Genomic DNA, 124,212 nt, shown 5'->3' with positions numbered 1-124,212 from the left:
TCATTTTAAGTTTCATTTTGCAAAGTAATAGAATTGCTTATAATTAATACCTACTTTTAACAACAGAGGGTATGTTTGTAGGAACTCCTAGTTTAGCTCATAAGGGAAACCTTGTGTATACTGTGTAAGTTAAGGCGGTCAGAAGTCCGAAATTAGTTTTACTAGGCTAAAATTAAGGTGTTGGCAGGGTTGCATTCCTCTGGACTCTAGGGGAGAATCTGTTTCCTTCCCTTTCCCAGCTTCTAGAGGCCACCAGCGTTCCTGGGCTGATGTTCCTTCTCTCTGTCTTCAAAGCCAGCAGCATAGCATCTTCAAATCTGATCTTCTGCTACCCTCTTCCACTTAAAAGTATTTGTTATTACATTGGACCCACCTGGAGAATATCCACGGTGAAGATCCCAATTTAATCACCACTGCAAAGTCCTTCTTGCCATGTAGGTTAGGACATGGGTATCTTTGGGGGGTCATTAGTCTGCATACCACACTTAGTAATGGGTCCTACAGTAGAATTTATTTTAGCAAAAAGTTCAAGTGTGTGTCTACTATAATTGCACTTGTAAAAGTCTCCAATGTCCTCCATGTTTCTAACCCAGCTATTACTTTTCTGTCATCTTACTAAAACCTTCAGCAGCATTCAGTAGTTACCTATTTACTTGTTTTTGAAATATTTTATTTCTTTCACTTCTATGAAACCATACTCATGGTCTTCCTTATCCCTTTACGACTTCTGTATTTGCTGTTTCCTTTTCTACTTGATCTTAGATCTGGGCTGTACCTTCTAGCTCTGCTTTCTCCAAAGGAAGATAAAAATCATGCATTATTATGGCATTCCGTATCTTCAGTGTCTTCCAAATTTGTATACCCCGCCTGCCTTCCTGAGCACCAGTTTAATGGCATTTTTAAAAGTTCTGCCTTAACCTTTCATAAGCATCTCAGACTTCCCTATCTAAACCATTTCCATTTTTCAACCAAACCTGTTTCTTTCTCAACTTGTTACCCATTCCAGTAACTGGCACCACCTGATGCTCATTAGTTCAAACTAAAAAGGTAAGAAAGTGCTCAACTTCATTCTCTGTAATCCCCCTATCTAGTCCACATGGGAGTCCTGTGGCTCTTCCGAATCTGTACCTTGTCTCATCTTTGTTGCCAACAAGGCCAGGCTATCTTTATTTCTCATTTAGACTTTTACAGTGCCTTCCTAACTGTTCTTTCTTGCGCCTACTCCCCCCACTCTGCCTGTATCCCATTCATAATCTATGTAGTTGGAAGGGTAATTGCTTTAGGATTTGAAGAGGCCAATTGACTGCCTTGTTTACATCTATAGTGGCTTCCCATTATACCATATTTTTACTATGATCTGATTCTAGCTTTCTGCCATCTTTATTTTTGTCCCTTGCTTGCACTGCTTTAGCCAAAGTTACTTTATTCCATCTGAAGGCCTTTTCACTTGGTGTGCTGTTTCTGCTACTTGGTCCACTCTTTCCTAAATATTTGTATGGCTAACCCTTTTGTGATCCAGGTCTCAAGTTCTGCATCTCTTTTTTTGTCACTGTTATTTTGTTCCATTTTATTCATAGTTCTTAGCACTGTCTGAAGTTAAATTGTATATTTTTTGTCTTCATTAATACTACCTTTGGAAGGGGGGCTGGTATGTTGTAAGTACTCAAAAGTTGTTAAAACAAGGCCCTACATTAGCACCAAATCTTATCAGACCAGGACAGTTATTTTCTAGTTATCTATCCCCCATGTAGCAGACCACCCTCTCCTCTGAAGAGTCAGGCCTAGGAGGAACCCTTGCTTGTCCTGTGAACCCCTGGGCAGCCTCAGCCAACCTGAGACCCAGTTAATTACCTAGGAGGAGTCCCGCTTGTATGATCTAGTCCAGGGGTGGGCAAACTTTTTGACTCGAGGGCCACATTGGGTTCTTAAACTGGACCGGAGGGCCGGAACAAAAGCATGGATGGAGTGTTTGTGTGAACTAATATAAATTCAAAGTAAAGGAGCAGAGGGGAGAGCAAGAGAACCCTCCGCTCTTTCGGCTTCGTGGGCCGGAAAGAACAGCCGAACGGGCCGGATCCGGCCCGTGGGCTGTAGTTTGCCCACAGCTGAAGTCCCTTCATCTCCACCACTTTCCTTCCCATTGCATTCTTGCTCTGGAGCTTCCTTTTTATATTCTAATGTCCGATAGGTCATGGTAACCCCAAATCCTGCCTCATTTTTAGTAATTTACCTTATGAATCATTACTTTTCAGTTTTAGTGTCATCCAGAGGTTTCTTCAAAGAAACCAGGTTGAGTGTGGTCCATCAATTCTCTTACGTGTTTTTCCCGTCAGTAAATAAAGTTCAACAATTCCAGTCATTGGCTACAAAACAGTATAGTAAAGATGTACCATAATTCATATTAACTTGTAGGTTACATATTTAATAGTTTAAGTTGAATGGAATATTATTTAGCCTGCCTTTTCTTTGAGGCTAAGGTGGGGTGTGGGGAAAGGGATGTAATTTTTCAGAAAGCAGCAACAATAAAATGGGGAGTTGAAAAATGCAGACCAAGGGACAAAATATCTTTAGTAGGTTCCTTATGGTGTTTTTTTTTTTTTTTAAAATACATTTTTATTGATTTCAGAGAAGGAGAGGGAGAGAGAGAGAAACATCAGTGATGAGAGAGAATAATTGATCAGCTGCCTCCTGCATGCCCCACACTGGGGATAGAGCCCTCAACCTGGGCATGTGCCCTGACCAGGTATAGAACTGTTACCGCCTGGTTCATAGGTCAACACTCAACCACTGAGCCATGCCGGCTGGGCGGTACCTTATATTTTATCATATACATTACATATTGTTCTTTATACAAGGAGGATTCCTGAGGAAGAATTGCTGGAGCCAAGAATATTCTCAGGAGGTTTGGCTTTCTTACCTATAGAAAAAGGACAATTTTCAGTGTGACATAATGTGAACTAGATAGACACAGTGACACCTAGTCGGTGGTACTTTAAAACCAACAGAGGTCCTGAAGAAACAAATGCACCATCTGACTAATTTACCTGTGGAAACAAGGTCAAAGTATGCAGCTGATAGCTAATGGGCAATATTTATAGGTTGAATCACTTTATACAGCTAATGAGAGAATGGAACTTGGTGTAGTGGAAAATAACTGATTTCAGTTTACAAGATTGCATATACAATAGTAGTCCCATCCTATATAATAAAAGGGTAATATGCAAATTGACCCTAATGGTGGAATGACCAGTCACTATGACATGCACTGACCACCAGGGGGCAGAGGCTCAACACAGAAGCTGCCCCCTGGTGGTCAGTGCGCTCCCATAGGGGGAGCTCCACTCAGCCACAAGCTGGGCTGACGGCTGCAAACGCAGCAGCGGTCCTCCGCAGCACTAAGGATGTCCAACTAATGGCTTATGCTTAGGGAGCAGGCCTAAGCCATCAGTTGGACATCTCCCTGAGGGCTCCCAGGCTGCCAGAGGGATGTCTGACTGCCAGCTTAGGCCCGATCCCCCCAGGAGTGGGCCTAAGCCGGCAGGTGGATATCTCCCAAGGGGTCGCGGACTTCAAGAGGCTGCAGGCTGGGCTCAGGGATCCCCCTCCCCAGTGCGCAAAAAGCCTCTAGTAAGATTATAATGGAGCTGAAAAACTCATTGCCCAGTGACATCATTGCTGTCTTATCTGTTGTAGTACATGTATTACTCACTTTTGTGGTGATGCTGGTGTTAACAAATCTGCACAGCCAGTCATATAATTATAGCACAGTTATGTACAATATATAATACTCTATAATAATAAACTGTGTTCCTGGTTTATGTATTTACTATACTATGCTTTTTATCATTATTTTCAAGTGTATTTTTACTTTTAAAAAAAATTGCTGTAAAACAGTGTGCCACGTAACGCCGGCAGCAGCCTCATCTTGTGTTTACCGCATCTCTTGATTGCATCATTTTCTCTTGTGCTAGATTTAATCTTGTGTTTTATAAGTTGAGTATAGCCTACGTGCAGTGTTATAAAATCCACAGCAATACACAGGAATGTCCTAGGCCTTCACATCGCCACTCACCCAGAGCAATTTCCAGTACTGCAAGCTGTATTCATGGTAAGTGCCCTATACAGAGGCACTTAACTTTTATACCATACTTGTCCTATGCTTAGATATGTTTAGTTGCACAAATACCATTGTGTTACAATTACCTACAGTATACAGTACAGTAGCATGCTGTACAGGTCTGCAGCCTAGGAGCAACAGGCTGCACCATATAGCCTAGGAGTGTAGCAAGCTAGCCCATCTAGGTTTGTGTAAGTGCACTCAGTGATGTTCACACAGTGATGAAATCACCTAACGATGCATTTCGTAGAACGTATCCCTATTGCTAAGTGGCACATGAATGTAATGGGAAACCTGATTTCAGAGGGGCTAAATGGTTTGTCTAATGCAGTGGTTCTCAACCTTTCCAATGCCGCGACCCTTTAATACAGTTCCTCATGTTGTGGTGACCCCCAACCATAGAATTATTTTCATTGCTACTTCATAACTGTAATTTTGCTACTGTTAATGAATCGTAATGTAAATATCTGTGTTTTCTGATGGTCTTAGGTGACCCACAGGTTGAGAACCGCTGCTGTAGAGCCTGAGACCATCGGAAAACACAGATATTTACATTAAAATTCATTAACAGTAGCAAAATTACAGTTATGAAGTATCAACGAAAATAATTTTATGGTTGGGGGTCACCACAACATGAGGAACTGTATTAAAGGGTCTCGGCATTAGAAAGGTTGAGAACCACTGGAGACTAAACTCTCTAAGACTCACCTTCTTTATCTATAAAGGGAGATGATAGTTCTCACACATAGATTCTTTTAGAGGGAAATATCAAGTAATTGATGTAAAGGGCTTACCTCATAAGAATATTAGCTAATATATATTTATTCGTTCAGTAATTCCCTAACTTTGGGATTTGGTGGACCAATAGGTTAGAAAAACGGAGGTGGGCACAATAGAATGTCTGCTTCTAATACTGCCAAGTGAAGCTATCAAAAAAGAAAAAAATTACTACCCACAATCTTCATTTAAAATAGGACATTTTAAAATCCAAGTTGTAGTGAAGGATGTAGTCTCAGAATGAAGAACTGTTCTTTAAATTGAATAAATTTAGCTTCATAAAAATCTCAGTATAATTCTTATTTTTCTTATTTCACCATGAAGTAGGAATTAGATGGTTTATAAGTCTCCCTCCAGTTGTGAAATAATTCAGTTCTAATATTCACACTCCTCCCTAGTCCTTCCTGCTTCTATACCTTCCCATTCTAATTTAGAAACACTGGTTTACAATTCAGTCTAAATGGATCGACTAAGTGGGATGACTGCTCTGAGAAATCATAGAATTAGAGGCCAGTCAAAAGAAATTGGGCTGGATAAAACAATGGGCACTCTAAGAAAGTAGCACAGATATGTGCAATCATTTATCTAACCAATATTTACAGCCTACTACGTGCCAAGTACTGTACTAGACGCTAGGCTTATGACAAACCAGCAAATAGTCAATGCCCTTGGAATGTTACTCCTATCTCCCAGGCCAGGTAGGTTCTTCAGGCTTCAGGATAAATATGATACATTCCTGGGGCTTCAATTTTAATTGAAGAAGGGGTGCGGATGGGAAGACAGACAATTTATATGGCAATTTAAAATTTTTATTAAAAACATCCACAAAAAGGAATGATATGCAAAACTTTATGGATAAAAGTAATAAAATAAAGACAGGTTAACAAGAGCCAGTTTGACCCTGACCGGATTGGCTCAGTGGATAGAGCGTTGGCCTGCAGACTAAAGGGTCCCAGGTTAAATTGCAGTCAAGGGCATGTACCGTGGTTGCGGGCGCATCCCCAGTGGGAGGTGTGCAGGAGGCAGCTGATCGATGTTTCTAACTCTCTATCCCTCTCTGTAAAAAAATCAATAAAATATATATTTTTAAAAAGAGCCAGTTTGGGTATAGTACCAGATGGGCATCCATAGTTTGCTCTCCTGTGCATCTAGGTTAATGATTCTCTATATTTAGCTCACATGAATATCATTTGAGGGAACTTGTTAAAATACAGATTCCAGGGCCCTAGAGATTCAGATTCAGTAAGGCTGTTGTGAAGCCTAGAATTGACTTTAGATAGAAACGCTTGGGGGATTCCAATGTAGTAGTGCTGGTCTATAGATCTTTCTTTGAGAGGCCTTGCCTTAGGGGCTCTTCAGAAGTTTCGGAAGGCAATATGTTTAAAAGGGGAACTCACAAAGTGAACCTTGGCAACATTTCTCCATTAAAGAAACTCATTTTTATTTTATTTTTTGCATTCTATCACCACTATCTCTCAGAATGCTGCCAATTTAATATACTTTCAAATTCTGGACATTAATTCTAGATGAGTACTGTATAACAGGTCAATTTAAAAAAAGTCCTTGAGAAATTCTTTTCAGACATATTGCTAAAATGCTTGCTGTAGGAGGCTGCCCTGATTCTGGTTTTCAGCTAAGTTGGGATTCTCACAACTTTTTGTTTTAGTTTTAATAGATTTACAGTATGCATGAATGTATAATGAAATGGTTTGGAATTTGGCTTAGAGTTGTATCTTCCCCTTGAATTGGATTCTATTTGTTGTCTTTGTATCTTTTAAGGATGTCAATGCTCTCCATTTGAAGACCACCAGGAACACATCAGGAGTAGGACAAATTTGGGTTCGTTGCCTTGATGCAACAAGGAAGAATGCTCACCGTGGGGAATTGTGAGATGTCTCAGGAAGAGGATGCTAGAAATGACATGGGATTCGGCCTTGTGTTTGGTGATTTGGGGAAAGTTCAAGGAATTGGGCCATTGCTCTGGATTTGATAGCTGGCAGGAAGCAGTGATAATTCTATGACAAGGCAACTTAATTATTATCTAAAACACAAGAAGAATGGAATGAGGCTAAAACTGATGGGTAAGGAAGTGACAGTCACTTATATTAGGCAGGATAGGAGGAGGCTGTTAGGCCATGTTTGTGGTTTGGGCAATGCTCATGTTTTTTTTTGTGTGTTTTTTTTTTCTGTGTTCAGACATGATTATGAGTGGTCTTGTTTTTGTTGATTCATCACGGTCACAATGGCCTTGGCTGATGTTGGCATTCTGTGAAGCTGTTTAACTGGAGAGCATGGTGATGTAGCTGTGCTAGGCCAGCTCCAGGCTTTTAGGGCTTGCTTTTTTATTTTTAGTTTACCTTTAAACTAAAAATAAAGGGGAAATGTTATTATATGTATGAATAGAATCTAGATACATCCAAAATATTCACAATAGTTCTGGGTTGACAAGGCCGAGAGGCAGCTCAGTATAAGGGAATAGGACTGGGATTACTTTTCCTATTGAATCCCCAAACTGCCCTGTGAATCTGACACTAACATTAACAGCTTCCATTTGCTGAACACCTACTACATGCTTTACACATACACAACGACTTTACAGGTGAATACATTTTGATTCCCATTTCTCAGACAAGTAGACAATAACATTCCTAGAATCGCGTAGTTATTAAGTGGAATTGCTGGTATATTGGGGGTTTATGCATTCTGAGCCTGCTCAGTTACCACCACCTCAGGATGTCTCTCTATTCAGAAATCTGGTGTCTGTAGGTATAGCTGTGGAGATATAACACATTCTTGGCAGGACTGTTCTAGACTCATATGCTAGCACACATCTGAAAGCCGTAACCGGGTCATGGCAGACAAGCCATAACTAAGTTTTCTTCCAGGATTGTGAGCACAGATGAATTCACTAGTAGCCTATGTTGAGCGACTTCAGACCATTTTAAACTTCTGATCACAAAAGTCAGGCTGAAAAAAAATCTTAGTGTCACACATTCAGAGTTTAGAGCTCCAAGAAGTGGTCAAGGTCATTTGTCACAGATGAGGAAGTTGTCAAGGTCATTTCTTACAGATGAGGAACATGAAGCTTGGCAGGGCATTTGATGTGCGCAGGGTCGCAGTGTGGGAGCGAGGCTGAGAAACCAGGTCTTCTCACTCCTGGGCCCCCTTCTTTTTCTGGCCACAGTGCTGCCGCCCGTCGTGGTATGCAATCTCACAGTTGCTAGTAAGAGTTTCTAAACGTTGGTACTCCGTGGTGCAGCCGGCAACTTCAGGATTTCAAAACGGGTTTTGCTAGCGTTCCTTCCGGGAGCTGGTGCTGGAGTGGCGCACCTCGCGGAGAGGACCCTGGATTTCCCGGCAGAGCCCCAGCCCCGGCCCCCACCGCGCGGCCAAGGTGCACCGCTCCGCCCCGAGGGCGCAGGGCGGGGCGATCGCGGCGTAGTCCCGGGGCGAACAGGAAGGAGGAAGGGCTGGGCGGAGGTGAACCCGGGCGGAGGTGAACCCGGGCGGAGGACCCGGCTACCGCTGCAGCGGCCCGCACCATGTCGCCGCACAACCCGGGCACGGAGCTCGGTAAGGGCCCCCTCCGCCTCCCGCGCGTCCGCCTCCAGCGTCCTGCCGCCTCCCGGCCGGCGTGGGGCTCGCCGCCGCCCGGGGCGCTGGTCCCACGCGGGTGCTCGCCGGGCCGGGAAGCCGTGGCGCCGGCCGCCCCCACCCCAAGGCCGAGCCGGGGAGACCTGACTCGTGGGCACGTTCCCGCCGGCCTGGACACCCACCCTGCTTTTTCCTAGCGGAGGGGATAGGAAAGGAATCGACTTCCAGCCCCGCACTGGTTTACCTTCTGGCTCCTTGATGGCAGAGAACAGGACCCCGAGCCCCAAACAAGCAAAACTAGTTGAAAACCTTCCTTGCCCACTTTGCGTGGAATCCCCGTGTGACCTAATGCTCGGTTTCCACAGAGTTTTAACACAGCTGTCTCCCAGCAGTGGCTTGGCCGGGGGAGAAGTTGTCAGGCTTCGGTCCTGTGTAACTTAGGGAGTCTTGAGTGTGATTTTAGAGGTACGAAGATTTGTCAAAGGGCCCAATGAATGACTTCACTATTTTTAAAAAAATGTCATTGCTAGAAAACTTAATTGCGATTTCCAGAAAGTGTGAAAAATTTGTAATTCAAACAGCATAAATCATGATCGGCCAAAGGTTAAGGATCTCGGTTTAAGTTTTATAACTTGCCTATCTGATTGGTGGATCTTTAATTTAGCTGTGTGACTTTGGGCACATTCCTTAACCACTCAGTGCTTAAGTTTCTTAATCTGTAAAATGTTTATAATAGTATGTACCTCATAAACTGGTTTGGAGATTAAATGAGAGGATGCAAAGTGTGATACATTGTGGATACCTAGTAGGCGTTAATAAAATTATTATATAGAGTTCTGTTTTTAGGGGCTAATTTTGAGAGCATTAGCTGTAAGTGATGTATAACACAGAGGTACTTTTTTTTCTTTAAAAATACCTTTTCTAACTAAACAGTCTAGAGGTAGTCTAGAATTTTGGTGGAACGGTAAGAGTGTATTTTTATAATGACAGTTGATTTCCTCACCAAATTGATTCCCCTTTAGTCACTGCCTTTTGGGAGATTAGCTTTACCTCTGGAGTGTGAACTTTAGTAATAAAGCAATATTCCCTAGATTGGAAGATCCTGAAAGATGGGGGGTGGGGATAGGGATGGGGTGCAGGTCTTACCTTGGTAACTTCAGGGATGTGACTCTGACTTTGTGCCCATAGAAGATGAACCTTTATTTGCCCTGAACTTAGAGGTTTAATTTTGTTCTTTTTTTTTTTTTTAAATATATTTTATTGATTTTTTTACAGAGAGGAAGGGAGAGGGAGATAGAGCCAGAAACATCGATGAGAGAGAAACATCAATCAGCTGCCTCCTGCACACCCCCCACTGGGGATGTGCCCGAAACCAAGGCACATGCCCCTGACCGGAATCGAACCTGGGACCCCTGAGTCCACAGGCCGACGCTCTATCCACTGAGCCAAACCGGTCAGGGCTAATTTTGTTCTTTTAAGAAATACAGTTCAACTATTTTTACTTTCTTTTTTTAAAATTGAGATATAATCTCTATATATATAAAAGGCTAAGTGACCAACCATACATACGTCCGACCGACTGACCGGCTGGTCAATAATGACACGCACTGGTAATTTAAAAATAAACGTTGCCAGAACCGGTTTGGCTCAGTGGATAGAGCATCAGCCTGTGGACTGAAAGGTCCCAGGTTCGATTCTGGTCAAGGGCATGTAACTTGGTTGCGGGCACATCCCCAGTGGGAGGTGTGCAGGAGGCAGCTGGTCGATGTTTCTCTCTCATCGATGTTTCTGACTATCTATCACTCTTCCTTCCTCTCTGTAAAAAATCAATAAAATATATAAAAAATAAAAATAAAAAAAAAAATAAACGTTGACTCGCGCATGCGCAATACACATAAAGCTCTTGCTGGCGCCAATCGCATGTGTGTTTTAATTTTATAATACTATATTATATATACTATTTTGACATGTAATTTTTGGCAGTAACGCAAATTACCGCATGAATCTTTCTTCTAATTAATTCCCTTTCAGTGTGCATGAATCCGTGCACCAGGCCACTAGTTGACATATAACATTTTTGCTTTCTTAATTTGCAAGAATTAGAATCACTTCCATTTATTTGTTGAAAAGAAACAGTATAGACAAAAACAGTTGCTATGTAGAATAATAGTAAGTGTCGTTTTTATGCAGTGATTTCAATGATCATAGTTTTGTTTTATTTTCTTTAATTAAAATCAGATACACAAGAGTGTTTTCTCTCACTGGTATTAATCATTAATCTAGACAGAGGTTTAGCCTAAAATGCTAAAATTATTTATGTACTAGAAAAAAAAATACTTCACTATTAATTTATGCAGTAGCTTATCTGATGTCTTCTATGGAGTTTTCTAATTAAGTCTTTTAAAATACATATTGTAACTTTTTAAAAGAAATTAATCTTTACTTCTTTTTATTTTTTGAAATATGTTTTTATTGATTTCAGAGAGGAAGAGAGAGGTAGAAACGTTTCATCAGTGATGAGAATCATTGATCTGCTGCCTCCTGCACGCCCGCTACTGGGGATCGAGCCTGCAACCAGGGCATATGCCTTGACTGGGAATCAGTGATCACTTGGTTCATAGGTCATCGCTCAACCACTGAACCACACCAGCTGGGCTCTTTTTCTTATTACAAGAGGAATTCAAGTTTATCGTAAAAGTTTTAGAAAATACAATTAGCACAAAAAACTAAATTTATTACTAACCCAATCCTAAGTACTTATATATTTTAATGTATATACTTCTAGTTAATAGACTTAAAAAAAATAGGTTCATTTAACACTGACCCTCATGATAAAACCCTTCAAGGAAAATGTGCTTTTACGATAGCATTTGGCTATGTGAAAGAAGGAGAAACCCTCTAACTTTAATGTTAACTTTTATGGCAGTGTTTAGTGATGAGTGCTATCTGCTAAAGATATTTTCTACTTAAAGTGTTCATTTCTGATTTTCTCCAACTAAACATAACCTAAAGAAACTTTTTTCTGTGGGCAGTGGTAGTCCTATGTGGGTAGGTGACAGATGTGTCCTTGTAGAGAGAAGACTTGACTAGTTTGGAGTCAGAAGAAAAAAACAAACGAACCCAAATCTGGCCCTCGTATTCAGCAGCCTATAGCTCCGGCCAAGCTGCTTGATTTCTTTGAACTAGAAATGTGGCCCCTGGACCAGCAGCATTGACATTATTGGGGAGCTCATTAAAAATGCAGGCGCCGTGAGGTCTTAATGAATCAGAAGTGGCTGTCTTGAGGCCTGGCATTCCGAGTCTTAACAGGTATTCTGGGTGGTTCTGCAACACACCCAACTTGGAGAACCTTGGCCTATGGTCCCCCAGCAGGGCTGTGGCAGTCCGTCAGGCTGCCCCTCCACATAGATAGCTTCCTTCTCATGCTTGTCTTGACTGCCCATATTTGGCTACCCCTTTGTGCAGATACCCTCCGTGTTATAATTGGACTCTGGGCCGCCCCCGTGTATGAGTGTCCCCCTCACTTGTTTAGGCTCTGATACCCTGCTATGGGTCATAGTGGCTCCCCCCATCGGTCTACCTTGCTCACATTCTCCCTCCCACCCCCACTCCCCCATTTAGAGCAGCTGTTCAGGGGACCAGAATAAAATTTTAAATTTATTGTCATATAGTATACATTTATACAAAATAAAAAACAAATGAACAAGTGGAGTGCCCACTTTCCTGGCATTTGTAACTTATTGCTCATGCTAATGGCTGGGGCACCTCCACATAGATAGCTTCCTTATCTCTGCTTTCCCAGAGCTCACAGTCAACTAAGGGAGACAGTCATGGAAATCATTACAGTAAGATAAAAGTGACCCTAGGGCCTCTGGCTGGTGTTGCTAAGTGGTTAGAGCCTCACGCTCTGAAGGGTCTTGGGTTTGATTCCAGATCAAGGGCATTTACCTGGGTTCAACTGGGGCATGTTCGGGAGGCAGCCAATAGACGTGTCTCCCATCAATGTTTCTCTCCCCCCCCCCCCCCCCCCCCCGTCCACTCTCTTTCCAAAAATCAATGGAAAAAATATCCTCAGGTGAGGATTAACAACAACAATAAAAGTGACCATAGGGGGTGGTCAGGTGAGAAAGGGGAGCTCACAGAGTCCAGCGGAGGTTTTCTGGGAAAGGACATCTTTGACAGGGTGTAGTTTCTCCAAAAGAACTGAGCAAAACCAGCCTGGCATGTGTCACTAGCCATAGGAACCCCTGTCCAGATTTCTGTTGTAATCATCTCACTTTGCTATCGTGACAAAGAGTAATATTTTAGTGAAGAGAGAAGGAAAAATCATATTCCGTGTATGAAATACACGCACCAAGTCAACACGATGATCATGTACCTTTTCAGATTTCTAAATTGGGAGTCCTTTTGTGAACACTGACTTTGATTTACCTTAGAAGTCTTTCACTGTTTGCTTACAAGCATGACAGAGGAGGCTGTGTTTTATTATTCTGGTGGTTTTTTTTTTTTTAATATATTTTATTGATTTTTTTTTTTACAGAGAGAAAGGAAGAGTGATAGATAGTCAGAAACATCTATGAGAGAGAAACATCGATCAGCTGCCTCTTGCACACCTCCTACTGGGGATGTGCCCGCAACCAAGCTACATGCCCTTGACCGGAATCGAACCTGGGACCCCCCAGTCCGCAGGCTGACGCTCTATCCACTGAGCCAAACCGGTTTTGGCTATTCTGGTGGTTTTGATAAATAGAAAAAAAAAAAAAAAAAAAACAACTACAAAATAATAATGTGGGTTTGTTGTAGAATGGAATAATTAAAAATCCGCCGAAACCGGTTTGGCTCAGTGGATAGAGCGTCGGCCTGCGGACTGAAAGGTCCCGGGTTCGATTCCAGTCAAGGGCATGTACCTTGGTTGCAGGCACATCCCCAGTGGGAGGTGTGCAGGAGGCAGCTGATCGATGTTTCTCTCTCATCGATGTTTCTAGCTCTCTATCCCTCTCCCTTCCTCTCTGTGAAATATCAATAAAATATATTAAAAAAAAAATCCTCCATGGTGTCTGCTAAGTTAAAAAGCAAACAGGTTTTTTAAGTACCGAAGCCCTTTGGATTTTAATTGTTAGGAAGGAAGACGGGATGCCTCTGCCAGGAAAGCAAGACTAGTAAATGAGACAGCGGATGGAGCCCTTGAGGACGCGCTGTGAGCGTGTCACTAGAAATTGTGTAAGTGGAGAGCTCTGGCCCTTTTAAAACACTGTCTGTCACTTGAGGATTGGGTCACCTTGAAATGTGTTCATCTTTGAGTTAAAGGCATAAAAAGGCACTTTGAAGTTTCTCCGTTAACTTTGGTGTGTGTTGTGTGTATGGCCGCGGAGGTGCCTCTCCTCCGCCTGCCTCAGCCGCGACAGTCAGTTCCCTGGAAACCAAAGTGGTTGCAAGAGAAGGATAAACGTTTCATCTCAGCTCCAGTTTATAAAGATTTTTTTAAAGATGTTGAGACACTCTGGCTGCAGCTTCTGACTCTCTTTGTATAGTCAGGCCTTCCTCCCTAAAGCAAAGTCTCAGATGAGAGGAGCCCTGGTAATTACTTCCTAAAAAGGTGTCACTTAAGTGGCCCTATGCTTCCTTTGGAACGTGGTTAATAATGTCAACATGGTGATACTTTCAAGTCTGGTAAAAGTAGCCAAAGTGGTGATGGAAAGAGACTTGACTTGGGGAGGTGAACACACAGCATAATCTACAGATGCTGTATTATAGAATTGTACCCCTGAAACCCATATAATTGTATTAACCAATGTCACACCAATACATTCAATAAAAAAAGGAACAAAAATATTGTTAAAAAAGTAGCTAAATCAACTTTTCTTATAATCCATATTCAGATAAGCTTTTCTACTAAACACATGGTGGTCACGCTCCTTACCCCAGGGCCACAAGATAGGGGATAGTGTGTGTGTGTGTTTTCATTAAAATGTCTAACATGACATTCAACTAGGTATCTGGCAAGCTTAAGGTATACAGACTCTTTAATGTAGAGATCCTTGAGTAAACATTACTTATGAATATTTCAAACCCTATTTTCTGGAAAAATAATAGTGTCCACATTTATAGTTACTTTTGTTTTTTAATATCACAATTTCATAGCAGGAAGATATCTTAGCTATCAGTCCAACACCCTTCTGTTACAGACGAGTGAACTGAGGCACAGGGAAATTAAGCCTACGGTCACGTGGCTGGTTAGAGGCAGTCCTGGAATTGAAATTCAGGCTCTCTCTGTGCAGGTTTATTCCAATACTTTGCATTACTTCTCCTGCCATTAGCTTTGTAGAAGCTCAATTGGGCTGTGACCCTGAACTAGAACCACCCAAGATGCTTGTTACGAATGCACATTCCTAAGCTCCACTATAGTTTTTGCTGTCCATGGTAGGGGCCCAGGAACCTGCATTTTCACAAGCTCCCCAGATGGCTCTTAGGAACACCGCAGATTCAGAGGAACCCTGCAGTAAGCTATAGAGTTTCTCAGATTAATTAGATTCAGAGAACCTTAAATTACTATATATTATTTTTTGATGAATCCTCTCAGTCACTTTTACCTTTATATCAATGTTTTTTTTAAAAAATATATTTTATTGATTTTTCACAGAGAGGAAGGGAGAGGGATAGAGAGTTAGAAACATCGATGAGAGAGAAACATCGATCAGCTGCCTCCTGCACACCCCCTACTGGGGACGTGCCTGCAACCAAGGTACATGCCCTTGACTGGAATCGAACCTGGGACCTTTCAGTCCGCAGGCTGACGCTCTATCCACTGAGCCAAACCGGTTTCGGCTCAATTTTTTTTTTAAGTTAATAAATCTTTATTGTTCAGATTATTACAATTGTTCCTCTTTTTTCCCCCCATAGCTCCCCTCCACCCGGTTCCCACCCAACCCTCTACCCTTACCTCCCCCCCACTGTCCTCATCCATAGATGTATGCTTTTTGTCCAGTCTCTTCCTGCACCTCCCACGCCCCTTTCCCCTCGAGAATTGTCAGTCCACTCCCTTTCTATGCCCCTGATTCTATTATATTCACCAGTTTATTCTATTCATCAGATTTTTTATTCACATGATTTTTAGATTCACTTGTTGATAGACATGTATTTGTTGTTCATAATTTTTATCTTTACCTTTTTCTTCTTCTTCCTCTTCTTAAAGAATACCTTTCAGCATTTCACATAATACTGGTTTGGTGTTGATGAACTCCTTTAGCTTTTTCTTATCTGTGAAGCTCTTTATCTGACCTTCCATTCTGAATGACAGCTTTGCTGGGTAGAGTAATCTTGGTTGTAGGTTCTTGCTATTCATCACTTTGAAAATTTCTTGCCACTCCCTCTGGCCTGCATAGTTTCTGTTGAGAAATCAGCTGACAGTCGTATGGGTACTCCCTTGTAGGTAACTAACTGTTTTTCTCTTGCTGCTTTTAATATTCTCTCTTTGTCTTTTGCCCTTGGCATTTTAATTATGATGTGTCTTGTTGTGGTCCTCTTTGGATTCCTTTTGTTTGGGGTTCTCTGTGCTTCCTGGACTTGTAAGTCTATTTCTTTCACCAGGTGGGGGAAGTTTTCGGTCATTATTTCTTCAAATAGATTTTCAGTATCTTGCTCTCTCTCTTCTTCTGGCACCCCCATAATTCGGATATTGGTACACTTGAGGTTGTCCCAGAGGCTCCTTACACTATCTTCAAATTTTTTGATTCTTTTTTCTTTTTGCTTTTCTGGCTGAGTGTTTTTTGCTTCTTTGTATTTCAACTCTTTGACTTGATTCTTGCGTTCCTCTAGTCTGCTGTTAGGTCTCTGTATAATATTTTTTATTTCAGTCAGTGTATGTTTAATTTCTAGTTGGTCCTTTTTCATATCCTCGAGGGTCTCACTAAATTTATCGGCCTTTTCTAGGAAATTCTTGAAAAACCTTATAACTGTGGTTTTGAAGTCTATATCCAGTCGTTTGTTTTCCTCCATTTCTTTCATTTGTAATCTATTTCTTTGTCTCTGCATTTTTGTTGCTTCCCTGAGTTGATAGAGTGGCTTTGTGTGCTAGGTGTTCTATAGGGCCCAGTGGTTCGGCCTCCCCAGTTAACCTGAGGTGGACACTCTTGGTGCACCCCTTTGTGGACTGTGTGCACAGCCTTGTTGTAGTTAAGTCTTGATTGTTGTTGGTATCACTGGGAGGAATTGACCTCCAGGCCAATTGGCTGTGAGGATCAGCTGTGTCTACGCTGGGAGAACTTCTGTGCTGGAGACACCCTTATGAGACAAGACTTGCAAAATTGCAAAAGCCTCTGTGCTCAGCTTGGATGGGGCGAAGTTTCAGGGCGGAGCAGACAGCCTTGGTTTCCCATCAGCCCTGCCCTATGAGGCCCCTGGGTCTCAGTGTCCCTCGGTAATCGCTGCAACCACCTCTGAGAGAAAGCCACCCTCAAGTTTTGCCCGCTGCCAGACAGTCCAGTTTCCCCCCGAATGAGTTGGGGTTCCCAGAAACTTTCCCGGAACTGGAGTCCAGTGCAATCAGGAGCCTCCATCTCCCTCCCGCCCTAGAAAGCCAGCCGCGCACTGAGCCTCCCGTGCATTCAGCAGTCAGTCCTCTCTGCACGCGCGTGCCTCCGGACCTCTGCCTTCCACAGCTCCAGAGTCTCAGTGTGCTCCCTCTTTTCCTGACAGTCCAGATCCCCCCGAATGAGTCTGGTTTCCCAGTGTCTTGCCCAGGACTGGAGTTCAGTGCAGTTGGGAGCTTCCTTCTCCCTCCCGCTTTAGAAAGCCAGCCGAGCACTCAGCCGCCCGTGCACACAGCTGCCCGTCCTCTACACGTGCGAGTCTCCATACCTCAGCCTTTTGCAGCTCCTCTGAGTCTCAATGTGCTTTGCTCTTTTCTTCTAGTTGTAGAATTTTCACTCAGCCAGCTTTCCTGTGGTTCTGGATGGTGTCCGTTTTGTCTTTTAGTTGTAGTTTTGATATTGTTGTGCGAGGCAGCAGTTTAGGTCTTTACCTATGCCACCATCTTGGTTTCTCTCTATATCAATAGGTTTATTATATTTTTAAAATATTCGGTTAGCAAAGCTTTGACAAGGAAATTGTGGAGATATTAGCCTTTCATTTTTCTGATTAAATTAAGTGAAGAAATGTGTTAAAATGAGTGTGAGAAGTTGGAAAACCCAGGAGGGTAAGGTGGTTAAGCAGGTGCATATATCTGAAAGGTGTATTATATCTGAAAATGAGCATATTTTATTCAAATGATTCCAGTGGCGGATGGAAAAGCATAACCAGTGTTCTTCATGATGAGTTTGGAAATTGACATGAGCGTGTTTTCTCCATGGTCTCAGAGATCAGAGGGGACAGACCCTAAAGATCTCCCATTACCTGAAGATCTGAGATTATCTACCAGAAAATTTAGTTAATTTTCTCATGGAAAGAGGAACATTCATGTTTCCTTGGAAATTATTAAGTTTGTAGTGTGGAGGAAGGTAGGTTGTGGCACTGCTCATTATACTAGTACTAGAGGCCCGGTGCACGAAATTCATGCACTCAGGGGGGTTTTCAGCCTGGTCTGCACCCTCTTGCAGTCCAGGAGCCTTGGGGGATGTCTGACTGCTGCAGAGGCAGGAGAGGCTCCCGCCACCACTGCTGCACTCACCAGCCGTGAGCCTGACTTCTGGCTGAGCGGTGCTCCCCCTGTGGGAGCCCACTGACCACCAGGGGGCAGCGCCTGCATTGAGCGTCTGCCCTCTGGTGGTCAGTGTGCATCATAGCGACCAGTCGTTCTGCTGTTTGGTTGATTTGCATATTAGCCTTTTATTATATAGGATTTGTAGCTGTGAAGGAGTTCAAACTCTGGATAGCAGAGCTTTCTCTAGTCCCTTACAGGAACTTCAATCGCGTTGGTGCTTGACAGTAGTTACACTTACAGAAGAAGTTGAAAGTTGGCGTCCCACAGAGGAATGCCAGAGAACCCGTACTTGTCCCTGTATGCTTCACTTAATGCCTTGGGGTTTATCTGGGAAGGATATGCTATGTAGGATGGGGACCCCGGTACTTTGGTCCTAGCTTTGATAGCATCTGGACATGTGACCATAGGCAGGGGCACTGGTTTGTACTTTTCAAATCTGAAACAGACACGAGACAGTGAGGTTCATCACCTACTCCGGTGGGGGACATTGATAGCGGGGGAAGCAGTATACATGTGTTGTGGTGTTAGGGGGGAACAAGGGGTAAATGGGAAATCTCTGTACCTTCTGTTCAATTTTGCTATGAACCTAAAATTTCTCAAAAAATGAGGTCTCTTTAAAAAAACAAAACAGAAAACAGACACATGATCCCTGAGGATCCTTTTAGTTCTGAACTTTTCTAATTATTACTGAGCATTATTACCATTCTGTGGATTTGTAGGTTGTTCCCGTGCCTGACTTCAGACCTTGTCCTTCCTTCTCTGGCCTTCGCAGTCTTCGCTGGCTTTCAAGGCTGTAAGCTCCAGTGCTCAGTTCACATCCCCCCTTTCTCTGGTGGTTGAACAGGATTGAATACATTAGTATATACTTTCTCTCTAGGTGCTTCATTAGTGCACGTCTTGACTTCATAATTCTTTATGGAAGCAGAGCCTTTTATTTTGTATTTGTTCCTCTGCATCACAGAATACTGATTACAGTCTTAATGTTTCTTACACTAAAAGAAAAAAATACCTTGTGGATTCACCTCTTCCTCTTTCCTTCTATTCCTGTCATTGCCTCCTTCCTTCACACACCAAATCATGATGGTGCCTCATACGGAGCTCATCTCTCTGCCTCTGGCCTTTCTCATCTGCCTCAGAAAAAATTTATATTTGGTTAACTTTCTTCTTGTTGTTTGTTCAAATTATATTTACCTTTTCAGGTTTGCGATGTTGACTATTTGGTTACTTTAGAATGTACTTCCATTTCATGAAAACTATATATAATCTGAATCAGATTAATGTCATCTCTGACTTTAGTAGAAAGTAATGATTGACTTGGTGGGGACAGTCAGATAGTGCTGTGAGAAGTGATGAACAGGTTTGCCAGGTAAAAGTCTCACAAGGCTGGAAATAGAGACGTCTGTTAAATCCTTGTAAAATTGTATGTCAAATAGATAAATTAAGTAAATACGTGTTTCACTCTGAAGATTTTATATATGCATTCTGGAAATAACTTAGGTTTGGAGTCATAGAGACCTGTTTGAATCTTAACTCTGACATCAATCCTGTGACCTTGGACAAATAATTTGATCTCTTTGAGCTTCAGTTTTCTCATCTGTAAAAGGACCTAAAGCCCCCTGTGGTAGAGTTAGTGTGAATACTCAGTGAGAATATAGCTACATCACCCTTAACTGATGAATGGTAGTCACTATTCCAGTACTGTCCTTAATATTACCTTCATGATTTCATCTCCTCTGGGAAGGCTTCCTTTACCTGCTCTGTGGGACTGGTTCACCTGGCTCCGTGGATCAGACAGTGGGAAGCCTGTGTTTCTGTTCTGCTCCACTAGGGGGAGTCCTTCCAGACCAACTTGGCCAGGAGGTGTTACTGTAAAGCTAACTCAGACTGACTTCGGAGTTGGCACATCTGATGGCTTTTTTTTTTAAGTAGGGTGGTGGTGCTCTAACGTTTTTGATGGCTTGTCACAGAGCATCTGAAAACACAAGGAAAGCCAGTCACCTTGTCAAAAGCTGTGCGGTAAAAGAACTTCTTCCTGTGTAGAAGTTGCAGAAGGCGATCAGGTGCGGTGGGAGGCGGTGTTTTGAGTCAGCACCCAGCAGGTGGCGATTTCCACTCAAGTTCAGTTTTGAACAGATATTCTCAGACAGTGCTGGCAATCACTGTGCTCCATAATGTAACGGGGGTTTGTTTGTTTGTTTGTTTTGGGAGACAATATCAACTCCAGCCCTGTCTGCTTACAGTCAGGGTATTTTATCACATGTTAGATGCCTGCTGTCTAAGGGATACACCTACATTCCAAGCTCCTTCTGCGTGTGTTTAAAAATATGTTTAAACACAGATTAAGGCAGTACTGGAGTTGGGATTGGAAAGCATTTGATATTTTCTGCAAATCAAAGGGTAATGAAAAGGTGATATAAAACATGGATAATACATATACCAGCTACACAATACATGTTTCTTTTTAAAGTTTTCATTTACTTTCAAAACTTAGTTCATTTTGGTTTCAAACCAGAATTGCATGTTCAAGATTGAGAGTTTGGTTATTTAGTCCTAGACTACCCAGATTAAAATTTTCTGCAAATTAATATGTATGTTGAGATCGTTACCCATTTAATTAAATATAGCTTCTTTTTTGAAAGGAAATTGGACTTTGAATTCTGAATCTGTGGGATTCAAATCCTGATTCTTCTACCTATTGTCTTTTGAGTTTTCACACTTAAAAAAATGGGGTTAATAAAAGCTCAGTCACAGAGTAATTGTGAAGATTAAAAGAGATATGACAGTAGAGCACCTGGCAATGGTGCCTGAAAGGTAGTGAGCTGCAATAAGAATTCCTTACCCTTCCCTTTCACAAAATATAGGAATGTGGGGAAGTTCTAAACTTAAAACTAAAGAATAACTGGTTGTGAACAAGGGTGTTTGCTGAGTGGAATCTATTTATATATTCTATTTATATAAAAGGTTAATATGCAAAGTGTCCCCACTGGAGTTTGACAGGGAGACTGAGAGTTCTATCACTCACTATGACGTGCACTGACCACCAGGGGGTGGCATGGAATAAAGGGAGGCCCCGGTCAGCAGCCAGAAGGCCCCGATCAGCCCTGATCACTGGCAGGCCAGGGACCCTACCCATGCATGAATTTCATGCACCAGGCCTCTAGTATAACATAAAATTGTGAGGAGAAGTTCAAAGAGTCTAGGGCAGTTGGAGCTGCAGTGCATGCTGGAATGCAGTGGTGGTTGAAACTAGATAGGTACTCAGTACCTTTCTAATGATTTGCTTTCCTTCATATGGGAATATGTTAAAGGTATTTATCATTGGGGACCCCTCCCCCCCACCATGGGAATTTATCCATCCCAAGTTCTTTTATTTTTCTAACTTATTTTTGTGATCAGCATCTTTGAAATTGATAAATAAGAAGACTGTAGAATAAGCGTTCATTTGATAAGATTTATTGGTGCCATCCTATGACTATTGTAGATATATGATCCCAGACACGTGCTCATATGCTATTGCTTGAGAACTAGCAATATTGTTTTGGTAAAACTATGGCATTGGTTTCAAAATTTAAATATACAAATTTTAGTCGCAAATTTGAAGTGAATCTTAGTAGGTCATTTACAAAGTATTTGCCCAAAAGGGTAGGTGTCAGGAATAATATGAACTCACAAGCTTTTGGAAATAACACCCCTCATAAAATATGTCCTTCATTATTTACTATATCTTACCTTAGAGGTCAAACATAAAAGTAAATGTTCCTGGGAGAGGTCATATATTACCTTAAATCCATGGGTATAGTACAAATGACTGGTAATAGATTTTTCCTGGAATGAGATTTAAGTGGGATAGTGTGTGTGTGCACTGAGAGCAGAGTACATTGAGTACAGGAGTGGTAATGGGGAAATAGGTTTCAGGAGAAATAGGTACAGATTTTATAGAACCATTAAGTTCCATTAACATATTTCTTCTTCTTTCCCCCGGAGCTGACCATAATTAAATTTAAACAAAATAATAATAATAATTATTTTTAGTTTTATTCTGTAATATTTAAGTTACGTGTATGATATTTTGACAGGATTAGTTGTGTGCAGGTCTGTTTTCTTAGGTAAGTATCCTTGCAGACTCTAATTTGTGTGACTAGCACAACTTCCAGCATGGGTAGCAGATTTATGAATAATGTTTTCCATGGACTTATCATGTGAAATCAATAAATAACAGGGCATTTTTTTTGTTTTTGTTTTTTAAATATATTTTATTGATTTTTTACAGAGAGGAAGGGAGAGGGAGAGGGATAGAGAGCTAGAAACATCGATGAGAGAGAAACATCGATCAGCTGCCTCGTGCACACTCCCCACTGGAGATGTGCCCGCAACCAAGGTACATGCCCTTGACCGGAATCGAACCTGGGACCCTTCAGTTCGCAGGTCGACGCTCTATCCACTGGGCCAAACCAGCTAGGGCAACAGGGCCTTTTTGGAGATTTTCATATTTTAATTTAGGAAAGTCTGTCATCAAGTGCCTCATTGAGAGGAAAGACTTAAATAGGTTTTCTCTGAAGCTCCTAGAATAATTGATCAAATCGTCTCAAAGGGCTGAGTTGGATCTTTCCCGAGCAGGGTGCCAAAGTTTTCCAGCTTCTTGATGAATTTATTCAAGGTCTAATGATTCTTTCTGAACTCTGGGCACATGTAGGGGCTTGGAGAAACGGGTCAGAAATTTTCCCAGAAATCCAAGTTTGGTTTATTAAGTCTAATGGTGTATGTTCAAGAGAATGTATAGTAGTAAAATTGAGATCTTGGTAATATGTCCTGTGAGATGGGAATTTTTGTCTATTAGCAAATTTATTTAAGATGTTAATTTGACTGAAAAACATGAAAGAACTAATTTTTAAATGACAGTTTTCAAAGTTTTGTCAATTCAAGAATTAATTCACAATATTGTTTGGTGTGTGTGTGTGTATGTTTTCCAAATTTGACAAGCATTTATGAACTCATAATAGACCCTTAACTTACTTTGCCTGGTGAAGTAACAGGTATAGATAGAGGCTGAAGAACCATTTGATTTAGACTGGTAGAATTTAATTCATTTCACAAAAGTGAAGGTTTGGCCAGGTATAGAACAACCTGTAAAGGACATTTTGTTTATATCCCCCTCGAGATATTTGCTTCTATCTGTACAAATCAAAACCTCTGGGATACACTGAGATTTTAGTCATACTGTAAGTCCATATGTGGAGTCCAGAATGTAAGTGCTGATGGCCTGTAGGAAAGGAGAAACTGCATCTTTTAGGAACATAATGGTATACTTTCTAATGAAATTTATGAAATAGAGGGGAAGTGAAATAGCTGAATGGAACTTAGAGAATTACTGGGAGATCACCTGACCCTTAATGTTGGATGTATGCCTGGAGGCAAATCTCTTGGGAGAATTGTGAGAGGGATAAAATAATTCACAAATACGAAGCAGTTTATAAACACTGAGGAGAAGTGGGTTCTTTAGTGTCAGTCTTGGGTTCAGACTCTTCACTTTTAACTAAGTAATCTTTGGAGATCCCTTTAAAAAAACAACAACAAAAAAAAAGTAGAGTACTCCCAGCTTCTTTTATTGTACAGCATAAGGCCTGCTGGTATTCATCCTGATTAATTAGCAAATGCTTCTCTCCTCTCTTTTCAAATGTTATTTAAATTTTTATTGAATATATACTGTTCTCTTTAAAAAGGCATGTCCGTAAGAGTTAATACAGCAAACTCCTGTTCCACCCTTCTACATCCCTACTTCCTGCTCCCCACATGGAGCCTTTTCTTCTAGTGTTTACCTCCATATTTCAAAATAACACGCTTGTACTGGGACCCTTAATTTTTCAGTTTTAAATTTTATGCATCGACGTTCTGCTGTGGAAGATAAAGATTTAGCTCTCTTGCACTGTGTCTCCCCCTTCCTCTCCTAGGGCCCCTCTTCCATCCTCTCATTATGGCAATATCATTTTAGTTAGATACATTTTCAGTGTTTCTATTATTAAGACTGTGTCAATATTCATTTATAAGCCATATGGTACACTGTGATTACATTTTATTTTTTGAATAAATTTTTATTTTCTCTGGAATTGTCTCATTTGTTCAGTTTTCAATGTGGTTATTACTAATTCAACCCTACACCAGCTGTCAGCAATGAAACTGCTTTTTTGGCACATTCAATGAAATGATGTCATTCATTAGGTTTGTATTTTTTCTAGGATACATCACCCCTAGTGTCCTCAACTCTCCTGTTTGAATCCAGCTTCTCTGGAAGCCGGCTGCATCCCTGGTAGACTGGGCTCTCCCTCCACCTTCATCCAAGGCTTTCTTTTCACACTACTATTTTGGCCCTGTTTTCCTGATTCCATGTCTTCCTCTTTCATGGTTTTCTTCCTGATTTGGTGGAGCGCAGTTATCAGCGACTTCCTGAAAATAAAGGCTTTGAATGTCAAAACATGCTTTTACTTTTCAGTCATATTTAATTGATATTTCAGCTGAGAATAGAATCCTATATTTGAAATTCTGTTTCCTCGGGAATTTCACGGCATTCTTTCACTGTATTTGGCTTCTATCCAGTGTTCCTCTTGACAAATTTGATGCTCTTCTTATCCCTGTTTTGTAATGTGACCCTTCTTTTTTCTTGAATTATTTCTCTGATTAATTTTTTCCTTTCATTTTCTTAATTTTGTCCTGGAATTCCTACCTCTTGGATGTTGGACTTTTTCGATCAATCCTTTGATTTTATCTTTTTTATTTCTCTCCTGTTTCCTGTTTCATTTCTCTCTACCCCCCCCCCCCCCCCCCCCCCCGCCGCCCACCGGGAGGATGGGGGAATAGGATATTTCCCTCAGCATCATCTTCCAAGTCTTCCATTGGACTTCTCATTTCTACCACGTTTTTAATTTCTAAGAGCTCTTTAGTTTCTTTTTCTTAATAGTGTCCACCTACGAAATGTCCAGACCTGTAGAGAATTTTTATAATAGTTTGATTGAGCTAAACTGACAACATATGCCCAGGAGCAATATCTGCAATGCTCAGGAGAATAAGTGTTTTGCAGCGTCTTTTATGCATGTGAAATAAGAAGGAAAAGTAAGGAAGATTACATGGAGGTGGGGGAGAGAAGGTGGGAATTAGGTTCCAGGATAGTTACCGGGTAAGATGATGTTCTCTCTTGAGGATGGTTGTCTGAAAGTTGTGTTTCCTTAGATGCACAGAAACAATGGGTAGGGCTTGCTTAAGGCAAAGATTAGCCTTTTACTAAAGAAGTTACATGCCTGGGGCGTGACTACCCATCTTGAGCTGCCCATTTAGAAATTTATGATCAGATCACCTGTGAGGTTACTTTCCATGGAACCCCCTTTTTCTTTCTGTCCACAATATCCTCTTGTATTATGGATGAGGATATTATTTATAGTCATTCTCAAGTTTTCTTCTGCTTCCTACAGTGTTGTGTTGCCTCCCGGTGCCCTCCACTCTTTCCTGTCCAGTTGTTTTTACTCTGTTAGAAGCTTTCCTTTTATGTCAGGTAATCCTTTTTGTGCCTTCATATTTAAGAATGATGCATTTGTGTAGTAAAGAATCTAGTCATGTCCAAAGACAGGTCTGGCTTTTATCCTTGGTTTTTGGAGACGATCTCTAAACCCTTGGACTGTCCTGCGTGGTAAGAGTGTCTTTGTTTCCCTGGGGCTTTGGCCACAACAGATAGTCTGACAGTGTGTTTCCTGGTGACTGCTTTGGGTCATGTGGTATTATGGTAGCTTGACCTCTGGAGGCTGGGAACTGAGGTCAGACACAAATTATAATCATCATGACATTTTACTCATAAATACTTTTAGCATTTTTAAGAAATAAAAACATTTTCTTATTAATACCATTGTTACATTAACCAAATTTGAAATAATTCTTTCATATCATCTAATACCAATTCCATATTTCAATTTCTTCAGTTGTCCCCCAAATGTATTTTATCACTGGTTTGTTCAAGCCAGGTTCCGATTAAGGACTATGCATTATATTCAATTGTATTTGTTTCCCTTAACCTGAAATAGAATCCCTTTTTTTACTGAGTTTGATGCTATTGGGTTATCTGACCTATAGATTGCCCCAACTTGGGGATTTCTCTGGTTATTTCCTCATGATGTCATTTAACTTATTTCTCTGTCTTCTGTATTTCCTTTAATTTGGAAGTTGTATCTTGCCTTAGTCTGGTTTTTCTAGAATCATTAGTAGATAAATAGATGTAGATATAAATAAAGAGATTTAGTATAAAAACTAGCTCACGTGATCCTGGAGGCTGAGAAGTCCAAGACCTGCAGTTGGCTGGCTGGAGACACAGGAGGGCGGATGGTGTGAGTCCCAGTCTAAGCCTGAGGGCCTGAGAACCAGAAGAGTCAATGGTGTAAGTTCCTTTTTGAGTGCAAGTCTGAAGTCAGGGCTAGCCCAGTGTCCCAGCTGGGTGAGGCAGACACTGAGAGAGTTCTTTCTTACTCAACCTTTTGTTCTATTCTGGCCTTCAAGGGATTGGATGAGGCCCACCCACACTGCAGAGGGCAGTCTGCTTTAATCAGTCTACGGATGCAGGGATTGATCCCGGATTCAGGGGTTGATCCCGTCTGAAACACCCTCACAAGATATAGCCAGAAATAATGGATCCCGTCCAAAACACCCTCACAAGATATAGCCAGAAATAATGTTTAAAAAAAATACCTGGGCACTCCGTGAGCCAGTCCAGTTGGCACATAAAATCAAAATTAACCATCCCATATCTAAAACTTGATTAGATTCAGATTAAACAGGTCTGGTCAGAGCACTTCAGTAGTGATGCTATGTAGTTCAAACTGCATCATGTCATGTGGCATACAATGAGTGTCTGCTTGATGTTAAGTTTGGTCATATGTCTAAGAAGATTGCAGCTACATCTGCCAATTGTACAGTTCCCGTTCAACCTTTTGACCTGCAAGTAAATGTATGAGGCAGTACTTCTATACCATGTGCATATCCAGTTGACCCATGAACTTATATCACTCAGTGTCTTTTGCATCCATTGATAATGCTTGCCTGTATCAATTATTTCACTAAGGGTAGGGAAATAATGTAGCTGCTTTAAGTTGATTCTTTGTGTCGTTAAATCTCCCACTTTTTTTCTCCCTTCCCCTTTGATGCCAACACTTCCTCCGATGTCGTTGCTGTTTATGAATCCTCCTTCCTTGTCCCCAGATGTCCCTTCCTTAAGTTTTCTTGTCACATAGTAGCTATGTGATGAATCTTGGTTTGATTCTGATATAAAACTGTTATTTCCTACTTGTTTGTGAAATTCTGCTTCTGGAAACAAAAAATGAATAGCTGCTGTTTTTTTTCTTCTTATACACATCAGGAAATTTGGATGTAAAACAAGCAATATTTAGAGCATGCATTTTATCTGAAGGGAAAGCCATGCTTCAGAGTTTTATCTTTTGAGGCTGTATTAAATTCACATCTTTAGGCACAGGATTCTTAACATAACAGCTAATTTTTTGGGTATCTACAAATGCTTTTTAAGCAAGTTTGGGTCTTCTTGGAGCCCGTGATATCTCTGTAGAGCGATGTTGACACATGATAAATGTTGAAGAGCATTTTGTGCAGATTACAGATCATCAACTTTCCTGAGAAATGGAAATTCAGAATCTAATTTTTCATTAAATGTAGTACTTTTTTTGAGTTCACTGCTGCTGATGGATTTTTTTTTCAAAATAAAGAAACCTAACCCGAAATAAATAATTTTAGATTTATTGAATATAAAAATGACCAAAGCATTGCTTTCAGTCTGCTCTCCTCAAGGAATCTAGAGATTCTCCGACATATTCCATGTTCATCTAACCTACACATTCAAACACTTCTCATGACCCTACTGCCGCGTGGCATGGTATGGCTGTATCTCTTGCAGTTTGGGGCTCAGGCCAGGGCACAGCTGGCTGCTATAGCAGATGGCTGCAGAGAAAGAACAGTGTTGCTTACTTCTATCATCACTCAAGACTGGAAGGACTCAGCTGTTGCTAGCCACAAACACTCCCGATGCCCTGAGCCCCCAGTGAATGCCCTGCGTACTGGGAGTGTTGTTTCTGTTATGTTTGGGAAGGTGGAAAAAAGTCAAGTTTTGGTTTCTTAGAGTGAACCACATATTCAGGTAAGAGCTCTGCTCACTGCATGCCCTTTACCACTATTATTGGAGACCATGGTAGAAGTTGGGGTCTACCAAACCCGAACTGGTTTAAGTTTGTTTAAAATGAAATATACAAGACAAATGCCCAACTAGATGACGTGGTCATCGTAGTGAAGACTAAAAGCTCAGCAGATGGCCCAGCCAGTGTGGCTCAGTGGTTGAGCTTCGACCTATGAAACAGAAGGTCATGGTTCGATTCCTGGTCAGGGCACATGTCCGGGTTGTTGGCTTGGTCCCCAGTATGGGGCGTACCAGAGGCAGCCGATCAATGATGACTCTCTCATCATTGATGTTTCTATCCCCCCTCCCTTCCTCTCTGAAATCAATAAAAATATATTTAAAAGCTCAGCAGATGGACAGTACTGGGAGGAATGGTTAGATTTCAATCCAGTCGTCAACGTGTGGAGAGGGACGGAGAGGAGGCCCAGACGCCAGCCCTGGCCGTTTGTTCTACTCTGAGAATCTCCCACTTACCTGAGGATATTTATGGGTGGAGAGCAGAGGAAACGGCCTTGAACTGTGTGCTTGGTGAACCTTGGAGCTGCTTCTGGAATGTCAGCTTTTCTTGGACTGCTCACTCTCCAGATGGGAATAATGGCACCAGAGAGGGGGTCGCTCCTATTTGTTTGAAGGCAGAATAGAAATGCTCCGTCAGCGTCAGCGGACTGATGAGGTTTCCACCGCACCACTGGAGTGTTCTGGTGTGAGCCACACCCGCTCTCGTGTGAGCCTTTTAATTGGCTTCCCCCCAGCAGCCAGAGGCTTGCTTTTAAAATGTAAATCAAACCCTTTTAGGCCTGTGCTCAGAATTCTCCAAAGACTTCCCATTTCACACCTAAAGTCCTTTCCAGCTTGAAAGAGGCCTACTTAAGGGGCTTTCTAACAGGCTTTGGGTTTTATATTGCCACAAAGTACATGCCTACATACATGTGATTAAAACATAACTTCCGTAAATGACCCCCCCCCTCAATATTACATAGAGTGTACCCTGATGTTTTCTATTTTATTCTATTTCTTCTTTTTAAAAATGCTGGTTGCAGCTGACCGAGTTGATATCATGACACATCTATGGGTCATGACCCTCAGTTTGGAAAACATTTTACTCTGTGGCCTGGCCCTTGCATTCCTCTCTGACTTTCTCTCTGCCACTTCCTGCCCCTCTTGCTGACTTTCCTCCATTACACCTGTATCTCGGCGTTGCCTCAGATATGACATCTTCACTCTTGCCTTAGGCCCTTCCTTTGCATTTGCTCATCTTCTGCCTGGACACTGTTTCCCTGGACAGCGGCCTCATTGCTCACTTCCTATTTCAGCTGGGGTTCTGCTCAAATGCTTTCTTATCAGAGACTTGTTCTGTGCCCATCCCTGCATCCTCCAATTCTTATCCTATATAACTTTTCATTGCAGCCACATATAGTTATATGTTTATCGGGTTCTTCTCATTAGAAAAAGCTCTTTAGAGTAGGATTTTATTTTTTCTTTCACTGCTGAATCTGCAGAGCCTATAGCAGTGCCTGGCATTGAATGGATGAATAAATGGAAATCATAGTCAGACCTGGGAGAGCCCTCTAGGGCAGTGGTCAGCAAACTGCGGCTCACAAGCCTCATGCGGCTCACGAGCCGCGGTTTGCCGCTCTGTTGACTAATGAGTTTGCCGGCCACTGGACTAGACTAAATGTTACCGTGTAGTTGGATGCTGTGAGGATTAGGCAATTGTGGCATATTGTGTGCATAGAGGTAAAGGGTAGTATATGTCAACAGAGCGGAAAACCGCGGCTCGCGAGCCGCAAGTGGCTCACGAGCCGCAGTTTGCCGACCACTGCTCTAGGGCGTCCATGCCGCCATTGGACATTGACCAACCCCTCCAACATTCTGAAAGAGTGTTATAACGCGTGTAGCTGTGGATACAAGGCATACCAGAAATGACAGCCAGATGGAAGAGGAGTGAAAGCAGAGAATAGACAAGATTGCTGCAGAGGGATCAAGTTGGCTTTTAACTTGATGCCAGCAATTTAAGCTGAAGTATGTCAGAGGGTGTAATAAACTCATTAATGACCTGGGCTTGGGTTGGTATCCTAAAGAACGATCTGGCTGGTGATGTGTGAGGGATGGGAATTAGCGATTAGGGGCAGAGTGGCTCTGGGGAGATGACGGAGCAGCAAGGCTCTGAGTGCTCTGGCAGTCTGTGTTGGCAGGGTGCTGGTGTCTTGGTTTGTAGAGCATCGCGCTGGATTCTGAGGATGTTGGAAGAGTTGGCTAACGTCCAGTGCGGGCCTGGCTGCCCTATAATGGGCTCACCCAGGGTTTATTGGATACTGGGCTTTGGGTGGAAGACTAATTGTAGACTCCATCTGCTGGTAAGGATCAGGCTCCCAGCCACAGTCTCTGTCTTGTATCTTCCTGGCTTAGGAACCGGGCGAGGCTGAGTCTGCTCATTTATTTATTTATTTTTACTATTATTTTTAAAAATATATATTTTATTGATATTTTACAGAGAGGAAGGGAGAGGGATAGAGAGCTAGAAACATCAATGAGAGAGAAACAGCGACCAGCCGCCTCCTGCACACCTCCCACCAGGGACGTGCCCGCAACCAAGGCACATGCCCTTGACCGGAATCGAACCCGGGACCCTTCAGTCCGCAGGCCGATGCTTTATCCACTGAGCCGAACCGGTTTCGGCTGCTCATTTATTTAAATTGAATGTCTTCTGAGCCTGGCTGGATCAGGCTTGTACTGATATTCAGAGCTCTTTTTTTGTAGCTAACCTTTTCCATGGCTAAGGTAGAAAGACTAGATGCGATCAAGTTGATACTTCACTAGTTTTCAGTGTCTAAAGTAAAAAATAAATTTACTGTGATGCAACAGATGTATTGAGCAGCTGTTTTTGTGCTAGGCACTTGTATGGGAGGGTGTGGTCATTCCTGGGAAGTTTCAAATTAGAATTGAAAATAAACAACACAGAAATAATGGTCAATTAGCAAGAGGTTCTCAGTAATAGAGTCTGGGATGAAAACTGTACAAGTGCATATCAGAAAATGACTGGAGACAGCGCTAGGGAACAAATTTGGGTGGTACAGGCAGTCCTCATGTTACGTTGGAGATCTGTTCCTACGGCGCGACGTAACGCGATTTTCGCCGTAAGTTGGAACCCACATAAGCACCTACGTCACTCACATGGAGCACGTACACAGCAGTAATGAAGTGAAATAGTAAAAAAATTTAAAAGAAAGATAACAATTCCTGACCTTTACTTGTGGTAAATAAATAATAAAAAACATAAAGCACATATGAACATACATCGAAATGACGGAACTTTTTTTTTTAAATACTGTAAATGGGAGATGGCGACATAACCACAAAACGACGTAAGTCGAGTCCGACGTTAAGTCGAGTCCGATGTAACCCGAGGACTGCCCGTAATAAAAGCCTAAGCGACCATTACAGCGGAATGACCAGAATGACCAGTTGCTATGATGCACACTGACCACCAGGGGGCAGACGCTCAACGCAGGAACTGCCCCCTGGTGGTCGGTGCGCTCCCACAGGGGGGGCGCCACTCAGCCAGAAGCCGGGCTCACAGCTGCCATGGCTGGCGAGTGCAGTGGCAGTAGCGCATGCCTCTCCCACCTTCGTGGCAGCAGTAAGGAGCAGCACGTCGAGCGATAAAGAGCAGTGAGCAGGTGGGTGGTAAGGAGCGAGGGGACCCAGACTGCAAGAGGGTTCAGGCTGGGCTGAGGGACCCCCTACCCCCAGTGCACGATTTCGTGCACCGGGCCTCTAGTTCCATAAAAAACCAAGGAAGAATGAAAAGAGAAAACATGGGAAATTTAATCTTTCTTAGTCTTCCAAAGTTTTTGGGGAAAAAGTCTCTAATAAAGTATCACAATTTCTTTTTTTCTCCATTAGGAACAAAGGTAAAATCAAAATACAAAATAAACCTTCTTTTATACAGTTATTTGGTGTTACATGTTTTATATTGTGAAGAAGTTCACAAATAGCCATAGAAACACAAATGGGAGTGATGGAAAGGCTACAAAGTAGATTTTTGGGGAAAATGATCTCTCTCCACTGAGACTGGAACAGGAAAAATAATAATAATAAAGAATTGTGAGAAGAGTCTTGGAGAACAAATTTATAAATGACAGAGAGCCTGAAAGGCACCAAATGACATATTAAGAGAAACCGTGGGATTTTCTTCACTGGAGAGTGTTAGAAAAGAGTATTACTGCCTTCCAATTATGATTTCATATCTATTCTCCCCAAAGACACATGTACTTGAAACCCCTCCTGGCCCCATAAGAGTGGATTCTATGGTCCTGATGAGATTGTGTGCAATAGAATCACTTCTCCTGGAAAGGAGACGCTAAAGGGTACTCGAGTAAAATATTAAAAATTATGAAGGACATAACAAAGGCCAATCAGTTCTTTCTTTTCCCCAGACCCCATAATATGAGAACAAGGGTTATTTGATGAAATTAAAGAGTAGCAAATTAAGTGCTAATAAAATGAGATAGTCACTTATAATTCATTACCACGGGAGGTCACAGAGGCAAATTCTGCGGCTAGATTAAACACGGGGCTGGGTAATTTTATGACCACTAGTGATATTTTTAGCAGTGGAGGCTGATTCTGTGAGCGAGGTAATCCTATTACATTCTCCAAGAGATGGTTTGCAGGGACCTCTGGCAAGTGGTATCTGAGAAGTGTGAGAGTAGGCCTCACGGGTTCTAACCTTTGATGGGGAATTGTACTAAAAATTAGTTTTTAAGGTGAATGTCTTCAGGGATCCCATTCACGCTCAGTCCCTACTTCTCTTGTGGAGATCCAAAAGTCCTCTCTAATCAGAAGCAATCAGAGTACAGAGTTTCATTATCCCAGATGCTAAGTCCTGGAGATCTATTACTTAGTAATGTGACTAGAATTAACCACGCTGTATTGTGTACTGGAAATGTGTTGTGAGGTAGATCTTACATGTTCTGAGTACACACACCCAAAAAAGGTAGATGTGTGAGACGATGGATATGTTAATTACCTTGATTGTAGTGATTAATTTACGGTATTTATAAAATGTATATCAACACATTAAGTTGTAGCCCTGGCTGGTGTGGCTCAGTTGGTTGGAGTGTTGTCCTATACATTAGAAGGTGGTGGGTTTGATGACCGGTCAGGGCACATACCCTGGTTCCCCAGTCCAGCACACGTAGAGGCAGCCAATCGATGTTTCTCTCTCTTCCTTCCTCTCTCTCTAAAGTCAATAAAAAAATTAAAAAAAAAGTCCACACACAAAAACAGCAAGTAGTATACCTTAAATATATATAATTTTTATTGGTCAGTTATACCTCAATAAAGCTGGGGGAAAAAAGATAAACATTAACAATAAAAAGCAACTGGCCAAGACTTCTAGAATAGATCATTCCTGGACTTGGGGAGCCATTTAGCTAATTTATTGAATACTATCCATGCATTAAGCACGTTGCTTGGATTTTAAAAAATCTGTTGGGAGAATGAGCGTTTAGAGAAACTAGTGCCATTCAGAACGAAGGGGAGAGTACTGAAGGCAGACTGTAAAGGAGCCCATGGAAGAAAAAAGAAGCCAAAATAACTCAACCTCTGTGGTTCAGAGTGGGTTCACGGAGAAGGTGACACTTGGACTGAGAATTTTTTATTGAGGTATATTTGACATATAACACTGTCGTAGTTTTTATGTGTACAACATAATGGGCTGATAAATGTATTGTTGTGAAATAATTGCCACCATAAAATTAGTTAACCTTCATCACCATGCAGTTATAATTTTTTTCCTTGTGATGAGAACTTTTAAGTGATTTCAAATATGCAATATAGCATTATTAACTGCAGTCACCATACTGTACTGTACATCCTTATGACATTGATTTTGTAACCACTATAGAAGTTTGTGCCTTCTGTCCCCCCCTTCACCCATTTCACACCCAATCCTCCACCCCCTGCCTCTGGCAACTACCAATCTGTTCTATGTATCTCTGAGTTCAGCTTTTTTTTTTCTTTTTTTTTTCTTTTTTTTTTTAATCCTCACTGGAGGATATTGGTCCATTGATTTTTAGAGAAAGTGGAAGGGAAAGGGAAAGACAGAAATATCGATGTGAGAGGAAAACATTGATTGGTTGCCTCCTGCATGTGCCCTGACCAGGGCCTGCCTGGGCTGGGGAGGAGCCTGCAACCATGGTACAGGCCCTTAAGCAGAATCGAACCCAGGACCTTTCAGTCCACAGGCCTACGCTCTTTCCACTGAGCCAAATGGCTAGGGCTGAGTTCAGCATTTTTAAATTTTGTTGTTGTTTTTTAGCTTCCACATCTAAGTGAGATCTTTCTTTGAATGAATTATTTCACTTAGGGTAATGCCCTCAAGGTCCATGATTAGTGTTACTAATGTCAAAATTTCCTTTTCCATGACTAAATAACATCATAATATTCCATTTCATTCTTTATCCATTCATTTGTCAGTGGACAATTAGGTTGTTTCCATATCTTGGCTACTGTAAAATAATGCTGCAGTGAAAATGGGGGTGCCAGTGTCTTTTTGATTTAGTGATTTTGTTTCCTTTAGAAAAAAATCCAGGTGGAATTGCTGGATCACTTGGTAGTTCTGTTTTTCATTTTTCTGAGTAACCTTCATACTGTTTTTCATAGTGGCTGCACCAATTTACATTCCCACCAACAGTGCACAAGGGCTCTCTTTTCTTTATATCCTCACTAACACTTATTTGTCATGTTTTTAAATGTGTGAGGTGATAGCTCATGGTGGTTTTGATTTGCATCTCCCTCATGATTAGTGATGTGTAGCATCATTTCATGTACCGGTTGGGCATCTGTATGTCTTCTTTGGAAAAATGTCTATTCAGATCTTTGAACTGAGTCTTAGGGATTGAGTAAGGGCTCACTGTAGGCGAGATAAGGACAGGCATTCTAGGCAGAAGGGACCGGCAGCCTGCACAGGTCCAGAGACAGGACATGATGGAGTGTCAGTGAACTTACAGTGCTTGGGAAAGGCTGTGCCACAGAGTTCAGTTGGTAGAGAGGGAGAAGACAGGGCATGAGGGGGAGGAGGAAGACAGATTATGAAGATTGGGATTGCCTGAGACTTCTCTCTGGCAGCCGTGGCCAGAGTGGGTGGGGAGTAGAGAAGTGGGGAGGTGCTTCCAGGAAGTGTCACATGAAATAAAGGACAGCCCCTCAAAGTGTGCCCCACCGTCATAGCCTTCCCTCTTTTGACTACTGTCCACGGCTGCCTGGTGGTGAATATGTCACCCAGCTGCTTGCTTCACTCGTTTTTACTATCTGCCTGAAACATTCTTTTCCATGAACTTGATCACCATTAGTTGTAGTTTGTTTTTTTTTTTAAAAAAAAAAGAGCCCCTACCTTTGGTTAGAGAGAAGTTCTTACAGGTCTCAGAAAAATTGGATGAGTCCAGTGTGTCTATCTGATTTTACTTCCTTGGGTCTACCGAGAACCAAATTCATTTTGGGGTGGGAGGAAGAGGCAGATTTCATGTGCCTGACCTTAGACTCCAGTTCTCTGTGAAGTTGGTTCAGCAGACAAGCAGGAAAACATACAATATCTTTGAGGAACAGATGGATTGAAATGTTAAAAATCCGTTTGTTAAGTGATTTCGGCTAACACAATAACTTAATTAGGAAGAAAAGCACCCAGACTATGTTCCTTCTTCAGTGATATTTAAAATAAGAATATCATTTCTAATCATTCAAATGCTAACTTGCAATTTCTACACCATCGAATGGAAATGAGAAAGAGAGAGAGAAGTAGAGAGAGAAATTTTGTAGACACTGACTATCTTGTAGTTTTATTTTTGTGGTAGATGCAAAGAATTTATTATTTGTGTTGTTACATAGTCTAGTATGCAACCAGCAGTTTTCCCCATCACTTTATAAATAATCGTTGAATTGTGACACATTTCCTAATGAGTAACCTTGTCTACACTAGTCCTTTAAGGCTCTTCTGAGAAGCTTCTTTAAAAACATGAGGTTGCTAGAGGGATATAGAGTGAGGTTGGTTATAGAAGGTAAATGGGTGAGGCCACCTGTGTTCCAGAGTGTTGGTGGGTGCAGTTGCACTGCATGTGCACCCGACGCTGTGTTTAGTTTGGACACTCAGAGATGAAGGTCATGACTCACAGCACCGGAAATACAAGAGACAATTGTACCCCAACTCCAATATGAACTAATACAAGTTCCCCAGTAGAGAGAGATCCAAATGTTGGCTCTGTCTGGGGAGCTGGCAGTGTTTTCACAAAGAAAACCACTTAGGCTGGGTCTTAAAGTAGAAATGTCCGTCAACTAGCAGAGAATGGCGGGTGGGATGGAGTCGGAAAGAGCATTTCAAAACCGAAGCAACAGAGATGTTTCTCCTGGAATTTTGAGCAGCTTGTTTCTTTTCCTTTTCCTAACCTCTGTTACATCAATGTTGTAATTTCTAATACATTCTGAAAAATTCCCCTCTGAGGAAAGAATGGGTTGTATCATGTCAGCATGTAGTAGATATTAATCTTGTCAGTAAGGGGGTAGTGATTGAGGATTCCTTTAAGGCCCAACATCAATTCACTTAAGTATGTTTTAATCATTTGCTCTCCTGGCCTGGGCACTCACACATAAGTCTTTGCTGTCAGAAGTGAGGCACGTGGCCCGAGCAGCACAGTGTTTCCCCCCATTGTTAGGCACGTCTGTGTAATGAATCAATACAGGCTCTTCTGGTTCCAAATGTACTTAACTTTCCACGAAGCATGCCTTATCATGACTGGGCTTCTTTCAACAAGGTTATTTATTTGTAGTTGTGCGAAAAAGAAACATAAGCTCTAAAAGAGCTTTGGTGCCAGATGATAAATAGATCCTTTCAAGGACCGTGTTAAAAAAAAACAATGGGTGACTGTATTTAATAAAACTTTTTAAGTTTTAAAAAGTATTCTCCATTCCCCTTTAGACCTCAGCTGGATCTCCAAAATACAAGTGAATCAACCAGCGGTCCTGAGACGCGCTCAGCAAATCCAGGCTCGCAGGACCGTGAAGAAGGAGTGGCAAGTGAGGCTGCTTCTGTGCCTGTCCTTCCCAGGGCCCGGCTCTTCCCTCAAGGCCGCAGTATTGAATTTCGCTCAAGATGCATCTAACCTTAAAAGATTGCAGCTGTCCATGACTTATTTTAATAATTCATATATGATGATGATGGGTTGGAGAAAGATAACACATTTATCCAAACAAGTTAAAATTGTTATCACTCTTGAGTGGCAAAACCGCAAATGATTTTGAGGCATCTTTATTCATGAGTGCATTCAATGGCATCTCTTCTCAACACATTTATTCAGTTTCTTAGACATACCTTCTTTGGATGTCTTCTATTTTAATTTTCAAACCGTAACATCCAAACCTGGTGTGCCCACTGTTGAGGCCCTTAGGTGACCTCCTTTGACCATTGTGTTTTCCTTCGTATTAATTTTCATAAACCATGTTTCAAAATTCAGAAAAATGATGTTGCGCGGAGTACTTGTGGTTAACATATTCTCCTGTGGATACCAACCAAAGACGTGCTATGCCTCGTAGGACTAACAGGAATCGAGAGTCCATTTTACAAGGGAGGCAAAGTATTGTGATCGAATCCTTTTGGGTGACATCTCATATTTTGTTCATCTTTGGAAATATGCTGATTGAAAAGTTAAAAGGAAACTAGTCAGAATGAGTTGTGAAATATGAATATTATTTAAAAATGGAATTGGATTAAATTGAAACAAACAAAGAAGTTAGGGAGTCTTCTTTTATTGTTGTTAATCCTCACCCGAGGCTATTTTTTCCATTGATTTTTAGAGAGAGTGGGAGGGAGGTGGAGAGGCAGAGAGAGAGAAATATTGATGTGAGAGAGACACATTGATTGGTTGCTTCCTGCACATGCCCTGCTGGGATCAAGCCTGCAACCGAGGTACGTGCCCTTGACTGGAATTGAACCCGGGACTCTTTAGTCGGAGGGCTGATGCCCTAATCACTGAGCAACCAGCTAGGGCATGGAGTCTTTTTATATCTCATCTGAGATCCCAGGGCTGGAGGTGAAACGTAAGACAGAAATGCTCTTGTTCCTACATTCTCCCCTGTGGGGTAGCTGTGAGGGGCTCCTTGTGGATGAGATGGAGAAATTAGATGTGGGGAGACTTGATCTATTAGGGATTTCAAATTGGAATATCTATGGTAGAAAAAAATGTAAGACTACTCTTCCCCCTTTTATTTTATTCTTTGTAATGCTCAGGTTGTTGGTCACTCTTAGCAATGTTTATATTATAACAGAATGATATGCTTTCAATAGTATAGATGTCAGCTTTTAGTATTCATGTTTGTCTAGTGATTCTTTACTAACTAACTGGGTTGGAGATTGATTTTTTTTAACCTTATTTTTGTTTTTCTTCAAACCAGGCTGCTTGGCTCCTGAAAGCTGTTACCTTTATAGATCTTACTACACTTTCAGGCGATGACACATATTCCAACATTCAAAGGCTCTGTTATAAAGCCAAGTATCCAATCCGGGAAGATCTCTTGGAAGCTTTAAATATGAATGATAAAGGTAAAGTATGGTGTATAATCTGTCTGTTTTTTTCCCCTTTTTACAATACTGATGACTAAATCCAGAGGACTTAAGACAAGATTCAGCTGCTAAAATGACAGCAACAATAAAATCCAAGTGATAGAATTGTGTACACAGACAACTAATTAGATTCTTCTCTGAAAAACAGCAGGGAGAGAATCTGAGTCTTACGTGTAGGTCTGTTCTTTCCATCATGGATTCAAGTTGCTGGTAGAGAACTTCTTGATTTTTCTTTTCATTTCTTCAGTTTTGGAAATTTTCTATCTGGTGACTCTAAAATACTGATTCTGATTCCCCAGCCACATGTGAAAAAGCCAGTCTCATTACTTAATAATCACATCTCATACATAAAGTATTTTCTGTGAGCAAATGAAATACTTTTGAGAATAAAATGCAAATGGGAAATATTACATGCTTGTATATTAGGTTCGATCTTTTGAGAAAAGTTATATTCACTCTCTTAGTATACATGAAAGAACTTACAGCAACTTTAGGAAGTTGCTGTAAGTACAAAACTTGAATATTTTAGAAATGGAGGAGACCTTTGAGAGTCAATCTCCTTATTTCTAATATTTCTTTTTAAAAAATATATACTTTTATAGATTTCAGAGAGGAAGAGAGAGACATAAAACATCAATGATGAGAGAGAATCATTGATCAGCTGCCTCCTGCATGCCCTACACTGGGGATCGAGCCCAAAATCCTGGCATGTGCACTGACTGGGAATCGAACTGTGACCTCCTGGTTCATAGGTCAGTGCTCAACCACTGAGCCACGCTGGCTGGGCTCTAATATTTCTAAATGAGGAGACCAAGACCTGGACGGCTAAATGCTGTTTCTAGGAGGACATGCCCTGTTGTTCACTGGACTGGTGTCAGGAGCCAGGTCTTTCCATGAAGGGTGTCTGTAATGAGTGCAGCTGGAGATGTAGATAAGTTGTAGACCTAAAAACTGGACAGCTTTTGAAAAATATTTATGATGTTTTTCTTGAGTTGACAATAAAAACAGCACCTACTACTAACACTTAATGGTAACAGCTTTGGGGGACAGGGGCTAAAAAATGTAACAACTCTGTATGCTTTATGTTATTGTTTTGTTTTACAGTGTCTAATTTAATTTTTATTTTTGTAAGAGCTTAATTCCTCAAAATGGAGGTTCCAGATTTATATTTTACTAGAGGTCTGGTGCACGAATTTGTGCACAGGTGGGATCCGGCTGGCCACCTTGATGGGGTCCCATCGGGCTGGTCCAGCAGTGGGGAGGGGCTGCGGTGGTTGGCTGGCTGGCCCCAACCCCGATTGGGATGGGAGGGGCTGATTGGGGGCTGGGCTGGCCGGGGGTGGGGGGCTGATTGGGGCCCGGATCAAGCTGGTTGGCTGCTGCAGTGCATGTCATAGCCACCGGTCATTGCGGTCGTTCTGGTTGTTCTGCCATTCTGGTTGCTGGGCTTTTATATATATAGATTATTTCATATAAAAGCGGGGGTAGTATTAATTAAATGTCATTTTGCCATACTACCCTGTAAGGTTCACTTATATTTTTCTTAATCCACTTTCTGAATGCTGGACAAATCTGGATTTTGTTAATTACATGAAATAAGATATATATATTTTTAAATATATTTTATTGATTTTTTACAGAGAGGAAGGGAGAGGGATAGAGAGTTAGAAACATCGATGAGAGAGAAACATCAATCAGCTGCCTCCTGCACACCTCCTACTGGGGATGTGCCTGCAACCAAGGTACATGCCCTTGACCGGAATCAAACCTGGGACCTTTCAGTCTACAGGCCGACACTCTATCCACTGAGCCAAACCAGTCAGGGCGAAATAAGATATTTTTATTGACCCAAGACCACCATACTTATTATTTAAGAATTTTTAAAAAGTCGTGTTATGTAACTTCGAAGAACAATGTATCACAATTGTTTTATTCTATGACTGTAACGATGAGAAACATTCATGTAGTCAAGAACTGGAAAGGAATGTGGAAAATAAAAACCTTTCAATTTTTGCCGCGTTGGGGGGGAATTCTCTTTTCCTCTCATTTTGATTTCTGCTGATAATAATTAAAAGCATACTGAACTTAACATTCAGAAGGCTGCTGTGGTTTCTTTCTTCACAGGAATCACTACGGCTGCCGTTTGTGTCTACCCTGCCCGCGTGTGTGATGCCGTGAAAGCGCTGAAGGCTGCCGGCTGTAATATTCCCGTGGCATCAGGTAAAACGGGTGTGGCTTTTGTTGATGTCTTTCCACATGTTTCCAGTTCTTCGACTCAGACATCTGGGGGTGTTACATATAGTTGTACACTATGATTTTAATCAGTTTTATGTATTTGATCGGTTGTATTTATTCTTTTAGTATTTATTAATTGCCTTCCTAAGTAGTAATTAACATTAACCAATTACTAATTCCTTTAATCAAAGGGAGTTGTATTAATTCCCCAAAATATAGAACTGTATCCCTGTCCTTAAGGCAAGTTAGTTGTTTTGGAGGAATAATCATATTTAAAAAATCATAATGCCAGATGTGTAGTATATTATATATGTAAAATATGATCATAAAGACATGCAGAAGGTAGTTGTAACTCTGAGCGGGGACTGATTTATTCTGCAGTGGTGGGTGACACTTAGAGAGTAGGGGAATGCTTCATAGAGACAAACTATAACTGCACTGGGTCTGAAAGGGTAAGGGAGTTCACAGTGTCGATAACACAGGGAATGGCATTTAGACAGAAGAACATGTGGGTGAAGGCAGAAGCATGTTCTGCGAACTGCAGGTGGTTTGCAATTGTTGGATCCTAAGGTGGGACAGAGTGGGGGCTGTGGGAGTTGAAGCTGGAGATCTTATGGGAGACCATGCCAGGCTCTGCCATTTGGGCTGTGTTCTGGTGATGGGGAAGGTACCGAAAGGTTTTAAGCAGAGGCAGACCACGATCCGCTTTATGATGTCCTGAGTTAGGGCATGGTAGCGGGCAAATGAGAAGGGGTGAGCTGGATTTAGGGAGACTCTCCCTGTCCCTGTGGGAGATGATGAGAGACACCCCAAAGCCTGGAAGATAAAGAAAAGATGGCATGTTCAAGAGTTACTGACTTAAGATAGACACTTAGGACTTGGCATAAGGGAAAGGAGTCTTTTTAAAAGCTTCAACATAATGTGTGTGTGGGTAGATGCTCTTCAGACATCTCTGAAGCAACTGCCTCTTACACATGGATGGATGGATGGATGGATGGATGGATGGATGGATGTAAAATTAAATTTTACTTTTAAAAGATGTTGGAGAGCCTGGCTGGTGTGGCTCAGTTGTTGAGCATTGACTTGTGAACCAGGAGGTCATTGGTTCAATTCTCAGTTAAGGCTCGATCCCCAGTAGCAGGCATGCAGGAGGCAACTGATTGGTGTTTCTCTCTCACTGATGTTTCTATTTCTTTCTTCTTCTTTTTTTTAAAAAATATATTTTATTGATTTTTTACAGAGAGGAAGGGATAGGGATAGAGAGCTAGAAACATCGATGAGAGAGAAACACCGATCAGCCGCCCCCTGCACACCCCCCACTGGGGATGTGCCCGCAACCAAGGCACATGCCCTTGACCGGAATCGAACCCGGGACCCTCCAGTCTGCAGGCCGACACTCTATCCACTGAGCCAAACCGATCCTGGCTGATGTTTCTATTTCTTTATCCCTCTCCCTTCCTCTTGCTCTGAAATCAATAAAAACATATTAAAAAAAAAAAAAAGATGTTGTAGGAATAGCCTGGTGCTTTAAAAAAGAGTCTATAACAGGGGTGGGCAAACTTTTTGACTCGAGGGCCACAATGGGTTCTTAAACTGGACCGGAGGGATGGAACAAAAGCATGGATGGAGTGTTTGTGTGAACTAATATAAATTCAAAGTAAAGGAGCGGAGGGGAGAGCAAGAGAACCCTCCGCTCTTTCGGCTCCGCGGGCCGGATAGAACAGCCGAACGGGCCGGATCCGGCCCGCGGGCCGTAGTTTGCCCACGGCTGGTCTATAAAGATTGTTAATTTATTTTATTCAAAATACATCAAAAGAAACATTATATACAGTATCTATATATAGCTCATTTGTGAAGATTCCCCAAGTATTTGGCAGCTACACATTTATTGATGTTAATTTCTCAGTCAATTCAGCTTTTCCTCTATACAACAGAGAAATGTGCTTTCCTCTAAGGGAGCAGACCCAAGGAATTTAATAACATCAAGGTAACACAAGGGATTATCTATAGGTATCAGAATGAAATTAATGATGCATATGTCAAAATGTTTAATACTTTTTTAAAACTGTAGTTGTATTCTCATTTTCTCTATACTTGGCCCTGCTCTTCCCAGCTCTGTCCCTGCCCCAGTTTTGTGGACTGATCAGGTGCTTTTTCTTTATTGTCTTTCCTTTATTCCTATCGGCTTAGCTGGTTGTTTTAAGATAGGCGTTGGGAGGAACCTACCTTACAGTTTGGTTACAATGGCTAAAAATGTGAATGGTACATAAAAAATACATTGAGGGCCAGCTGAGTAGGATGCATACATGTAATTAGTGTCCTGATATCAAGATAGGGATACAGCTACTATTTTATGAGCATCAGTGTGATGATGACATTTTTTAAATTGCTATTTGCTCAGAGTACCCTCATGAGCATCTCTGAAGCAACTTGATTTCAGGTCTTCTATTTTTTTTTTTTAAATATATTTTATTGATATTTTACAGAGAGGAGGGAGAGGGATAGAGAGCTAGAAACATCGATGAGAGAGAAACATCGATCAGCTGCCTCCTGCACACCTCCTACTGGGGATGTGCCCGCAACCAAGGTACGTGCCCTTGACCGGAATCGAACCTGGGACCTTTCAGTCCACAGGCCGACGCTCTATCCACTGAGCCAAACCGGTTTCGGCAATTTCAGGTCTTCTAGACAAGAGGATATAATGCTGATGTCTGTCCTAATGCCAATACTATATGAGATAACATTCTGTTTCTTCACACTTATCAGGACATTCATGAAGTTCCTAAGTGTCATTAATGCTTTGGTCTTTAAATGCTGATTTATTTTGTCTGAAATTCTTTGTTGACCAAATGAAGTTCCTTCCTTTCTTTTCTTTTTTCCATTCTCTCTAGTGGCCACTGGCTTTCCAGCTGGACAGACTCATTTAAAAACACGATTAGAAGAGATCAAATTGGCTGTGGAAGATGGAGCTACGGAGATCGATGTGGTAATTAACAGGACCTTGGTGCTGACAGGCCAGTGGGAAGGTAGGTGCATGTCCTTACCTACAAGGGAGACACAGTTCTTCCCTGATGGACGAAATGGTGGGGATCTGGTCAGAGACAGCACGTTTTGGAAATTATTGCTCCACCTCACAAGTGATTGGATTGGAGGGTGAATCTAGGAGAAGCCATGGCTAAGATCACTCATGCTTGTGCCCCTGATAAATCCTGGAATTTGCCTACCTGCATGAGCTTTTAGATCCTTTTGAGTGCTTAGGCGAAGTTATTTCCATGCAGTAGATTATTAACTTTTATCCTATTCTATATTGTTTTTTAAAAATATATATTTTATTGATTTTTTACAGGGAGGAAGGGAGAGGGATAGAAAGTTAGAAACATTGGTGAGAGAGAAACATCGATCAGCTGCCTCCTGCACACTCCCCACTGGGTATGTGCCTGCAACCAAGGCACATGCCCCTGACTGAAATCGAACCTGGGACCCTTGAGTCTGCAGGCCGATGCTCTATCCACTGAGCCAAACCGGCCAGGGCTCTATATTGTTTTGTTAATCAGTGCAATAATCACTCCAGGCAAGTCTTTTATGCAAAGTGTATTTTAATATGATGGAGGAAATTTCCCTTTTATGTGTTAATCTTTGTGGATTTTTAGGATGTGAAATTATTAATGTCTGCTAAGTCTGTATTTACTTCTGTTCTTGACATAGCTCCTATGAATATTATTTCATATTCACCTTTGAGATTCATGATTTACTTTCACTTTGATTACAATAGGATGTTGCCTATTCCAGTAACACACTGTTGTCTTTTATAATTAGACTAGAGGCCCGATGCACGAAATTCGTGCAAGAGTAGGCCTTCCTTCCCCCGGCTGTCGGCACTGGCTTCCCTCTGTCACCCGGGACCCAGGCTTCTCTCGCAGCCCTGGCTTCTGGAAGGACATCCGGTCTAATTAGCATATTACGCTTTTATTATTATAGATAGTAAAGAAATAGATTTTACCTCTCCAGGGCAGCTGTCTTTCCTGTGGTCTCTCAGTGATCCAAACTGCTTCGATCTTGTGGCTCTACCATCTCAACATGAGGCCTCTTCAGAACATGTGGCACTCACACCTCTCCTTAATGCTTTGGCAGGAGTGGCACATGCCACTTCTGCCCACAGACACTTGATCAGAACACATGGCCTCGCCTAACTTGGAGAAATCTGGGAAGTGAGTCTTCTGGGTACTAGGAAGGCAAGGAAAAACAAATATTGGTGTAAGTAATGCCTACTGTACTTCACACACCTGGCAGTACCTCTGTTCTAGTGTCACATAGACATGAAAGTGTGTCCAGGTGTTGGAGTCTAGGTTTGATTTCTTTGAAATCTTGAAGTCATTTCTCCATTGTCTTTCAGCTTCCAGTGTTACTTTTAAGAAACCCACCACCATTGTGATTCCTTATGTTTTTCTCTGGAAGATTTTAGGATTTTTCTCTGTCCTTTGTATTGAGGCATTTTATAATGGTGTGGATCCTCTACTTTTTAATTTTTCATCATTAGGTTTTTGTACTAATTGCTGGAAGATTTTATCAACTTTACCTTCCAATTATTTGATTGGTTTAAAAAATTATCTCTACTTTTATACTTGTAATTTTATGATGTTTTTCTTGTTTACATATTATTCTCTTTTTATTGCATTCTCTCTATTTTGTGGATGTAATACCTGTTAATTAATAAAAGCTTTTTTTTTAAGTTTAAAAAATAGTTGTAGATATAGAAGTATAGTTTATATTGTGACCTGTGCTTTTGTCTCTAGAATACTACTAATTGGAAAATAAAATACAGTAGGAGATGGGTTTTGATGCAATTGGCAGTCCCTTAATGGGCTAGGAATGGTTGTTTTTAAGAACTGGTAATTTCCCAATAACAGGCATTCATGCAAAATATAATAACACATTTTTGTCCTAGACCATATTTTTCTATTAACCCTTTTTTATGGTGTTAATAACCTCTTGACCCAAAACAAATGGAAAAGGAGCATTTAATATTAGAAATGTAATTCTAAATAGAAATCAGCAATGACTTAGGACTTTTTCCACTGCAGTATTTTGTCTTTTGGTTCTCAATTTGATTACATATTGTATGTTTTCAGTGTTATGTTTTAATATTAGCCGTTTATTAAAATATGAGTCTAAAATTGATTTCTTGGAATTTGCTGATGGAGATGTCTGTCGGGCTATTACACATTCAAATCTGGGTCCTTCTCTGTGTACTGAGGGTATGTAGGACCTGGTTAAAGAAAGAAAGAATCCCATTTTTAAACATCTGGCATTCAGAGTGCATCTCAACCATTTCCATGGTCACAAGGGTCCACACTTTAGGACATGAATTCAAAGGGGAGACTGGAGGGGCCTCATCTTCCTCCTCTTGGATTCTCCATGGTGATGATTTAAAATCTCTACTGTTCTCAGACTTTTTCCTCTCTGCCCACCTGGAGGCTCCTTCACTCTTAGCAGACGACCTACCTGCTACTTCTCAGAGAAGAAAGAAAACATTAGACAGGAACTCCCTCAGGTCCTTGCATCAGATCTGCTTCCCTTTGTACTTCCTCTCAATCCAATCCCTCTGCTATGACGGGGCTTTCATTTTCTTCCACATTGTCAGAGGCCTTACTCCATTTCTTGGCCTTTTCCCCCTCCTGTTCCTTTAGCCTCCCTCTACTTGCTCATTCTTATTAGCATCAGACATATGCAAGCTTTTCTTATTCGTTAAAAACCCCACATGCCAACCTCCCCCTTTGTCCCCAGCTAAATTTCCCTTCCCGTTCCCCCCCCCCCACTTCCACGGCTAAAATTCTTGATTCAGATCTAGTTGTTACTCTTGAATCTGTTCTAGATACTAATGCCCTCTCATTTCATTGTGCCCAGGGCAACTCTCTCTTCTACTTAGCTTTACTGTTCAGCAGCATGTGGCACATGCTGGAAACACTCTGTTGCCATGGTTTTGGTGACTGTATGTCCTTCAGGTTTTCCTCCGTGATTCTGGTTTCTCCTGCATCTTGTTGACAAGCTTCTCTGCCTCCTCTGGCATCCCTGAGAGTCGGTGGTCCTGGGTTCTGTCCTAGCCAGCTCTATGACTTCCCTCCGATGCTGCACACACGCTCTCCTCTCTTCACTGACTTAGGCTACATTCCCTGTGCCCAAGACTTCCAAACCTCCTAAATATCAGAGCCGGAGTCTTGCCTGACTCCTGAACTCATGTTCCGTTTCCCCACTAAACTCTGTTGCCTTTCACCCATCCTTTTCACATAAGCAGACATTCAGAAATCGGTGAATCTTGATCCAAGCAGAGAATCTAGACATTTTAGAAAAAGAAAATGTACATCTCTCCAACTTAAACACTTTCTTTTAAACACAGTTTTATTTCAGCACTGTCGTGTCCATGGTTGTGTTATACTAGAGCACAGTGATTCTCTCAGGGGCAGAGATGTCTGAGATGACTTGCCCCACACCACAGCTCATGGGCCAGATTGCTGTGCTTTCTGACTTCATATGTCTTTATATTTAAACATGGTTGGTGTTCCTTCCCTGCCAGTGCTTCCCTCGATCCTTTCTGTCTTGGGCACAGAGATGTACACCACCTGGCTTCGCTCGGGGCAGTTGTTTTAACAGCCGTGGGTGTGGGACGTATTGCTGGTCCTCCGAGTTACCTGGCAGACATTGTTATTTTTTTTAGAACTTTCAATTTTATTGTTCAGTTACAGTTTACATTCAGTATTATTTTGTATTAGTTTCAGGTGGTCAGCATAATGGTTAGACAATCCTATACTTTACAAAGTGTTCCCCCCGATATTTCTAGGACCCACCTGGCACCATACACAGTTATTACAATACTAGAAGCCCAGCGCGCAAAATCGCACGGCCCCACCCACCACTCGCGCCCTGCCCACCTGCACTGGTCTTTGGTCATTACAGCGTCAGGGCCACAGGCCTTTTACAATATAGATCATTGACTATATTCCCTACTTTATATCCCCATGACTCTTTTAAACTGCCAATTTGTAGTTCTTAATCCCTTCACCTTTTTCACCCAGCCCCCACACCTCCTTCCCTTGGGCAACCATCAGTCTGTTCTCTGTGTCCTTATGACGGACAGACGTTTTCAACTGGTTACCTCCCACATGCTTGACAGACGTTTTCAGATGACTTGCCCCAGCACTTCTACTCACAGAATCTTGTGCATCCCCAACCGCCAGTTTGTGGTGGGGTGGGGAGGGCTGTGCTAGCCTGTAGTAGAGGTGGGGGCACCCAGCCGACCAGCCCGGTAGGCAAGGCATCATGGGACTCAGTCAGACCCAGAAAGTGTACCCTGTGGAGCAGGAAGGGAAGGTGGGGCTGGGAGACAGAAGAACTGAGAGCTGAGTCTTTGCATTAGACAGACCTTGGTTGTAGTCCAGGCACTACCATCAGTAGCTCTTTTCTCTTGGGCAAGTTCCTTCTCTGTGCCTTCTGTTCCTTTTATAAAGTAGCAATAATGGCATCTACCTCACAGGGTCATAATAGGGATTAAATGAGATAATGTGTGTGAGTTGATCATACTGTTGCTCAGCCCAGATGACTCCCTCCTGGCCCACTGCATTTTCTCCGCTTTCCCCCTCTTCCTCCCGCTGAGGATAGTATGTGGCCACGCACATGTAGTGAGTCACTGCAGTGGAACTCTAAGGGCTCGGGCTTCAGTCTCTGTAATTTTGTTATTTACACCTAGACTTTGGACAAACACTTCTCTCTGCTGCATTTCAATAAGCTACCAGTGCGGGGGGATAAGACTTAAGGATTTCCGCAGCCATTTAGAGCATTAATGGCCTGTGAGTTTATATTTGGTGTTTCATTGACTGTGGGTATCATTCCCATGACAAGCGCTTGCAATACTGTGTTTTTTCATGACAATATTGAAGTTGACATCTAAGGTGCATCCTTAAACCATTCTTTGACGAATCCCAGAGGGATTCTTCATCTCAAATCTTGCCAAGCAGGTTTTGAAAATTAAGTGCATTCCATGCTCTGTAAATATACAGAGGTGCTCATTTTTTACCTTTTTATGACCTCTCTCTGCTGCATATCCTTACCTGCTATATTACCAGGGACATAGAAATGCTGTCAGATTCTGCCTCGCTCAACAACCTTCTAGTTCCTTGAGCCCCGGACCTGGAGCTGTCTTTCCTAGTTGTCCAGAAACCCATTTGGCCCTGGAACACCAACAGAAATACACCAAAGGGGACCTTGTCTGTGACATTTTCCCAGAATTGTATGCTCAGTGTAGCAATTGGAAATACTGTTTGTCTCCTGCTTCCAGAGCCTCATGTGCCTTTCACCCCCTTCAGTTCCTCAGCCCCGAGTTGCTCTTCTAAACTTGGTCTGTGGAGTACGTGCCTCCTGGCTATCAAAAGTTTTAGGGTGAGAGAATGAAATATTTGGGCCAAAGCTACAGTGTCTGTCATTGTGTCATACGCTAGTGGATCCTGAAGATCTTGAATCTGGGCACCAATTTATTTTTCTTGTTTACTTATTTTTACACAAGAGGGATGGTAGAAAGAACATCCCTTAAGAGAAATTGGTGTTTTTCTTTGTTTTGTAGAGCTGTTAATCATAATATCAACGAGAAAAGCAATCTCTACATCTCTGGACACTTTCTTGGGAAGAATCACATCAGCTGTAATCTGTGCTTTCTCAGTTTTGGGAGTTGTTTATAACAGAAAATGCTAGAGATACTTCTGGCACCTGTATGCTTTTATGGTTTTTGTTTTTATGCTCAAAACTTCAAATACTATTGACCAAAATGTGTGCTTTATTTCCTGTAGGTTATTTTACTGCCTGGTGTTTGAGCTCATCTCTGTTTAACTCAGACAAGATTAATTAGATGCCTTGATGGTAGAAAACTGTTTTTGAACATTTTGTGACTTTTTTAGTTTAAATGTTGCTGTACACTTTATATTAAGTGTTTTACTGTACATATAATTATCATAAGAGTTATTTTCAGGCCATTCTTGTGCAATGTTGAACATCTTTCTGGTACTCAAAAAATAATTGCTTAGATATGTTTGTTAACAATTATTTTTTAAGTGCCTTTGAATAGCACGAACTATAAAAGGAAATTCAGTTTACGACTTTTAGATAGGAAATACAGTCTTTAATCACTTAGGTTCTTCCTTAAATCATAATTTCTGTACAGGAAAGCTTTACTAACATAGTTTTCTATGTCTGTAACAGTGCTTTTCCAGAAAACTTAACTCACTGTCAGCAGCCTGAAGATTAAGAATATATTTTCCTTTAAGGTGGGAGCTGGAGAGGAACAGATAATTTTAAATAGAGAAAATAAAATGCTATAGATGCAAGTTCCTGCTGACCCGGGGAGCAGAAGGTAGTCAATTTCCACCTATTTTGAATGCTCTTTAAAACAGGTGCGGGATGGCCCTGGCTGGGTAGTTCAGTTGGTTAGATTGTCATCTCAATATGCCAGTGTTGCGGGTTCGATCCCCAGGCAGGGCACATACAAGAAGCAACCAATGGGTGCATAATAAATGGAACAACAAATTGATGTTTCTCTCTCTCTCTCTCTTTAAAATAAATTAAAAAAAATTTAAGACAGGTGCAGGAAGGATGACCCACTTCACAACTTGGATCCACAAGGCCCTGCATTAGACCTTTCCCAGTGCAGCTAAGTTCTCTGATCCCTGTCAGTGAGCACTCCACCCTCACCTGTTTTTTTTATCTGGGAATGATGAGCAGAAGGTCAGGTGTGACCTTCATCTCTCCTCATCAGTGTGGCAGTAGTAGGAGGGATGAGGGGGGACAGACAGGAGACAACCCTTTCTGCTGGTTGAGACACTGTATTGATTAAGCATCTGCAATGTAATATAGCCTGGGTTTCTAGTACACCCACTCTCGCTACTCCTGAAAACCTCATTATAAGTCAAAACATTTATTATCAGGTTTTTAATGTGACATCACTGTGCCAGCCACTTCTCTGGCATATGTGTTTTGTTAAAATTTGCATTATTCTAACTAATTTGTAGTCGTGGTGTTTGAATTCCATTTTCATTTGTCAGTCATCTTTTATAATAGCCTTCCAAATTATTATTTTTCTGGTATGTGCGAGAATTGTTTTTAATGGGGAATTTTCAGTTTTTTTAATGTTTGAGATTTTAACAATGAATATGATTATGTGAATATGTGAGCAGAAAAGTTAATAAGTACTCTAGGGAATAAGGTCATGATATATACATAGATTTAACAGTAAGGATATTTACGGTACTAAAATTTTGTTTATAAGAGCAAAAGATCTGAAACCTTAAATAGCCAATAATAGAAAAATTATTGAATAAATTATTTATGACCATGCAATGGAAGATGGTATAGGGATGTTATTGTTTCTAGGCCTTCTCAGAGGACAGCTCTAGGAAATATGTGAATATTCACATATACACAATGCACCCATATAAACACATCTGTCTGTCTGTCTGTCTATCTATCTATCTATCTATCTATCTATCTATCTATCTATCGTTTGCCTATCTGTCTATCTATTCCAGAATCCATGCGTTCACACGGACAACTTTTACTATAAGCCAACATCACATGTTTTATTTTCACTTCTCCCTTTCTATATTTATGTCCCTCTTTCTTGTCATTAAGAAATCTTGCTCCAATTATTCTCAGTGTATTTACTTATTTGATCAATTTCCTTGTAGCTAACAATCTCTTTTTCCTTTGGGCTGTCTCCCTCGCCCAGTTTGGTATACTCAGGCTGTTCTCCAGGTTCTCCAGAATTCCCCACCCACACTGGTAAAGTGTGTCCCTCGACGCATGGAAAACAATTTGAGAATTTTTAAAGGAAGATGCTTTGAAATGTAGGGGATTTTTCATTCTTTTGAGTAACTACTCTGCGTGAAGAATTTTTTGGAAGGGGGATCTCTTGCACTTATCACTTCACTTGTATTTCTCTCTACATACATAGTTCAGTTGCAGTTATGTAAATCTACATCCTGCTATCCTTTCCTGCTAATGTAGAGAAAAGCCACCCATTAGCTTTTGCATTGTTTTGCTTGTTTATCTTGAAAGTGACAGTTGAGTATGTTAAAGGACATTCTGATTTGAGATAGACTGGGTTACATTTCAGCCATCAAGTCATTGGATTTGCGTTTATCGTCTATCTGGTTCCAAGGTGTCCATCATTGGGATGCCAAGGTGCTCAGAACTATCTAGACACCTCTGATAGTGCTTCTCCTGGTTTCTGTGGCTTGTGCTGGAGTGGGGTGGTCTATTTTTCTTATATGTGAGATCTATAAATTCTAATTATACTTTCGTAAGTGTTAGGGCAGGGCTTGCTTCATTTTGTTTTTTAAAGTTTTTGAAATTCCTGGAAGTATGTATATAAGGAAAAAATACGGAAAACTAGCATTGAATGATTAAATGCTTACTATATGCCTGGTGCTGTTCTAGCCACATGTATTATTATATTTAATCTTCACAAAAATATGTGAGCAAACTGCAGCTCCTGAGTAATTAGGCTTAGAAAAAATGAGTAATTCCTACAAGTTTACAAATCTAGTAAGTAGCTCAACTGTCTTATTATCCCAGGAGTCTGTGCTATCCAAAGGAGCATGGGCTCTGAGTTTTAAAAAAATTGTCTGTGATATAGTAAACATGTGTTTCCAGATTGCTCTTCCAGTGCCCCAAAGAGGTTGTGTATACACAGGTCCTGAGTAATACACAGGTCATGGTGTCCTCTGCTTTTATCAGCCCCTCTGTGCTCTGAACCTAACAAGCACTCAGCAGTAATAGTAACAGCACCACACTGCTGCCAGCAACAGGAAAACAAGTGGCTGCCATTCTTGGTGTTAACTATGTGACAAATACTGTCCTTTGCATTTTATATATAGTAACCTGTCTGATGCTTGAAATAACTCCATGAGTTGCTTGTACCTCTATTATCCTTATTTTATAGATGAGGAAACTGAGACAAAGATTAAGTAACTTGCCCAAATCAAGCAACAAATTAGTTTTATAGCTAGGACTAGAGGCCCGGTGCACGAAATATGTGCGGGGGGGGGGGGGCGTGTTCCTCAGCCCAGCCTGCACCGACTCCAATCTGGGACCCCGATGGGATCGGACCTAAACGGGCAGTCGGACATCCCTCTCACAGTCCAGGACTGCATCAGACAGGTTACTACATATAAAATGCAAAGGACAGTATTTGTCACATAGTTAACACCAAGAATGGCAGCCACTTGTTTTCCTGTTGCTGGCAGCAGTGTGGTGCTGTTACTGTTACTGCTGAGTGCTTGTTAGGTTCAGAGCACAGAGGGGCTGATAAAATCACAGGACACTGCTGGCTCCCAACTGCTCGCCTGCCTGCCTTCCTGATTGCCCCTAACCGCTTCTGCCTGCCAGCCTGATCACCCCCTAACCACTCCCCTGCCAGCCTGATTGATGCCTAACTGCTCCCCTGCCAGCCTGTTTGCCCCTAACTGCCCTCCCTTGCAGGCCTGGTCACCCCTAACTGCCCTCCCCTGCAGACCTGGTCAGCTCTAACTGCCCTCCCCTGCACGCCTGGTCACCCCTAACTGCCCTCCCCTGCAGGCCTGGTACCCCCCAACTACTCTCCCCTGAAGGCCTGGGTTCCCCCCAACTGCCCTTCCCTGCAGGCCCAGTCACCCCCAACTTCCCTCCTCTGCCGGCCTGGTCACCCCTACCTGCCCTCCCCTGCAGGCTTGATCGCCCCCAACTGCCCTCCCTTGCAGGCCTGGTCCCTCCCAACTGTCCTCCCCTGCTGGCCATCTTGTGGTGGCCATCTTGTGTCCACATGGGGTTAGGATCTTTGACCACATGGGAGCAGCCATCTTGTGTGTTGGAGTGATGGTCAATTTTCATATTACTCTTTTATTAGGTAGGATAGAGGTCTGGTGCACGGGTGGGGGCCAGCTGGTTTGCCCTGAAGGGTATTCTGGATCAGGGTGGGGGTTGCCTTGGGGCGTGGGGCAGCCTGGGCGAGGGGCCAGTGGTGGTTTGCAGGCTGGCCACGCCCCCGGCGACCCAAGCAGAGGCCCTGGTATCTGGGATTTATTTATCTTCTATAATTGAAACTTTGTAGCCTTAAGCGGAGGCCAAAGCAGGCTAGGGCTGCAGAAGCTTGGCTTCCTCCATCACTGGGGGCAACCCTAGCCTCCTGCTCTCTTCAGCTCCATGGCTGCCACCATTTTTGTTGGGATTTATTTATCTTCTATAATTGAAACTTTGTAGCCTGGAGTGGAGGCCTGGGCCGGCAAGGGCAGGCAGAAAGTTTGGCTTCCTCCATTGCCAGGGAAACCCAAGCCTCCCTCCTGCACTCTATGGCCACAGCCATCTTGGTTGGGTTTATTTGCATATTCGCTCCTGATTGGCTTGTAGGCGTGGCTTGTGGGCATGGCTTGTGGGTGTAGCAGAGGTAAGGTAAATTTGCATATTACTCTTTTATTAGGTAGGATATGAGCCCACGCAGCCAGGGCACCCACTATTGTCTGCTTTACCATCCTTTCTCAGTAAATATTTGTTATGCTGGACTTCTGAGTTGAAACAAACAAAAACTAATTCTGATTAAGTTAAGCTAAAGAGCTTTATTAGGAGGATATATAGTAACTCATTGCATCCGTAGGAAGCCTGAAAAACCAGGCTTGGAAAACAAGTAGGATCATGAAGGACTGGGGAGCAGAGGATACAGCCAGACTGAGCCCCGGGAAGAGCTTGGTCATAGGGCCACTGCTGCTGCCGCCACCACAGACCCATACGGTAACATGGTGCTGGCTGGTGGCTGCTGGACTCCTGCGTCTGCTGCCATGGCTGATGCTGCAAGGCTAATAAAAGTCTCTAACTGTTCTTTCATCTTTGTATCACTCATTGAAATTCAAAGGCCCAGGTTGAAGTATTCACTTGAATACTATAAATACTCCAGCCCACATGTATTTATTATTTATTTATTTATTTATTTATAAACTCTTCTTAAAAATATATATTTTTTATTGATTTCAGAGAGAAAGAGAGAGGGAGAGAGGGATAGAAACATCAATGATGAGAGAACCATTGATCAGCTGCCTCCTGCACTCCGCCTACTGGGGATCAAGCCCACAACCCGGGGATGTGCCCTTGACCAGAATTGAACTCAGGACCTTTCAGTCCACAGGCTGATGCTCTATCCACGGAGCCAAACCAGCTAAGGTGCTCAGGCCACTTTTTAAAAAATTTTTTTAAACATATTTTTATTGATTTCAGAGAGGAAAGGAGAAGGAGGGAGAGAGATAGATACATCAATGATGAGAGAGAATCATTGATTGACTGCCTCTTGCACGTCCCACACTGGATCAAGCCCACAACCTGGGCATGTGCCCTGACCGGGAATCAAATCTGGGAACCTTCAGTCCACAGGCGGACGTTCTATCCACTGAGCCAAACCAGCCAGGGCTCAGGCCACATTTTTTTATTTTTATATATTTATATATTTACATATTATTTATTTATTTTGGTTAATCCCCACTGGAGGATATTTTTCCATTGATTTTTAGAGAGAGTGGAAGCGAGAGGGAGAGACAGAGAGAAACGTTGATATGAGAGAGACACATCGATTGGTTGCCTCCTGCATGCACCCCGATCAGGGCCAGGGAACCTGCAACCGAGGTACGTGCCCTTCACTGGAATTAAACCCAGGACTCTTCAGTCCGCAGGCTGACGCTCTATTCACTGAGCCATACCAGCTGGGGCAGGAGGTTATTTTTGGAATCGGTGGTGGGGGGCTGCTGTGGAGCCCCTGCGGTCAGTGTGTGCGGTAGCTGTGGTGTGAAGTGGGTGTGCCAGACTGTGGGCCTTCAGGCCACATTTTTAAAAGGCCAGATTTGATATACTTTTTTATTTAATTGTGCTGGTATACTCTGGGCGGAATAGTAAGAGAAAGAAGCAACAACTTTCCCAATGTTGAGCTTATTAATTAATATATTTGCTCAGAAAAACGTGACCGGCCTAATGTGTTGAAACGGTCAGTAGAATGATTTGAGGAGTTGACAAGTAAAGACTAAGAACACACTGGTTGCATACTAGCTAAATCCAGTTAAGTTCTAAGTGATTATTTTTGTTTCATTCTGTTTGGATCATGGATTAAAGAGCATTACTCCTAGGTAGCTGATAATTGAGTCATAAAATACATTTGGGTTTTCTGGTTGAGTTTAACTGTAGGTGAAGAAATTCACTGGATATCAAAAGGTGATATTCTTTAGGAAAAGGATGACATAAATATGATCAGGATCAGTGTTTCCAGAACTTTGTTATATAGGCCAAAGTTCAGTTTAACAAATGCTGTAATAAAATATTTTCAAGCCTTATCTGATGGCTCATTGATTGTAAGCACTAATCCATATGATAACTTTTAGTTCAGTACAAGGAGTTGGATCAGGCCAAGAAACAAGATCTGGCTTTCATCACACAACACTTAATGGAAACTCATTTTACTAGAATTCTGAGCTTAATAATGAATACATGATCTGAGTGCTTATAATAAGCCAGGCAATGTGCAAAGTACTTTACATATATATTCTCTTTTAATCCTCATAATAACTCTATAAAATAAATGTTCTTATTGACGCTTTTAGGATGGTATTGAGGCTAAGAGCAGTAACTTGCCCAGGGTCCTACAGTATATGGTGGAGTTGGATTTTAAATCCACATTTGTCTATCCCTGGCTGGTGATGGCTCATGCACTGAAATGTTACCAGTTTGATTTCCGGTCAGGGCATATGCCCATATCTCGTGCTCGATCCCCAGTGGGGGTCATGCAGGAGACAACTGGTCGATGTTTCATCTTGCATCGATATTTCTCTCTTCCTCTCTCTCTAAAAAAAAAGTTAAAAAAAATAAATCCATGTTTGTGTGACTCTCCAGCTTGCTTTTGATGGCAACACTGTATTGTGGAAGAATAGTCACTGATTAGATTACAAGTTAACTCTGGATTAGCATTCTTGAATTTTTAGATCAAGAGATTTCCTTGTCACTACTTCTTCGAGAACAACTTTCTCTGTTTAGATTCAGTGACTCATTCTCTGACTTAAAAGATTATCACATAATCTTGTACTGTTTATACCATCCATTCTCCATGTTGTCAGATTGGATGTATGAGTGATCATTTTATCACAGTTTAATAAGGATGGGCAGGGTACAGTAGGTGGTGTGGCATCTCAGATCATCTCTAGTACTCAAAACTACAGATTTTTAGGGATTTGTGAAAATATTCAATCTTTTCTTGAAAAACCTCTGAGACCATGTCTGGTGGCAGTAAACACTGAACTTTACCAAGCATCTTGTGATAGAATATTTGACTTTATTCGTATCCAGTTTTCACTTTCTATCTTCAAGTTAAGTTTTCTAGGATTGGGAAGACAAGTTTTGTGCCTCTTGTTATAACTTTCATGGATTTGACTGAGTTTGCTGACGTTTAAGTACTTTATATGTACTTTAGGAAACCTATGAATCACAGAGCTCTCATTGTTGTATTAAAAAATGCTTATGAATGTTTCTTTCTTGTTCAGTTTAGTCTGTGTGCTTACAAAACTACTTCCTATGAAACACACATACAGAAGAAAGAAAAAGCCCTGTCCTTAGTCCTGATAATTTGCCATAGCTCAAATTCAGGAAATGAATATGGCCAAGCTGATGCAGGGTGAGAGCCCAAATCCACTGGTGTCAGGACAAAAGACTGTAAAATAATTTTTTTCAAAAAATTTTATCCTTAACCCTACTGATTTTGTTTACTAAAATTCTGTTACTTTAAATAGGAACTGTTTTTCCTCTCGGCTTTATTTTGTTGTGTACAGCTTTATATGCATATGATCAAGCTGTTTTCAGGGTGCTGTGTGGAGCCTGAGAAAGCCAGACGTGGCTCTAGGGGTTAGGGGTTAATAGGTTCAAGGCTGCATCTGTACATCCCTCCACAGCTGGTTCTGCACGCATACATCCAAGGCCACCTCGACACTTTTTCATCAGAGATAGAGTCACACATCCTGGCAGATAGTGCGACAAGCTGTTATGTCTTTATTGTCGTTAGCAGGGCGCTCAGGAAAGGCCTGCTTTATATTCCAAGAGAACTTGTTATGTGTGAATGGAAGAGTTAATAGGGACCCGAGGATTTCTTTTTCCTTTAGTTTGCAAAGCAGTACACCCCTGTATGTATGGTCGGTAAGTTTCTTTTTCCTTATAAATAACCTTCATCTGGAAGAGGTAGAAATTATTTGTCATTTGCATGTCATTATCATGATATTTTTTTAGTCTTCATGCCTCGGGACCTCAGGCCAGGGCTTGGAAACTGTTTCATGGTAGCAAACTAAGCATTCCTTGTAACAGAATGTGAACTGCAACAGAATGCTCCAGGCAATGTGAAATTAGGGCGATTTTTAGAAAGTGACAAATGTTTTATATTTCCTACATCTGAGATGGGCTCTACCAGCTCTCCACGGCTGCCAAGTCATGTTATCACTTGCCTGCTTTGTAACGGCCTCAATTATTTCCTCCCCCAGCCCTGTATGATGAGATTCGGCAGTTTCGCAAGGCCTGTGGGAAGGCTCATCTCAAAACCATCTTAGCAACAGGAGAACTTGGATCGCTCACCAATGTCTATAAAGCCAGCATGATAGCAATGATGGCAGGTAAGCATATTCTATTCAAATGATCATATCAATTGAATTGATGTTTTCAGGTGAAACAAGGAAGTGAAAACATTTGGCTGTTAGCTACAAGTGCTAACCACTTGGATTTTGGGGCGGGGAGGGGGTGTCAGATATTTAGGGACTACATGTACCAGGTGAAGTGTCCAAGTACTTGGCTTCCTTCTACACTCTTTGTTGGCCTTTCATTGCTGCACTATCCTGATATGGCAGTAGATGGCGCTCTTGTTAGTGAATTGCCTACTGCGTTATTCTTGGATTATTCATTCATCAACATGTTAGGAATTTCTTTAACTCTGGCTTATTCCTCTCTGTGAATTTAAGTGTTTGATTTTTCTTGGGGATAGAGTATCCATACTGTCTAAGGAAACCTGTGCTTTTGTGTTAATTCTTTTTTTCTGAAATTTAGTGCCGAATCATTGTTTTTGATCATTTCAAATAGAAGTTGGCATATTCTTTCTTTTGGTGTGGACAGGAGGCCTGTCTGTCTGAGCTTGAGACCTGCTTGATTCCTTCTCTTTCTCACCTTCACATGAATCATGAATAAGTCTTGGGAGTTCGACCTTTTTCTTGTATCTACTACATCTCCTCCATTCTGAGTGCTGCTGTGGTAGGCCACTGTCATTCCCACAGGGGTCTCCTCAGCAGTCTCCTAACCAGTGTTCCCATGTCTAGGTTCGTCCCCTTCCAGTCTGTTCTCCACACTGTTGCCAGAATGATTTCTTAGAAATGATCTGTTTGATTGTGGTACTCCTTGCTTAAAATCCTGCAGTAACTTGCCTTCGTCTTCAAGGTAAACTGTAAGTTCCTCCAGCCTGATTTTTAAAGTGGTCCTTCCCAGGACCCAGCCTGGGCCTCTGCCATCCCCCCATTCTCCCTTCACACCATCTGCTCCAGTTCTGTGGCATTGCTTGCAGTTTTCGGTGAATGTCACCGTCCAACCCTTTTGAGTCTTTGTTTGTGCTGTGCCCCTTGCCTTGAAATACGTTTTGCCCAAATAACTTCTTAGCATCTTTGGATTCAGCACAGGTGTCACTCTTCTCGAGAATGGGTCCCAGTACTGCTTCTTCCCCCACCACTTGGTTCATTATTGCTTCTGTGTGCCCCCATTGCATTTTGTTAAAACCTCTATCAGATAACTTGTCGCACTGTTCTGTGATTGAGTATTGAATTTCTAGGTACCCTACAAGTGGCTACATATTTGGGTGAAGATACGAGACTTTTTTAAAAAAATATATTTTATTGATTTTTTACAGAGAGGAAGGGAGAGGAATAGAGAGTTAGAAACATCGGTGAGAGAGAAACATCGATCAGCTGCTTCCTACACACCCCCTACTGGGGATGTGCCCGCAACCAAGGTACATACCCTTGACCGGAATCGAACCTGGGACCCTTCAGTTCGCAGGCCGACACTCTAGCCACTGAGCCAAACCAGTTAGGGCAATACGAGACTTTTTAGGTCTTAAATCTGGGTGTCTTTGAAGTCACCCTCCAGATTTTTATACTCATGTACGTTTAGAATACTCTATCAGACTAACATTGTTCCCTGGAACTCTAATGAAGGTCAGCCTACTAGGCATCAATGATGTTCTCGTCACTGCTGCTGTGTCCAGATTTCTTCTCATTCAGAGCAGAAACTCTGAAAACCTAAGAATGAGAACGAATGGGTGGTCATCAATCATGTTGGCATTTAAAAGATGTGTAGTAATAGAAGACTGTCTGCAACTCTTAGGAACCTACCCTTGGAGTCTTAAGTGGACAAGGAGCCTCCCTTTTCATGCTCCTTGTCAGGACAAGGGATGGCTAGCCCAGAATGCTGTCATTCAGGACATAATGAAAGTATATTCATTCTGGGACATCAGCCAACCCTATCCTAATCACTGCACCTTCTGCTCATGACAGGAACATGGTATTAAGTCATCACACTTGGACGCCTCTGTTCCACCCTTTCCTCTACCCGTCCACAGACAAATACCTGATTGGAAACAGGCTCTCCCCTGTATCTTCCTGCCTACTCTTTCCCTGTCCATGTTGTTGTTTATGTCCTTCATTTAACCGTTGTCTACTTTCTACTTTAAAGTAGTATTTCTTAATCTTCATATCATCCCTTTAATTGATGAAGTTTAAAATTAAGTCTCTTGTCTACAGTCATGAAACTAAGAGGTCACATATAGTCATTATTTGAACCCAGGTCTTCTGGTTCCAGCTTTATTGTTTTTTCTGTCTCTCAAGGCACTGTGCTAGATCTGGGCATGAATTAAAGACACAACCTTGTGAAGTGGCCTATGTGGAAGCACCCAGCATACTTCCTGGCCCACAGTTGTGCTTCCTACCATGTTAAGAAGGTATATAGTAGAAAAGAAGTAATTTTAAAATTTTGAAGAATTAAAAAAAATCGAACTAAATTCACAATGCTTCCCATATTTGTGATATTTTTAAATTTTTTCTTAAAAATCAATTTTATTGAAGTAAATTTATATTCAATAAAGTTCAGGTGTTTAAATGTACAATGTGATGAGTTTTTTTTTTTTTAATATATTTTTTATTGATATTTTACAGAGAGGAAGGGAGAGGGACAGAGAGCTAGAAACATCGATGAGAGAGAAGCATCGATCAGCTGCCTCCTGCACACTCCCCACTGGGGATGTGCCCGCAACCAAGGTACATGCCCTTGACCGGAATCGAACCCGGGACCCTTCAGTCCGCAGGCCGACGCTCTATCCACTGAGCCAAACCGGTTTCGGCCAATGTGATGAGTTTTGACAGTGAATTCCGGTTGTCTCACCTTCTGCCCCACATGCAAGCTCTGATCTGATTTTATCACCCACTGTAAATTAGCTCTGCTAGTTTTAGAATACCATAGGGACTTTTGCGCTTGTCCTCCCCACCCCCCCATCAAAGATAATAGGGTTGAGGTGTATCTGTGTTGTTCTGTGTATGAGTTTGCTTAGAAGTTTTCCATTGTACAAATATACTGAGTTGATAAATTTAGTGATTTAAAGTTGTTTCTAAAATTATTTTATTAGTTTGATGTCTACAGGATCTGTAGTTATATATACTCCTTTATTCCTATACTAGAGGCCTGATGCACGAAATTCGTGCAAGAGTAGGCCTTCCTTCCCCCGGCTGCTGGCAGCAGCTTCCCTCTGGCACCTGGAACCTGGGCTTCCCTCGCAGCCCCGGCTTCGTCCGGAAAGTTGTCTGGAAGGACATCTGTTCTAATTAGCATATTACACTTTTATTATGATAGATTGGTCATTATTGCTGTTATTACTGTTTTGTTTTGTTTTTTGTAGAAAATGAGTCTTGCTAGGAGGCTGCCATTTTCATTGATCTTTTCAAAGAGCCAATTTTTTGCTTCAGTTTTTAATTATTTAGTTGAAAATACTTTCTAATTTCCCTTTATTTTCTATCTCAAATTTTAAGCCCATCCAGTGAAATGGATGCTATTGTACATATTTTATTTTTTAAAAAGATTTTTAAAATTAATTTTTAGAGAAAGGGGAAGGGAGAAACAGAAACAATGATGTGAAAACAGAACATCGATTGGCTGCCAGAGTGGAGATCATGCCCACAACCCGGGCATGTGTCCTGACTGGGAATCGAACCTGGGATGATGCCCAACTAACTGAGCCAGGGCTATTGTACATGTTTTAGTTTTAGAATATCCATTTGATTATTTATTATCATTTTCATTTCCCTGCTGTACTTTTCTATTTATTTACTCATTGAGATTATGTTTTCCTTTAAGTCCTCAAACTGCTAATATATATCTGGATTATCTTAGAATGTATCTTAAGCTGCCAATTTTCCAGTGCCTGAAAATAGTTGCCTTATATAATCTGTTCAGTTGTAAAGTTATTTATAGCAAGAAGGCAAGTCTTGGTAACACTGTGTCGTGTCTGGAATTTTTTTTATTGCTTTTGTTTTTGAATTATTTTAGTTTCAAAATCTTAAAAGAAAGGAGGTTTATCATTTACATTCATAATTTATCTTCTAATTTTGATAGCCATTTCGATTTTTGCAAAAATAATTCTCTGGAGATAAAGTAGAGATATTATGTTATCTGGTATTACACACATCATTGTAAGTATAAAAACTTAGTTAACCAGGGTATTTGCATTTTTGGTTAAATAAATGATTAGTATCCTACTTTTCCTTTAATCTTGTTTAGGAATCTTTAAAATGTCTTAGGGGGAGAAGCATGGTCATTGGAGTACGAAGACCTGCACTCTTGTTCCGTGTTGCACATTTTGTGACCTTGAGCCAGGGGTCCTCAAACTTTTTAAACAGGGGGCCAGTTCACTGTCCCTCAGACCGTTGGAGGGCCGGACTATAGTTTAAAAAAAAACTATGAACAAATTCCTATGCGCACTGCGGGCCCGGGACAAGTCAGCTGCTAAGCAGGACAGGCAGCGGCACCCGGCGGGCCGGATAAATGTCCTCGGCGGGCCGCATGTGGCCCGCAGGCCGTAGTTTGAGGACCCCTGCGAGCAAATACATTAATCTGATTATCAATTGAAATAAAGTAATTTATGACTACATTATAAACTATAAATTAAATACTTTCCAAGTTACTAAAAAATATTAGTATACCTTCCTACCCCATCTTACCTCAATAAGGAAGGAACATAATTGAATCTTTTTTCCCCCTACCAGGGGTGGGCAAACTTTTTGACTCGAGGGCCACAATGGGTTCTTAAACTGGACTGGAGGGCCGGAACAAAAGCATGGATGGAGTGTTTGTGTGAACTAATATAAATTCAAAGTAAAGGAGCGGAGGGGAGAGCAAGAGAACCGGATAGAACAGCCAGATCCGGCCCGCTGGCCGTAGTTTGCCCAAGGCTGCTTACAAGGCATTATTCAGAACCTTAGTTTTCAAAGTCATTTGGTGTAGCTTTAGGAAATGTAAGATACTGAGCTGTATTTCATTCTGTACTTATCCCAAAGCTTACCATATTGGTAGGATTGTTCAATGAATCTTAGATAGGAACTCGTTTTGTCAACTCTGGACTCTGTCTTGAAAAAAAAAAGGTGTAAAAAGAGTCTGATTAGTTGAGAATAACAATTAGATGTGGTTCAGCTACGTTTTTTATGGTACACATCTCAGCTCTATTTGATTGTCATCTCTCTTCATTCTTTTACTCTGGAAGCTATAGCAGCCACCTCCATCCTTTAGATGTGTATCCAAATAAAATGTCACTTAACTGGAAATCACTTACTCAGCAGCCACAATGATCCAAAACCAAGCCATGAACCAGGGGGAAAAAGAAAGATGACATATTAAAAATGTAATCTGGAATAAAACAATAGCAGCTCACATTTTTTGAGCATTTACCATATGCCAGCGACTTAGGGGATTTATGTATGTTTATATTTGCTCTTCACAACAACTCTATGAGGTAGGTGCTCTCCTGTGGTAAAATAAGAACAGCAGACCAAAGGATGTTTTTGCTTCTATTCCATATGGTCATTATTGATACTTGGAAATATTCCAGATATTTCTGTCTTTGTTATTTATTATTTTCTCTGTCTGTTATAGCTTTTCCCCCTCCTCCCCTTAACAGTTTTTAAAGCTTTTAATAAAATTTCTAAACTCTGTCAGATCTCTCCATGATCCTCTAAAAGCTGAATAATTAATTGTTCATACTGTTGTGCTCTGAGGACAGTTGTAAATACCAGGAGCATTGTCAGATAGTATTACCACCAGTTGTTCTACATTTTTAGATTTTTTGCAAAACTGTGAACCTCCCTGAGACAAAGGACTAAATCTTACTTATCATTATTTCTTGTGATTATTATGTGCCTGGCATCTAGGAGAGCCTGAGACAGTATTTCGGAATATAAGAATGAATGGGAAAGAAAGATAGCGATATAAGGAAAGTGAAAACAGGAAAGTGAAATGTGAAGATCTAGATTCATCTTTCCACATGTGCAACAGCTTTGTGGAGTCTGGACATGTTATTTTGAGAGTAAACCTTGAGCAGGAGATTATATATCCACTAGAGGCCCAGCGCACGAAATTCGTGCACTGGTATGGTCCCTAGGCCTGGCCTGTGATCAGGGCCATCTTCCCCGGCAGCCAGCCCTGCCCTCCCCCCCACCCCCGCCCCAATCACCACCTACCCCAGGTTCCCGATTCAGTTCCCCATTTGCCATTAGGTGATTGGTGCCTGCTGGCTGGGGGAAGGGACCAAGAGGTTGGCCGTTCCGCCTGCTTGCCGGACTCACCCTCTGCCACCGGTCGCCCTCTGTGTGTGGGGTGACCGGCGGGGCTTGGGTCTTGGCCTGGTGCCGCTCACATCCGCCACCACCCACCCCAGGTTCCCCATTCCCCATTGGGCGACCAGGGCTGTGGGCTGGGGGCAGCTCCTGCGTTGAGCGTCTGTCCCCTGGTGGTCAGTACATGTCATAGTGACTGGTTGTTTTGCTGTACAGTTGATTTGCATATTACCCTTTTATTAGATAGGATGGCATTGTTTAGGCCAGAGGTTGCCAACCTTTCGGACCTGACGGACCACCAGTGGTGTGCAAACCACTGGTTGGCGACCGCTGGTTTAGGCCAGTGGTCGGCAAACCGTGGCTCGTGAGCCACATGCGGCTCTTTGGCCCCTTGAGTGTGGCTCTTCCACAAAATACCACGGCCTGGGCGAGTCTATTTTGAAGAAGTGGCGTTAGAAGTTTAAGTTTAAAAAATGTGGCTCTCAAAAGAAATTTAAATCATTGTACTGTTGATATTTTGCTCTGTTGACTAATGAGTTTGCCGACCACTGGTTTAGGCGATCCAAGTAGTGGTATGACATTAAAGGTTTGTGAGGATTTTGAAGTAGCTGTGGAGGCAAGAATACTAAGGAGACCCTTTTGCTTTAGCTTTTTGTAAAAAAACTGGATCTGCCATTTGCATTGGTGGAAATGTGGCGAGAGAGATACAAATAAAGGAGGAGGTGAGGCAGGAGGAAACCATTTGAAGGGAATATAATCAGGAAGGAGAAAGGAGAGCCATATTTTTTTTCATTGAATTATGCAAGAACAAGGTGATAGGAAGTAAGATAGAAAGGGAAACATGCTTACAGAAAAGAGAAGTCTAAAAGCAGATCAGTCTCTGCTAAGGAATTTCAGCACAGCAAGTGCACAAGTTGAGAATAATGCCAGGATGTAGAAAAGTGGCTTTATCTTTATCTTTATGGTGGGCTGTTCGCACACATGCAACAGTTAACAAGCTCTGCTCTGAAGTTATTCTAGACCTTATCTTTGGAAATAATGCAGGCCTGATAAATAAGGTTGGAGGAGAAAAACACTGAAGATGTAATCATAATGTCATCAGGTTTGAATTGCTGATGAAGATCTGTGGGAAGAGTACTAATACGAAAATATGGGGCTTGAGAAACGCAGACCTTGAAGGAATGAATGCAAAATGAGTTTGGAATTTGGCTGGGATTTTGTAATGTGTAGGAAAAAACAACAACACAAAACTAGGAACCAGGGGAGGGAATATTTGAAATTTAACCCATTAAGATCAAAATCATACAGGAACAATGAGATGAAGCAGAGTAATAATATATAAGGGAGGTCATTAAAAAAATACTAAAGTAAAGGGAAAAAATAGTGGAAAACTTGCTATCATGGAAGGAAACCAAAACCCTATAAAGATGCTGTGATTAATATCAAATTAACATCTAAGAATTAAAAAAAAAGTTATAGAAATTTAAATATGAATCAGATAGTGGAGTAAATGACAGTGTAGCTTTGTATTTTTAAAGATTGTCACAAGTCACACCAAGTCCTTTGTCTTAGGCTTGCAAATCTTTGTATACTCAAGGAATATTGATCCAGATGGCACATCTAGACCCCTACCGTGTTCCAGCTTTTTTTTTTTTTTTTTTTTTTTTAAATAAGATTTGCTTTTCATGGGAAAAGCATTTCAATTTATGAAAAGGTGTGCTGCAATGGAAAGTTCATCAATCGGGAAAGTATAAGACTATAGACATGTGTTAGCTTAAGAGATAAGGATTTAAAGTGTAAATTTATTTGCAGTTTCTTAAACTAGCCCTGAAAATGACAGCGCTTAAAGGGCAAACACTAATTACCTTGACATCTCATTCAGAAAGTAAATTTAAATTCAGACCCCCAGGCAAAAATTTCAGAAAGTTTACCCCCATGCACCCACGCCCTCCCCATCCTCTGCGGAGTGTGAGATCAGGAGCTCTGTGGAAGGGAGGTTATATTCCCTGGCCTCCCAGCACTGCAGGTGCTACTGATGGTGAATCTGGTATATGCATATCATGTTAAAGAAGAGGGTAAGTCTATACATTTACACAGAAAGCACTGTCTTTACCTCCTCGTGGCTGGGCTTCTGGGGTTAAAAAAGAAAAAAAAGAAGAAGCTTGTAAGCTTAGTTTTTTATGTGGTATATATTAGCCCGGGTAAAATTTCACTGTGTGAAAATTTAAAAAATGTAACCTACCTTATTTCTTTTTTTTTTTTTTAATATATTTTATTGATATTTTACAGAGAGAGGAAGGGAGAGGGATAGAGAGCTAGAAACATCGATGAGAGAGAAACATCGATCAGCTGCCTCCTGCACACCTCCCACTGGGGATGTGCCCGCAACCAAGGTACATGCCCTCGACCGGAATCGAACCTGGGACCTTTCAGTCCGCAGGCTGACGCTCTATCCACTGAGCCAAACCGGTTTCAGCACCTTATTTCTTTTTTTAAAAACTATATATATTTTTTTATTGATTTCATAGTGGAATGGAGAGGAATTGAGAGATAGAAACATCAGTGATGAGAGAGAGTCATTGATCGGCTGCTTCCTGCATGCTCCACACTGGGATTGAGCCCAAAATTCAGGCATGTGCCCTGACTGGGAATTGAACTGTGACCTCCTGGTTCATAGGTTGACACTCAACCACTGAGCCATGCTGGTTTGGGCAGTCTACCTTATTTCAAAATCATATAACTGCCTTCTCTAGACCTGGCTTGCCTAGAGATGTTCATGGGTACACAGGCTAATACATAGCAAAGGCCTAGAAAATGCTTGCTGATGGGTTCAGTTATTAGGTAAAGGGGCATCAATAGGTATATTTGTAAACAACATGTATAAAATTAATATTTTTAATAAATCAGCATTTTCCCATTAAAACAAACCTTAAGCAATTTTTTTTTTCTCAGTGAAATTGTGATACATGACATAGATGTTAAACCTGTAGACATTTGCTCTTGTCTCTGAGATGGTGCTATTTATTCATTTGCCTTTAATTCTTGACACATTAACTTTGGGTATTATTGTCTGTGCTAGGTTACTGATCTACTAGCAAACTCTGAAATGGTGGGAAATTAGATTCTTGAATGGGTATACTTGATATACATATTTGTTGAATGAGTAAATAAAGGTTAATAAATCAGGTGAAGTTTGCATATTCTTTTTGCAGTTGTCCTAAAAAGGAAATAAAGGAAGTACCTTCTCTTTTAGTAGATGAAACATTGAAGCTCAGAAGTTAAACGACTAGACCAAGGCTATACATTGAGGGTGTGCAGAATTCTGAAGGACTCTTGACTCCAAATTCCATGCTTCAGTTACTGCACAATGCTGTTCTCCACCCTGCAATTGATCTGTATGTAAAGTTGCATATAAGTTGTGTTTAACCTTTGGAGGCATAGATGTATTTCTAGTCACTGAATGAGATTTATATATTGAATTGTACTTTTCTATCAAGGACTAGGAAAGTAAGACAGGAGGGAGACACTGTGTTTAGAGAAACACTTAGGGGGTGATAGACCTAAATAAACATAAAAACAAAAGCCAGCCCATGATAGGCCCACAGTAAATCCTTATTGAAATGAAGGGAAAGGATGCCAAGAACACCTTCATCTCAGACACTTCCATTGTTTTGTGTGTGTGCATTTATCTCTTCCTCAGATGGTGCCATGGTGATGCACTGGGAATATTAGCAAGGTCATGACTTAACAGCTGCCCTTGAGTTCTGTACTAACGTTCTTGTTTATTTTCAGATTCCCCCACCTGGGGAACTGAGAGAACAGTTAGGGAGTGACAGTAAAAGTGGACCTTTCTTCCTCTTGTCCATCTGATGAAGGAGGAAGAGAGATGTCAAAGCTGAGGGCAGTCTGAGGATGAAGAAGCAGAAGGGGTGAGATTAAAGGGGATGGGAGAGAGGAATAGTATTGCATATGCAGAGGAATCCCTCAGCATGGAATGGGGAAATGGAAACCTTCCCATGAAGAGTGATTGGAAGGAAAGTGGATGTCTTATTTAGAAGAGAGCACTCATTGGGATTGTGATGTTGTGTTCAAATACCTGTAACACACACACACACACACACACACACACACACACGCTGTAAAAGGATGATTGCTCTTTCTTACCCCAAGGCAGGAGGGTCCAACTTTAAGAAGTTATGGGAAGCCTGGCTGGCATAGCTCAGTGGTTGAGTGTTGACCTATGAACCAGGAGGTCACGGTTCAATTCCCGGTCAGGGCATATGCCTGGGTTGAGGCTTGATCCCCAGTGTAGGGCATGCAAGAGGCAGCTGATCAATGATTCTCTCTCATCATTGATGTTTCTATCTCTCTCTCCCTTCCTCTCTCTGAAATCAACAAAAATATATTACAAAAAAAGAAAGAAGTTATGGGAAGATGGAGTTGACCTGGTATAAGAAATTGGATGGGTCACATCAGGAGGTAAATGTTCAAATCACAAACTTGATGTCAACCTGAAAGAGTTACTGTTAGAGTAAGTGTCACTTAGCAACCATTAGGGATGCTTCTTCTGTGTCTGTGTCTGTGTGTGTGTGTGCATGCATGTGTGAAATAGACAGGGCTCCAAAATGTGGAAACAATGGGGAAGGAGGAGTGTATTGGTTTCCTAGGAATCCTCCTATATAATAAAAGGCTAATATTCAAATTGACCAAACAGCGGAACAACCAGTTGCTATAACATGCACTGACCACCAGGGGGCAGATGCTCAATGCAGGAGCTTCCCCCTGGTGGTCAGTGCGCTCCCACAGGGGGAGCACCGCTCAGCCAGAAGCCTTGAGCCAGGCTCATGGCTGGTGAGTGCAGTGGCGGTGGCAGCAGCCTCTCCTGCCTCCGTGGCAGTGCTAAGGATGTCCAGGGAGCAGGCCTAAGCTGTCAGTTAGACATCCCCCGAGGGCTCCCGGACTGCAAAAGGGTGCAGGCCGGGTTGAGGGACCTCCCTCCCGCCCCGAGTGCACGAATTTCGTGCGCAGGGCCTCTAGTGCTGTATAACAAATTAACTCAAACTGGATGGCTTCAAACTACAGAAATGTAGTCTCATGGTTCTGAAGCGTAGATGTCTGAAATCAAGGTATCTGCAGGGTCCTTCTCCCTCTGAAATCAGTAGGGGAGAAGCCTTCCTTGCTTTTTCTAGATCCTGGTGTTTGCTGGCAATATTTGGCATTCCTCTGTCGTGTGGCCATCTTCTGTCCTTTTCTCATAAGGACACCAGTTGTATCATTTCCCACCCAATGTAGTAAGACCTTATGTTTAATTAATGAATTACATCTGCAGTGTCCCTATTTCCAAGGTCACTTTCTGAGTGACTGGGGGTTGGAACTGGGGTTTTGGCCGGCGGGGTGGGCGGGGGGGGGGCACCCAATTCAATTCATAAGAAAGAGAAATAGGGTTCTTGCATTGTGGTTCTATTATTTACCATAAAAAGACCCGAAGAAGTCAGAGAAAAAGACTCTGAGTCAAACCAGCAAACTTAAATTCAGGTACAAAAGATTGATTTTTTTTCCCCTCTGTAAACAATGTTGGATGGTTTTGTAGGTAGGGGAAATCTAGTAGATATTAAATATTTTTATCTGCTAAAAGCATTTGGTAAGGTTCTCAATGGGAGATTAATGGCTAAAATAAAGAATGAGACATTAGGAGATAAATTTGCTTATGAGCAAGAGACAGAGACTAACAGCAGAAAGAAATACTTTTTAGATTGGAAAGGAGTGACATACAACCCAAGCCAGGAATCCGTTTGGGGACCTATGGGTTTTTCACTTTATTTTTATTAGACTTTGTAATAAAAATACAGATCTTCAAACAGCCCAAGACAGAGTGAGTAATGCTACAAGCATCAGTAATCAAAAGTTATTCTCTATCATAAACTAAATGACTGATAATAAATACTGACAGAACACTACACAATGTGCCATAATATTATAAAATGGAGCCAGCGATTCTCCTGTGTTCTCCTTCTGCAGGGCTGAATATTTCTTTATTTGCTTTTAAAAAAATATTTGCAGGTTTCTGGGTTTAGTTTACAAGCCAAATAAATGCAAAAGTATTTTTTTAAACTTGGAAAGATGTGTTAACAGAGGGAAAAATTGGTCGAAGCTAGACAAAGGTTGTATTGGCGTCACTAGCATAAAGAAATTAGGGACCTTGTATGTTAAATTGCTCAGCAAGCCATGCAGGAAAACGACTTAAGAAGTGAGGGGGCGTTATTGAAATCATCAGCTTGTGACTTTAATGGAAGCATATGCAAAAAAGTCATTGTTAGAATGATGAAACTACACATCTGAGGGAGCGAAATAGTATGGAACTTTTTTTTCCCCCTTTTAAAAAATTTAACACAATGGCTCTCAAAAAATATCCGTAAAATTTGGTGATTGTATACGTTACTTTTGTCCTCCCAGGAACTAGTTAGCATGTGGGAAACATACTTTTCATATTGGAATTGTGCCTGCCAGTCCTTTTGTCTAAGTCACTAAAAGGTTTTTACAAATTCATGTCTGTTTTCCCTTGATTTGTACATTGTCAGAGCAGCCAAGAGAAATGGAGCAACTAAACATTCAAAAGTTAACTCATAAAAGTTGTAAATGCTTTGAAACTAAAAAAGGATCATGAAGCATAAAGAAGTCTCATTAACCGCAAAGCTGCCATTGGAAAGGTGGGAAAACCAAGACGCTGTGAAGACGTACTGCAATTGCCCCCTCGGCTTCTTCACAAGGACTTGGTGAAGTCTGCTCTGTGCCAGGCACTGGGAGGAAGGTCATCCACAAAATACCTTTACTCCAAACACCGGTAGAGGAAGGATGATCAGAGTCTCATTGGAAACATAACCCTTGGGCAGTGATTGTAGCTGGAGACAGGGACCCCCTTAGGAAGCTGTTGTAATAGCTCAGCTGACCATGCTGAGGAGCTGAGTTGTGGTAGTGAGTGTGGTGGGAATGGAGAGGAGTGGACAGCTATGGGAAGGATTAAAGGGGCGGAACGAATGGAATTTGGTGAATGATTGTATACCAAGCTGGGTGGGAGAGGGCAGAGCAGCTCATAATGATGCCGTTTGTCAGCATAGGGAAATCACGAGAAGCCAGGCTTATCCCAGGTCAGAAGTCCAAGCCTCTGCTTCCCTTTATGGGACCTCCTCCACCTGTTCATTCTGTTGTTGGCTTACTGCAGGACGCGCCTCAGTCTCACCACTTGCCCTCTCCTTTTTTGTTCTTTAACAAGAAAAAAAAAATTAAACATTGGTGAGGAGATCTGATTCAGGCTATGAAGATAAAAGAAAGAGAGCCTCTCTTTCTGTTTAGAAAACATTAGCAAGACAAGGCATGTCAAGTAAAATGGAGAACTAATACAGTTGTTTTAGTGATTTGGGAGGAAAAGGAAATTCATGCTTTTACGTGAATTATTGGGGTGATGCTTTGTCTTCTAGTGACCCACAAATGAGTGGTATAGTACGCCTTTTGTAAAAAATTTATCATCAACTGGGGCATCCGAAAGCATGTTTCCTATGCTACGAAGCTGCTAAATTGGGCAGGGACAACAGAGGAGGCACTGAATAGTCCATGAAATTGGGAAGAATTTAGATCATCCATGTCACACAAAGCCAGCAAAAGGCTGTTTGTAGAATGTTAGCTGCTATCACACTGGTTTGATATTAACATTCTAGTGAATAATTAAAATATTCCTGTTTATTTTTTAATAAAAAGAAAAAGCATATAAATTTCCTCAGAGTGTATAATGTTACCTGTATTTGCATTCACAGATCTTGAGGCTTCTGACTAGTATTGTAGCTGGATAACTGAGACAATTAAAAAGCACATTGTCTTCTGCCTTCCGTAGCGTCCTCCTTTCACAGTCTTCATTAGAGTAAGGCCTTTCAGAAATGTAAAAATCTTTAAAACTACTTTGAGGCATTCTCACTGGAGATGGTATTTTCTAAAGTGAGTGGTTATTGAATATACTTTTCTGCTGAAATTTTTTTTGAAGTTCATTTTTCATTTTCATCTCCTGTCCGTAAACACACACCCAGGCATAGCTGATACTGTTTCTGCCTGCTCTGTTTTCAAAAAGAAAAAAAATTCTCTGACCCCTTTTATTTATTTATTTTTAAAATATGTTTTCATTGATTTTAGAGAATGAGGAAGGGAGAGAAACATCGATGAGAGAGAGAAATATCCATTGGCTGCCTCTTGCATGCCCCCTACTGGGGATCGAGCTTGCAGCCACTCCATGTACGAGACTGTGCTCAATCAACTGAGCCACACTGGCCAGGGCCCAGCTTTTTAACATCCATACTCCCAAGAGGTGATCAGGCATTCCTTTTTAACATCCATACTCCCAAGAGGTGATCAGGCATTACTTTATACCTGAATAGACTTCTTAGTTAAATCCATCTCTTTCCACTAACTGTTTTCTTCAGTTGCTCCTTTAGCAGGCTGGAAAAGTTCAGGGTTTTCATTCAAGACAATTGGCTCAGAGAAGTGACTCACAGAGATAGGAAAGAGATTTGTGCTTAGAAACAAAGAGATATAGATGCATGTGAAGCCACAGTGTCACGATATTATGTGAGTTGTATTTGATGCTCTTAAAGCTGTGCATTGTTTGAGTAATTTTAGACGTAGAAGGGACTGCACCAATTTCCACAGGATCTGCCTAAATTTATGCCTTTTAGATGGTGGAAACAGTGTTAGTAGAGGAAATGGTATTAGAGGGAGAGTTTCCTGAGGAGGGTGTGGTCATGAGCTGGGAGAATAATAAGACTGAGGAATCTGTCTCCTGCTCCCCAGAGCTAGAAAGGAGGCATTCGGCTAGAAGCTTGTTGACAGTTCAGGTGCTTCAAGAGGAAATCCCAATGTGGACTTTTCAGTCAAACGGTCTCTTTCTTTATTGCCCCAAATAGGTTCACTCAAATAAAGTTAGGATAATGGTTGCCAGGCACTGTTATAAACTCTAAATATTCGCTAGAGAAATCACAGATGTCTAGGACCCAATGTGTATCACCTTGACTTAAATGTGGCTCTTACGCATGACCAGGCCATGACCAGGAACTAGCCAGAACATTGGTAGAGAGCTTGGGAATAATAGCCCTGTTCCTCAGAGATGCCCTGTGGGAGTTTCCTCTTCTTCTCTTTTTCCTTAGCTACTCGCTGCCTATTGCTGTTTTCTCATCCTCTCCTGCAGTACCACCGGTGTCTCTGGGAAGGGCCGCAGTCCCATTCCTCTCTTCTCCTGCAACCGTTGCTCTGCCAGGCCCAGTGCTAGTTCCTTGGCTGCGCCCTCCTTCCTCATCTCATCTCTTTATCAGTCCCCTACCAAGCCCCAGCTCTGTGGTGAAATACCCTGGAGAGTTGAGTTTGGATTTGTTCTGAAATACAAGTGACCTGATCTTGAACTATACAAGACTCACTTTTGAATACCTATGTGCGTGATGTCTTCTTAACTTTTTAAATTTATTCTTATATTGTTCCCTAAGGCTGACATAACGGTGCCACAAATGGAGTGACTTCTACAGTATTAATGAATTGCCTCCCAGTTCTGGAGACCAGAAGTCTGAGATCAGGGAGTAGGCAGGGTTGGTTCCTTCTGAGGGCAGAGAGGGGATCTGTTCCAGGTCTTCCCTCTGGCTCCTGGTAGTGTGCTGGCTTATAGAAGCATCACTCTGAACTCTGCCTTCATGTTCACACAACGCTCTGTGTGTGTGCGCACATGTGTGTTTATCTCTTCACACGGCATTCTTTTTATAAGGACACTAATCATATTGGATTGGGGGCCCACCCTTCCTACTCCAGTTACGAATCATATCTTCAGTGACCCTATTTCCCCAAATAAAGTCACACTCCAACATCTGGGCATTAGGACTTCAACATATGAAATTAGTGGAGGACACGATTCAACTCATAACAAGTGCGTTCTAAAGAAGGAAAGCCAAGTAGAGTTCAGGGAGGACCTTTTTGCTCATTTTGCTGGTGTGCTTAAGGGCCGAGTTCTTGTTTAAAGTAGAAGAGAAGCAGTGAGATTATATTTCTCTATTATGGTGAGCTGCACACCAGTTAAAACAATCTCTAAGTGACCCTGGAGAGGCTGTAGACTCTAGAGCTGATGGAAGAAAGCAAGTGTGTCTGTGGTTGGTGGGAGAGTACCAAGAGGCAAGAGTGACTAGGACGCGGCTTATGAGTGAGCATTTCTAGTGATTTGTGACTGAGAAGCTGTTGGCTCCCATAACTCCTCACCACACACTCCCCGCAAGTCCTTCTTGCCAGTGTAAACCCCTTAGGTCATTTAAAGGTCAGAGTGACCCCATCCCCAGCCTGGCCGATGATAGAAGTGATGGGTTGTAGAGACTGACAGTCAGATGTACCACCTGGCCTTCCTCTGTTTCCTAAGAAAACACTGTTATGCTTAGGAGGGGTTGGTAGGACTTGGGGTTCCGGGCAGGTAAAACATGCTTACCAGGGCTGACCTGGGACTTACTCTCGGTTGAAATAGTATTTATCTGTAGAGGAACATTTTAATTTCCAGCCTGCTGTGAATTTATGAGCTTTTGGAATCCATTCCACTTCTAGGTTGTGAAAATTACGTATTTAACTGCTCGATTGAATAATTAAAGGTAGAAAATGTTACTGGTTTATCTATGTAGTCAATTAGCACTTTAACATAGGCAGATCATTTAAACATGAATCTAAAACTAAGTATTCAAAAGACATAAATAAATACAGAGAAAAAATAAGAAGCACACATAATCCCCAGAGACCTTACATACTGCAAAGGAGCCACTGTAGAAAGCAAAATGAAACAAAACTGGATGAAAAAGCCTAATTGCTGCCTAACAACCTAGTTCCCCACCAATCTGTTTTTTTTCCTTTGATTTATGAATCTAGGCATCTCATAGTTTTCATAAAAGATTAATTTTAAATGCAACAAATCTTCATGTGTGTTAATGCACCGAAAAAAATGAAGCTAATGTGGAAAAGGGAGAGCGGTATTTTCTGACATAAGAAAGGAAAGAACCAGCCATCTTCCTAAATTTTTATTAGTAATCTCTTTAGTGTATGAAATTGTATGCTCTCTTCTTAAAGACAGAAGGTATTTGCAAATGTATCCTTTGTACAATGGTAACAAATGACTTAATGGGGCTTTTTTGTTGTTACATCCTTTTCTTTTTTTTCCCAAAGTTAACATGGATTACCTTTATTAATTTTTTGAGAAGTAAAGAAAATTTTATTATAGATTAAGATAGAAATACCTTGGGAGTTTCCAAACTCCAGGTTAGGAAGTGTTGATTTATAAATTTGCAGAGATCATCTGCGTATATGTGTTTCTTAGTGCAAAGGGTTAGAAATCTTTTGATAAGTTAATGGGATCTATGAACCTATTTTAAGTATTAGAGTCTATGAATAACTAGATAAAGAAGGAACAGCACCTGAGGATTTGGTTTCATGCCCTAGAGAGTTCAAATTAAATTTTGCTAAGAAACAGTTTTAGAAGTTTAAAAGGTTCTTTCTTCTCATGCAGTCTACTTCAAAACACATTTCCACGAGCTAGCCAAGGTAATGAACTTCACAACACTTGCCCTCGGATGATCTGGAATTCTAGACAAGTCCTGTCAGAACCGAAAAGGTTATTCCAGAGACCAGCTTGCCTCCAACCAAACGAATAAAGAAAAGGTGTGTGTTTGGGGATAATTTTCAGCTGAAACAGTGATTTCCAAACTGCGCTCTGTGATACAATATTTCAATGGAAACATCTCTGAAGAAGAGGTCACGTGATCAGACAACTTTGGGGACACGGTGTAACAGGTACCCCTACGAGCCATTCACGGTGCATGTGCACTTAGAAAAGATCCTGAAAGTTTACAGAAAGGAAAACTGTATTTTTAAGCCCTCCAGACCACACTTACTTTTATGTATGGCAAAGTTTTTCTCATGTGTCATTGTGAATATTGAACCGATGACTAGAGTCAGTGGATATCATTAGGTTCTGTCGGGTCCGGTAGACACAGAAGCTTATGCGCTGTGGGAGTATACATTTTTAAGCAGACAAGATTACATTGAACACGTAACTATGGGAGCGTAAGCCTGCCAGTGTAAGTGGTCCAGTTTTAGAAAACCTCCCTTGCAGTCTCCTCAAACACCGCCTCCTTCCTGTTGTTCCTGTGGCTAATGTCTGAGGTTCCACTGTCTGATCCTCACTCTTTAGTTTAGGCCTAAAATTTAAATGCATTTTAAAAAAGACACGGGTTCAATAACTGTGTAACATTACTTGAGCAACACTAGTTGATAGATGCAGAGAACTACATGTGAACTTGGTGAAAATATTTGATTAAAAAAATATCCATTGAGTTGAAACCATAAGGTTAGAATCCCTTTCTCACCTTGGACCCCCCCTTTCCCACTCCCCCAGGAAAAGAAGTCAGGACATTTGTTCAACCAAAATCAGAAACTCTTCAAGAAAAGAAAAAATTGCCGAAACCGGTTTGGCTCAGTGGATAGAGCGTCGGCCTGCGGACTGAAGGGTCCCAGGTTCGATTCCGGTCTAGGGCATGTACCTTGGTTGCAGGCACATCCCCAGTAGGGGGTGTGCAGGAGGCAGCTGATCGATGTTTCTCTCTCATCTATGTTTCTGGCTCTCTATCCCTCTCCTCTCTCTTCCTCTCTGTAAAAAAAAATTAATAAAATATATTAAAAAAAAAAAAAAAGAAAGAAAAGAAAAAATTTCTCTTTAGGCTCAAAACAGTGTTGCCAGTCAAGATATTTTGTATTAGTGCTCTGACTAAATAAACAGGAGACATTTAATAGAGAAATCTCTGTTAAACTGACTGAAACTAGGACTAAAGTCAGAAAAACAAAACCCAAACTTTACCACTTAGCGAGTAGCCCTCGTGTATAGTGTCCTGGGTCCACTGCGCTCTCTCCACACAGCTCCGCCGACCCCACCCACTGAAAAAAGAGAACTCGGCCATTCATGTCCTCACATCCACCCCGTGGACTCCAGGTTGTGTGCCCTGGTTGACCTCCAACGCTTGATTCTCCACTTAGCCTCTCTCTCAGAAGGGAGCAGTTTCAGGAAAGCTTGTAAATCACTGCCCAGCACGCAGCCTAGAGCACGGTAGTCACTCCCAGATACTGGTGGTGGGACAGACTAGGTCAAGGAAAGGCCCCTTGGGCCAGGAAGCATAGGATTTCTCAAGATTACTTCTTGGATGTTTAGCCTCAACATAGGTCTACTCCCCGTGTTACTCAGCAAGGTAGCTTCAGTCAGGTCCTGAAGTGCCCACTAACTGCTTTATTTTGTTAATACTTGTCAGGTTATTGATAAAGTTCTCAGAACAGTACCCAGCACATGCTGAGTGCTATGTAAGTGTTTACTAAAGAGGTTAATTAAGTAGAAACTCAGGTATTTATATAAGTAGACAGCTGTGGAATCGCTGAAGAGTTTAGTTGTGTTCCGTACAGACATTATGCTTTATCAGAGCTTACCTGGTTGTGAACTTATTTGGATTTTGTATTTATTAAGTCTATACTGTGACCACTGTGCTCGCTACATATGGTGGGCATAACACCAGTGAATGTGGTAGCCATGGCTCTGAAAGGCTGCGGAGTTAGTGCACTGGGATGGACACACACATTGAAAAACGGTCCCGCTCATCCGCGCCCAGTATGTTCTCCAATTAGCTTTTCAGGGCTTGTACCTTAGTTTCTTGCTCATCTTCTACTTTGCTAGGACTCCTTATAGTCTCTGCTTGTTGATAAAACAGTTCCTTTCTCTGTTTCTTCAATACCATGTTCAGATTGGTGTATAGATGCTCCATTCACTAGTCTCTCAGACAGTTGTCTCTCCAACAGAAATCTCTGTTCTCCTGTGGCTTTTCACTTTTAGCTTTTCCTAATAATACCTACAGCTTACGAGGGTCCCCTTTCACCTGCTGCTTTTCCTTCCACATTTTATTCAGGTGGACTTTGACTCCTGTCTGATTTACTAATGTAGATGGAGTGGGGACCTAGGGGTCTGGGTAGGCATAGCTGGTGGCATATCCAGGGGTCTCAGCCATGCAGAGCAGAGGCTGTGTATGTGTGTTGGGGAGAGGGGGAGTGGTACCCAGTGTCCATGGTTGCAGAGAGTGATGCCAAGGGAAATGAATAGATATGGTGCACCATTGGATTTCTAGGTCAGCACAGCAAAAACAAACAGTCCTGGGACCTCATCAGTTAGGACTGAGTATGGCTACAGAAAGCACCAAACTTAAAAGAACAGTGAGTTAAATAAATAAGGAATTATTTTTCTCATTAAAAAAACGTTCAGAGGCGTAGTCAGTCATCATTCGTGCCAGGTTTGGTGCCTCTGGTATTCTCTTGGCATGTTCCTCATGGTTGAAAGGCGGCTGCCACAGCTCTGGTCATCATGTTTCCATTCCAAATAGGAGGAAAGCAATGCCTGTGCTGCTTCATAGTGAAGGAAACGGTTGAACTGGCCAGGTAGGATTTTGACAGGGAGAGAAAGGAAGGAGAGTACAAGTTTGATAAGGTAGAGAGTGTTTCTGTGAAATAACACAGTCTCTGGTTTAGGGGGCAGAAGTGTAGTAATTAAAAGCCTGGACTTTGAGTTAGAAAAAGCTGTGTTAAATTCCATGTGTGATGTTTATAAATTATAGTCTTAGATGAGTCCCTCATTATCTGTTACCCCTGGTTTCTTCATTTGTAAATGGAGATAATAAGAGTGCCTGTCTTTTAAGTTACTGTGGGGATTAAATGAGAGTAGATAAATAAAGTGGTTAGCTGGAGCCCAGCACCTGTGAGTTCTCAAAAAGGAGATGCATTCTACTACTCTTAATGTTGTTTTTATCTATTATTATTATTATTATTATTATTATTATTATTACTAGGAGCCCAGTGCGCGATTTGAAATTGCGCAGCGCCGCCCACCCTCGAGTCACTGGTCTGGCCCTGCCTTGCTCCCTGGGTCCCGCAGCGGCCGCCGCTGCTGCCAGTCCAGCCCTGCCTCCCTCTCTGGCCCTTGAAGCAGCTGCGGCCACTGCTGATCAGGCCCTAACCCAGCGCAGGCGCACGGAGGCCCCTGCTGCCCCGCCCCTCAACGCTGCATGCACAACCTCCTCCTGTCCAGTCGACCCGTTATGGCATCCCGGTTAATTAGCATATTTCTCTATTTTATATATATATATGTGTGTGTGTGTGTGTGTGTATGATTTTAAAAATGTGCTTTTTATTGCTTTCAGAAAGAGGAAGGGAGAGGGAGAGAGAGTTAGACACATCAGTGATGAGAGAATCATCTATCCGCTGTCCCCTGCACACCCCTTACTGGGGATCGAGCTTGCAACCCAGACATATGCCCTGACCTGGAATCGGATTGTGACCTCTGGTTCCTGGGTCAACACTCAACCACTGAGCAACACCAGCTGGGCTTGTATATTATTATTATTATTATTATTATTATTATTATTCATCAGAATTTGCTAGAACCCGAGATACTTTAGGGTGAGTTGCAGAAGGCACCAATGGAATATTAGCTAAATTCAGATCCTGAAGAGTAGAAATTCTAGAATTTTATTCTGTAAGCAGTTGAAAGTTTTGAGATGAAAAATGCCACAAGCAAACCTGTCTTATCTTTCCATTACGCATTTCAATACTTCTTAGCCCTTCACACTTAAACATTTTTGTGCTCTTTAGTTTTCATGAATTAAATATAAAAAGCTGGGCCAAGTCCACACAGAAAATCTTCTTTCTCCAGAGCAAATTTATGATTTTTTTTTTTGTCAGAAGCATAAGTAAATGGATGGCTAGCAACTGTCTCTAACTCCATTTTCTAAATGCCTTTTTACCTTACAGGTTAACATTGTGAATTTCATTTCCCATTTTTGGTAATAAACTTAACAGCTAAAATATTTTTTTGACAGGTTTTACATTTTTAAGTTACGTATGTATTCACTTTAGATTTTGACATTTAATACCTCCCCTGAAATACCTGGGAGAAATTACACCTATGATATAACATGTACTTTAGGGGGAGGAAATAAATGCCACACTCAAAGCAATTATACAGGTGGTATTAAAACATTAAAAATGTGTTAGAACTTTTAAATGTGGGTTTAAAAGGAAGGAAGGTAAATATCTATAGATATTAAGAAACTATTTATATTCTGTTTTCTTTTTTTTAAATAAATCTTTATTCAGATTATTACAATTGTTTCTCCTTTTTCCCCCCATAGCTCCTCTCCACCCAGTTCCCACCCCACCTTCTGCCCTTACCTCCCCCCCACTGTCCTCATCCATAGGTGTGTGGTTTTTGTCCAGTCTCTTCCTGAACCCCCCATACCCCTTTCCCCCTGAGAATTATCAGTCCACTTCCTTTCTATGCCCCTGATTCTATTATATTCACCAGATTATTCTGTTCCTCAGGTTTTTAATTCACTTGATTTTTAGGTTCACTTGTTGATAGATATGTATTTGTTGTTCATAATTTTTATCTTTACTTTTTCTTCTTCCTCTTCTTTAAGAATACCTTACAGCATTTCATATAATACTGGTTTGGTGGTGATGAACTCCTTTAGCTTTTTCTTATCTGTGAAGCTCTTTATCTGCCCTTCTATTCTGAATGATAGCTTTGCTGGGTAGAGTAATCTTGGTTGTAGGTTCTTGCTATTCATCACATTGAAAATTTCTTGCCACTCCCGTCTGGCCTGCATAGTTTCTGTTGAGAAATCAGCTGACAGTCGTATTACCCTTGTAGGTAATTAACTGTTTTTCTCTTGCTGCTTTTAATATTCTCTCTTTGTCTTTTGCTCTTGGCATTTTAATTATGATGTGTCTTGGTGTGGTCCTCTTTGGATTCCTTTTGTTTGGGGTTCTGTGTGCTTCCTGGACTTGTAAGTCTATTTCTTTCACCAGGTGGGGGAAGTTTTCTGTCATTATTTCTTCCAGTAGGTTTTCAGTATCTTGCTCTCTCTCTTCTTCTGGCACCCCCATAATTCTGATGTTGGTACGCTTGAAGTTGTCCCAGAGTCTTCTTACACTATCTTCAACTTTTTGGATTTTTTTTTTGCTTTTTGCTTTTTTGGTTGAGTGTTTTTTGCTTCTTTGTATTTCAATTCTTTGACTTGATTCTTGTGTTCCTCTAGTCTGTTTTTGGGTCTCTGTATAATATTTTTTATTTCAGTCAGTGTATGTTTAATTTCTAGTTGGTCCTTTTTTATATCTTCGAGGGTCTCGTTATATTTATCGGCCTTTTCTAGGATATTCTTGAAAAGCCTTATAACCGTGGTTTTGAATTCTATATCCAGTTGTTTGTTTTCCTCCATTTCTTTCGTTTGTGATCTGTTTCTTTGACGCCGCATTTTCATTGATTCCCTGAGTTGGTAGGGTAGATTTGTGTGCTAGGTTTCCTATATGGCCCAGTGGGTCGGCCTCCCCAGTTAACCTGAGGTGGACACCCTTGGTGCACCCCTTTGTGCACTGTGTATACAGCCTTGTTGTAATTAAGTCTTGATTGTTGTTGGTATCACTGGGAGGAATTGACCTCCAGGCCAGTTGGCTGTAAGGATCAGCTGTGTCTATGCTGGTAGAAGTTCGGTGCTGGAGACAGCCTTATAGGATTAGACTTGCCAAATTGCAATAGCCTCTGTGCTCAGCTTGGATGGGGTGGAGTCTCAGGGCAGAGCAGACAGTCTTGGCTTCCCGTCAGCCTTGCCCTTGTGTGCACGTGCGCGCCTTCAGACCTCTGCCTTCCCCGGCTCCCGAGTCTCCGCCCGAGAGTCCAGATTCCCCCCACAAGAGTGTGGGTCCCCAGGGGATCGCCTGGAACTGGGGTTCAGTGCAGTCAGAACTGGGGTTCAGTGCGGTCGGGGGCTTCCTTTCCCCTTCCGCCAGAGAAAGTCAGCCAGGCTCTCAGCCACCCTTCCTCTCTGCGCGCACGAAGACCCTTTGCCATACCTCCAATTCTCTGTGAGCTTTTCTCTTTCCTTCTAGTTGTAGAATTTTCACTCAGCCAGCTTTCCTGTGGTTCTGGATGGTGTTTGTTCTGTCTTTTAGTTGTAGTTTTGAAATTGTTGTGCGAGGCAGCAGTTTAGGTGCTTACCTATGCCGCCATCTTGGTTTCTCTCTCCTATATTCTGTTTTCTGATGAGGGAAATCTCCTAAAAATGAATAGCCTTTAATCAAATCTGTTCGTCTTCTAATAGGAAGTTCTGTGAGAGGCAGATAAAACGTCTGTATTAAGTGTGTAATGTAAACTATCTCTCTGAAATATACATCATTACCCTATGGTTATATATCATTTCTATTTAAAACTGTCGAAAACGGACAGTCTGATATCCAGGGAATCCTAGATGATTTCTAGTGAATATGCAAAATGGATCCAGCTTGTAGACATGCTGTATTAATTCATACCTTTTTCGGAGTGTAGGTCAGACCATTCTTCCTGCCCAGTTTACAAACTTCTTTTTCCCATCCTTTCTCCTTGCCTCATGTGTTCTCAGGAATGTGTGAATGATTCTCATATCCCGATGAGGACCATGATTTGGCAAAAGTTTGAGGTGACCCTCTCTGATCAGACCCTTACCGTAGAGGAGATTTGCTGGGCCTCCTTGGCCAACGTGTACCTCTTTTGTTGAAGAATCAAGGTCTCTGGTGGTGGCTGAGTGCAGAGGAATACAGATAAAAATGAAGGCGTGACTAGTTGAAAAATAGAGATAGGGTTTTAACTTGACAATGGTTTGTGAACAGGAGGAGAGTGGCAGCATTGTCTTTATAAGTGGTTGGTAAGTGGTGACTGCAATCACCCACATGGCCAGCCCTGAGAGCAGCATATGGTGGTGAATAGTTCCCATTCAGAGCCTTTTCAAGGTTCAGCATCTAGAGATCTGCTAATGGAAAGTGTGTGTGTCTCCAGGTACAGTGAAACAATCACCGGCAGATAAAACTCCCTGCAGAAAAATTAACACAGATTTTTTTTTTTTAATATGAAAGACAGGTCATTGTAAAAAGTAACTCTACAGACATCATCAGTTTTTGAAAAAAAGATTGATGATGACATTGAGGCAGGATAAGCTCAACTATGTTCTGCATTGTTTTTAAAAGCTTTTGTGTTTAAAATTCATAGCACTTTTCTAATCCTGATAAAGTAGCCTAATTTTCTAGCTTGCTTTGTTCAGTAAAATACGTTTCTAAATCCATTTTAAGCAGCTATTTCTTCAATTTGAGTCATTTTCTCTCAAGTTAATAGATTCCACACAAGCATACCTGACTTTTAATGTTAACGTATACTGTATATTCCAAACTTGCCTGTGACAATGGGAAGCACAATCAAAATGAAATCCAGTTGTTTTAAAGCATATCTAGCCTGTTATTTTGTTAAAATGCGTCATTTTACTCTTATTCGCCAAAGTATATATAGTGATACCAAATCACATTTTACCTTGTATTGAGGTTCCATCTCCCTCTTTTCTCCTAGCAAATGAGAAGGAAAAAAGAATGTGTTAGATATGGTTGTGTCATTTCAAGATAAGATGACTTTAAAATACCATATCAGTAGAGGACATTTGCTTTAACATAATAAATTCCTACACCGGTAAGTTCAGCTGTAACAAGCTGGCCTAAAAAGGAAAGCATTTTGATTTTGAGGCATTTGGCATCAGTAACTTCATTTGCAGGTTGATGTTTTCATTTTATATTGAGTCTAAAACCCTTTGCTATTTTATCCAAACCATTATACCTGTATAGTAACAGTGCCTGTGGGCACTTCTGGCATTTTCTTTTGATCATCAGGTACTAGTCTAATGTCATGAATCTCATTTTTTCCTTTTCAGTAGTGCCACCAGCTCTCTGAAAAACGGAGGGTAATGTGATGGAGACAGAGATTTTTTTCTTCCGGTAGCCAGACAGAGAAAAAACAAATAACTTCTATAACTGAGTCAGTCTTGCTCATTAAGGAAGTGTTGCCTGTAACAGGGGCCCATTAAGGAAATTCTTATCATGTACTAGAGGCCCAGTGCACGAAATTTGTGCACTTGGGGGTGGGGAGGTGGGGTCCTTCAGCCCAGCCTGTGCCCTCTCACAGTCTGGGAGCCCTCGGGGGATGTCCAACTGAGGGCTTAGGCCCGCTCCCCACAGGCCTAAGCCAGCAGTCGGACATCCTTAGCACTGCCATGGAGGCAGGAGAGGCTCCAGCCACCACCACTACACTTGCCAGCCATGAGCCTGGCTTCTGGCTGAGTGGCGCTCCCCCTGTAGGAGCACACTGACCACCAGGGGACAGCTCCTGCATTGAGCGTCTGCCCCCTGGTGGTCAGTGCGTGTCATAGTGATGGGTCATTTCCCTGTTTGGTCTGTTTGCATATTAGCCTTTTATTATATAGGATACTGTTGTGTCCCCAGTTCATACAATAGTACTAGCACATAGTAGGTGCTCAGTGAATATTAGTTGAGTGGATATTGAAAGATTGGGCGAGAGAGTGGTTGGCTTGAGCACAGAGCTGTGAGCACAAGTCATATGCAGTCATGAGTTTATAAGTGTGGTTTAGAGTTATTCCTGTGTGTTTGAAAACGGAAAGCAAGGCCAATTCCAAACAGGATTAAGGGGCCAGCCAGCTGGCCAGTTTCCCAGGGTGCTAATCCATAAGAGGCATTGAAACCAATGAAAATGTTCAAGACAGAAAATTGTGTTTGCTAGAATGCCTCTACTGTATATGATTAGGATTGGGTATAAGACATAGGGGCGTGTTCTTAGGTTCTCCAAACAGATATTGGCTGCTTTCTAAGGAGGGCAGGTCCAGTTAATTACAGAGCTTTTGTTTGTTGAGTGAAGTATTCAAATATGGGGACAGAACTGAATTCTTTGGATGAGAGAGAATAGTTAAGTGCTGTCACCAGGGAACTTCTTACTCTACCTCTGGGCAGATTTAAGCCTTTTTTATTTTTCCTAAGTAAATGCAAACCAACACTTAAAGAATATTAGTTTAAAAGGACATCCAATTGTAGCTTAGGCAGGGTGAATACAGATTTCAGTGTCTCATTGAAGCTCTGGACCATTCCTGCCTAACAGAGATATATAATTTAAAAAATTCTTAATAGCCACTTTAGTAAAGTAAAAAGAAATGGGTAAAAGTAATTATAATAATAAATTTTATTTAGCCCAATAAATCCACAATATCATTTCAGTTTGTAATCCATGTAAAAAGTATTAGTGAGATATTTTATATTCTCTTTTTTTGTACTAAGTTTTCAAAAACTCTTGTGTATTTCATACTTATAGCACATCCCAGTTTGGATGAACCACTTTGCAAGTGCTCAGTAGCCACATTGGCAAGTGACTGCCACATTAGACAGTATAGCCTTCGACTGTGGACAAGGCAAAGTCAGTGACTCCCAGCTGGCATCGTTGAACTGGTCCTAAAAGGCCCTTAAGTAAAAATTATCTCTTTGGACAGCATGAAATTCTCAGTGTTGATATCACTCTTTAAAAATATTTTTTGTTTGTTTGTTCATTAATCCTCATCAGAGGATATTTTTTTTCATTGGTTTTTAGAGTGGAAGGGAGGGAGCGGGGGAGACAGAGAGAGAGAAACATCTATGTGAGATTGGTTGTCTCCTGCACGCGCCCCGATGGGGGCCGGGGATTGAGCCTGCAGCCGAGACCAGAGTCAAACTGGGACCCTTCAGTCTGTGGGCCTACACTAGTCACTGAGCCAAATCAGCAAGGGCTAAAAATCTTTTTAAGAAAGTATAATGATAGATATGTTGGAATATTTTTCCTCAAAAGTACTATTTTAAGTAGTTTAATGCTTGGATATGAATGCTCTTCATTTGGCTAACCTTATTTCCAGAGTGAAACATCCCATATAATAAGAGAAAAATATGCTAATTATCAGTTACGCCGTGAGGCGTGACGACCGACTGCGTAACGACTGGATCACAGATCTGCAGGAGGGTGGGGCAGCAAACTACAAGCGGGCAGCGGAGAGCTACAGGAGGGGTAAGGGCAGCAAGCAAGCGGGAGGCGGAGAGCTACAGGAGGGGGCAGGGCAGCAAGCTATGAGAGGGGAGTGGTGGGGAGCTACAGGAGGGCGGGCAGCAGGCGGAGAGCTACAGGAGGGCGGCAGTGACCTACTGGCACACGGATTTGTGCGCAGGGCTACTAGTTATCAATAAATAACCATGTCTGTTTAGACCAATGTTGACTAAATGTTATGTTATAGTCATTAATGACGATTAGAGATCACATATTGTCATTATTTGAACCATTATTATCTTCTGGCTCCAGCTTTATTGCCTTTTCTGTTTCCTAAGACACAGTGCTAGATCTTATCATGAATTAAAGACAGAATCTTCTCCCCATATACAAAAATTAATTCAAAATGGATCAAAGACCTAAAGATAAGACCTTAAACAATAAATTACATAGAAGAAAACATAGGTACTCAACTTATGGACCTTAGTCTTAGAGAGGATTTTATGAATTTGATCCCAAAGGCAAGGAAAGTAAAGGCAAAAATAAATGAATGGGACTCTATCAAACTAAAAAGATTCTGCACAGCAAAAGAAACTGCCAACAAAACAAAAAGGCAACCAACCGAATGGGAGATGGTATTTGCAAACAACAGCTCTGACAAGGGGTTACTATCCAAAATATATAAAGAACTCATACAACTCAACACCAAACAAACAACCCTATTAAAAAATGGGCAGAAGACCTGAACAGACACCCCTCCAAGAAGATATACAAGTGGCCAGCAGATATATGAAAAGGTGTTCAACTTTATTAGCTATTAGGGAAGTACAAATCAAAATTAGGAGTAGCCTTTAGACATGAGATCAGAAAAAGGGGTGAAGGTCCAGATGATGATATATACTTGATTTGTTAACTAATTGATAATTTTACTGAGAGTTAGCTTTACTTTTTTTAAAATTTTATTTTATTGTTTAAAGTATTACAAATAGTAGTACATAAGTCTCCATTTTTTCCCCATTGACCTTCCCCTAGCCTCCCCTATCCCCCCGGCACATGCCCTCCCCCTTATTTCCAGAGTAAAACATCCTATATCAAAAGAGAAGAATATGCTAATTATCTGCACATTTCCTCCCTCCTCCCCTCCCCCAGTGTCTTGTGTCCATTGGTTATGCTTATATGCACGCATACAAGTCCTTCGGTTGATCTCTTACCTCCTCCCCGCACAACACTCCCCAGCCTTCCCGCTGTAATTTGACAGTCTGTTTGATGCTTTTCTGCCTCTGTATCTTTTTATTCATCAGGTTATAATGCTCTTTATTATCCATAAATGAGTGAGATCACGTGTTATTTTTCTTTCACTGCCTGGCTTATTTCACTTAGCATAATGCTCTCCAGTTCCATCCATGCTGCTGCAAATGGTAAGAATTCCTTCATTTTTATAGCAGCTTAGTATTCCATTGTGTAGATGTACCATAGTTTTCTAATCCACTCCTCTGCTGATGGGGATTTAGGCTGTTTCCAAATCTTAGCTATTGTAAATTGTGCTGCTATGAACATAGGAGTGCATATATCCTTTCTAATTGGTGTTTCTCTTTTCTTGGGATACATTCCTAGAAGTGGTATTACTGGGTCAAATGGCAGTTCCATTTTTAAATTTTTGAGGAAACACCATACTGTTTTCCACAGTGTAGCTTTACTTAATTTTTACCCCCTTTCTCCCTCATGAACACACTCCCTTTTTTATTTTAAACTAGAGGCCCAGTGCATGAATTCGTGCACCAGTGGGGTCCCTTGGCCTGACCTGCGGGATCAGGCCAAAACCGGCTCTCCAACATCCCCTGAGAGGTCCCGGATTGCGAGAGGGTGCAGGCCAGGCCAAGGGACCCCACCAGTGCACAATCGGGGCCAGGGAGGGACGCGGGAGGTTGGGCAGCGGGGAGGGACCATGGGAGGGATCCAGGGCATGTCCGGCCCTTCTCACTCAGTCCCGATTGGCCGGACCCCAGCAGCAAGCTAACCTACTGGTTGGAGCATCTGGCCCCTGGTGGTCAGTGCACATCATAGCAACTGGTCAACTGGTCGACCGGTTGACTCTCTGCCCCCTGGTGGTCAGTGCACATCATAGTGAGCGGTTGAGCGGCCTTAGCATATCATTAGCATATTACGCTTTTATTGGTTGAACGGATGACCAGACACTTAGCAAATCAGGCTTTTATTATATAGGATTGAGATATAATTGCCACAAAATAAAACTCACCCTTGAAGGTATACAGTTCAGGGTTTTTTAGTACATTCATAGCATTGTGCATCCATCCCCACTTTGTAATTTCAGACCCCTTATTTTAATTACAGATATAGGATTCACCCCTAACTCTTCTTCCTTGATAAACTTACTCAAAAGAAGGAGGAGGGTGGGGAAAGAGGTGAGAACCAACAAGTGCAGCATGATATTTTGGGAACCCATTTCTGAACAGTTAACTCTATTTAGATATTTGTAAACACCCTCAGGAGTACCAATGCAATATTAAAAATTAGAGGCTGTATAGAGCTTGGTTTAGGAGACATTCTGTTATTTCCCAGTTTGACTCTTGGTCTAAAATGCTGACAGTATGGTCTTGTAAACATTTGAGTTAAATAACTCTTCTCTTTTTTCAAATTTGTAAAAAACAAACAAACATTTTAGAGTTGTTTAAAAAATTTAAATCCACTCTAAAATAGATATTTGCATTGATGGGTAATTCACCTCTGGTATTATTATAGTTCTGAAGCTCATTTTAAATAAGCTATATTTTAGGAGTGAAAGGGAACTTGTAGCATTAGACATAACTCAAGGACTCTGGTTTGTGGCAGGAGATTCCACCACATATCTTTGTATGGTTAACATAATTGTTTAAGATATTCTCCCAGGACATTACTGTCAATTACCAAGTGTTATATAGTCAGAATCCCCACCTTGTATTCCATTTGAATGCTACTGTTTTGCATTATTTTAACTGGCCACATTTTTATTTTTATTTAGGCGAAGGCAACTACAAGGAATGTGGTTATCATGAGCTAATCTTCCCCTAGGGGTATTTGGGATATTTTCTGCCTCTGAGATTGTGATTGCTTTCTGATTGCCATTGAGCTTGAACATGCCTTACTGCTTAATTATGCTGCGCTGTTGCCTTTCTCATGTGATAGACTGGGCCAGCTGAGAAGTATTTCCAGAGCTCACTATTCAGGATGAAGGAAAGAACTGAGAGAGCAGGTGTTTTTTATTTATTTTTTTTTCTACTTACATTTTTTCCTCTCTCTTTTAGAAAATGTTCCCCCCTTTTTTACAAGGATAGCTATTATCTCTGGGTCATGTAAGGATGTCTTTGTGGTATAATTGGTCTCTAGACTGAGTATCAGCACCATATTGATACCCCTCAGGGGTCTTTTGCTTTCATCCTTGGCCAGTTCTTCAACCATAACACTGGGTCCTTATCCCTAAATTATTTTCAGGCCTTTGTTGAGTGAAAGAATATAATATCAAAGAATATGTTTTAATTTGGGGATCAGGCCCACAACCCAGGCATGTGCCCTGACCCGGAATTAAACTGGAATTGAACCTCAACCGGCAACCTGCTGGTACATGGGATGGCACTCAACAAACTGAGCCACACTGGCCAGGCGGGGCTTCATACTTTTGTACAATGTATATACACTGAGTGGCCAGATTATTATGATCTCTGAACGCATAATAATCTGGCCACTCAGTGTGTGTGTGTGTGTGTGTGTGTGTGCGCACTGGGCCTCTAGTGTGACTATAAATATATATATATATTAGAGGCCTGGTGCATGAATTTGTGCATGGGTGGGGTCCGACCAGCCTGGCCAGGGGGAGGGAACATGGGCGGTTAGCCGGCTTGTCTGCCGGTCGAACTGGTCGAGGGGACAATTTGCATATTAGCCTTTTATTATAATATAGGATATACACTGATTGGCCAGATTATTGTGTGTTCAGAGATCATAATAATCTGGCCACTCAGTGTGTATGTGTGTGTATGTGTGTATACATATCTATATCTATATCTATACATATATATACATATATACACATACACACACACACACACACACACACTGAGTGGCCAGATTATTATGACCAGCCAGATTATTATGACCACCCCATCAGTACTTCATTGACACTTCCAAAAATACTGAATATTGAAAACTTCCTAAGCAAATACTCTCAAGGTTTTATTATTATTATTTGCATAACTAATTCACTTCATTGTACTGATGGGGTGGTCATAATAATCTGGATGGTCGTAATAATCTGGCCTCTCAGTGTGAGTGTATATATATGTACATATATATATATATATTTTTTTTTTAAATATATTTTATTGATTTTTTAACAGAGAGGAAGGGAGACGGATAGAGAGTTAGAAACATCAATGAGAGAGAAACATCGATCAGCTGCCTCCTGCACACTCCCTACTGGGTATGTGCCTGCAACCAAGGTACATGCCCTTGGCCGGAATCGAACCTGGGACCCTTGAGTCCGCAGGCCGACACTCTATCCACTGAGCCAAACCGGTTAGGGCTACATATATTTTTTTAAAGGTGTCCTTGCCCAGCCAGAGTGGCTCGGTTGGTTGTGCATTGTCCTGTGCACTAAAAGATTGCCAGTTCAATTCCCATTCAGGTTACATACTTGGGTTGCGGGTTCAATAAAAACATATTCTCGGGTAAGGATTAAAAAAGGTGTCCCATTGCAGAGTGCAAGTATAAATTAGTATCAGAATTACCACACAAAACTCTCTTGCTAACTTTAATCAGGATTTTTTTTTTTTTTTTTTTTTTTTTTAGAGAATGATAGAAAACATAGTGCTAATGAGTAATGTGCCCAGAAGCTCTTATTATTGGGTTGGCATGAATTCCACTTAATGACAAGCTTTCTCACGCAGCAGTTGATTTTAATCCTATTTTCATTAGTGAGGTATAAAATGTTAATAATACCTTCCATTGTGCTGTTCTTTTGTAGCATAGTAGCATATATCTCCCATGTTCACCAAGACTCTCTTTAAGATTCTACTAGTAACGTCCTATCTCATAAATAAGAGTTGTTCAGGAAATAAAAATGTATGTTTTCCCATTGTTAGCTATATGTTTTTCTAATAATCACATCTGAAGCTTATTATGCAGTAATAGCCTTAAGATATTATTTTTTTAAATGTACTACTTTGGTCTTAATACTAGTTTTTAATCTCTTCTTGTTTCTATGAAGTCTGAATGAGATTTTCAAAATTGAATAATAATTTGATCCGTTAATCTTTTGAAGCTAGTAATTTTATTTTCTTCCCTTTGCAGTCTCTGAGGTTCGCAAATGAATAGAGCTTCATTACTGCAGTCTGCATTTAATAACCATTATCCATTATCTTGTAATTAAGACTCCCTGTAACGAATCATGAGGACAATGCAAAAATACATAGTACATTTCTTTAATGAACTGGAAAATGTTCATCTTGTTCTATTTAGTAATGAGTTGCTGAATAGTCATTAAATCCACTGGAGAATAGAGCTAGATGGATTTTGAAGACTGTCTTGAGTTTGTGGTTAATCTATTAGAATTAAAATTTCATCTTCTATTTTTATCAACAGCTGATTAGAAGTCATTCTGTTTGACCAAATTGATTAGAAGACCATATACAAGGGCAGCTGTTGTTTAATGAAAGTTTTTAATGAAACTGTACCATGGAGACTTGTAATTATGGGTCTTAGAAAAGCTTTGAGTTGCTTTAGACCATAAAAAAAGTATTGTGCTAGAGATTTCAAATTAGGAAAAGAAAAAAATACATTTTGATATAATACTATAAATTTATTATTAATTTTAATTTCAACTAATTACAGTTGAATACTAGTCTATTCAATGTGTTACTTTTGACTTCCAGGCCTTTCATCTTCTAAGTTAGTCATTTCATTGAAATTGTGGGCACTGATGAGAGAACATTTATAAGGATAGCTATTCTAATTGTGAGATATTTTCTCTTAAGGTCTTTTTCCCCAAGCTGAGCAGAAGTGAGCTTGCTTAAGGTTGGATTTACATCAGCTCTGAGGAGAGTCGGTGTTCTGTGGTGTTGGATATTCTAAATCTAGCATTTATTTCTCTAAGGTAATTTTGTTTTAGCAGAGGGGCCAAGGAAGCAATATTAAAATGAGAAGTAAAACAAAAGTGTGTGCCCACTTAGTCCCATTGGAAAGTCCATTGTTTTTTGACAGTAGTATAATGCTAATGTACTTTCTATAGTATTTTGTGTAATGAAAGCTAAGTCTTATTCCTGGGTTTGCAGAAATAGCCTGTGGTGCCTGCATGCCTGTGTTAATCTCTTGTGTGGTCTCTGACTCTCCATTGTCTTTCCTCCCCCTATCTAACGAGACACCAAATTTAGCATCTTAAACACTGATTTCAGGGGACAGACCTCATGTTTCCCAAGGGATTTTTATAGTCACATTAGAGGCCCAGTGCATGAAATTTGTGCATAGGTAGGGTCCCTAGTGGCTGCTGGCTGCCAGCCGGGGCCTCCCTTCCCCCGGCCGCCTGCCGCCACTGGCCAGGGTGGGCCAGCCAGGGCGAGGGGCCAAGGGCATTTGGCTGGCCGGCCCCGCCCCCTGGTCAAACTCCCGGTCAAGGGGACAATTTGCATATAAGGCTTTTATTATATAGGATGTTCCAAAACAGACATTGACACACTCACACCAAATATCACCACCCCCCCAACCCCCATGCTCTCTGCCCCTCACAGAGATTCCTTTGATGGATCCACTTGTTATTCTTTGGCTGTGTCTTATATTTTCTATGTTTTTTTGTGTTTCTTCTAATGGTATCGTTCTTCTATTCCTCTCTTCTTTATGCTCCTTCAGGGTTTGTACCAAATTCTACCTGTCCCATATCATTCTAGGTAAAGTGAATCTCTCTGAATCCTTCCAATTCTACTTGACTGTAATAGTTTCATGGCATATGTCTAAAATACCTTAAATACCATATATAATTTGTATCTCCATTCATATCTGACTTCTAAATAATAAAGGCTGCTGCTCTTAATATTTAAGGACTTCTGGTTTTAGCTTCAACATGTAAAGAATTTGGAAGTTGCTATTCCTGTTCTTCAGAACATGAAAAAGCCCAATAAATGGAAAATTAATGACTTTTCTAAGAACTTAGGTAGTAGGGCAAACTGCCACCTTGAAATCTGGAAAGACAGGGAAATCCTAAGAGTCACAATCGAGATCTGCTTACCTGCTAGAACCATACACTGGTAGGAACACTTAAATGGGAAATTTGACAAATTGTTGGAAGCTGAGTGTTAACCCCGATACTTTTGTGGGTTTTACCTCCAGGAGCCCCAGATTCTCACAGTGAAGAGCCAAGAAAGAACTTGGTTCTGGCATGGAAGGGGGAGATAATCATTGCAAAATATGTCCAGAGTGTTCTCCTTAACAAAGGCCTAAGTCTTTACTGGTCTTATCTTACCTGGGAGGACATTTGTCTTCTAGTCTTCCTACCTCACCAAAGTGGGGGAGAAGAGCTAGGACACATTTGTGAAGGTTACAGCCCAGCAACACAGGCCCACTAGAAGACTGATATTTAATTATAAGATTATAAAATACTAGAGGCCTGGTGCACTAATTCATGCATGGGTAGGGTGCCTCAGGGTGGCCTGCGGGGATCGGGCCTTAGCTCACGCCCCCAGCCTTGCAGCTCTGCATCCCCGTTTGGCACTCCGCCTTGGCCTGGCGCTGCCCCCTCACCTGCTCTACCATCCTGCCTGTGGGGCGATCGATTGAGGCTGGGCCCCCTGCCCAACTCCCTCAGTGCCTGGGAGCCAAGTGGCGGCCCCACCCTCTGCAACTGCTGTTGGTAGCCATGTGCGGGGTGATTGGTGGGCAGTCGAGCCCCCACTTGCACCCACCTTGGCCTGGCGCCGCCCACTCACCTGCTCCACCATCCCATTGCAGTCCCGCTCTCGTTGGGGCCCATCGGGGCCGGCAGTGCTTGCACTGCTGCCTGCTGCCAGAGCCGCGTTGCTGACGCCCACCATGTTCTGCGCTGCCCCCTGGTTGTCAGTGCATGTAATAGCGAGCGGTCGAACTCCCGGTCGAACTCCTGAAGGGACAATTTGCATATTAGGCTTTTATATATCAGATTTCCTCTCCCCCATACATTACTATCACAGTAATGGGGCTCCAATAATCCTGTGGATTACAGTGAGAGAGCTAAATGAAAAAACATAGACTATCTGAGTGCTTAGGAAGCCCTAAGTAAGCAGGGAAGAAAAAAAAACAAAGATACTATAGGATTTAAATACTCTGGTACCTATGGCTACAGCAAACATTAAGCACAGCCCAACTCCTAGCCAGATTAACATAAAATCTTTTTTTTTTTTTTTAAGATGATTCTTTTTTTTTTTTTTTTTTAATATATTTTATTGGTTTTTTACAGAGAGGAAGGAAGAGGGATAGATAGTCAGAAACATCGATGAGAGAGAAACATCGATCAGCTGCCTCTTGCACACCTCCTACTGGGGATGTGCCCGCAACCAAGTTACATGCCCTTGACCGGAATCGAACCTGGGACCTTTCAGTCTGCAGGCTGACACTCTATCCACTGAGCCAAACCGGTTTTGGCTTAACATAAAATCTTACACCAAAGGCCTGTTTATATAATAGTTGTATCCTATTACCCAATATGTCATGTCAAGCTTTCAGCTAAAATGATAAGAGATGCTAAAAGGCAAGGAAAAGTACAGTCTGGCTCTAGCTGGTTTGGCTCAGTGGATAGAGCATTGGCCCTCAGTCAGAGGCACGTACCTTGGTTGCAGGCTTGATCCCCAGTCCTAGTCAGAGCATGTGCCAGAGGCAACCAAATGATTGTGTCTCTCTCACAACAATGTTTCTCTCTCTGTCTCTCCCCCTCCCTTCCACTTTCTCTGAAAATCAACGGAAAAATATCCTCAGGTGAGGATTAACAACAACAAAATACACACACTACAGAAACCCCCACAATCTTTAGAGACAAAGCAAGCATTACAATCAGATTCAAATGTAAAAGAGAAGTTAGAATTATCAGAAAGAGAAATTTAAAATAGCTATGATTAGTATGTTATGTTAGTGAAAAAAATAGCATGAGAAAATGAAAGGCAATGTAAGCAGAGTGATGGAAACTCTTAAGAAATAATCGAAAGGAAATGCTGGAAATCAAAAACACGAACAAAAATGAAGAATTCCTTATGGGCTCATCAGTGGGCAGGACTGAGCCCATTAGTAGACTGTGGAAAGAACCAGTGACCATGAAGATAGGTCGAGGGAAGCCCCATAAAGTGAAATATAAAGAGAGAAAGAAAAAAAAAAAAGGTTGAAAAATACAGAACAGAGTTTCTAAAAGTTTTGGGACAATTTCAAAAGGTGTGGCATATGTGTAATAATTGGAATACAAGAAGAAAATTAAGAAATGGAGCAGACAACATATTTGAAGTAGTAATGGTCAAGAATTTTCCAAAATTAATGACAGATGCCAAACCACAGATCCAGGAAGTTGAGAGAACACCTAGCAGGATAAATATTTTTAAAAATTACACCGAAATATATCATATTCAAATGGACAAAAACCAAGGGCAAATAAAAAATCTTGAATTAAAAAACAGAAAGGAAATACTTTACCTGTAGACAAAAATGGAAATAATTACAGTGGTCTTCTTATTAGAAACCATGTCAGCAAGAAGTGAATAGAGTGAAATACTTAAAGTATTGAGAGGAGAAAAACCCTCACCAACCTAGAAATCTATGTCCAGTGAGATTATCCTTTAAAAGTGAAGGAGCTCCGACATACAAAAACTGAGGGAATTTGTTGCCGGCAGATCTGCCCTATAAGAAATGTTAGGAATAGGACAATGATGTAATCAGAAACTCTGATCTATATTAAAACATGAAGAATGTCAGAGAAAGAATAAATGAAGAGTAAAAATAAATTTTCTCTTTCAATTGATCTAAAAGATAACTGTTTAAAGTATTAACAGTAATAATGTATTGGGCAAGTATACCAAATAGATTAGTGAAATGAATGACAGCAATATTCTAAAGGACAGAAGGGAGGAATTAGGAATATTTTGTTAAAAGGTACCTGAAATACCTGTGTGGTGGTACAGTGTTATTTGAAGGTAGACTTAGATTGTTAAAAAATGTATATTGGAAACTCTAAGACAACCAATAAAAAAATGTACAAAAGGAATTTAACTGATATGCTGCGAGGACATAAAATGGGATTATATAAAATGTTCAATTAAAGCCAGAGCAGGCAGAAAAAGAGTTGTAAAATTTAAGAAAGATAAAAAACACAATAAATAGAAAATTGATAAACATTGTAGATATTAATTCAACTAAATCAATAATAGCTTTAAATGATAATGGTCTAAATCTAGCAATGAAAAGAAGATTGTCAAAAAAGCAGACTCTGCAATGCAAAAACATTGCCTAGAGAGAAATTTATAACATTAGGTATATATATTAAAAAAAAAAAGAATGGTCTAAAATCAATAATCTCAGCCTTCTATCTTCAAAAAATAAAGAACAACAATGCAAGCCTAAGGCAAGCAGAACAAAAGAAATAAAAATCAGAGCAGAAATCAATGAAATTGAAAACAAAACAACAGAGAAAATTAAAAAACCCTAAAAGCTGTTTTTTTTAAAAAAATATCAATAAAATTGATAAACTTCTAGACAGACTACTGAAGAATAAAAGGTAAAAGACATAAATTAATATTGTAAATGAAAGGAGGATCATTACTCTTCCTACGAACATGAAAACAATAATAAAGGAATACTGTGTGCCCACAATTGAATAACTTAGATTAAATAGATCAAAGACATAAACAACCAAAACTCATACAAAGAGAAAAGGTCTGAATAAATCTAAAAGGTCTGAATAAATGCTCCCCTGCCAGCCTGATTGCCCCTAACTGCCCTCACTGGCAGGCCTGGTCATTCCTAACTGCCCTCCCCTGCAGGCCTGGTCACCCCTAATTGCCCTCCCCTGCAGGCCTGGTCCCCCCCAACTGCCCTTCCCTGCAGGTCCGGTTGTCCCCAACTTCCCTCCTCTGCTGGCCTGGTCACCCCTACCTGCCCTCCCCTGCAGGCTTGATCACCCCCAACTGCCCTCCCTTGCAGGTCTGGTCCCTCCCAACTTCCCTCCTCTGCTGGCCTGGTCACCCCTACCTGCCCTCCCCTGCAGGCTTGATCACCCCCAACTGCCCTCCCTTGCAGGTCTGTTCCCTCCCAACTGCCCTTCCCTGCTGGCCTGATCGCCCACAACTGCCCTCCCCTGCTGGCCTGATCCCTTTCAACTGCCCTCCCCTGCTGGCCATCTTGTGGTGGCTATTTTGTGTCCACATGGGGACAGCCATCTTTGACCACATGGGGGCAGCCATCTTGTGTGTTGGAGTGATGGTCAATTTGCATATTACTCTTTTATTGGATAGGATATCACTCATGAACATAGATGCAAACATCTTCAACAACATATTAGTAAAATGAGGCCAACAATGTATAAAAGTAATTATACACCACAACCAATGGGATTTACTTTATAGAGATTCAAGGCTGGCTTGATGTAATCCACTGTATCAATAATGTAAGAAAGAAAAGTCATATGATCATATAGTTGATACAGATTAGGCAGTTGATAAATTTCAACACCGATTCATAATAAAAATTCTCAGCAAACTTAGAATAGAGGGGAACATCTTCAGCTTGATAAAGAACATGTAGAAGCAAACTTCATCTAACATACTTATGATGAGAAACTAGATACTTTCCCCCTAAGTTCCCCTTAAGAACAGGAAGGCTGTTCTCTCACACAGCTCCTGTTCAACATGGTTCTGGAACTCCTACCAGATGCAATAAGACAAGAAAATGGGATCAAAGGTATACAGATTGGGAAGTGTGGTAAGCTGATAATGGCTCCCAAACATATGTCCACATCCTAATCCCAAGAACCTGTGAATATTAGCTTATTTGGGGGAAAAAATAGGATTTTGCTGATGTGGTTAAATTAAGGACACTGAGATGAAGTGATTGTTCTGGATTATCTGGGTTGTCTCTAAATACCATCACAAATGTTCTTGTAAGAGAGAGGCGGAGGAAGCTTAAGCTCACAGGGGAGAGAGGCAATGTGAAGAGGGAGGCAGATGCTGGTTTCCTTCTTGCAAGGCTCTTTTCACAGATTCCCCTCCTTCACTCTGCATTTCACTCCTCAGAGATGCTTTTATGAGGACTCCATTTAAACATAGTTTCTCTCCCCAAATCCATTGCTCTCTCCTGTTACATTGCTTATTTGCTTCACGGCACTGGCTTTTGTTATATATTTAAGCTTATTGTCTTCCTCTTCCAGAAATTATCACAAGGGCAGGAACTTTGTCTGTTTTGTTTAGTGGTCTATTCCCAGCATCTAGAGGAGTCTAGAGCAGTGGTTCTCAACCTTTCTAATGCCGAGACCCTTTAATACAGTTCCTCATGTTGTGGTGACCCCCAACCATAAAATTACTTTCATTACAGCTACTTCATAACTGTAATTTTGCTACTGTTAATGAATTGTAATGTAAATATTTGTGTTTTCCGATGGTCTTAGGCTCTACAGCAGTGGTTCTCAACCTGTGTGTCATGACCCACAGTTGGAGAACTGCTAGCAGGGTTGCCTAAGACCATGGGAAAACACAGATATTTACATTACGATTCATTAACAGTATCAAAATTACAGTCATGAAGTAGCAATGAAAATAATTTTATAGTTGGGGGTCACCACAACATGAGGAACTGTATTAAAGGGTCGCGGCATTAGAAAGGTTGAGAACCACTGCTCTAGAGCATAGTAAGCACTTAGTCAATATTTGTTGAATGAATGCATGCATGGCAATTATGTCTCCATTTTCCCCACATGGGCCTACCTCCAGATCCAAAGAAAAGAAGGCTTGCAGTATCCTGTTCCAATATGTCAGAATTCCTATGGTATTTCTAGACTGCACCCCTACCTAGGTCTTCGCTCCGTTCGCATGTGTAAAACGCTTAACAGTTTTCAGAGTGCTTTTACATAGACTGTCTCTTTTGACTCCTCAAATAGCACTATGAAGCCAGTAAGAATTTTCAGATCTATTTTACAAACAAGAGAGATTAGGCCCCAGCTGATGTGGCTCAGGGTTGAGCATCGACTCATGAACCTGGAGGTCACAGTTAGATTCCTCGTCAGGGCACATGACCAGGTTGCAAGCTTGATCCCTGGTAGGGGGTGTGCAGGAGGCAGCAGATCAATGTTTCTCTCACATCTTTGATGTTTCTATTCCTCTCTCCCTCTCCCTTCCTCTATGAAATCAATAAAAATGTATTTTAAAAATGAGTGAGATTAGGAGATGGCATTTGAAGGTAAATTTCAGAGCTAGAGCTGGAAACCAGATCTGCTGACTTGTAGCTCATCACGTGATTACGCAGGACTAGGTTTCACCTCCACTTGCATGTAGAATGTATGTGGCTTTGAGGGTAAGGGTGTGGATATTTTTTTTTTAATATTTTTCACAGTGCTTTACACACAGTGCACCTGCTAAAGGCATATAATTTTGAACCTTTCCATACACAAAATAGTTGTGGATGTATCTTTTCCAATGGAAACTAGAAGGGAAAGTTTTGGCCACTTTTTCCCTCCACTTCCATCGACCATTTTTTTTGATAGACCATGAGAGATTCTCAGAGATTTGCCTTACCTATGGATCCATGGATTCAATGGGCTAGGGCTGTAAATTTGCACAGGAATCACGTAGGTACCTCGCTGATATTGAGATTTAGGTTTAGTTGGTCTAGTGTAGGGTCTGAGAAGTCTGCACTTTTGACAGGTTCCCTGATGGTACCTATGCTGCTGGTCTGTTATCTACACTTTGAGTGTTTCAGGAATAGGTAACCACATGAAAGACGGGATCTCTATTTGGCTATGTGTCTGTGTGAACTAAGTACGTTTCTTGGAGACACTGTAGTATATTGGGTAAGCTATATTGCTTTGGTTAAAATTCTATCTCCTCTGCTTACTATGTAACCTCAAGCAAGTTACTTAACATTATGTGCTTCAATTTCCTCTTTCAAAATGGTGATCATTTGCCCTGGCCAGAGTGGCTCAGTTGGTTGAGCATTGTCCCATGCACTGAAAGGCCGCTGGTTTAATCCCCAGTCGGGGAGTGTATGGAAGGCAACTGAGGCAACTGATCAGTGTTTCTTTCTCTCTCTCTCTCTCTCTCTCTCTCTCTCTCTCTCTCTCTCTCTCTCTCTCTCTCCCCTTCTTCTCTCTCTCCCCCTCTCTCTCAAAAAAAAAAAAAAGTGGATCATTTTAGTACCTAACGTTTACAGCTGTCATGAGGATTAACTGAATACTTTCAGAGCACCTAGAATAGTGCATGGTGCATTGCCCTTGGTGAATCTTAACTGTTATTATCATTTCTTTGTCTCCTCATGTTATTCTGTTAAACTGCATCAATAGGTAGAAGATATATTTCAGAGACAAGAAGTCATTTAAAATATTTGCAAGTTATGAAGTAACATAGGATTTTCATAAAAACCCTAATCTGGTTGGAAGACAGTGCATTTATTAACAAACAACACAGTGGAAATCAGCTATTGGTGATTCATCTTGTGTTGTCACAGCTGTTCTGTGTGCTTTCTATCAAGCATAAGGAAATGAGGGAAAAATGAGTTGGCAATCCATTTTTGTAGTAAAGTGTTATATGATGCTAAGCACAGGGAATAAAATTGTTTTATTCATCTCAGTTATGCATTAAATAAACCAACTTGATTTTAATTGGTGATATGGAAATATAGAGGCAAGAGCCCCGGGGGTTCGTGAGAATTCATTTGGTGCTTAATGTAATTCATTTTATAGTAAGGAGAAAAAAGAGCATGGAAATAATTATTTTAAAGAGATATATATTTTTTAGTTTTTCAACTAATTCTTGAAAAAGTTGTGTTCTTCAGGAAAAGAAATTTACACAACTCATTTCTCCCACTGACTCAAAAGTGTAAAAAATAAGTGTTTAAATTGACACGCAGTGTTTCTGCCTTGTGTTTTAGGATCAGATTTTATTAAGACTTCTACTGGAAAAGAAACAGTAAATGCCACCTTCCCGGTAGCTATAGTGATGCTACGGGCCATTAGAGATTTCTTCTGGAAAACTGGAAACCAGGTATGTTATTGCCAGCACATCTTCCTTCAGAGCAAAGCTAATGCTATTTATAATACGTGTTACAGCCACGATGACTGTCTTTGTATGCAGAAGGTGTGAATGAGTTACCCTTATTAAGATAAATGTTTAATTTACTTTTCATTACAAAAGAACGCATGCCCGGAGAAACATGTGCAGTGGACAGAAAGTGAGTGTGAGTGTGGGAGCAAGTATGTGTGATCAAGATGTAAACTTACTTTATGTCCTTTTCTCAACCGAAGACAGTTTTATCACTGACAAGAAATTCCTAAATGGGTTCTTTAACGAACTAATTCTGCTGCAACACAGAGGCTTTCTGGTAAGGTGTTGGCCAGAGAAAACAGGTTAATGCAGAAATTAAACTTCCTTGAGGAATGGAAAGAATTGCAGAGTAACATTTATTGAATGATAAGCTGTGGTGGTGATATGAAAAGTATGCAATATAATGGGAAATAATCTTTTCCTGTCATTATTGAAGGACACACATAAATTGGTTTTTCTGTTGGGAAACCCCCGGTCCAGAAAAACTTATTACTTTTAATAATATGAGGTGAAGGGAAAATTCTTGAGGAGATGAACTTATTAAACAAAATAATGAAATGCTGTGAAACAGCAGGGAAAAGGTAGCTAGACGTTATATAGCTCTTGAATTAAATATCCATTTTTGCGTTTTATGGCAGTTAGATGTGCTCTTTGGAAGGCTGTTAAGCTGAGGAGGGTATATGCTAGCTTTTGTCAGCTTTTCGAAAAATAATACATATTTTTTGAAACATGAAGTTAAAAGAAAAAATGCGTATGAGGTGTTTTTTAAAATGAGTTTGCATTTTTCTTTTCACTTCAAGTTGCTTGTTTAGTTGCAAATTATCTCAAAGGAATTTTTTTTACATCCTTGGAAAGAACGATAATTTTTTTTTTAAATGAGACTTTCCCTTCCTCAGAAGACATCCTGTAAAACCAATCTCGTGATTTCTGCCCAATAGAAACCCCTAAAAAGATCTTTAATCCTTTGCCAACTGGATGTGATGACTTTATATGTGGCTGTAGCTTCCGTTTATTTTGGAATCAGAGACCTTTTTGAGAATGTACTGGATTTGAGAAGCAATTAACTCCTTCCAGAATTTTCTCCTTCAGAATAACTTCATATCTTGCCCAGCTGGTGTGGCTCAGTGGTTGATTGTCAACCTATGAACCAGGAGGTCCCGGTTCACTTCCTGGTCAAGGCACATGCCTGGGTTGTGGGCTCAATCCCCAGTGTGGGGTGTGCAGGAAGCAGCTAATCAATGATTCTCTCTCATCATTGATGTTTCTATCTTTTTCTCCTCCCTTCCTCTCTGAAATCAATTAACATATCTGTAATAATCTATAATAATAAAAGCATAATATGCTAATTAGACCAGATAGACGACCTTCCAGATGAAGCTGGGGCTGTGAGGGCTGAGCCCCTTGCACAAATTTCGTGCATCGGGCCTCTAGTATATACAGAAAAGAATAACTTCGTATCTTAAAAAAGTACAAAATAGGTGAAGTAACACCTGTGACCTACATATGAAAGTTGACCCAACTTGAATAACTTCTACTTGGTTGCCTTTCTGTAGTGATCCGAATTAAAAAATTTAAAGCTCTAAAAGTGGGATAACTCTATCTTTATGCGCCCTCCCCCATTTGAGTGAGTGGGCCCACCACTTACTAGATCAGCACTTCTTTTTCTCAGCCCAATAACATCCACATAGATGGGAAGCTTTTTCTACTTGTAGAGGCCTGGGCACGCATCCCTGCCGTGCTGCGTCAGGGGGAGTCCTCAGGCATGTCCACGTTTCATAAGCTCCATAGTTGGGATTAAAACTCCCCATTGGGAACCCAATCCTGTTTTAGTCTCAACAAACATTCATTGAGTCCTTAACTATGTACCACGTTAACCTGTGTTATATGTTAGGGACACAAAAATGAGCAAGTCTCTTCCCAGGAGATCCCTTAGACAACAAGCAAAGAATGTCAATAGCAGTTTTAAATGCTCTGTGTTGTAGACAAGAGTAGAGAGCCAGGGATGTTTTGCTGTCTTTCAGCACTTTCTTTTTGAATTGTGTTGACCCTTTCTTCAGCTAGTAAGCAAAGTTCATCCCAGTTTCATTAAGATAGGGACAGGTACAAGGCAAACTGTATTCGTTTTCATCACATTTGGTTTCACACAGGGAGGTGCAATATGTGTGTCTTGCAAATCAGGTGCATCCTTTCAGGTTGGTGACAGGTTCCCTGGGCAGCCCTTAGACTGTAAAGTTTCTACATCATTGATTTAAGGGGAGTTTTAAAATGGGATCAGTCGCCTTCCAGACCGTGCTTGGTGCCACCCCTGAGAAGCAGAGGTTTAATATTTCATAACTGATTTCATTGCAGATTTATGTTTTCCATATTCTCTGCCTTATCAAAGGTGCAAACTTATGCTAGAACCTGTCTTCAGAAGCATTGCCAAACAGACTTGCTGACACAACTGAATCACGTAGGAAAATCTATATGCAGCACTGCCTAATTGATAGAAGTGCTCCTGTGATTAACATGTATGCTAATATCAGCTAATAGATTTTTTTTGCCTCTTTTTAATAAATAACCCCATCCCACTTGCCTGCCCCATTTCCCCCAACTCCCCTCACTCTTATAGAGTCACTTGGGTTCCAGAGCAATAGGCAGATGTGGTTGGAATCTCTACACAGCCGCTGCTTGTGTGTGATTGAGGCACGGAAACCAGCTGGCCTTTACTGATATTCCTTGTGAGAAGTGATGAGGGTCAAAACGAAAGCAGTGAAAGTGAGAGTAGATAGGGAAGTGTGCACAGGGGGCATAGAGAAGTGAAGAGGGTAGGATTGGTGGGACCTGGCGGTTGATCGATTGGGTGTGGTGTGGTAAGGAAAACGGTGGAGTCCTGGTGAACTATGAGGTTTCTAGCTTGGGCTCATTTATTATTGCTTCCCTTCTATAGTATTCTGTTAGCTGTCACCCCTGCTGGTGTGCCTAGGAAACCCACAACTCCGAGTTGTCAAGTGTGTGAGCGTTAGTACTCGGGCCAGGGGGTGTTTCCTTGATTGCGCCCATCTAGAGAGTCTCTACTTTACTGCATAGTCTAGTTCTTGAGACAGGTGAATCCAGATAAGCAGGTTTTACTGTGTGTAGTGCACATTTGTCCTTTTCCAGTGGGCTCAGGGACATCATTTGTAAACATCAGTTATTGGCTAAATGGTGCTGTTTTATGGGCACCTTCAAAGACTACTGCAAAGAGCCCCCACACTGTCTTTTTCTGCTGTGCTTCTTGAATGAGTCTGGCTGCTTTATATAACTGTCTCCTTACAACTCGGGGAAACGTCTCTGCAGTTTAAGCTGATTAAAACAACTGTCAGCGCTCCTTGCTGATTGCTGAGTGAGGTGAGTGTGGGCTCTCCGGTTTGCTCTTGTTTTAGAGATACACGTGTGTCTTTTGCACCTCAAGATGAAGGGCTGAAAGGCGTCTATCCAGGCTTACTAGTAGAAATGTAAAATGCGTGGGCTTTTGTGATATGTTTCCCTATTTATTGACACGTTTTTGCTTATCCCAGGTTCACAGCTATAGTCTAGGACTAGGTGGTTGAGGTTTATGACTTTCCAATAAGTGCAATGTTAACGAGGGTTATTAACTCTCATTAGTGCCTCCTCAGAAGCGCATTCTTCTCATTAGTCTTGGAAAAGTCATTTTGTAGTGTGAATGGGCATGAGTCAATCATCTAAGCTCTTTTGCTCAGGTTAACTGGAATAGACTAAAAAAAGAGAGTGAGAGAATTGAGACCTGTACTACTAATGCAGTAGCATTTTTAAAAGTAACCCAGTGACAATAAACCTTGTCTTTCCCACCTTCCCTTGTAGGTAGGCTTTAAGCCGGCAGGAGGCATCCGCAGTGCAAAGGATTCCCTTGCCTGGCTCTCCCTCATAAAGGAGGAGCTAGGAGATGAGTGGCTGAAGCCAGAGCTCTTTCGGATCGGGGCCAGCGCTCTGCTTTCCGACATTGAGAGGCAGGTGAGTAGTAACCCATTGTCCTTGGAACAAACTGATACGTGTTTTTGAGAGAGAAATGAAAAGTCACCTATAGGGCTGTGAGAACCAGAGATGAAAACTCATTTGACTTGCCCGGCCGGCATGGCTCAGTGATTGAACATCGACCTATGATCCAGGAGGCATGGTTCGATTCCTGGTCAGGGCACATGCCTGGGTTGTGGGCTCGATCCCCAGTGTGGGGTGTGCAGGAGGCAGCTGATCAATGATTCTCTCTCATCATTGATGTTTCTATCTCTCTCTCCCTCTCACTTCCTCTCTGAAATCAATATAAATATATTTAAAAAGCAAAACAGATCTCATCTGATGTATGTCATCATACCCAAACTCTGCCTTCTTCCAAGCAAAACTGCCCCTGAAGTAGGCTGGATGGAGGTTTTGCTGAAGTGCAGAATAATGGGGCTTTATAATGAAGTGTTAATTAAAATAATTAATTATTGTATAATAGCATGATTATTAATTAATATGTGTAATGATATAATAATTATTAATTTAAAAAACTGCTTCCCTCACAGATTTATCATCACGTGACTGGAAGATATGCAGCTTATCATGATCTTCCAATGTGTTAAACCCGCAACGGATTCCAGAAAAGTTTTTCACAACGTTTAAAAATCATTTCTCTACCTAATTAGGGAAATTACTTAATTAAAAAATGAGAGACTAGGTAACTGACTTTTTCCCCTTAAAATTTCTGTTGAATTTAATTCAAAGAATGAAAGAAAAATGCCAGCCAATCCACATGTGGAACTCATTTCAGGCACATCTGAAATGCTCTTAAATGACTAGATCTGCACTGTTAATTGTGTGAAGGTTTTCTCTTTAAAACTCAGTATCATGTTAATGACAGCGTTGACAACATTAAATTCTAAGGAAAAAATGCTCAAGTGCCCAAGAAACGTGCAAAAGAAACTGACCTGCTGCTCTCCTCCAATGACCCAGGAGGCACTGGCTCGGCACTAACTTCCTGCCAGGAAAATCCATCTTTAATTTTTGCAACAGATATGCTCTTTTATTAATTGTTTTGTTAATGAAATGCCTGTCATTGCAATGTGAAACTATGGATGTCATCGACTTTTTTAAATAAAATAAATCCCTGTAGTTATTTATTTTTTTAACTTTAGGTTGTCACCATACACATTGCAAAAATGAATCCGTGAAACATATAAAGAGGTTTTATCAATGACTTTCTAAATCCTGAATCTCTCTGGTAGAGTCCAGGGGTACTTATCTCAGGTGAAGCACCCCCAGTCCATTATTAATGAGTACAACTTATGTCTATATTCTGAAACTTAAGATTTACTAGTACAGTGAGTAGGGGTAAAACAACAGACACTAACATAACACTCAGTGCTAAATTCTTTACGTATTTCAATTTACTTAATCCTTATTTTAATCTCTCTAACAGTTATGTAACTACATTAAGGTTTTAAATCCTTACAACAGTGAATACTGGTATTATCATCCTTTTATTCAGATTCGGGACTGAGGCACAGAGCGTTTAAGTAACTTGCCCAAAGTCACAGAGCTTAAAAATTAGCAGTGAAGAATCAAGCCCAGGCAGACCGTCTGTCTCCCGAGCCTGTGCAGTCTGTCCTGTGTGTAGCTGTCCCTCAGCACACCCAGGCACTCAAGCAGCTCACTGTCAGCTATTCGGGATGATAGTCTCTGTTTTAGTCAGCTGGTTCCTTTGCCCAGGTCTCTCCCAACTTCACACCTCCACCTGTTTTGCTTGCTAGCACCTTTACCACATTATACAACCTGTTTTTTCTCCTTTTTTAAATATTTAAAATAATTTATTTGGATACAATTAATTGATATTAATTTTCAATCTAAAACTGCAGCAGGAAACTGATTACATTTCCAAATGGACATTTACTTAGTTCATACTGTGAGTCAGTTATGCAGACACAGTATTGAGATGCTTTAGGGCATTTCTCATTTAAAAATTTTTTTTTTATTTTTCCCATCACCATTTATCTACTCTTGCCCCTATTTTTTTTTTAAATGGTGATTTTTATGGAGTCTTCTCCTTCCTGAATGAATCTCTAGCTACTCATGAATGAGAAACCTTGGACTGGGAGTCAGTTGCAGTTGTGACTCTCATCTGCTGGATCCTGTCCCAGCCCCTTCCTCTGTCTAGCTTTGTGACCTTGCCCAGTAGGTTCACATTTCTGGACCTCAGTTTCTTTATCTGTAAAATAAAAGGATAGAGGCAGGTGATATCAAGGTGCTTTCAGTCCTAACATTACAATACCCTAAGGATAAACTATAACAAACCCAAGAAGATGCTTTATGGCTATAAAGAGAAAAAGTTTATTGAAGCAATCTAAGTTAGAATTTGCCTCTGAGGAGTCAATTAGGCAAGTCCCTCAAAGCACCTCTCTAACTGTAAATGAAATGACTAAAATAAGTACAGAGAAGTAATCCTGCTTTCCCCCAACACCTTAGCAGAAAGCTGGCTTTTGACTTATGTCTTTGGACGTGGTCAGTGACTCTGAATGCCACTTCCACCTTCATAACAGGCTGGCCCAGGGGTCCCCCAGCACAAAGGTCAGTCACCTTTGGAGAAGAAACTGCAGAAAATAATTACACTCTATCACCTTTGAAGCTATTCCAATTTCACAGGGGTTTCTGTTTTCCTCCCATTAAACCCAGCTGGTCACTTTAGTTGATCAAGTGAACAGGCATCATTATCTTCAATTCTAATTTATATGAGACATCCACGGAAATTGACCTCTGCGGACAATTATAGATTCACACAGGAAATTAAGACTGGTGAGTCCCTCAGACCTATTAGAGGCTGATGAGCATGGCCTGCTCTAAAGGTAAATAATCTTGTATATTGGGGGACAATTTATTCCAAGGACTGTTGGCCTCTTCATCAGAAATGTCTGCCCCTTACCTAGCTCTTGAAGTCAAATACAACAAGGATGGCTTTAATAGAAGCTCCCAGTAAATGTTGATTGCTATGAAAACATAAGAGGAAGAGGTCATTTCTGAGGTGTTTGTGATTTACTACAAGCAGATTTGTCTGCTTGAGAACACTGGGAGCAGATGCTTTATGCAACCAGAAAATGCGTTTTGCTGTGTTGTGTTTAAAGCTTCTACGTTCATAAAAGCAACCTCCCCCAAAATTGTCACAATTGTTGAATAAAGCCTATTAGGTTTTAAAGATAATGTAAAAAACAACCAATCATAACGTTTAGAGGCTTAAAATGACTTTAGGGACTATCTAATTTTATCCATTTTTTTTAATGTGAGAAGAGAAACTCAAAGTCACAGAGAAAGTAGATCCACATCACGCCATGAGATATTCTACAGGTCATAGCCAGGGCTTTGGAATTGAACATTTCGTAATTGTTTATAAATCCTGCCATACCCACTATTATGTTTGTCACCATGTGAACTTTAGACTTTCAAAGGACTCATTTTGCCTTTTGGAGTCTTCTAAATGGTATTTGGAGATAATCAGCCATCTAAATCTAGTCCAAGTGCTGGTATGGTTAATTTCATTTCTTAGACTTTCTGAATTTTTGGTGACCTTAAGAACTGAATATATTTTTTTAAAAGGTAGTTCAATGTTGATTTTTTAAAAAAGAAAACAGGGGGGCTTGTTTGGATTCTAGTTTGTCTACAAATGGAGAGAAAATGATGTGTAATTGCAAAACAATTTCATAATTGTAATATTGTTGCCTCATTGTGGATTATTTCAAGCATTAATGGGAAATTTAGGCATATTAGTTTGTATGAAATACAGCATCTGAGGACACCTATGCAAAGTGGGAACCATTTTGGATATCTCTCTGGAAGTGCATCCTCACAAGAATGTGATACAGTGTCTGTCCTGATGGAGCAGAGCAGTCTTAAGCCCAATTTAGAAAAACCACGTCAGTTTCTTTGGAAAAATCAGCTTGCTCTTCTAGTACACAGGGAGACCAATATTAATTTTTCTTCTGTCAACTTGATAATTTTTTTTCCACAACATAAATGGGGCCAAAGTGCGGAAATAGAAAGAAGAAAGAATTTGATTGGATTGTTCTTTCTAAGGAAATGAAACGTTATGCCCATTTGGACACCATGAAAAAGGTCTAAGTAAAATCAATTCCTACAATTGTTTTCCTAATCATGTGCAAGAGTCTTGCCTCCCAAAAGAACATAGATATTTTATAACCACCACCAAATGATCCTTTCCAGAAATGACCACAGGTAACATCTGGCTGATATATAAAATATGTAGTAAAAATAATCATTTTTAATTAACTAAAACCTGCTCAGGAGAGAGAGTCAGAGGAATAGCCATCTGGTCAATTCTCAGTTAATAGGACAAATGAGGATCGAATGTTTAATGCAATATATGTGAAATAGTTTGTGACCTTATGATAAACTAAAACTTTTTTAGGAAGAACAGGGGTGAGGAGGAGGAATCAGAGTATCTAGAAAGAACAGACATAAATTTTTATTTTTTTATTTTTAGAAGTACATCTTATACTATAAAACATAGGTAGAATAGAAGAAACGTAGGTTTTGTGGCATTATTTTCTATGGTTCAGTGACAGGAAATGAGTTGTAATTCATTTGAACAGTAAAATGAGGTTATACTTTATTCTGGAGCTTGACGAGGATGATGAAGAGTTTTAAAAAGTCATTATAAACAAAGGTAAAGGATCTGGGAGAAGATTGAAGGGTACTTGATGTCTAACGGTTCCAGGAAAGGGTCCTTCTACATTAGATCTCAGTAGACAAGAGTCCTGTATTTCCTCTAGAGAAGAAGGAATGGGCTTATGCTACATGTGAAGTTAGGTTAGTTCTAGGGAAGATTCCTTTACTCTGAAGTATGTTACTAAAAAGGTACATTTGCTATTCCCTTCTCAGAAGTAAATTCTTTGCAGTGGTTAGTTGTGCTGTCAAAGAAAGCAGTTCCCTACGTTCCCAAACTATTTTACATGAGAAATACTGGGAGAGTTTATAAAATACATAATTCCAGCCCTACCCCCAGAGTTTCCAATCCAGTAAATTGGCTATGGGGCCCCAGAATTTGCATTTCCAAGCAGTTCCCAGGTGATATTAATGCTATGACCCGGGAACCACACTTTGAAAACCACTCGACTGGAAAGCCAGTACTCAACACCTAGATTTCAAGGTAAATGCCTCTTTCAGTGGTAAAACCCACCAGTGGCAGCACTGCTTAATCATGAAACTCCAGGATAGAGGTGTGTATTTTGTTGCTTTTCATAGCCAAGAACGGGAGACAGAACAATGGAAATGACATTATCCCTTAATCCTTTCACAGTAGGCAGTGAACTTGATTACACTCTGGGCTTAAAAGCAAGAATAAACATTTTAGATGAGGTAAGAATCATTATCCACAAAATCTTCCAAGGGATTTCAGCAAGCCGAGATAGTCAGAGTCAGCTGTATGTGATTTTTTACCTATTGGAATGCCTTAACTTTTGGTGATTCCAGTATAATTGCACTTAAAACCAAGATCTATTTTAACAGAGCCCATTCTTTAATTTATATTTGAATAGATAAAATATTCTAGGGAAGGAAGGGACTTTCCTCAGATGCTTGGCTTCTCAATTTGAAGCTACTGTGTAAGTGATCTTTAGGCTGGGGGTAAGGAAAACATTAGGTCCTTTTCCTTTTTAACACAAAAGGATGTTTTACATTTGTTTTTTCTTTTTAAAAAATATATTTTTATTGATTTCAGAGAGGAACGGGAAGAGAGAGAGAGAGAGAGAGAGAGAGAGAGAGAGAAATCAATAATGATGGTGCTCTATCTATCAGATTACAAGTCCCCCTATCAATCATTGACCAGGCATTGGGGACTGAGCCCAAAACCCGGGCATGTGTCCTGACCGGGAATTGAACCGTGACCTCCTGGTTCATAGGACAATGCTCAACCACTGAGCCATTCCAGCTGGGCTTATTTATTTATTTTTTATTTATTTTTATTTTAAGTATGTGTTCTGCCAGACACAGAGCAAGCATGGTTCTTAATTGCAATAACAGAACTGCCCTCTTCCTCATTTAAGCAGTAAAGAAATTTATTTTGAAAGCATGTTGAGTATCTTCCAGAAGCAGAAGGCCAGATTGTTGGGCACAGAGGCAGCCAGCTAGGAATAACACCCAAACCCTTTTTGGAACTGATCTAGTGAAGACCCAATGCTACCACCTCTGGGCACTTGATACCCCAATCTGTGCCTTGCCACCCTTGAAAGCTGGAGCCCTCCTTGACCACAGTGGCCAAAGATGGGTTCCTCCACTGCTGTCCTGGGTAACACACTGCTGTGCGGTTGTCTGCTTTGTTGAAGCCTCAGTCACATGCCTGTACTCTAACTGTAAAGGAGACTGGGAAGTGCATTTGGCCTTCTTGGGAGAAGTGGCACATAGTAATCATGATAGTTGTCAACCACAATATAGCAAGGTGGTACTGGGGAGATGGTTCATACTGTTCCCGGGAAATCCCCAGGTGGGCTCCGGTTGGCAGGGTTGAATCATACAAGGTGTTTATTGAGAAGACCAGCCAACTAAGAAGACGGGGTGCTTAAAAGCATTTAAATCCTGACTTACAGCAGGGTGCAGGGGACAGGATTATAAAGGGGAAGGGGCTAGGATGAGGCTGGGAATGGAATGCAGCTATGTGCAGTCCTGGAGGTCCACAGATGTCAGCTATTATCTTTAATCCTCAGGTGAAGAGATGATGTTGATTAGATGATGTTTTGGCTCCTGGTGGGTTGGTCTGACCATGCTTACTGGTTCTGCTTGCTGGATTCACAGCTGAATCACTTCCTTAATCACTTTGCACAGGTCTTGGAAAGGAAACTTAAGAAAAACTTAACCCCCTATTCAGGTATCTGTATAGTATGATTATTTTCAGATTAATTCAGGTGCTCTATCTATCAGATTATAAGTCCCCCTATCAATACTTTGTGGTAGAAAAGGACCCATTGCATTTTGGCTGTATTTCCACTTCCGGTCAGTCTCTAAAGCTGAACTCTGCAGTCACCCCTGGTCTCTTGAGAAGTCCCATGAAGTCCTTACACTTACTCATACCAACAATATATGACAGTGCACCTTCCATCGAATACTTAAATATATCTCTAGAGAGATACCTGTTGACTTCCTACCAGGAATCATAATAAAATTAGGTTGTTTTTTTCCCCCCCACGTCCTCCCCTTCAACTTCCTCCCCAACTCAACTTATTCTTGATGATTATATAATTTTTCATATCATATTCTTTAGACTTTGAAATGTACTTATAACTCTATTGCATGATTTATCAGCTTCAATAATCTCTCTATCCTCTGCTCTACCAGATGAGAAAATCAGCATATTGACGTTACTACCCACCATCTGTCCTCTTCCCCTCTAAACCTTCGCTATATTATTTCTACATCATTAGAGTTTATAACATGTAATTTTGTTCTGTGACCGTAATCTCCACAATCATTTTAGTTTTAGTCCTACAGTTAAATGAAGTCGACACTGAGGACTAGTACTCCATTTAACTCTTTGCTTTTCAAAATGTGGCTTACAGCCGAAACCGGTTTGGCTCAGTGGATAGAGCGTCGGCCTGTGGACTGAAGGGTCCCGGGTTCGATTCCGGTCAAGGGCATGTACCTTGGTTGCGGGCACATCCCCAGTGGGAGGTGCAGGAGGCAGCTGATCGATGTTTCTCTCTCATCGATGTTTCTAGCTCTCTATCCCTCTCCTTTCCTCTCTGTAAAGTATCAATAAAATATATATATTTTAAAAAAATGTGGCTTACAGTAGTTTCTTCAGGAAGGGTTTGGGGGATATTCCCTGAGTTTTCGCAAGCACAAAAAATACTTACTTTCATTACATTTTCTTGACTACTTGGTTGGGTACAATTCTCGGATCACAAACTTTATTTCCTGTTGCTCCACTGTCTTCTAATGTTGACCATTGCTGTGGGAAGTAACATTTTGACTTAAACTTTTTGTTTCAATGTACAACAGGTGTTTTTTTCCCTTTCAATTCCAGTAACTTTACTGAAACATGATATAGGGTTGAATGTTTTATATCAGTTTTTCCTGGAATTCAGTGTGACCTCTGAGTTTATAGAGTTATGACTTATATTTCTGAAAAGTTACTTTGAAGTATATCCTTAACTTTTCCCCTATTTTGTTATTTTTTGCCTCTTCTTCAGGATACTGCAGGTTGTTCAGGTTATTGCATATGATAAGGCCTTTTTTTATCCGTCTGTCTAGCTACTATTTTTTTCTAATTCTTTTTTTCTACTTCATTGCATTGCACTCTTTTTCTATTTCTAACATTCTTGTTTCTTTCCATGTTTTTAGCAGAACCTGGTTGCTGCCAGTGAGATGTATGTTTCCTGGGCTCTGCAAATCATCTTTCATTTCTTACTGTCTTATAGTATCTTCCCCAAGCTCTTGTATATTTGATATGAGCTCTTGCTTTATAGATACGGTAGCTTTGTTTAGGTCTTTTTTTAAGTTTATGACAATATGTACAGCCCGAATTTTTATCTGCTCTATGGACACATTTTTTTTTTTTTTCTGAAAAGTATTCTTTGTCTTCCATTTTATCTGTTTTTCTCCTCTCTTATTTTCTTGTCATAGCTTTGCATGGATGATATCAGTTTTTTTTTTTTTTTTTTTTTTTCTGGATCAGCTAATGGCAGGAGGTTTGTGTGGGAGAGATGCCATGTCCATGCCCTAGTCCAGCAGGTTTTTCACTGTTCATAGATAGACACATAGTTCCTTATGACACAGATTGTGTGTTTGAGTGGATTATTTTGTCCTCCATTATCCCTAGTTACCAGAGATCAATAGCTTTAGGGCTACTCACATTGTGATTCTGTTCTCTGGCCCTGCCTCAATAACAGGCTGCTTCCTGCAAATATGGGGTTGCTGTAAGATTTTCCTTCTAGCTGTAACTCCTCTGCTTCTCTTTGATGCCGAACTGGGTCCAGGGAAACTCCTGCTGCCAGTCTATGCACCTGTCCCTATTTATCCACAGAAATTAAGGGTCCACCTTCCCAGGGTGTGACACCTATTTTGATCTGTTGACTTTTTCTGAGACCAAGGATTTAGAATTTGCATAAATGTTACATTACAATAGAAAGAGTTGTTAATTGTGTTTGGGATGAATATAAATTCTGGTTCACTTTGAAACCAAGAGTAGAAACAGCAGCAAGTTGAGAAATGGGGATTGAAGCTCTAGTGCCTGAGGCATCTGGCATGATTCATATCTCACCCTCAGATAAGACGTCTTCCCATTGGAATATCGAGAGGGATAATCGGTAAAACTGAACTTGGAAAGTGTCTGGCATGTAGAAGCTGTTCAAAAGTTCCAGTTATTCTCTCTACTACCATAATGACACTGCAAAAAAAAAAAAAAGAGAGAGAGAGAGAGAGAGAAAGAAAAAGGTGGAAAATCAGCCGTATAAAAATATACTATTTTGTTAATACAAATCGAATCTTTTTACGAGCATAAATATGCCTCTCCTGCTCCAGTTCCTCTTATTGGGCATCCTGGAAGCCCATCCATCACTAAGCAGAGTATGAAAAGAGGATTCAAAATCAGAAGCTACTGCTCTCACTTATCTCACTTAACAGTAGCAGCTGGTTCCTATCATTTTTTAAGTGATTCTTATAACTAAATTATTGCCTTGTGTCTTTTTCTTATTTTCCTTTTATGGCAGGTCAGTTTTTTTGGAGGGAGGTGGGTAGATGGGACAAGGGAGGGGGGAGGGGCCTTCACTCAGTAGTGCCAGTCTTATACAGCAGGACTGGCAGACAGATTTCTTACCTGGAGCTTTGTGAGTCTGGAACTTAAAGAGTGGAATCTGAATCAGCAAAGAGGCTTTACATGTGGAATGGGTATAGGGAAATAGATTTTAAACTAGGAGATCACAGAAGGAGAAGTTAGGGACAGGTTGCAAACTGGGGTGGTCTAGGACAAAAGTCTGCCTGGCCTGTGTATTCTCTCTTCATCATGACGACACCGTGTCTGGAGCTAGTAAAATGTCAGGGACAGAGCATATAATCTTCAATCTACCTGTGCACTGCCTGTATGTCCACCCTTAGTGGGAACTCTGATAGGTAGGCCTGTTGTAACCTCTTAAAACCCCTTAAAATATCCAGTAAAGTAACTTAAAGAGAGCAGGTGCTCCAGATTAATTTGTTAAACTAATTTAAACGTTACTTATTACTCTAGATAAATACAAGGAAGGTATGGTTATAAAATAAGACCAATCCACAAGATAAACACCAAAATTCAGTGCTGTCCAGGTGGACAAAATATAGCTTTGCTGGTGGAATGGAATTCCTAAATAAATGCATGATACATATTTTCAGAGGAGTTTTTCATAAAATAACCACACCTTGAGTTTTAATTCATTTTAATTTGGGGGGGACAGTGATACATTTTATCAATGGTTTCTATAATTTCAGACTTAAAACTTGATGGATGAGTTGCAAATGTATGAAAAATGGTTTGGGAAAACAATTTTTATTCATTAAGTTGTTTGTTTTGGTAGATCAAAAAGCACATATTTTTTTAAGGCAATGTTTATTTTATGTTTTGAGTGGCAGCAAAAATAATTGCATGTTTGAAATCTTTGAAATATGTTTTAATGCTTTTTAAATGACTTAGGAGCAAATGTGCCAAACTTACCCACTGCTTAAGCCATTCTGTGGTTGGAAGTTAGCTTCACTGGCTAAGCCTTTGGAACTATTTAATATGCTATTTGATTATATCTTTTAGACTGAAGTCAGTGTCTGCACCTGGTGGAGTGTTTAGAACATTTAACATACCTACAGCAAGTTTTTGCAAAGAAGAGATATTGTAATTCTGTAAATGCTTGATTTGAAATCTAAGAAATGGATATAAATATTTTTAATATAATAAAATTATGCAAACATGGTCTTATAAGAGGATTTTATTGGTTAACTTGACATCTATATGCCTGGTATATATGCTGAGAATTCATTTTCAAAAAAGACTATCTTCTTTTCTAATTTAAAAATCTTTTCAGTTTAATGAGACAATGTATTTAAAAGGATTTGGATAAGTCTTTAATTTTCAGATTCAAGATCACTCTCCAGTGTTTCTTATTACATGTATATTTTAAGTTACTGGGAATTCATGGACTTGTAGAGTTTTTTGTACACATATTTGCTGGTACTACCTAGTAATTGACAGTTTACTGTACATTCAGTATATGGCAGGCACTTTTCTAAGTGCTTTATAGGTATGAGCTAGTTTATGCTCACAACATACCTATGAGCTAGGTATGATTATTTTCCTTTTACAGATGAGTTGATGGAAGCAGAGACCCACAAAGGGATTTAAGGTCACACATACAGCTGAGATTAGAGACTGGTTAGTTAATCTTGGCTCCAGCATCTGTACTTTTAACTACTGTGACAGACTATGTGCCGGGCACTTTGGTAAAATGCAGCCTTTGTGCCATAATTCCAAGAAAAGGAAACACATGGACTTTTAGGGGGTAAAAACAGGTCCCCAGTGGTCATTTAGCCATCCTGCCCCTGGTCACGCACTCCAGCAGTCTGCAGGCTGCCACGGACATGGGGGGAAATAGCAATGCCGTGGAATCTCTATAATGAGCTGTTCAGGGACTGAAACAGTGCCTTCCTTATAGGTTAAACAGGGTATATTAGGCTTTTATTATATTTACTGCTGCATCTTAGGATCTGGGATTTGGCCATGTTATTTCCAAATCCTTATATAATGAACTGTATCACTGTAGGATTCTACCATTGTAGCTATAAATATAAAACACAAACGCACAAAGGCATCCACCCATGTATAAAATTACTAGGGAAATGGGACGGATAAAAAATGAATTGTTAGGTTTGGGGGACAATTACTGGGGGCTTTGGTCTGGTTAGATCTTGAGAGCAGTTTGGAAAGATTTCAGGGGCATCCTGAAAGTCAAGTATAGATTTGTGCGGGTCAAATGATCTAGACAGATTTCAGATGGTATGATGACATGGGTAAATTGTTTCATAGAAAAAGGGTGCCTGTGTGATTAGTGCTTCTAAATTTGTTGACAGAATAACTGTTGAGGCTAAAAATCTGAGAGCTGTATCAGAGATGCTGTCATCGATATTGTCACCCCAAGTTTCTGAAGGCAGAAATACTGTCTTACTTGTAGCCATTGTATCTTGCATGTAATAGTCAATATTACTTGTTGAATTTATTTATAGGTGCAAAAATGTTATGTAAGCAAAGGAAAGAATATGTCAGGAAGTTGAATGAATAAAGCTGCATGCAACAGGTAATGTTTAAGGATGACTAGGAGTATTGTAGCTAGAAAATGTTGGTGCTTGTAACTCTCAAACTTGTCTGTACTGAACCTCCAGCAATTCATCAATTACAGTTCAGATTTTCCCACCCCAGCACTGATGCCCACAGTGGTTTCTGCTGGTGAGTCTTTGCTCTCCTAAGCCACGACTCTGTTCCCCCATCCCTCCAACCTTGCAGGTAGTGGGTTGCCCTGGCTCCTTCTCTGTATTATGGACCCAAGAAGAGGTGTTGATCTTCTAGTCTCTTCAGTTTTTTTACTTGTCAAGATGGAGTGGCCACTTCCAAAACTTCTTACATGTGGAACCAGAAGTGGAAAGTTTTGTGGGTTTTCTTTTTAAAAAAGAATGAATGCTTTAAAATTTGTCTAAAATCTCCATTAGTACTTTTAAAAATATATGAAGAAATCCATATAGGTTTGTAGTCTATAACCAGTGTGTACCAATGTCAATTTCTTGGTTTTGATAATGTACTACAGTAATGTAAGATGTCTCCATGCAGGAACCTTGATGAGCGGTGTACTCTGTTCTATATTTTGCAACTTATGAATCTGTAACTATTTAAAATAAAGTTTTTTTTAAAGTAAAATAATCTAGAAAAAAACATTTGTAACACAAGAGGAATAAAAAATATCAAAGCTTCTATACTAATAATAGCCTAGGTCAGTGGTCAGCAAACTCATTAGTCAACAGAGCCAAATATCTACAGTACAACGATTGAAATTTCTTTTGAGAGCCGAAAACCGACTTCTGCGCATGGGCCACGAAGTTTCAATAGCACTGTATGGGCGTGCCCGCACATAGTATTTTGTGGAAAAGCCACACTCAAGGGGCCAAAGAGCCACATGTGGCTCGCGAGCCGCAGTTTGCCGACCACTGCCCTAATGTCATCACAAGATGGCCATCACAAGATGGCTGTCACTAGATGGCCATCACAAGATGGCTGTCACAGGATGGCCATGATCACAGCGGAGGTGGGGCCCGGCAGAGGAGGCAGGTCGTGGCAGGGGAGGGCAGTTGTGGGTGATCAGGCTGGCAGGGGAGGGCAGTTGGGGGCGACCAGGCCAGCAGGGAAGGGCAGATGGGGGTGATCAGGACAGCAGAGGAGGGCAGTGGGCCAGCAGGGGAGGGCAGTTGGGAGCAACCAGGCCTGCAGGGAAGGGCAGCTGGGCGCGACCGGGCTGGCAGGAGAGGGCAATTGGGTGCAACCAGGCCAGCAGGGGAGGGCAGTTGTGGGCGATCAGGCCAGCAGTGGAGGGCAGTTGTGGGCGATTGGGCTGGCAGGGGAGCAGTTAGGTGTCAATCAGGCCAGCAGGGGAGCGGTTAGGGGGTGATCAGGCCAGCAGGCAGAAGTGTTTAGGGGCAATCAGGCAGGCAGGCAGGCAGGCAGGTAAGTGGTTAGGAGCCAGCAGTCCCAGATTGTGAGAAGGATGTCTGACTGCCGGTTTAGGCCCTGTGGGATTGGGCCTAAACTGGCAGTCGGACATCCCCTGAGGGGTTCCAGATTGGAGAGGGTGAAGGCCGGGCTGAGGGACACCCCCCTCTATGCACAAATTTCATGCACCAGGCCTCTAGTGTATCTATAAGAATGTAAATCAGGCCTAGCCGGTTTGGTTCAATGGACAGAGTGTCGGCCTGTGGACTGAAGGGTCCTGGGTTCAATTTCGGTCAAGGGCACATACCTCAGTTGCAGGCTCCTCCCCAGCCTGAGTCCTGGTCGGGTGTATGCAGGAAGCAACCAATTAATGTGTTTCTCTCACATTGATATTTCTCTCTATCTTTCCCACTTTCTTCCACTCTCTAAAAATCAATGGAAAAATATCCTCAGATGAAAATTAAAAAAATCAAAAAAAAAAAAAAGAAATGTAAATCAAGCATTATTTATAACAAATTTTAAGGAACAATAATAGGAAAATGATTAGATAAACACATTAGGATATATCATTGTAGAATAATATTAAATGTCAAGAGAAAATGATATCAAGTATTAAAAAATCAAAGTAAAATAATATGAAAGGATATGTACAGTATGATGCCAATTATATTTTCAAAGGTTATACATAGAGAGTAAAACATGGAAATAACAAAGTAGCAAAAATTGGATAACCCTGGGTACTATGTATGATGTATTTTCTTCTTTGTGACTATTTAAGTATTCTGTTTTAAAATGTATTATTTTTATAACCAAAGCAATAAATAAAACAGAATTTATAAAATCTGTCAACAAGTTTATTAAACTCCCATTATTCTAAATGGTGCAGGAACAATACTCTTTTATACTTTTAAAGCTTGTAAGCTACAGTATAAGCTATTATAAAAATGGTAGGCACACCTACCCATGCATATAATCAAGGAAAGCTGCATAGGAGAGCTCAGAGGAAGTCTGTTTGAAGAAAAGAATGTGAACTTGGCAGTCAGACAGATCTGGCCTTAAATCATACCTTTGCTGATTTTTTTAAAAAAGTTTCATTTTTTCATCTAAAAATGGGGATAATAATACCTACAACATCTGAGTTATATTGAGAATTAAATGGAATAAGATACATAAATGGCTAGTTTACAGAATATATTCAGTAATTGTTAGTTTCCTTCACCAAAGAGAGTTGTGGTAATAAAAGAAGTATGTCTTGGAAAGTTTGGAAACAGAATAAATACTCAAAACTTATTACTTCCCAATGCATTTATGACATTTTACCATTGCCGATGCTTTTGAGGTTCTTTATTCTGTTGTATCTGTATAGTATAAAGCAGAAATACTATATAATAATTGCAGTTGCTCATCTTTTCTCAACTTCACGATAAGTGATGTCAAGTTGGTAGTTTGGATTAGCAAACGGACATGGGATCCCCACTGGTCAGCATCAGAGTACATGGGAGAATGACTGATATTAAGCCCCCTTATGTATGCATGTATGTATGTACTTATGTACATATGTGTGTATATATGGATGAATGTAAACAACTATGTGTATTGTAGGAGGAATGGAGTTGAAGCTACTTAAATACTTATTACATCTTGCCTTAATTTCTGGAGGAACTGAAGTCAAGAGTCTTTGTACCTAATGTGGGAGCAAAGATCCTTTGACTTAGCTGTGTAGTGTGAGAATGAAGATGAGTAGACTTCGCTCTGGGCTTCTATTGGAGGCAGAAAATGAGGAACTAAAGTAAGCAATGAAACTTAGCAATGGCAGACCATGGATTGAATCAGTTCATGTATTTGACTACCACAGTACATTCTCAGATGCCACCAATATCAGAACCTTTTCCTGCAAGTGACCTGTGTTTTTTGTTTCCAGACTGGATAGGGCTTTCTCTCCCTTCTTGACTACTAGGTCCTGATAAATGCAGGTATTTATCAGTAAACTAGTGGCCTGGTGCACAAAATTCATGCACATTAAAAGGTAATTAATGAGAGGAAATATTTTAATATTGCTATTTGCCTTTTCTCTATAGTAGAAGTGTCAGAGATGAAAAAAAATTAGTAAAATGTATATGAAAATCTCCCTCCTGTCAGAGTCTGGGGCATGCTGTGGGACCTAGAGTCAAGTCCCCGCCCACCACCCGCACACACTTTGAAAACGCAGGAGACCCAGACCCGGCCAGCCCCACCTCCATTGGGTGAGACCCAGACCTGGCCAGCCCCACCCCCATTGGGTGAGACCCAGACCCGGCCAGCCTCACCCTGGCCAAGCCCCTCTGGGCGGGGGTGCAGCCTCAGCTCCCCCAGCCTGGTGCCAGGTGGGGGGCACAGCCTCAGGTCCCCTGGCCCGGTGCCGGGGCAGAGGGTGCGGCCTGAGGTCCCCTGTCAAGCCCTGCTGGGCAGGGGGCATGGCCTGAAGTCTCCCATCAAGCCCTGCTGGGTGCAGCCTGAAGTCCCCTGGACCAGCGCCGGGGCGGGTGGGCATGGCCTGAGGTCTTTCGTCAAGCCCCACCAGGCGAGAGGCGTGGCCTGAGGTCCCCCGTCAAGCCCTGTCAAGCAGGGGGCACAGCCTGAGGTCCCCAGGCCTGGCTCTGGGGCGGGGGGTGTGGCCTGAGGTCTCCCGTCAAGTCCCGCGGGGTGGGGGATGCAGCCTGAGGTCCCTCGCCCCAGTCAGGCACCATGCAGCCTCAGGTCCCTGCTGTTCAGTTGTGACGTTATGGCATCCTGGCTAATTTGCATATTCATCTATTATATAGATAGATAATCCCTCCATGATCTACCACACTGTGATAAATCACATAGGTTAATAAGGGCTGATAGGTTAGGTTCTGCATTTCTGTAAAAACAAGGCTAGCACTAAACAGTGAGGACCAGGTGAGGGGACATTGGTTTTTCCTACAGGCTTTGGACTCAGATGGATGTGAATTTGAGTTCCAGTTCTATATTTAGCTACATGGCAACACTTATCCTCTCTAAGCCTCGGTTTTCTTGTCTATAAAATGGGGATAATAATAGTACCTTATCCATTAAGTGTTACAATGCAAATGAAACACCTAACATAGTGAATGGCATATAGAAAGCACTCAAAAATTTAAAATTAATTGCTTTAAACTTATGTAATGATTTTACTTTCCAACATGCCACAAATTGCATGCGCGCGCGAGGGTGTGTGTGAATAGATATGTATTATGACTAGAGATGGGCAACAATCTTTGTGGATGTAATAGCAGAATAGTTAATGCCAATCTGACAATTCTTTTGTCTGGTTTCCTTCACACAAGACAGTAACTAAACTGTATCCATCCTGCCGCTGTATGAAGAGTTTTCTTCTTTTTTTCCCTTTCTCTCTCTCTCTTTTTTTAAACAATATATTTTTATTAATTTCAGAGAGGAAGGGAGAGGGAGGGAGATAGAAACATCAATGATGAGAGAGAATCATTGACCCACTGCTGCCTGCATGCCCCCTACTGGGAACAGATGCCAAAACCCAGGCAGGTGCTCTGACTGGGAATTGAACTGTGACCTCCTGGTTCATAGGTCAATGCTCAACCACTGAACCACACTGGCCAAGCAGTTTTGTCATTTTTATTACTGAATAGCATTTGATTGTATGACCATGCCACCTGTGAATAGACATTTGGGTCATAACCACTTTAGAGCTATTATGAATAAATTTGCTACGAACATTCTTGTACAAGTCTTTTGTGGATATAGGTTTTCATTTTGATTGGGTAAATACATAGAAATGCAATTGTGGGGTCATTGCGTAGGTTACGTTTAACTTTAAAAGAAAGTTTGGTTAGCACTCCCACAAGCAATTTATTTTTTTGACTGCCTAACATCTTCACCAACCTTTGGCAATGTCAATCTTTTCACTTTTATCCATTCATCTGGGTGTGTAGTTATCTCACTGTGGTTTAATTTGCGTTTTCTCTGGTGACTAATGATGTTGAGCATTTTGT

The 124,212-nt window shown here is 41.1% G+C and overlaps 1 protein-coding gene across 1 annotated transcript; it reads left to right on the top strand.

Moving 5' to 3' along the window:
- Positions 1–8,121: 8,121 nt before the first annotated feature.
- Positions 8,122–110,193, top strand: DERA (deoxyribose-phosphate aldolase). The gene is made up of 9 exons (XM_080660065.1): positions 8,122–8,467; positions 37,373–37,470; positions 38,845–38,992; positions 41,138–41,233; positions 44,140–44,274; positions 58,813–58,941; positions 102,308–102,420; positions 106,324–106,473; positions 107,025–110,193. The coding sequence occupies exons 1-9, from the start codon at positions 8,437–8,439 to the stop codon at positions 107,079–107,081; spliced, it is 957 nt and encodes a 318-aa protein (XP_080516191.1). The 5' UTR covers positions 8,122–8,436; the 3' UTR covers positions 107,082–110,193.
- Positions 110,194–124,212: the final 14,019 nt, after the last annotated feature.

The sequence above is a fragment of the Plecotus auritus genome, assembly GCF_963455305.1.
Source record: "Plecotus auritus genome assembly, chromosome: 3".
In the NCBI taxonomy this organism is placed as follows: Eukaryota; Metazoa; Chordata; class Mammalia; order Chiroptera; family Vespertilionidae; genus Plecotus; species Plecotus auritus.
This window is presented reverse-complemented; position numbering and strand designations above follow the sequence as displayed.

Bases quoted from the DNA above. Each gene is read 5' to 3' on its own strand.
- DERA (XM_080660065.1), top strand. From the start codon at position 8,437: ATGTCGCCGCACAACCCGGGCACGGAGCTCG. The intron at 44,275-58,812 runs GTAGGTGCATGT...TTCCTCCCCCAG, and splicing joins GCTGACAGGCCAGTGGGAAG to CCCTGTATGATGAGATTCGG. The intron at 102,421-106,323 runs GTATGTTATTGC...CTTCCCTTGTAG, and splicing joins TCTGGAAAACTGGAAACCAG to GTAGGCTTTAAGCCGGCAGG.